Source organism: Lactuca serriola, chromosome 4, assembly GCF_051521515.1.
Source record: "Lactuca serriola cultivar US96UC23 chromosome 4, Lser_US96UC23_V15, whole genome shotgun sequence".
Lineage (NCBI taxonomy): Eukaryota > Viridiplantae > Streptophyta > Magnoliopsida > Asterales > Asteraceae > Lactuca > Lactuca serriola.
In genome coordinates, this window is record NC_136411.1 from 152,835,876 (window position 1) to 152,980,054 (window position 144,179).

The following is a 144,179-nucleotide window of genomic DNA, read 5'->3' on the forward strand; positions in this document are numbered from 1 at the left end:
TAGAGGCCGATGTGTGGCAGCAGTGTTTATAGGAGTTGTTGTTCATCCGAGGTGAGTCTTCTCACTATGCTTTACCTTGAGTGGTAGTTATGTGTGACCGAAAGGTCTTATGTGCTTACATTGAGTATTATGTTATCCTATTGTATGTGACATGCTATGCATTATGTCTTTGTGATTTATGCTATGCGGAGTTTATAGGCCGGACCGAAGGGTTCAACGATTTATGAGGTCGGAAGGCTTAAGCAGACCGGACCGGAGGGTCCACCGAGCTTAGGACCAGAGAGTCCACAGAGTTAGAGCCAGAGGGTCCACATAGTTAGGACCGGAGGGTCCATAGAGTTTGGACCAGAGGGTCCACAAAGTTATAGCCTTGAGTGGCTAATATGTGTTGTATGTGGTATTTTGGGGAACTCACTAAGCTTCGTGCTTACCGTGTTATGTGTTATGTGTTATGCATTTCAGGTTTTCTTGTCTGGATCGCGGGACGACACAGGCTTGATTGTACACACTAGGGAAAGAGTTAAGAGGATCCTGAATTAATAATGGAGTTGTGCTTTGTAATTAAATAAAAGAGATTTTTTTATAAGATATGTTATGAAGAGTATGCACTTTAAAAATGAAAAATTGTTTTAAATTTTCACGTCGTTACATGAAGAACCGACATCGATTCGTGAAACATTTCCTGACGAGCATCTATTCCTTCGTTGCTGATATAGTGAACTACTTGGTCTCCACAGAACTCCCTTCAGATAAAATTAAGAAGGAAGAGAAAAGATATGTCTGGGACAAGCCATATTTATGGAAACATTGTGATAATCAGGTGACTAGAAGATGTGTGCCTCAAGATGAAGTTAATTCAATTCTGAATTTCTTCCATTCAGAAGCTTGTGGAGGGCATTATGGTCCACAACGAACCGCACGCAAGGTTTTGGACAACGGTCTTTATTGGCCTCATATTTTTTGTGACTCTTTTCTATTTTGCAAAACTTGTGAAAGGTACCAAATGACTGGATCTTTGACATCTCGTAATTAACTGCCACTTACTCCAATCTAGGTATGTGAAATCTTTGACGTTTGGGGTATAGATTTTATGGGTCCATTTCTGCCATCTTTTGGGTTTGTGTACATCTTAGTTGCTGTGGATAACGTGTCCAAATGGGTCGAGGCAAAAGATAGACGAACAGACAATGCTAAGGTTGTAGTTGATTTTGTCAAGAAAAATATATTTGCAAGATTTGGGACACCAAAAGCCATTATTAGTGATCGGGGCACGCATTTCTGCAACCGCACCCTCGAAGCAGTCCTCAAGAAATATGGTGTCACACATCAGGTATCCACAACATATCACTCGCAAACCAACGGGCAGGCTGATGCTTCAAACAAACAGATCAAGGGCATTATAGAGAAAACCATCATTCCGGTCAAGAAAGATTGGAGTATTCGATTGGATGATGCGTTATGGGCTCACCGGACGTCATACAAAACTTATATCGGTATGTCACCATATAGAATTGTTTTTGGCAAACCTTGTTGATTACCGGTTAAATTAGAGCATCGAGCATATTGGGCTGTCAAAAAGTTGAACATGAGTATGGATGAAGCTGGTAAGAAAAGAAAATTGGATATTCAAGAGTTAGAAGAAATCTGGAACAAAGTTTACGAGAACGAAGCAATCTATAAGGGGAAGACGAAAGCGTTTCACGACAAGATGATCTCGCGAAAGGTATTCACTACAGGTCAAAAGGTACTCTTATATCACTCTTGTTTCAAACTTATTTCTGGTAAATTGAGGTCTCGTTGGGTGGGACCTTTTGTTGTTACTAACGTGTTTGATCATGGTGCTATAGAAATTAAGAGTGAACAAATAGGAAAGATTTTTAAGGTAAATGGTCATCGTCACAAACCATTTTATGAAGGGTTTCAAGTTAAAAATGAAGAAGTGGAGGTAGTCGAGGTCCCAACTTACCGCAATTGAGGAAACCAAGTAACAATGTCGAGCCACCGATAGTAAAAACGGGCAGCTTACCGGGAAGCAACCCGGGCATTTGTTTGATTTCATTTTATTTTGCAACTTCCTTTTAATTTTAGTGTGTTTTTAGCTACCTAGTTCGTTCCTTTTTAACTTAATCATGTTTTTAAAATAAAAAGGAACAGAGAAAATTTGAAAAAAGTTGAAAAATACAATTTTGGTGGAACCAGCAACCGCAAGCCCAGTCTTTGCGATCGCAGGTTATGCATTTTGGGGTCACAGAACATCATCGAGGTTTTTTGGATCATTTTTTATGAATAAAGGAAACCTGGAATCGCAGGTCCAGTACATGCGATCGCATGTGTTGATTTTATTATGCCTGCAACATATTTGAACGTTAAATGATCGATTGTTGCATTTTTCTCATCACCTGCGATCTCAGGTTATATACTTGCGATCGCATGTATCAAGTTTTTAACACCTTACCGTTACCTGCCTCGATAATAGCCCAACGATCTTTTTTTTTATAAAAACCTGCGATCGCAGGTTCTCCCTTTGTGGTCGCAGGTTACATTTTTGCTATAGATATGGGTCGCATGCCTCATTTGTAACCACCACACTTCAAAAATTCTCTTTGAATTCCACTACATTTCGAGTTTTTTCGCCAACAACCACCCAAATTGCTTGTTTTTTATCCAAATCAAGCAAATAAGGTATCAATCTCTCCTGTTTTACTCCTACAACATCTTTACGGTAACGTAATCATATTTTCACTGTTGAAATTCTCTAAAAACCTCATTTTGTTCATTTGAAATTTGAATTTTTGTGAGTTTCTTTTTTAGATCTACGCTCTGTTAGCAATTCGCAGGCCACGAAAAGTTAAAACGTTTGCTCACAATGTAATTCAGAAGAGATTCATCCGAACAAAATTTCAAAAATCAAAAAATTTTCAGGCATGAAAAATATACTGCCGCTCAGCGCACAGTCACGTATTTTCGTTTTGAAACTGAATTTTTGTTTTTTGTTATATATTTGTGCCGGTTTGCGTATCCGCTTGGGAGTAGTTAGAAATAATTATTTTTTCTTGATTATTTTTTTACATGAAAATTGTGCCTACCTTAGCCTACTTTTGACTTGAAAAATGCCCCGTAGACCCTGCCGTTCATGCAGACAGGTTGATGCCCCAGACCCGTTATACACTGTCCAGGTGGACAATGTCACTGTGGATTTAGGTTCAAAGGCCGCACTCGAATGTTACCAGCGACTTCTCGACTGCGAGATTTTTCCACGAGTCTGGGCCCCTAACTGCACATTAATGCAGGAACTTTCATATTTATGATGGTGTTAATGCCCATTTTGCCAATATTGGCTGGGAGCGCCTTTTATTTGTGGATTTTGCCACCTGTCCCCTATTGACCCGAGAGTTTTTAGCTATGCTGAGTGAGGTCAATAATGAGGGAAACTTTGCTTTTCGCATTTTTAGCACCCCTCACTGATGTGTGTGAACTCAACTAGTTTTAAACCTACTTTTAATTATAAAATTAACACACAAAGGCGGTGGACTTGTCAATTGTGGTGTAGCTAGATAAGTAGGGTATCGAACTCAGAGAATGAAAAATTTAAACCGATAACTAATTTTATCTAAAAAAAAGTAATAAAAGGGAAGGTTTTCTCTAGTTTTTCAAGACTAGAAAACTTAAAAAACTAACTAACACGCAATTTAACTAACTTAGCAGCTAAAACAAGTTATTACCACTAAATTCAATAATTAAGAGGACTTCTGTTTAGGTTTGACTCAATTGATCTTATGGTTGATTTAATGGTAACAGTGCAATGGATTAACCTTTTATTGGCTACCGATTCAGGTGATTAGGTTCACATTCGCTATCGCTAACCCTTAGAAAATAAACTAATCCAAGCAGTGGCCAGTTGTCTAAATTAATTAATTCTCTAGGTTATTTATTCGGGTTAAATAAGACTTGTAATGGTTAATCAAATTAATAATTCAATTAGCCTCTTGTTGTTGGTTTATCAAACAAGCTCACACATTAACTTACCCATTCTCTGATTAATCCCAGTTTCACATTTACTAATCCTAGGCACATAATAAAGTGTTCACATAAATCACATGAGGTAAACAATTAAGAGATGTTCATGCAGCCTAATTGCTTTCCTATTAACAGAAAATAGTTATGGTTCATGCATAAGGATCTTTAACAAGCTTAATTTAACAAAATCACCAATTTAAATTTAATCCTACATTAATCAAACCATAGTCTCAAATTTGTCTTACCCAAACAGAAGAATAAGGGTTTAGTTCATAATTGCAGTAAACTTAAGCTCAAAAACTAAGTTAAAAAGTTTAAACATGATTCAAATCAAAATATTACTAAGAATAAACTAAAGTTGCCTTAATTATCTTCAAGATTGAATGTAGGGTTGATTCCTCTGCTTCTCACGACCTAACAACACCTTCAATCATAATTTTGCCTCCTAGGGTTACAGAGAAGTCTCTAATTTTGATCTCCAAGTCCCTATTTATAGTATTCTGGAAACAGAGGTGACTTGTCGAGTCCAGTGACTGACTCGACGAGTCTGTCACTTAAAATCCGTGTACGGAAAGGACTTCTAGAGGATCGCGAATCTTCGACACGACTAGTCGAGTATCCGTCCCTACTCGCCGAGTCCTTCTTGTTTTTGGCATTTTTCTTCTTTGTTTCGTTCCCGAGCTTCCAATCGTATCTCCTGCTTCCTTTTGCTTCTGAGTTTCTCTTTTAGACTGAAAATATAATTTGAACAATATTAAGTATCTTTTATCCATAAAATGTAAATAATTAGCCGAATAATGAAAAGAATCTATACTAAATATAGGGCTAAACATGCACATATCACTCACACTATTCACGTGGACCAGTTATGTACTTTCTGATGGGTTTTAGCTATAAGAACATCCTATGTGCTCATACAAACCCTAATGCTTGGATCTAGGTTTCTCTATTGTACATGCAATTCATCCAAGACTATAAACCCTAGATCTAGTATATGATAATCAATATAACATATGAATTAGGGTTTAGATCATACCTTGATTGTTATGTAGCAATAACAATCACAAATCCTTCTTGTATTGACTTTAGAAAGCTTAGAGTCACAAATGCCACTCCTCTAATGGTTCACAAACACCAAGAGCAAGAGGATGAAGAAGAGAAGAGAAGGAGGCTGCCTAAAACGTGTGGAAACCCTAAGGGTCTTGTTCACCATGTTTTTAGGGCTTAAGGGTCCTTTAAATAGTGAGGCTATTAGGGTTATCTAAGAAGGAAACCCTAATTTGGATGCTTAAGCCCTAAGCAACCCATGGACTCCTTCCTTAACAATCCTTGGACGATTTCTAATGGGTTTCCCTATAGAATTCGTCCAACCTTATATTATAAGGTAATACATAGACCAATTGCAATTATCTTCTAATTACAATTCCAGTCCCTTAAGTTTAATTAATCTCTTTTAGTCACAAACTTAATTCTTATTAATTCTTGACTAATATTAATTAAACAATATGATTTCTCCTTTAATATGTTATTCTCACAATATATTAATAAATCATATTTAATCCTTTCTCTCCATTATTCATCCTATCAAGTTGCTTTGGTGAAGGCAACCCAAAAGGACCATGCACCATCGGGTCAAGTACATACCAAAATAGTTATGGACTTAGACACTAATCCGACACTTTCTTCCATACCCCTATCACCAACTTATCACAGCCCACCCCTGCTTTTGACGTACACAAGTTTTGGTACTCCATTACTGGTTTAGAGTTTTACGATTCATCCCAATCCGTCCAAACCAGTATTGTGCACCCTGTTCTCAAAATTTCATTGAATGTTATATGTAATATTACTTATGTACAAATTGAGACTACAAAAGCCGACAAAGCCGAGCTTTTTCTTTTGTGGTGCATGATCACTGGGTCGCACCACCCGCATTTTGGTGATATTATCATCAAATGCTTCCACAAAGTTATAGCCCTTCGCACCGACGGTGCAATTCGCTGTGGTGGTCTGATTTCTGTCATTGCCAACTCCATCGCGCCGTAATCTCCTCCGGGGTACACCTTCTTTGCGGGTGATTCTGTCTGTTTGACCCTGCGGACCCTTCGGGCTATTCACATGCTTCGTATTGCCCCAGGTAGGTATGTTCGGATCCAGGGTCGCTCCACTTATTTCAAGGTCACTAGTCCTGATGTCATCGCTCTCGCTGACTCCATTAGCGAGACTGTATGGGTTCTTCCGCCCAACATTCCACCACCTCTTCGCCCACGTAGGGCACAACAGGTCCGACGTCCACAGTCTGATTGACCATCTTCGTCCACTCAGCGCCCAGATTACGTAAATGCCACACGTATCTCCTTTGGCCAGCCTGATCCCATACATATTGACTTTAAGGGTCAACCCCCACCCACCCACCCATCTCACCCTAACCCAACTCCCCATTCACTTACTAGCATTATATTGACCTCCGTAAGGATATTGCTTCTCTTCAGCAGACTATGACTGGTCTTCGCCTCGACTATCAGCTATATATCACTCAGGTTACCGACTATCGTGACGAGCTCTTAGGTGTGCACGACGATTTCACCGATTTCCGCGACGATTTCTTCCATCGCTTTACACCTCGTCTGGGAGGGGATTTCCTATCTTTTTGTAAAAAGTTTTTATTTTGTCATTTTTATTTTAAAAATCCAAAAAAATTAAAAATTTTAAACATCCTAAAAAAATAAAAAATTTTAAAAAATCCAAAAAGATTTTTCATTTATGTTTTTATTTGTCATTTTATTTCTTCCTAGTTTTTTCTAAAATATTTTCATTTTTTTGCATTTTGCATTTACATATATATAAAAAAACCAAAAAAAAATTTATGTTTTAATTTTCATTTCAACAAAAATAAAAAAAATAAAAGAATATACGAGATGATGACATTCTTTACATGCGATAGCTCCATGAAGTGGGATATTGAGAATTGAAAATGAAAAAATCCGAAGCAACCTGATTGTTATTGGAAGTGCAGAATCAATTGTCATAACCAGGGGACCCAAACACCGTGAATCGAGACCCCAACTTTAGATAATAAAAAATGAAGTACTGAAATGTTGTTTGTGCGGTAATAACAACTTTAGGATGATTTGCTTCTGAATGTTTAAAAAGAATCTTTATCGACAACTTTGGACCCACAGAACATGGCCCTATTTGTTGACACGCGTTACCCCTTGTGGTAACAGAGAGCTTAAGTATCAGATCCACACAGTCGAAGAAAGAAGAAAGGGTACAACGTCATATCTAGTACCCAAATCAAGAATTTCAAGCGCTCAATTGAAGAAATTTCAAGAAATTCCGAAAAAAAAAGATTGAAGAAATCAAGCTTAAAACAAAGTATAAATCAAAGTTCAATCAAGTTAGAAGCCGTTCCAAACATACATCTAGAGAATAAAGAACTGTGTGATATGATACTTGTGGTTCTCGAAAAAGTGAAAGCATAGAGCTCGGGCTCCTACGGGGGTTGGCTGTTGCTGCTTCGGCGAAAGCTGATTTGGTCGTGCGGGTTCTTAAGGATGCATCGATTCTGATTCTTGGTCATCTAGTCTTAAGGACATGAGATCCGAACTGTGTTATTTTCGCTCATAAGGCTAATTAAGGTATCAAGTTTCAATAAAACAAGGGTTAGATTATTGGGTTACACCGTTCTGTGGTCTTCCTTACTTTGGAAGTTTGCTTAGGTGTTAGTCATTGGAGCCCATTATCAATGTAAAGTCTGATCGTATAATAAAAAAATATAAAAGATAAAAAGTAAAAAAGAATCATGTTTTCATTTTAGTTGTTCGTTTCTCATTTTCATTTTATTTTTGTTCATTGTTCATTTCCTTTATCTATGCATGCATATTTTATGTTTAGCTTTAATAGTTCTTATTATTCAGGTTTTCGTTTTTTTTAGTTGACGTGTGTCTAGGGTGTCCTATTATTTCACTTAGCCTAAATTCCATTTCCAAAGTAATTGTTTCCTTACTCGAGGGCAAGGAAGGTCTAAGCTTGGGGAGGTTTGTTAGATACATTTTATATGCATCTTTTAGCACAATTTCCTACATATTTCATTATAAAAATCTAACTAACTTCCGTTATTCTAATGCAACTTTCTTTGCTAATCAAGAGCTTGTTTGGTTAATTTAGTAAAAAGTTAGGTTTAATTCAAAGAACTTATTTTGATTAAATGATTTTTGTAATAAAGGTCATTGGAGCTTGTTAATGAACTTTAGTACCAGTTTAAACAAGTGCATAGTCAAATATTGTGTTGAAGGTTAATTATATGATTAGGGGAGTCACCACGAAACTGGAATTGCTTTCTCTTATTTAAATTTTCACCACTTTAAATTTAGTTATTCTTTTATCATTTTCGATTTCTATTAGTTCAATTTTCAGAAATAAACCCAACGTTTTATGTTTATTGCATTCATCAAGAATTAGTTCACGCCTTACGCAAAGAGGTGTAAATATTAGGACGTGTCCCTGAGGATCCGACCCTGCATACCTGTACTACCTGTTAGTGCAATAAAGCAGTTTATTTTATATTTTTATTTGTTTAAATCATGTACGACAGCGGTCTTTACAATGAAACATCATTTGGAGACATCGATTGTGTACATCCCTACACAGTTTACCCCTGTCTCTATTGAGCCCACCTCGGATGTGGCTAAGCCAGTCGCAACTGGTGGAAAGAAAAAGAAGGAAGCCAAAAGAAAGATCACTCCCTCAAAACCAAAAGCCAAAAAGAGAGCTAAAGTCGATACTTCCTCTCAAAAGGAATCTTTTAAAGATTTTCCGACTAACTATGGTCATCCTTTCGCCCCACCCGGCTTCATTTCCGATGTACCCTTCAAAATTTCAAAACCATTTGCATACACTCACAAGGAGTCTCCACATAATCCACCCTCACCTTCCTAAAAAGGTGATGTCAGTGTTGAATAAAGTTCCTTGCACCCCCTGGAACACACCAACGAGTCATCTCAAATATTGTAACGTTCGCAGATTCACGCTAGTCAATTTAGAGACAATGCGCATCAAAAATGACATTTTTGATATACTATTATTTAGAATAAATAATCTTGACCAAGTTATAGTATATGTTACAAGGGTTCCGTACATATAAATAACGCTGAAATCCGAGTTATAGCAAAGAAGTTATGACTCGTCGAAGTTTTACGGCTAAACCGACACGACACCGAGAATCATAAAAAGTGAATTTACGATAAAATATTTTTAGCCTTAGTGATCTAAACGAAAGTTGTAGTATATGTTAAACCGAGAGTGTTCATAAAAAGAACGTCCAAATCTGACTTTGTATGAGGAAGTTATGATTTTTCTAAGATCTAGCATAACAGTGCACATCCCGAAATTTCAAATTTAGATCGGTCGATTTCTAGCCAAAATAATCTAAACGAGAAATGAAGATATCATTAATAGGAGTTAAACAATAAAAAGATAGTCGAAAACAGAGCTCGTATGTGAAAGATATGGACGAAGCTTAGTCCCTACTCTTCGAGCGCGGTGAATTCGATATAGTTTTGTAAATCTGAGATAGAGTGAGAATTAGCCGACAGAATCTAAATGACAGTTGTGGTACTCATAAATACCAACATGTGGATATAAAGTACGTTGATACTAGAGCTCGTATGCGAAAGATATGGACGAAACTTAGTCCCTACTCTTTGAGCGCGATAAATTCGATATAGTTTTGCAAATCGGAGATAGAGTGAGAATTAGCCAACGAGGTCTAAATGAAAGTTGTAGTAATCGTAAATACCAACGTGTGGATATAAAGAACTTAGAAAATGGAGCTCTTACGCAGAAGATACGAACGAAGCTTAGGGGCTACTATACGATAAAATCCCTATAAATAAAGGATGAATCCTTCATAATTACTTCACACCATAACCTTTCTTTCTCTCTCTAACTTTTCTTTAGCCTCCTTAAACCCCTTCCAAGTCTAGGAACCTCCCTAACACGATAAGGAAGCCCCAGAGCGCCCGACAGCCCCTAGAAGAAAACCTTTCAGCTCGGAAACGTTGCTCCAGCGTAGCCTGGTTTTTAATAAAAACACGTTGCAAGTGAGCTACGCCTACACTATTTCTAATATAGCTTTTATTTAAATATAGTAATGTTATTAGGAACTTATAATAATTATTTGGGCTGTTATTAGGAGTTATATAAGTGTCGTTATAATATCTTTTTAACTACTCGCGGTACGGGGAATCTGATTTAAAGGGCCACATAGGGTTGTTGGATTTTAGAAGTGCTATCTGCCAAAATGGTCCTGCCCTCCGGTGTTTTATGTCTGGCCCCTGTCTGTACATAGTAGGTGAAGAGTATTGTTTAACACTTATATAATAGTAATAATAACTAAGCTATTAATTAGTATCGGTGAATATTAGACTAAACCTTAGCGATAATAATGCTAGGTTTCGTCGAAGGAAAATAGAATCGTTAAAAGCGAAGCGCTGCCCGAGTTTGGATTCATCACTTTAACAAGTGAGTGCATAGTTACTTTCATCTTACACATAGATCAGAAGTATTTTATATAAATTACGTGTTATGTGTGTATACTGTCTAAATACTTGTTGTCTATGCTGGATGAAACGTTTTATACATGTTTTAAATGATCTAAACTATATATGTATTTTATATCTACAAAATGTGTTGGGGTAAAACATGGGTAGATTAGAGGTGAGATAAATGATGAGCGATGAAAGATGAGATACATGATGAGCGATGAAAGATGAGATAAATGATGAGCGATGAAAGATGAGATGAATGATGAGCGATGATATATGACTGATAAAATATGGTGCGAAGCGATGACCTAAGCGATGAGCCAAAGCGATGAGCAAAAGCAATGAGCCAAAACGATGAGCCAAACGATAACCCAAGCGATGGCCCCGTCATCTAGCAGAGTATGGATGACAACCATAGACTATTCTAGATAGTCTAGTGGAACACTACACTACAAGAAAAAGACCCTTTTACGACGCGCAAAACACGACGCTCTTTGATTTATGTTACGCATTAGAGAGAGACATTAAAAAAGTGTCATCTCTTCAAAAATTTTAAGGATTTAGGTCGCGCATTATTGAGTGCCCTTATTAGTGTCTCATGTAAAAATATTAAAAACACGGAGGGCACCTATAATAAAAAGGGAGTCCTCTACAAATGTCGCTTTATAATTTTAATAAACGCACGTTTCTGGGACTCCTTGATAGGTAAGGGGGGAAACTAAATCCCCCAAAATTTTGAAACCCCGCTTCCTCTTCCTCTCTGCTCTCTACCCGCCAAAATCGACTTCATTCTCTCCCTTCTTTCTCTCTGCAACCCCTTCCTCTCCGATCGACTTTCACTTCCTTCTATGTGCAAACCCTAATCAAACATAATACATTTGAAATAGTAATATCTTCTTTCACAAAATAGAAGATTGATCTCCTCTCCTTCGTCTCCATCTGTTCACTAACATCTCCTCTCCTTCGTCTCCGCCCCTCACCCACCTCCACTACATTCAACCCACACCGACTCTTCAAGTCTGCACAACGTAAGCTAGGGATTTTTTTGATCGGAGACTTACGCCCCATTCGCTTCACTCTCGATTGCGACCTCATTAAAAAACTACGACTCCTCCACCGCAATGGTGTTGTGACTCCTCAAGCTAGAACATCGGCGACTACACACCTATCAAATAATATCTCTCATACTCATCATAGAAGAATGACATATATCACCATTGGTACATAAGATTAGATATCAACTCCTCAGGCTCACCGTTCCACCTCTTCCCCACCCTAATACATTTACTAAGACTCCTCAGGTTTATAAGCCCAAGGTTTGATTGCACTAAGGTATGAAAAGGACGCTTCTACCCTGCCCTATTTCTTCAGTCATTCAACAAATAAGGGGGCACGTAATTTCTCATTCATATCTCGACTTCATCTTCTCAATCAAGAAAAAGGCTTATGATTTTTCCCTAAATGTGCGATTTCATCTAGTATTGTCAATTTCTACTTTATGCCTCTGATTTTTTCCTGTATCTACTTCTCATCTTTGTAAACAACTTTATTTCACGTTTCAGCTTATAGCTATTGGCTTAGAACTAGCTGTTGTTTGGGAAGCTATCTATCAACCACATGTAACAGGTATCCAATTATTAATATATACAACTAGGTTACAAGAATAACTTCTTAAAATCAAGAACCAACTATTTAAACTAACGTTATATAGTCTCTTATATGTGATGTAAATAAGCTATTGAGGTAGTTTTTGATCAATTTTAATTCTTTTTTTTTTCTAGCTATTGAGCCAATTCAAGATTACAAAGAGAGATGGGGTTTGTCATTTTGTTTTCAGTTTTAGTCTTAAGTTCATATTCCTACCCTTATATGTTAACTTATTTGCTGAATTATATGTTTTCAAAAGAAGAATGGAGTTGTATGCTCTCAAAGTGGTGATAATTCCAATAAATAGATCAAAAAAGAAAGGGGAGGAGCTATGCACTCCAACTGTTTGACGAAATGCTTGAAAGAGCCATCTTACCTAAGTCAGACCTTATAACATCACCTGACGTACACATGACTGTGAATTTATGGCCCTCACTAGAAATTTACTCTTTTGCAGTTTTTTACCTGCCTAGCTAATGAATATGAAAGAAGGCATATGTTAGCTTCCTCTATTGCAAGGTAATTTAATTCCATATCTATTGAGGTAGTTTTTGATCATTATGAAAGAAAGTAACAAATTCATTTTCAATCTATTCATTAAAGTGTAAATAAGTTTACTAAGATAAAAAATGATAAAAAATTAATGCTAATGTTTCCTCACTGTTGGGTCAAAATATGGTTTATGCTTTACTTTTTTGGGCATTGTATTTTTGTGTAATAATTGTGGAGTTTTCGGTCTAGTTTACGGCTGAGTTTACGGCCGTAAACACCTTACGGACGTAAACACCTTACGGCCGTAAACTCATTTACGGCCCATTTGTTTCCGGCCCATATCCAACATGTATAAATAGAGGTGTTAGGGTGAGGAGTAGAGATTGATGAAATTGATGAACTAGAGAGTTTACGGCCAGAGAGAAACGGGAGTTTTATTTGTGTGTGAATCTTGTGTAAGGAATTTTATTCATATGATTAATTCAATCAAGATTCATCATATTCTTCTTCTTCTTCTCTTCTATTTTTATTTTGCATCATCCGTTTGATTGGGATTCCGCACCATCAAACGGATCTGACTGATACACGAACATTTTAGGGACTTACAATTGGTATCAGAGCCAAGTTGTATCAGTCAAAAGGTTTATTGTTTCATAAAAAAAATCAAATATTTTGTGTTTACGGTCCAAGCTTACGGCCGTAAACACCGAGTTCTTGGGCCGTAAACTCTATTTGGGGCATTATTCGATCTTATTTTCGAAATATTTTTGCGTTTTTGGATAGATCTCGCAAAAATAAGGGGGGTTTGTTCTTTGTGTTTTTCATAAAAAGAGGTTTTTGATCGAGTTTTGGAGCTTCAAAGTCGAATTTTTACGTAACCGGAAACCATTTACGGCCGGCGGCGCATTCCCGTTTGCGGCTAGGGTTTCCGGAGATCTCGGCTCGGCAGCGGCTTGCGACTCGGACGTGGCGGCTCGGCTCGGACATCGGCTCGGATCACGACTCGGCTCGGTTTGCGGCTTGGAGATCGGCTCGGCTAGGCAGTGAACTACAGCAGCTCTTTAAAAATAGAAACGGCTTCGCGTCTTGCAAGGATCGAACCCGGGTCGAAGTTTTACGGCTAAACCGACACGACACCGAGAATCATAAAAAGTGAATTTACGATAAAATATTTTTAGCCTTAGTGATCTAAACGAAAGTTGTAGTATATGTTAAACCGAGAGTGTTCATAAAAAGAACGTCCAAATCTGACTTTGTATGAGGAAGTTATGATTTTTCTAAGATCTAGCATAACAGTGCACATCCCGAAATTTCAAATTTAGATCGGTCGATTTCTAGCCAAAATAATCTAAACGAGAAATGAAGATATCATTAATAGGAGTTAAACAATAAAAAGATAGTCGAAAACAGAGCTCGTATGTGAAAGATATGGACGAAGCTTAGTCCCTACTCTTCGAGCGCGGTGAATTCGATATAGTTTTGTAAATCTGAGATAGAGTGAGAATTAGCCGACAGAATCTAAATGACAGTTGTGGTACTCATAAATACCAACATGTGGATATAAAGTACGTTGATACTAGAGCTCGTATGCGAAAGATATGGACGAAACTTAGTCCCTACTCTTTGAGCGCGATAAATTCGATATAGTTTTGCAAATCGGAGATAGAGTGAGAATTAGCCAACGAGGTCTAAATGAAAGTTGTAGTAATCGTAAATACCAACGTGTGGATATAAAGAACTTAGAAAATGGAGCTCTTACGCAGAAGATACGAACGAAGCTTAGGGGCTACTATACGATAAAATCCCTATAAATAAAGGATGAATCCTTCATAATTACTTCACACCATAACCTTTCTTTCTCTCTCTAACTTTTCTTTAGCCTCCTTAAACCCCTTCCAAGTCTAGGAACCTCCCTAACACGATAAGGAAGCCCCAGAGCGCCCGACAGCCCCTAGAAGAAAACCTTTCAGCTCGGAAACGTTGCTCCAGCGTAGCCTGGTTTTTAATAAAAACACGTTGCAAGTGAGCTACGCCTACACTATTTCTAATATAGCTTTTATTTAAATATAGTAATGTTATTAGGAACTTATAATAATTATTTGGGCTGTTATTAGGAGTTATATAAGTGTCGTTATAATATCTTTTTAACTACTCGCGGTACGGGGAATCTGATTTAAAGGGCCACATAGGGTTGTTGGATTTTAGAAGTGCTATCTGCCAAAATGGTCCTGCCCTCCGGTGTTTTATGTCTGGCCCCTGTCTGTACATAGTAGGTGAAGAGTATTGTTTAACACTTATATAATAGTAATAATAACTAAGCTATTAATTAGTATCGGTGAATATTAGACTAAACCTTAGCGATAATAATGCTAGGTTTCGTCGAAGGAAAATAGAATCGTTAAAAGCGAAGCGCTGCCCGAGTTTGGATTCATCACTTTAACAAGTGAGTGCATAGTTACTTTCATCTTACACATAGATCAGAAGTATTTTATATAAATTACGTGTTATGTGTGTATACTGTCTAAATACTTGTTGTCTATGCTGGATGAAACGTTTTATACATGTTTTAAATGATCTAAACTATATATGTATTTTATATCTACAAAATGTGTTGGGGTAAAACATGGGTAGATTAGAGGTGAGATAAATGATGAGCGATGAAAGATGAGATACATGATGAGCGATGAAAGATGAGATAAATGATGAGCGATGAAAGATGAGATGAATGATGAGCGATGATATATGACTGATAAAATATGGTGCGAAGCGATGACCTAAGCGATGAGCCAAAGCGATGAGCAAAAGCAATGAGCCAAAACGATGAGCCAAACGATAACCCAAGCGATGGCCCCGTCATCTAGCAGAGTATGGATGACAACCATAGACTATTCTAGATAGTCTAGTGGAACACTACACTACAAGAAAAAGACCCTTTTACGACGCGCAAAACACGACGCTCTTTGATTTATGTTACGCATTAGAGAGAGACATTAAAAAAGTGTCATCTCTTCAAAAATTTTAAGGATTTAGGTCGCGCATTATTGAGTGCCCTTATTAGTGTCTCATGTAAAAATATTAAAAACACGGAGGGCACCTATAATAAAAAGGGAGTCCTCTACAAATGTCGCTTTATAATTTTAATAAACGCACGTTTCTGGGACTCCTTGATAGGTAAGGGGGGAAACTAAATCCCCCAAAATTTTGAAACCCCGCTTCCTCTTCCTCTCTGCTCTCTACCCGCCAAAATCGACTTCATTCTCTCCCTTCTTTCTCTCTGCAACCCCTTCCTCTCCGATCGACTTTCACTTCCTTCTATGTGCAAACCCTAATCAAACATAATACATTTGAAATAGTAATATCTTCTTTCACAAAATAGAAGATTGATCTCCTCTCCTTCGTCTCCATCTGTTCACTAACATCTCCTCTCCTTCGTCTCCGCCCCTCACCCACCTCCACTACATTCAACCCACACCGACTCTTCAAGTCTGCACAACGTAAGCTAGGGATTTTTTTGATCGGAGACTTACGCCCCATTCGCTTCACTCTCGATTGCGACCTCATTAAAAAACTACGACTCCTCCACCGCAATGGTGTTGTGACTCCTCAAGCTAGAACATCGGCGACTACACACCTATCAAATAATATCTCTCATACTCATCATAGAAGAATGACATATATCACCATTGGTACATAAGATTAGATATCAACTCCTCAGGCTCACCGTTCCACCTCTTCCCCACCCTAATACATTTACTAAGACTCCTCAGGTTTATAAGCCCAAGGTTTGATTGCACTAAGGTATGAAAAGGACGCTTCTACCCTGCCCTATTTCTTCAGTCATTCAACAAATAAGGGGGCACGTAATTTCTCATTCATATCTCGACTTCATCTTCTCAATCAAGAAAAAGGCTTATGATTTTTCCCTAAATGTGCGATTTCATCTAGTATTGTCAATTTCTACTTTATGCCTCTGATTTTTTCCTGTATCTACTTCTCATCTTTGTAAACAACTTTATTTCACGTTTCAGCTTATAGCTATTGGCTTAGAACTAGCTGTTGTTTGGGAAGCTATCTATCAACCACATGTAACAGGTATCCAATTATTAATATATACAACTAGGTTACAAGAATAACTTCTTAAAATCAAGAACCAACTATTTAAACTAACGTTATATAGTCTCTTATATGTGATGTAAATAAGCTATTGAGGTAGTTTTTGATCAATTTTAATTCTTTTTTTTTTCTAGCTATTGAGCCAATTCAAGATTACAAAGAGAGATGGGGTTTGTCATTTTGTTTTCAGTTTTAGTCTTAAGTTCATATTCCTACCCTTATATGTTAACTTATTTGCTGAATTATATGTTTTCAAAAGAAGAATGGAGTTGTATGCTCTCAAAGTGGTGATAATTCCAATAAATAGATCAAAAAAGAAAGGGGAGGAGCTATGCACTCCAACTGTTTGACGAAATGCTTGAAAGAGCCATCTTACCTAAGTCAGACCTTATAACATCACCTGACGTACACATGACTGTGAATTTATGGCCCTCACTAGAAATTTACTCTTTTGCAGTTTTTTACCTGCCTAGCTAATGAATATGAAAGAAGGCATATGTCAGCTTCCTCTATTGCAAGGTAATTTAATTCCATATCTATTGAGGTAGTTTTTGATCATTATGAAAGAAAGTAACAAATTCATTTTCAATCTATTCATTAAAGTGTAAATAAGTTTACTAAGATAAAAAATGATAAAAAATTAATGCTAATGTTTCCTCACTGTTGGGTCAAAATATGGTTTATGCTTTACTTTTTTGGGCATTGTATTTTTGTGTAATAATTGTGGAGTTTTCGGTCTAGTTTACGGCTGAGTTTACGGCCGTAAACACCTTACGGACGTAAACACCTTACGGCCGTAAACTCATTTACGGCCCATTTGTTTCCGGCCCATATCCAACATGTATAAATAGAGGTGTTAGGGTGAGGAGTAGAGATTGATGAAATTGATGAACTAGAGAGTTTACGGCCAGAGAGAAACGGGAGTTTTATTTGTGTGTGAATCTTGTGTAAGGAATTTTATTCATATGATTAATTCAATCAAGATTCATCATATTCTTCTTCTTCTTCTCTTCTATTTTTATTTTGCATCATCCGTTTGATTGGGATTCCGCACCATCAAACGGATCTGACTGATACACGAACATTTTAGGGACTTACAATTGGTATCAGAGCCAAGTTGTATCAGTCAAAAGGTTTATTGTTTCATAAAAAAAATCAAATATTTTGTGTTTACGGTCCAAGCTTACGGCCGTAAACACCGAGTTCTTGGGCCGTAAACTCTATTTGGGGCATTATTCGATCTTATTTTCGAAATATTTTTGCGTTTTTGGATAGATCTCGCAAAAATAAGGGGGGTTTGTTCTTTGTGTTTTTCATAAAAAGAGGTTTTTGATCGAGTTTTGGAGCTTCAAAGTCGAATTTTTACGTAACCGGAAACCATTTACGGCCGGCGGCGCATTCCCGTTTGCGGCTAGGGTTTCCGGAGATCTCGGCTCGGCAGCGGCTTGCGACTCGGACGTGGCGGCTCGGCTCGGACATCGGCTCGGATCACGACTCGGCTCGGTTTGCGGCTTGGAGATCGGCTCGGCTAGGCAGTGAACTACAGCAGCTCTTTAAAAATAGAAACGGCTTCGCGTCTTGCAAGGATCGAACCCGGGTCTCCTGGGAGCTAAACCCGCGCCTTCCCAACTCGACTAGAAGGCTCTTTGTTTCTTACCTTCGGAATTTAATTCATAAGGCGTCTTTTTCGCTTCAAGTTTTGATTTTTGACACTTTTAACCCCAAAACTCAATTTCTTTTATTTTTAAATTCTTTTTTTCATTCAAAAATAAATAAATAAATAAATAAATAAAATAAAATTTAATTTTTTTTGAATTTTATTTTTGACTTTTTATTTCAAGTTTTGATTTTGACTTCCAAGTTTGACCTTTGACTTTAAACCTTGACTTTTTCATTTAACTTTTAAAATTTCAAATTTAGCTTTTCGGTTTGACTTTTCAAGTTTAATTTTTTTTTTAAAATTTGACTTTTAAGGTTGTTTTTAAAAATTAAAAAAAAATAATTAATAAAAAAAAGGGGGCATGTTAAATTTGACGTTTGCTTCTAGTTGTTTCTTTAATTAATTGATTTTAAAGTCTTCGAGTGAATTTGAAAACATGAAAGAGAGTCATCAGGAGACATTAAGACAGAATTTCAACTTTTTCGTTTTTATCCTTGGAGAAACCTTGGAAGCTCAGTTGCAGCGATTTACCACACTCACTGCTGAAATGAATATAACCGGGATCTTTTTGACCAAATCTGAGATAAACAATAGGCTATTGAATTCACTTCCAAAATCATGGGATATGAACGTGGCCATCATCAAGAAGACAAAAGATCTCAATCGTCTTAGTATTGCTGAAGTAATTGAAGAGATTGACGTTTTAAAGAGTTCTGTAAACCTTCCGGTCAATGAAGTGTCATGTTCTCATTCATGTGAAGTTTCATGTTCTCAATCATGTGAAGACACGATTAAATTTCTTCGGGAACAAATTGATGTATTTAAAAGAGAAGTTGAGGACCTGAGATATGAAGGATATCAACTCAGGAAACGACAGAAACCCCTGAAGGCTGAGTTGGAAGCAAAAACCAAGGACTTTAGGAAACTTCAGGAAGACTACAGTAACAAGTGTGAAAACTATGATTATGTAGTCAAACAAAATGCTGAGCTAGTGGCTGAAGTTGAATCTTTGAAAGGAAAGTTTGAAACTGCCAAACTTGATGTTAGAAAATATGATTTCTCAAGTGAGGTGGTTGCAAATATGATAGACCAAAGCATGCAGTTTAAAAGGAATCAACACAAGGGTCTAGGGTATGATAGTGTACCTCCTCCTTACAATCATAACTACACATCCATCCTTATGACAAAGAAAGAAATTGACAGGGAGGCACATCTTAAATACGGGAAACCAGCTGGATTTGTGTCAGGAGGGGTTATTAATATTGAAAATATTGATGTTTCTGTTACATGTGCAGGTAAAGTAGCACAGGATGAGAACAAGGAGAGTTCTTCTGAACAAACCAACGACCCCTTGAACTCTAAACATGCTGCTTCTGCTCAACCTATCGTTGAGAAATATAGGCCTCCAATTCCAGCGCAACAAAGTGCCTGTTGTAAGTGTACATATGGGAAAAGCAAGAGACAAGGCAAGGATATGCCACCAGGGGCAGGAAGAGACAACTCCACAGTGAAGAAAAGGACGTGCTTTCATTGTGGAACACCTGGACACATTGCCAAAAATTGTCCTAATCGCGCGTATGTTCCCTACTACGCACAAGGATGGCAGAACACGCCAAGAGGGAGATACTCCAAAAGAAACCCCTAAAGGTCACTCTCAGACATTGATGACTGGAATGCCAAGAAGGCCAAGAATTCAACTCCTAAGGCCAAGAATCCGAATCCCAAGGGCAAAGAGGGAATGCCGACCAAGAAGTCCAATCCAAGAGATGCCCCAACAAAACCAAGACCGGCTAGGTCAAAGTCATCTCGAAGATCGACTTCAAGTGCCAAATCAAGTGCCGAGGCACCCATCGGATCGAAAAAGAAATGGGTTAAACCCAATTACAAATGGGTTCCGAAGGCTCAAACTCCCAAATCTCCAAATGCTTCTAACGTTTCTACATCTTCTGTTTGTGATAAGCAGGACATGTCATGGGAGAGAGTATCGTGCAAGGATGACAAAGGTCGACCCAGTTTCAAAATGGACTGGGTTCCAAAGACCAACTGATCCCGCTTTGTGTCATAGCAGCTATGGAGGCATATCATCAGACTTCGGTTTGTTGGTAATGGCTGCTCCTGGCATATGATTGGGGACATCTCTCAACTGTACAACATTTAGACCTTTGTTTGAGAGTATGTGTCCTTTTGCAGGAAAGGAAGAAAAGAAGGGATCACATGGGGTTAGTGCTTAACGACATGAAGAATTTTCGGATCTGTTCTGAGATTACGTGTGCTGTTCTCAGACCTTTTGGATGCAAATTCAATCGGTGACTTACGGTTTGCGTTTTCTTCTCTATACTCCTGAGTTTTTCTGAAGCTGATTCACTTTAAAGACTATTTTTTGTTTTAGGATAGTTTAAATTTGCGCATTTACTTTCGTTTCTCTCCTATGCACAAATTTAGGGGGAGAAATAAAAACAAAACAAAAATTAGAAAATTTAAAAAAAATCCAAAAAATCCAAAAACATTAGAAAATCAGAAAAAGAAAATGTTGGTTATGAAATCTGCTTGAGGGAGATGTTCTGGGAAGTGATATTATCAAGTGATAACAGGCAACCTGAGTCTGCGTAACGTACCCGAAGTTGAAGGGTCTATGCTCTGACTTGATGCGTCGGTAGGCACGAAAAATTTTAAATGGACTTGACTAGGGAGATTTGAACTTAGGAAATTTATAGACTTGACAAATCTTGACCTAGTTAGATACGTTCAGCCTGACAATACGACGCTCGGATAGGTTGAGCAGGGAGATATATATATGGGAATCTACTCGTCACATTAAATGAACCCGTACTTGGAACCGTGGCTTAACTTTTCCTCGATGTGCGGATTCTGTCCTTAATTCCGGTTGGATGGGGCGACTGGTAAATTCCGATAAATTAGGTATGTAGAAAATCGTTTTCTTTCTTTCTGTCTGTTAGTCATATGTTGTCTCCTTTGCGTGACCTCCAATCCGACCTGGTACACAACATATGCAACTCCATTTCTCTGTAGGAAATATATATGTGCTTGAAATATATGTGTGAAATGTATGTGTGAAAAACTTCTCATCTGTTAGCCATATGCTGTCTCCTTTGTGCGACTTCTAATCCGACCTGGTACACAGCATATGCAACCTTCTTCTTCTCAACCCCTCTGAAGTAGTTAGCAATAGAATTCTGTATCTCTTCTCTCTCTGAATGGTTGTCTGCTCACCTGGTGTAAGGAGTACTCTAGAAGTTCTTGATGGCTGGGGCATATCAGGAAGCGGGAAACACGTTCCAGTACACTTAACATTGAACACTCAAAGATTGTCTATAGATCTCGCTGCTCAATTTAGGTGGACAACAATATCCCTGGTCGTCGTCAGTTGAATGGTCCTTAAGATATAATATCTAAGGAATTAGGATCAGATATAATTTTTAGGAACTTAAGTTCACCTTGTCTTGTATCAAATAGTATGTCCTAAATAATTCACAAATTTTTCGTGTTTAAGTGGACAACAATACCGACGATCGACCAGACAAAGATGTGAATATGGAAGGTACCGACAAGTGGATAAAGGCTGTCTAAAAACTTTGATCCCAAATCACCCTTAAAGTTATATATCATGTTTATTTTTGTTAAATTTATTATAGTTTCTTCTAATTTAAATATTAGGGGAGAATTAAAAATTAAAAAAAAAATCAGAAAAATTAAAAAAATCCAAAAATAGTGTTATTTCTGTTTTATTTATTGTTCAGAAAAATAAAAAAATCCAAAAATATTTTGTTTCTGTTTTAATTTGTGTGCTAAGTTTTCTTTTAGTTTTGTTTTGTCTTGAATAGTGATTTCAGGTATAGGTAAAGCTCATGAAGTTTGTGTTGAAGATTTCTGAGCAAAAGCCTCGTCCGTGAGCATCGAAGAATTCTCATTCGAAGGAGCAAGAAATGAAGATCATTCTTTCAACATTCAATCCTTCAACCCCAGAAGCAAGGTAAAGCTGCAATTGAAGAATATGTGACGGATTGCATTGAAGCCTCCTCAATCAGTCTGTTGCTATCTCTGAACTTGCTGAAGTGATCTAGAAGATTTGTTCTCTCTGATGTTCTCTCTGAAGATTCTCAAGCTTAAAGCGCTATTTTTCAAGAATCAGTACGTCAAGCCTCCTCACCCAATGTGCATTCAATGCCAAATTCTGAAGAAAACCTCAAGTGCTCAAGATGAAGTCAATTATTGAAGATTCATATGTTCATCCTAATGCTGTGAAGAAATCGAAGGTTAAAGCTGAAGCCAAGCTCTCATTGAAGATTGACAAGAAGAGCCAGCTACTTTTTAGGGGGAGCTTGTTGGGTCAATTAAGAAAAGAAAGCTATAAACCAAGGGGGAGATTGTTGTATCCAAATATGGTTTATGCTTTACTTTTCTGGGCATTGTATTTTTGTGTAATAATTGTGGAGTTTTCGGTCTAGTTTACGGCTGAGTTTACGGCCGTAAACACCTTACGGCCGTAAACTCATTTACGGCCCATTTGTTTCCGGCCCATATCCAACATGTATAAATAGAGGTGTTAGGGTGAGGAGTAGAGATTGATGAAATTGATGAACTAGAGAGTTTACGGCCAGAGAGAAACGGGAGTTTTATTTGTGTGTGAATCTTGTGTAAGGAATTTTATTCATATGATTAATTCAATCAAGATTCATCATATTCTTCTTCTTCTTCTCTTCTATTTATATTTTGCATCATCCGTTTGATTGGGATTCCGCACCATCAAACGGATCTGACTGATACACGGGCATTTTAGGGACTTACACTCACCATAGGTCAACTCTATTTTATAAATTTTAACTTATAAGTCAAACTTTCCATTTATGTGATTGTACACTCACTTTTCACTTTCTATTCCTCTATCAGACATTAAAGTGCTTGGGTCAATTTGTTCAGAACTTTCAAAGCCTAACAAAAAGTCAGTTCATGGGTAAGTTTGTCTTTTTTTCATTGTCCCCCTTTTCCAAATCAGCTCTGTTATTGTTCATAACGCTTAAAAATACTGCTTTTTTCCAGAGGTTTTGGTTCCATTATGGCAAACATTCTTCTAAAAAAAACTGAATTTTTTATTTTATGGTCAGATGATAGATACTAAGCATTTCAAATAGTTCATTACCTTATTATAACATTAAGTACCATTTCGTAAACTGAATGACATGATCAAGCCACTTTAAACTAAATAATCAATGATCCAATGGCACCTTCTTTCTTATCATATGGGTTATTTGTTTTTTATTAGACTTTTTAACAAAGTAATATGTACAGGTAACACAACAAAAGGTAAGTTGATAGTCATCAATTAATTAATTAATAAGATGCATGGAATGGAGTTGGAATTGGTAATCCAAAAGAGAAAAAAGAAGCCCATGACCAACAAATCAACAATCATTTGTTTCAAAGGTTCTTGACCCTCATGTTACTATAATACCCCAAGTCCAACCAATTTTCTTAAAATGTTGACAAGATCATGAGACAAGTATCTTTTTAACACATGATTTTATATAATAATAATACTAGAAACCAGCCCATCCAGCAGGTCGTGAAGCTGAATTACTTTCTTTGTTTTTGAACTCCTCCCCATAACTAGAACGCCCGGAATTAGTGGTGATGATAGGGATATTAGGTTTTGTGTTTACCTGAGAGTGAGAACTAGCAGAGGCAGGAACCGTTGTGAAGCTTTCTTCTCCAAAACCCCATCTGGTGGTGCGGCCTTCAGCTGCTTGCTTGTTCTGGTGCCCATTGTTTCTTATAATCTTATTCTAATAGATTTGGAGTTTTTTCTGGGATTCTCCTCAGGAAATGCCTGCCATGAATTTTGTTCAGGGGAATCTTTATCAAATAATCCCTTTTCAACCTCCCAAACTCTTCCATCTTTCACTTTCTGCTATTAAAACTAAACAAACAAATTAATACCATTCTTTTTGCCTATAAGAAACCAACTGAATTGAAGAGGAGTAACCTAATGTTAACGGTACAAACATGAAAAAGAAACAGCCCCATAAAGTTGTGTAGATCAAGTGTTTTACCCATTAACTCTATTAAGTAAAAAAGAAGCACGTTGGTGTCTCTTTATGCAAGCTTAACCTTAAAGCTTAACCTTATCTTAAACTTAAAGCTTCTTACTGATCCTAAGTTAATTTACATTTATGCCCTTTGTTTTCTTTTTCATTACATACAACAATGAAGTAACTGATGTCTGTTTCTTTCTACTCATACATATATCTAGTTCACCATAAAACTCCTTCATTGTACCAATATCTTTTTTCCTTTCCTCTTCAAGTGCTTCTTTCTCCTCCTGAAGTGCAGTTACTTTCTTCAACATATCTTGTCCTCGTTTATTCTCTTTAAGTATTTGCTTACGAAGAGACTCCAACTCCAAATCTGACATTTCCACTTGCCTTCCCAACCTTGAAACATTACTTTTCAAAACTTCAATTGCATTTCTTGATGCTTCAGCACCAAGTCTATGATCCTCATTGTTTTGAATTTGATTGTTGTTGTTGTGCTCTGGGATTTTTATTAAATCAGCCATACTTCTATTTGAAAGTGAACCCATTGACCAATATGTGTTTGATCTTTGTTTTTGATGAGGTTTTGAGTTCCTTGAAACAGTTGTATTCTGATTAACATTAAAAAGCAATCTATAAGAAAAATCCAGAATTTGTTGTATTTAGTGGCATATATATTATATAATGTAATTAATCTTTCTTCAACAAAATCAAGGATATTCCCGTTTTCACTACTATCACGTAATTGATTCTTCAATCTGAGTGACTCAGACCTCAGAGACTCATTCTCTTCAGAATCCCTGAAACTACCCCCAAAAATCGATGAATATTATTACATTGATTCATGTTAAAGAAATTTAAAATTGATTATTAATTAATTACCTCTATTCATCCGTTCGTTGCATCTTTTGGTGAACACCTGTCCCATTTCACTATTTCAAAAGTATTAATAAATAAAATATCAACAACCTTTATAGGTTATATATAAAAAAACTTACATGTAAAATTGCACCAGAGTCTGAAGCTGTTAAGGGGAGAGAGTTTTAACGCCATTGTGAATTTGGCACCAACTGAATGTACATGATTCACATTTCACATGAAATAACATTTTTTTAAAATTTCTATTTAACATGTTATTATGAATTGTACTCAGGGTCTCCTTGTGTATTTTTGCAAAAGCTACCTTCCTAAATGAGATGAAATATTGACATTGGTTCATGAAGATGGAGATGAGTGGCCATGAAAGTACCTCCCTAGGAAAACAGGACTTGGTGGAGGATGGAAATTGTTTGCTGAAGATCATTAACTAGTTGATGGCGATGCATTAATTTTCCAACTCATAAAAACCACAGTTTTTATGGTTATTTTCTTAATCTCTATTATTTAAATTTCAAATCTTTATTACTCCATTATTAATCCCAAAAAGTAAATAAAAGTGTTTGTTTTTAATTCGGGCTATGTGATTGTAGGTGTGGTCATCGTTGTTGTTGTATCGAACTATCTTGGATGCTATTGAGGAGAATGATAATGTTAACCAGATCTCTCATTTTCTTTTCCTGTCAAATTTCAAAGCACACTTCTTTTTGGATTTTGATTTTGTTATTATAACTTTTGTTTTATGCTTTGATATAGTTACTCTTTTAGCCACTACATAATTTTAAAAAAGTCTGTTTTCACATTCTGGTTAACCACAGTCAAGTAATAACTCATCTGATTGGATCAACTCTTTTCCTCTCTTTTTGTTGTGACTTATAGTCTTCTTCTAATTACAATTTACAGGTACAATATGGTTGAGCAAGGCTTAGTAAAAGAACAAATATTCTCTTTAGGCTAAACAGAAATGAAGTTGATTGTGAAAAAGACTTAATTTCCCTTCTCACCCTCATCATTATATCTTTTACATATTTCTTGCAGTTCAATGTGGGATTCTAGAACATCAGGTAAGCAGATTTGATATTCTTAACTCATTGTATCGTGTAAATTTTTTTGTTTGTTTTTATTATAATAATCTATATATGACTGATGTGGTTGGTTGATTTGTTATAAAAAAGCTTCTATTGATTTGTTAGAAAAATATTATATGAAAGGATGGCTCATATTCAAGGGCATACTTAGTATCTGTTTCATTTTGACTTAATGGACTTAATGACTCAATCAAAATCCTCTTACAATCTAGAAAAGGAACAAGCTTTATCAAGATAGACATCATCATTTACGTATGTTAAGGGGAAAAAAGGAGCAAGGGCATACTTAGTTTTTAGTTTTGACCTTGTTTTTTTTAATAAATTACAGGTGGTTCCATTGTTAATGAAAGTTATCCTCTTACAAACTTATGCAGGTAACAATATTGTTCATAGCTGGGCTGTTAATGTTCCTGTTTGTTTTCATTTATGCAGGTAACAATCTTGTTGAAAGGACTTATCAATTAGATATTAATGGTAACAAGTTTAACACTCGAGTCCATACGATTAGATGTTAATGGTAACAAGTTTAACACATGTGTCTTTGTTATACATACAAATTAAATGCAATGGATTGTATTTTTTGTATATGGTATTTTATTTTATATTATGCAATGGATTGTATGTTTTGTATATGATATTTTATTTCTATTATGAGAGATTAAATGCAAATTTAATTTATAAATTAATAAATATATAAATATATTTTTTTAAAAAAAAATTAAAATTACGATACGCAAAAATGTGTGTCGTCTTCATTTATGACATGGCCTTTCTTGACTGGTGCTTCCTTGATACGCATTGCGTGTCATAAACACGCGCGTCGTAAGGTTACGACACGCAAATGCGTGTCGTCTTCCTTTATGACTGGGCCTTCCTTGATACGCAATGCGTGTCATAACCGCGCGTCGTAAATGCGCGTCATAAATGCGCGTCGTAAATGCGCGTCGTCTCTCTTTATGACAGGGCCTTCCTTGACGCGCATTTGCGCGTCGTCTGAGCGTTTTACGACACGCAATGAGCGTCGTAAAAGGCCTTTTTTCTAGTAGTGCTAGCAGGCTCGCAACCTGTAGGTGTTGTGAACGATGTGTTCACCCGGTGTACTCTAAAAACCCAGTGACAGGTATTACGAGTGGACTCTCGAAAACGATATTTTCAATAAACGAGATAAACCCTGGCGACTATGCAAACTTAGTGCCAATTCCTTAGGATACTCCTTAGGAATGAACAAACGAGGAATAGCTGAATCTTAGGTTAGATCCTTAAGAGTAAAGAAGATAGTGTGCATAGGTAAGTGGGTTGATTGCTTGATGTTTAACATAATGATTATATTAGTGTGGGTTGAAAACCCTATGTACTCGCCAGGTTTCCCAACCTTACCCACTCAGTTTATTTATATCACAGGTGTTGATATGAAGTCACATTACATTGAGAGATTAAGGAGATATAAATCACTAGTGATAATGAATGTAAGTTCTGTTTATGCTTATGTTACTGTATTGACGATGACATCCCAAATGTTTTAAAATGAATAAAAATACTTTTCTTAGGAAATGCTTTGATAACGTATTTATCATGTTTTACTGGGAACAAATTCCGCAACATTTTTATTAAAAGAGGTACTATGATTTTTATAAAGCATAAAAAAAATCGTTTTTTTTTTTGCTGTGAAAAAGGGGATGTCACAAATATCCCTCCTTCTTCTTCTACCCATTCATGATTAGAGACCCATGTCTCGGATCCTAAGCTTTCCAAAGCTGGGGTTGTTCCTCTAACCTCAAAATCCTCAACTGGTCTGATACTTGGCTCGGGTAGAGGACGACAAAGTACTGATGATCCTGACTAGTTACACATTATTCGTAGGGCTCACATAAGGCATCTGGAAGTCACTCGATCTCAAGTGAAATCACCTCTTATCTCTATGAGAAATAACGCAATCCAAAGAAATACTCCTTTTGTTCCTCCATCTGATGATGTCGATGACTAAGAGTTTTCATCAGGAGATACCCATCAAGACAACATTCTGAAGTCTTCCCACCATGATGCATTGCATCCAAATCTTATTGAGGAACTTTCATCAGAATTTATGTTTGATGATGATAGTGTTTCTATTGTTGCTCCTCTAGTCATATCTTCCTTTCACCTTCTTCAAAAGCCATCTTCATCAAGGCCAATTTATGACTTCGACCTTTCATCGTCTTCAATAGAGCCTGTTGATGAAGAAATCCAAGTTGAAAACCACGATCAACACACTCTCGAAGGTGAAACAAAAGAAAAAGCTCCCAATGATGATCAAACAACCATTGCCAACAATCCTGGCCCTTCCAAACCCCAGTCCATCAAGAGAGTGATAAAGCCAAGTCTGAGAGTTCCAGCTCGGACATGGGATCATCAGCTAAAAATTATGTTGATCCCTTTTCCTTGTTGGAACTCCGAGACAATGTGCATGCTGTAGTCTCCAAGGTTGAATCTTTAGACAAGTCAGTTGCCCAACTTGACTTAGAAATTGATGCCAAATTGTCTAGTCTCAACACTAAGCTAGATGCAATTCTTCTCTCCCTCTCAGAAGTCAAGAAAGCAGGGCCCACAGATGAAGAAATGGCATAACCGTTGGATCAACTCATCTCCATCCGACTCAAACATACCATTGAGGAGGTTGAGCAAAAGTAGAATTCAAGTGTTGATCACTACTTCGACACAACCACCACAATGCTGAAGGTTGAGAATTACATGATTAGTGCTACCAACTATCTGATCAAAAAAACATATGATAGGCATGTAAAACATATTTAGAGGATGGAGAAGGAGATCAAGAAGAAAGATGAGATGAATCTCATTATGTAGCCAGTCCTAATCATCCACCTACGAGCCTTCTAGAGTATAGTGGATGTTTCGAACAATAAGTTGAATGAAATGCTTTCCATCCTTGCCACTTTATTCGACAACCTGAAAGCTTAGGATCCACCTTATGAAGCCTATGATGCCCTTACCTTGCAGATGAACACTAGTTTTCAGAAGGTGTTTAATCGACTCTCGGAATTTCAACATTCGGCTTTACTTGCGTCATTTGTAAGGCCATCCGATGCAAGAGGGAGAAAAGGCCCAACAAAAAGAGATCAATCTATCTCTTGGAAGCCTGCCTCAGAGTTCAAACTCTCAGAGATTAATCTGATGACGACTATGTTCAAGTTATTCCCACACGTACTCCATCTGATGATGATGAAGAAGAAGAAGATGTCGAGTACATCACAAGTGTTGTGGTAGGTATTCAAGCTCCAAAGAAAGTTTCGACAGAAGTTCTTTCCAAGGAAGACAAAAGGATATGGTGTGCTATCTCATGGCCATCATCCTTAGCTGATGCTCTACAAAGAAGTCGTGAAACGGCTAAGGCAAAGAATAAGCTCAAAATTGAAGCTTTTCAAGCTACTTAGTCGATGATGCATCTAATTCCCTCACCAATAATAGCTCCAATCGATGTAGGTTCTCCACTTCAGAAACCTGGCAATATTTTGAAAGAGCCTCTTATTCCTCCACCTCTAGATTTTACCAATGATAAGAACATGCACCATGTTATTTCTATTCTAAATAAGCAAAAATACAATGGCAAAAATCCTATCTCGGAATTCCACTGCTCTGAACCGACCACCAAAAAGTCTGAAGGTTGGTCCCAAGCTCAAATAGATCAGGCTCTTGATGAAAGCATTCAGATCCAAGACTTCAAAGATAACCCCAACTTCAATGCTATGGCTTTCCCCACTCTGTCGTGAAGGAATAATCCATGACATGGACATAGTGTCATTCATGTATTACTCTTAATGACGTCTTGACCATTGTAGCTCATTTCCGAACCCAAGACTCAGATCAGCTCAATCTTCCCATATCTCCTTAGGGCTAGTTCTACATCAAATTTTCTCCTCTCCACCCAGAAGTTGATCCTCAAATGATCATCAGAACCAAAAGAGAATGATTAAAGACTTTCTACTCCTTGAACGCACATCTTCAAAAAGAAGTGTGGTCTCGGAAGAGAATTACCAAGATTTATGGGTTCGGAAGGAAAGTGTAACAAAATATGACTTAGAATGTCCGTTGCATCGCTACTACGTCTATCAGAACAAGTCAACACAGCTCACCATCACGTATGCTGACTTCCCCTCAATTACTCCTAATGACATCTTGACCATTACAGCTCATTGTCGAACTCGTTAAGACAGTCAGATGAGCATTGCTGCCTACAGTGTTGCATTGAATTTTCTGATGGATTATATTGCAGAGTTTTGCAGATGTGACTTTGAAATGGCTCATTTTTTCGGATCTGAAAAGTTCTTGGCAAAGATAGAATACAAACTGCTTGAAGTTGAAATCTGGCAGAAGGGCCAATTGATGAATCGGTGTTGGGATAGGTCTATTTGAAAAAGAAGACAAACAAGAAGGACTTCTTCCAAGTCCTAAACAAGCATCTCGTTCCTTCAAAAGTTTATATCAAATGCAGTAAAGCCAGAAGCCCTAGAGCATGTGAAGACAAAGTTCATCAGTCAACTTTAGTGGTATCTTAAAGTCCGAAACTGGCTATACATAGCACATGTGTTTATCCAAGAAGAATCCAAATGAGCTGACCAAATTTCTAAGTTGACTTTGGGGGTGATGGTTGAAACATGAAAAGTGAACCTCTAGCAATCACAAGAATGAAGATCGAAAGTCCGCAGTTTCTGAGATTGATGAAGTAAGAAATAGAGATGGAGTATGAGATGAAGATCATTCTGAGATGCTCTGAAAATCCGAGATCAGATTGTATATTTGAACATTTATTGTTTCTTGTCTTACTAATGATGTAACGTTTCATATGACATAGCTTTTTGTATCTTTTTGATAATCAATTGTCAGTAGTTGTTTATTAACCAGTCCTAGGAATGTTTCCATAGTATGTACGAGGTACCTCCTTAGTCTATTTAAGGAGTGTTTTGAATGACAAGAAATATATATGCATTGTTACTCCAAAGATAACAAATCTGTCTTTAATTCACTTTCACTTTTCTCTTAAGTCAAGATCTTTCACAACATTCTTCTCTTTCATTAAATGTCTTTACATTGATTATACTCATAGTTTACTTCATTTAATATTGTGTACTTTGTTAAATATTTCATTCATGTCTTGATTAGTATTACCGGACTCGACCGGAACCTCTAATTAAGTGCAAACATTGATCTTAAAGATTAACACAAGGTTTGAGTTTTCAAACCTTGTCCTTGTGTACTGATTCTAGTACTCACAGGCTGTCAAGAAAATATTTTGATATCTTAAAGGAACAAAGAACCTTGTAATTTGGTATCCGACAAATGAAAGTTTCCTTCTTTAGGCATACTCTGATTCAAAATATGGACGTCTTCAACTGGATATAAAAATCACCTTTGGAGGTTGTCAATTTTTGGGTGGAAGATTGGTTAGCTAGTCATCTAAGAAACATAACCGTATCTCTCTCTCTCAACAACCAAAGCAGGATACATCAATGCTGCTATTTCCACTTCGCAAGTTCTTTGGATGAAATCTCAACTTTTGGACTATGGTTATCTATTTCAACAAATTCCAATCTGTTGTGACTTTTAAAGTGCAATTGCAATTTCTCAAAATCCAATTCAGCACTCCATGATGTTTCCTGATCCACAATTCTTCCAAGAGGCATGTACCCTCTGATGGAAATATCAAAAAGTCAAATAATTTTGAAGTTAAAACCATATCACCTCGGAATCATTTCCTCTTGGAAAATATAGGATCATTTTTTTACGTGTCTTTTTGTCTATCCTCTTCTTCTAGTTTTTTTTTAAGTCGTACAACTTTCCTCATCTTTTGAAGCACGTGGCCAATATAGTTAAATTCATGTTTTTGCATTGATCTCATCTCAGAATTTATTTCAAAATCAAGTGTTATGAAGTTCACTTCGGAATTCAAATCTGAAACAGTAATGTGCATTCATCTCTCATCCTTTTCCGAGCTCTGATTGTTCATGTCTCGAAATCTAAAACTGTTGAAAATTGTCCTCTAAGATCCTCATGCATTTTTACCTCTGATATTGAGTCTAAGATTATGCCATGTTGAAATCTATACCATGTACTAATGATGTTTTCATATCTTTCTGAAGTATCTTATGACATATCGTCTCAGAATCTATTTGTTCCGAGATCCTCAGTTGTAAAAAGAATTTCAAAGGTTTTCATTAAAAAAAATTAATTACGAAATGTTTTCTTTATTATATTAACAGTAATTTTTCTTGATGATTATCACTTAATTCTTAATAAACATGGTTTGGCACACGTTCTGATAAAGTGCACATCAACTCCAAAACTGAAACGACGATTTTCTTTTTTTGCTCAAATCGACATCCCATCTTTCGCATTTACAGTTTTTAAGGATGCCATTTTTGGCAATGCATTAAATGCGACCCATTACACCTTCGGGTGTCATCATTGTTTTCCATTCGACTCGACCTGGAATATACAACATATAAAAAGATTTCAAATGCCAATTGTTCCCATTTTACGCTTTATCTATCTTCTTACATAGAACCCTTCTCTCCATTCTATTCTTCAAGCCTTCAGGCACTCAACAATGGCAACTTCTCAAAATTTTGCTGAAATCCCCAAACCTGCAACTAAGAAAAAATCATCCAAGGTTTCTACATCTTTGTCATCAAATGATACTAATTCTCAAAGAAACAACATAACTTCTCTCACTCGACCCTATGGATTATGGCGAATCCATTTGTTTCATGATCGAGTTTATTTATCACCATACCATTGATGCTCCACTTACCAAAACTCCAAAACCTAAACTTCCATTACACATTCTTCACAAACCATTCGAGAGGATCTAGATTGAGAACGATGTTCTTGAAAAAAAACTTGTTGGTGACAGGATCGTCCCTATGCACAAGAAAACTTTTCTAATAGCGAGTGGTATCCCAGAAAACCCCAAGGCTTTTCGAGTTCAAGAACATACTTCTGAAGAATTTTAGTCCTTTTTTATTGAAATTGGGTTATCGGTGAATTCAAGCCAATAAGTTCAAGAAATCGGTTGTTCCCGGTCTATGGACTGTGTTGATGCATATAATCCTTTGAGGGTTATCGGGGAAGGATGGTGGTACTGACACCATGAGTAAGGACTGGTTACATGTCATGTAAAACATCTACGCTCGACGAAGGAATGTTGTTGATTTGATAGAAGTGTTATGGAAAGACTTTGAGAAGTTTTCCATCAAAAGGAAACCAAACGATATATCGAGTCTGAGATTTTGGGCTCTGACGCCTCAATAATTGTATGAAGAAATAAGAGAAGCCACCCCCATCAATTCCAATCCTAAAGAGGTATATCTTTCTTTTAAGTCCATTAGAACTTACAGACTTCCGAACCAAACAACCTTCAAACTTGTTCGTTGCTTGCCACAACACATGTTGGCAACAGTTCTATCAGACTCTATCTATCTTAAACACCTTCTAGAGACTTCGATTATGTATGACCCAACATAATCTACCTCGATCTGGAATGAGCAGCCATACGATGTAAACAAACCAATTTCCATTAGTGGCCGAAAGAAGAAGATGGAAAACGAAAATCATCACCCCCAAAAGTTCAAGCCAAAAAGAGAACCGAATTCAGTGGTTCCTCCCAGAGGGAATCACATGTTAACATTCAGTCTGACTCTGGACCTTAGTTAACCCTTCCCCTCCACTCTTCCGAAGTACCCTTCAAAATTTCAAAATCACAAGCACACACACATGGGGAGTTTGCACACAATCTGCCCCCATCTTCCCAAAAAGATGGTGCAGGTGTTGAACATACTTCCTTGAAGCCCCCTGGAACACATCCATGATTCTTTTTAGATATCCCACTTTTTTCTACACATATACAATCCGAGGCCTATGCCTCTAAGATTTCGGAAGCTGGAGTTGTCCCTCCTACTTCCAGATCCCCAATTGGTCTGATACATGGTTCTGGTAAAGGACAACCAGGTACAGTTGATGAACAATGGTCTGATTTTGTTGACGGGGCACACACAAGATATTTGGAAATCACAAGAGCCAAGTGGAGTACACGCTTGTCACCATGCAGCATCATAGGGCCATACAAAGCAATCTTCCATTCACCACTCCAACTAATGAAGAAACAGATCAAGAGTTTATCTCTTCCAAACCAGCCCAAACTGCAGCTATAGGAGATGTTCCCTATCCAAAAATTGTTTTGGATGATCGTCCTCTGAAGTCTCTATGTGAAGAAGCTTTCAAGCCTCCCTTCGATGAAGAATATTCTATTGAGCTCATGTTCGATGATGATAGCTCATCGGTTGGTGCTCTTCTAATTCTTACTACATTCAAGTCATTGCAGAAAGCATCCTTTTCCAAGCCAGTTTATGATTTTGTCCTTTCCTCGTCCTCCTTAGAACAAGAACAAGAAATCCCAGTTGATGCCAATGCTCAAGGCATTCAAGGAAATGAAGCTGAAACCAATCCAACAACTCAAGCCAATGAAACTGAAGCCAATCCTACCAAGACAAATCCCTCTCCTTTCGAACCACTAGATGTCAATGATAGTGATGATAATGATAACAAGTCTAAGAGTTCTACCTCCGACATCGGATCCTCGGACAAAAACATTGCATCTCTGTTTGTCTTGCTAGAACTCAGAGACCATGTGGCTAGTGTTGTCTCCAAAGTTGATTCTCTTGACAAGACTGTAGCCGAACTTGAATCAAAGCTTGATCAGAAAGTCACCAACCTTAACTACGAACTTGAACTTATTCATAAATCTTTCCGAGATCATATACGTTGGCCCCTCGGAACTCGACAGAGCAAATCAGCTTGATCAACTTATCTCTCTCTGATTCAAGCGTACGTTAGAGGATGTCGAACAAAAATATACTGATAGCGTTGATCACCACATCTCCACTACCACTACAATGCTCAAGATTCATGAAGATATGATGAATGCAACCAATAAACTAATCAAACAAACCCACATTCATCAAGAAAAGCAAATCCAAAGGTTGGAGAAGGAGATTCGAAAGAAAGATGAAATGAATCTGATAATGTAAAAGGTCCTCATAAAGCTACACTGAGCATGCTGGAACATTGTGTTCCGAACATTAAGTTTGAAATGCTCTTGATTTTGGGCTCCATGTTTGATCACCTCAAAGCCCATGCCAATACTGATGAAGCCTATGATGCTTTCTCTAAACAAATCAACAAGAGTTTTCAGAGAGTATTCGAACGATTAACATAATTTCAACCCGCTATCAGACTTGCATCAGACGTTGGGCCTTCCGATGTAAGAGGGGGAGAAGGACCAAGTCGTAGATCTAGAACAACCCAATGGTAGATTTCCTCAGAATTCAATCTCCAAGATGAGTCCGATGAAGAAGATGAGACCAAATTAAAAATGTTGTTGTTGGACTTTGTCACACCCCCAAACTGAAACGACGGAAACGTCTGGGGGTGGATGACTTCATTTACAGTATCATAACAATTGAGTAGTAATCAAAGCAACACAACCATCATATTGAAAATATATAATTTACATTGTGTTCGAGTCATTGTTTGTTTGACACCAAAACTATAGCCAAAAACTATGAGGTGACGCTACTATGCTCTGTCTTCTCGAAACTTGTGTGGGTACCTGTCTAACAATTTCCTGAGAGTATAAGTGGTTTGAAAAAGTGTCAACATTTAAGTTGGTGAGTTCATCAGAGTTTTGTTTGAGAACATAAGTCATTTTTCCTTGTAAAATGATTGAGTGTACTTCAAGAAAATCCAATATTTTCTTTGTAAATGAATTGTAGTCATAAAACCTTAAAACCAAAATGTAGGAGTTTCCTATGCTTAGGATTTGTAATGCGTAGTTTTAAATTCGTATTAGGGGTGTGACCCATACCGTTCCTCCTATGATCACTTAGTGTATACAAGTTATGTATAATCAAGATCGAACGAACAGTCGAATAAGTGGTTCTTCCTAAGCCCACAACCAAACTAGGAATAGGATTTAAGGCGGAATCACGCATTCTAATTCCTATAGGATCATAATTATATATAACTCTAATGTATACGCTAAGTAATCATAGAGTTAACAATAAGGGTCCTTTCAGAAATGTAAGTTGAACTATACTAGAAAAAGAGTGTATTGTAGTTGTACTTTTATGTAACCCTTTTAAATGTATGTTTCTAGAAATGTACCCTACGTTGTACTGGAAAATTGTGTCATGTAGTTTTATTATTAAGTAAAACTATTTAAAGGTATGTTTGCCCCGTAAACCAAATGTAAAGTTAATGCTCCAATGAGACTGTTTGAAAATATATTACTCCGTAAATGTGTTCTTGTTTTCTCCATGTGAGTTCTTATAACCATACTATAACCTAAGATGGCCTGAAACAATGTTCTTCAGGCGTCGGAATGTTAACGACATTTGTCACCCCTTGACCTGCTGGTCCAATTGTGGCTAACTGTCAAGGTGTGGGATTGTCAGTCCTATATAGATCAATGCACAAATATCTCACTTTACCTACAAGAGACATTGGTTATAAGTCGGGACTTTCACTGGTACTTAGGTAAGTACTTGAAGACGGTCTCACAAATTTATTGCTTCAATGAGTTTACGAGTAATAATATGAAAACGTTTTAGCAAATGAAAATGTAACTTTTCCATAGAAATGTTTATGATGATAAATATTGTAAAATAACCAATAAACTATACGTATTATATTATATAATGTATTTATTATTGAAATGGTAAAACCTTTTTATTTTTAACAACTTTGTATGTAACAGTTTATAAGTTTGGTAGTAACGTTATTTAGTATTTTTACATAAAGTATACCTAAAGTACATGAAAACATAATAAGAGATTTATATTTTTTAAACAAAATATTTTTTGTGTTTTACTTGTATCCCCCCCCCCCCCTTAATACATAGAAAAAGCTTGGAAAATGTGGGCATATGAACTCACCTTATGTGTGTTTACGGTTGGATAATGAGATGACGGTGACGATCTTCAAGTTACGAGCACTCGAAAATGATTGAATCCTAAGAGTTTTAACACGTACTAATGTGTGAATAAGATGGGTTATCATGAAATGTTCATAAACACTAGATTACTTAAGAAACACTTACCAAAATTCCTAAAGAATTTACCTGAAGATTAGCTTCCTGGAAAAATCTTGTTGATGTTCTTGGGAAGCTTGAAGATTGAGAGAAATGTGAAGTGAATATGTTAACTGTGCAAGTCTTGTTGAGAGAGTTCCTAGGGGTGTGGTTTATATATGGGATAATAAGAGATAAGGGTGTAAGGGAAGTGACACTTACGTTGGTAAGTGTAATATATCAATTTGGGAAATGGATCAACGAATCACATTGCATAAAATATCTATGATCTATGAAGTTTTCGGCCTAAATGAGGGTGATTTCGGTCCTAGCATGACCAAAATTTCCTTGGACACCCTTCTTAATGATGATTTTGGTGCAAGCTTTATCCAATAAAGAGATTTCGGTCCTAGTGAAGAGATTCTGACCTTAATGGGTGTGACAAACCGAAATTTCCATTCTGTACAAACTATATCACTTCAATAGAAGTTATAGCGGTCACAGTGAATTTTCAGACTTTTCGCGTAAGTTTGAGTAATTCAGGGTTTACACTTCAGGAAATATCAGGAGAGTGGGTGCACTAGGGCTTTGTGCAACACTGTTATTCCAACACTCTGTTATATTAGAGATCATTTTAGGAATAAAAATATTTTCTGCCAAAAATATCTCAGGACTATAAATAGAATTCTGAACCAAATTCATTCATTATTCACATTTCCATCTAGAGAAAAGCCATTTTCTCTCTCACGGATCTTCGGGTTTTTATACCAAAACGTGAGTAACTCTTTCTAGTAGTGTTAGAATGCTTATTATGTGTCTATAACATGATTTAGAAGGCTAAATCACTAGATCTAGGAGTTTACTCCCCAAGGTGTTCTTGGGCGGTAAACTCCCGAAACAAAGCCAAAACCGACCCTAGTGTTATTTAACTGCTTTAGACTCATATGTATGAGTGTTAGGGACAAGAAAAGATCCATAAATCACCCAAGTTTGGGAGTTCACGGCCCAAGAGTTGCATAGGTCGTAAACTCCCTTTTCAAACTCAAAATGGTGTTTTAAGGCCCCTAAAGCTTTAAGACTTTTATCAAGACTAGTTCCCATTTAATCTAAAGCCTTAAGCACATCAAAATCAGTTATCAAAGTGAGTTTACGGCCAAGACTTTGTTCTTGGGCCGTAAACATGAAAGAATGGCACCAAAGTGTGCCTAATGCCTTCATATGCTTGGAATAAAAGCCTAGAACTTATACCACCTATGCTTGAGACTTGAAAACAACAAGAACACCATTCCAATGGAGTTTATGGCCGTAAACTCCAATGGAAATGGCCTTAGGGCCGTAAACTCCTAAATGGAGTGTTTCTAGACCTTAAACCCCTTCAAGGATGGAACCACCAAGTTGGAATAATTCTAGAAATCATTTGGGACTTCAAAATACACAAATACCCCATGGTTGGGAGTTTACGGCCGTAAAATCAAGAGTTTACAACCGTAAACTCCATGTGTGTTAGTATATGAGGAGTAAACTCATATATGGGGTCCTTTGGAACCCTAAACACAAGTACCTTGTCCCACAATAGCTTAGATGCAATCCTTAAGGCTTAAAACACTTATATAAAGTGTTTATTATGTCTAGGATGTCTTAACTTTATCAATTAGTGATTTAAGACTAATTGAATGCATATATGTGTGATTATATGTTCACTAGGATCGTAGTGTGTGTACAAGTCCTCGCTTGAGACCTAGCCATCCTATACCGTTCAGTTCATCCCAATCACAAACTACAGGTGAGTTCATACCCCTAATCAATGTTTTAAATCATTTTAAATGCTTTAAGGGGGGGGGGGGGAATACAAGTAGAAACAAACATGTTAGTAAATCATTGATATGTATTTTATAACTGTGTTTGTCATTTAACAGATTTCACATACTACAAAATGTGATGCAAGAAATGGTTTTAAATCTTAAAAACACATTGTTATCAAATGTTTTACATTTGAAATGTATATTAAAATGACATCAAGTCATTGTTAATTATTGTTCAAAACCCATAAGATGTCTTACAAAACCATTTTTCATTCTTGAACTAATGCATGTACACTTATATTCTTATATATGTATTGATGTTATAGTTTACAACTTTCATTTGGTTTCTCACACTCTTGAGTAGTAAGCGTGTATAAACCTACTTGAACAACCAATTACCTTCCAGTAAATTATCATAGGGATAATTTGGAGATATCAAACAAAATTCCTATTACAAGGAATCACACAAGAGTCAGTTCATTCATGAGTCTATACCAGTACATTACCTGATACATGAGTACATTTACATTTGATTACATGATACATGAGTACGTTTACATATACTTACATGATACATGAACACGCTTACATGAACGCATTAATTGAGTACCTTTACGTAGATACACTTAACAGTGTACATTAACATGAATACTTGTATCACGAATTGCGAGGATAATTTATTAGTACCTTTTGTGTAAATCTTCCTGCATATCCCTAGTACCTCGGGATATCTAGACAGGACCCTATCCCTAGTACCTCGGGATACCTAGATGGGCCTCTATCCCCAGTACCTCGGGATATACGTACGGGTCTAACCATTCCGGAGCCCATCTGTTAGCAACAGTGGGTGATGAACATCTACGGATGCCTACGGTTATAACTTATACTAGGAGTACCTTTACAGGGGCTAACCATTCCTCCGCCCTGCTGCTGCTACAGAGGACAAGTGGACAAATCTTCGGATGTTCATTAGGTTATATATGTCATGTTATCCCTAGTACCTCGGGATAACAGTTATATTCATCGTGTTAGCCCTAGTACCTCGAGATAACTCTTACATTAGTAATTTTTCCTGTTTACTTTATTTTGTGAATCCTTCACATAAACGATTAGTTAGACTAAGTACTTTAGTACTAAACAATTAAAGGAAAACTATCATTTTACTTACAAAACATTCGGGTCTTGGTAGAAGACTACATTGTCATAACAAAACATTCGGGTCTTGGTAGAAGACTACATTTCATACTTATAGAAAATAAGGGTTTTTCTAGGGATTTCATACTTACATCAATGTTTTCATTTAAAGGTTTACATGGCCTTCATAACAGATTTTCATAAGCAAGAAAACGACACTTAATTTCTTATGAATTCACTAGCTTTAAAGCTGATACTCTCTTTCAAAATAACTTGTATTCTCAGGTCAACAGTAAACAGGTACGATGGCCAGGTTTTGAGAAGACGGAGCAGACAAGTCTCGTCTTTTATTTTGATTGTATATTTTTGGTGTCTTATTACAATGAAAGAACACACATGTATTAAAACTTTACTTATAATGCAATGGATGATGTTGTTGCTTGTTTATTATATTACACTGTTGTGATACTGTACATGACGTCCTCCACCCCTGAATGTTTCCGTCGTTCATGGTTTTGGGGTGTGACAGATTGGTATCAGAGCATTGTTTATAGTGAATTAAGTATATCAACCCATAAAAGATATACTAACTATAAATACATCGGGATTAAAACACTCTGTCTAAGAGTTATACTTTTAAATAATAAAATATTTAACAAAGTATACGTGCCTGCATTCATACTAAAATCAGTGTCACAACGACAAGAACAAAAGTATTACGATTGTTGAATATCACAAGTAAGCCTGGGGATATATGGTCAGTCTTGGGAATGGCATAGCCTGATCAACTATGCTGGTCCGAGGAGTGATTAGCATATGCCCAAGAATGGTTGTGATGTGGCAACAAGTCTAAAAACTTACCAACACAACCATAAAGAAATACCATAGGGGTATTTGGTCTTACTGTAATTATCTTAGTCAGTTCGTCTATTTAGCTATTTCTTATAATCCTTTTTCTCGTGTAGATTAAAATGGCTGGATTTCACCACGGTGATCCGTACTTCCCGAACCCAGGCAATGCTGGTTGGCTAGAAGCAGAACCAGAAGATGATCACCCAATCCCTTTGGATGATCACCATGCTGAGGGTTTTTCCGATAGTTCTGACTCGGAGCCAGAAGTCAACAACCTACCCCCAGCTGCTCAAAACCCAAACCTGAACCCCCGTCCTGCGTTTCAAGGACCCACACCCTTGTGGGCCATTAACTTGACTGAATGGAGTCAGGAACAAGGTCAGCCCATTCCCTACAATGGAGACCGAAGTTTCTACAACCTCACTGAAGGAGGTTCTGCTGATAGAGTCCTACCAATCATGGTGCATAGGATTTCTCGGAACACGATAATGGCTCGGGCGACTATCAATCAAGTTTTGGAAGTTGACGCCAACTCTGGTGTTAACACTGTCCACATTCGCCAACTAGAGTCTGATCATGAAAGGACTCTGGTCCGCAATGCAAATCTGCAGAGGGAACTTGCTGAAACCCGAGCTGAAGTTAGAGAACTTCGAGCTCAGCAAGCAAGGTCGGACAGGCGTATAAGGGACATTGAACGTCTACTGTCGGGATCGAGGACTCATGCTAGCAGTTCTCGTCGCCGATCGAATATCGTCAACTCATCTTTTGGATACAACCTAGTTTATGTAAAACTTTGGTCTAATTTCCTATCTGTATAAATCTTAGACCGGTTAGGTCTTGATCTAGTCTTAATTCTGTCAAAATTTTCCATCTTGGTTAATGTAAGGCCTACTTCTAGGCCATTTTTCCCGAACTTGTTACATCTGTGATTCCAGTATTATTGACAGATATCTAATCTTATGGAAATTATTATCCAAATTCTATCTTCTTCTTTTAGTCATACTCTTCCTTCTGTTGTTGGACTATGGGGATTTAGTCCATGAGACACATTCATTTATCATTTATTCTTATCCATGTCGTCATCTTTTAAACGTATAGTTAAAGATGCCGCCACGCAGGAATCCAAGGCGAAACCCAAACAACGAAGCACCAATAGCACCACCTCCACCACCACCTGTACCTCTTCAACCACCAAATCCTTTCGATGCGAACATGTTCCAGGCAGCTTTCACAGCAGCAGTTGCAGCTGCTGTGTTAGCAATCAACGCACCTGTCCCTAGTGGATCAGGAACAGGTGCACCACGGCGAAAGCCATGGACACCCTCGGGAATGCACCTACAAGGACTTCACTAACACTAAACCCCGTAACTTCAATGGAACTGGGGGTGTTATGGTGTTGAGACAATGGATTGAAAAGATGGAATCCGTCTTTGAAATCTGTGCTTGCAAGGAGAGAAACAAGGTCAAGTTTGCCGCTTGTACCTTCTTTGACAGAGCACTAACATGGTGGAATAGCCATGTTAACTATCTAACTTCGGTGGTGGCGTATTCCATCGGCTGGGAAAAGTTAAAAGACATGCTGATGAAAGAATACTGTCCTCGAGGTGAAATACAAAAACTCGAGCAAGAATTCTGGGGTCTACAAATGGATGGATCGGACATCACGACCTACACAAATAGGTTCTGTGATTTTTCAAACTTATGCCCTGATATGGTTGCTTTCCAGAGCAAAAAGATAGAGAGATATATCTAGGGACTGTCGCCCCAGATCCAGTCAAGTTTGATCGCTTCCAGGCCTATTACCTTCGATAGCGCTAAGGAACTGGCACAATCTCTCATCGATCACCGGAAACCTCAAAACACAACAATCCCTACACCCGTACCACAAAAGTCTAGCCCCGACTACAACAAGAAGGGGTGGAATAAGAGGAAAAGAGGGACTCCGCAAGGATCCTCCAATAAGCAACAACTTGTGGCGATCAATGCTGCCACAGTGACTCCTGTTGTCCCTACGAACCCCTTACCAGCAAAAAATTATGCTGGAACTCTTCCGAAGTGCACCAAGTGCAACTACCACCGCCACGGACCTTGCAAGGAGACGCAGTGCACTAACTGCAACAGGAAGGGGCATACAGCCCGTTACTGCAAGGCTCCAACAGCTCAAGCCGCCCAGGTTCCTAACGTCGGTATGGGCCAAGCTTGCTATGGTTGTGGCGAAGTGGGCCACTACAAGAGGAACTGCCCTAAAGCAGGAATGGCTAGAGGGGTAGGAAGAGTTATGGCCCTAGGCCAGGAGGAAGCAGTAGCTGATCCTACGATAGTTACTGGTACGTTCCTCCTCGATAACTCATATGCTTGCATACTTTTCGATAGTGGAGCCGAGAAAAGTTTTGTAAGTCATAAATTTGCACACCTGCTTAAACAAAAACCATGTGCATTAGATAATTCATTCATGGTAGAAATGGCTAACGGGAAAACAGAGAGTACAAATTGCATATACATAGGTTGTACCTTAAGTTTAGATGGCCATACTTTCAAGATAGATCTCATGCCAGTCCCAATTAAATGTTTCGACGTTATCATCGGTATGGATTGGTTGAGTCTTCTTCGTGCCGACATTATGTGCTTCGAAAAATCAGTTCGTCTTAACCTTCCTAACAACGAAACCTTAGTTATCTACGGAGACAAACCTAGTACGAGCCTTCGCATCATTTCGTGCATTGAAGCACAGAAGTGTTTGCGAAAGGAGTACCATGCATTCCTCGCACACGTCGTCAATACTAGTCAAGAACTGAACGACATCTACAAAATCCCAGAAGTACGCAACTTTCCCGACATATTCCCAGAAGAACTTCCCGGTTTACCACCACAATGCCAAGTCGAGTTCAGAATCGACTTAGTGCCAGGGGCTACCCCCGTAGCCAAATCTCCTTATCGTCTGGCACCGGCTGAAATGCAGGAACTTTCCAGTCAGCTTAACGAACTACTCAAGAAGGGATTCATTCGACCAAGCTTCTCACCATGGGGAGCACCGGTCTTGTTCGTCAAGAAGAAAGATGGATCGTTTCGCATGTGCATTGACTATAGAGAACTCAATAAAGTTACCATTAAAAATCGTTATCCCTTGCCCCGCATTGACGATTTGTTTGATCAACTTCAAGGAGCCAACTACTTCTCAAAGATAGATCTGCAATTCGGATATCACCAACTACGAGTGTTAGAGGAGGATGTTCCCAAGACAACCTTCCGAACTCGTTATCGGCACTACGAGTTTGTAGTGATGCCATTCGGATTAACTAACGCGCCCGCAGTATTCATGGATCTGATGAATAGGGTGTGTCATCCTTACTTGATCAGTTCGTCATTGTCTTCATTGATGACATACTCATCTACTCTCGAAGTAAGGAAGAACATAGTCAACATCTCCGCAAAATCTTAGAAACATTGCGATCGGAGAAGCTCTACGCGAAGTTCTCCAAGTGCGAATTTTGGATTCGGCGAGTCGAATTTTTTTGCCATGTGGTTAGCGAAGAAGGTATACACGTGGACCCTTCCAAAATTAAGGCCATCGAGAACTGGTCAGCACCAAAGACACCTACTGAAATTCGTCAATTTCTAGGTCTAGCTGGCTACTATCGCATGTTCATTCAGAACTTCTCCGGCATAGCAAAACCTCTTACAACCCTGACCTAGAAAGGCGTGGCCTTTGACTGGGAAGAGAAACAGGAAAGAGCATTCCAAATGCTCAAACGAGCCATGTGCACCACCCCGATACTATCCCTTCCCGAAGGGATAGAAGACTTCATTGTCTATTGCGATGCATCCAATCAAGGGCTCGGATGTGTTCTGATGCAGCGAGGTAAAGTCATTGCCTATGCCTCGAGACAGCTGAAGACACATGAGGCTAACTACACAACCCACGATCTTGAACTAGGAGCAGTTGTCTTTGCTCTGAAGATCTGGCGACATTATCTATATGGTACAAAGAGCACGATCTTTACGGACCATAAGAGTCTACAACACATTTTCGACCAGAAAGAGCTCAACATGAGACAACGACGGTGGGTCGAGCTACTTAGTGATTACGAGTGCGAAATTCGTTATCATCCGGGTAAAGCCAATGTAGTAGCTGACGCCCTAAGTCGGAAAGAATATACTCATCGTAGAGTCAAATCTTTGACTCTAACTATCCATTCACACTTGTCCACGCAAATAAAGGAGGCTCAGCTCGATGCTTTGAAACCTGAAAACGTGGCGGGTGAATCCCTTAGAGGGATGGATAAGAACTTGGAAGTCAAGGGTGGCGGAGCCTTATACCTCATGGATTGGATCTGGACACCGAAACACGGTGGCTTCAGAGACTTGGTCATGACCGAAGCTCACAACACTCGTTATTCCGTCCACCCGGGTTCAGATAAGATGTATCTGGATCTTAAAAAGTTATACTGGTGGCCTAACATGAAAGCAGATATTGCTACCTTCGTGAGTAAATGCCTTACTTGCGCAAAGGTCAAGGTCGAATACCAGAAACCCTCCGGTCTCCTACAACAACCGGAGATACCAGAATGGAAGTGGGAGCGGATCACTATGGACTTCATAACCAAGTTGCCCAAGACGACGGGTGGACTTGATTCCGTATGGGTCATCGTCGATAGAGTGACCAAGTCTGCATACTTCCTACCGATCAAAGAAACAGACAAGATGGAGAAACTTACCAGAACTTACATTAAGGAGATTGTAAGGCTGCACGATGTTCCTTTATCTATCATCTCAGACCGATATAGTAGATTCACTTTGAGGTTCTGGCAGTCATTACAAAGTTCCCTAGGAACTAGGCTGGACATGAGTACAGCCTACTATCCACAGACCGACGGGCAAAGTGAGAGAACTATCCAAACCTTAGAAGATATGTTGCATGCCTGTGTGATTGACTTTGGAAAAGCTTGGGATACTCATTTACCCCTTGTTGAATTTTCCTACAACAACAGTTATCACACGAGCATAAAGGCAGCTCCATTCGAGGCCCTCTACGGCCGAAAGTGCAGATCCCCTCTGTGCTGGGCTGAAGTGGGTGATACCCAGTTAGCTAAGGGACGAGTTCCCGAAACCACTCTCACGGGTCCGGAAATCATTCAGGAAACGACATAGAAGATCGTTCAAATTCGTGAACGATTGAAAGCCTCTAGAGACCGACAGAAAAGCTATGCCGACAAGCGTAGGAAACCATTGGAGTTCCAGGTGGGCGACCAAGTCCTACTGAAGGTCTCACCCTGGAAGGGCTTGATACGCTTTGGGAAGCGTGGGAAGCTCAATCCAAGATACATAGGGCCTTTCGAGATTCTTGCGACAATCGGCCCTGTGGCTTACAAACTCAATCTACCGCTCGAACTCAGTAACGTACATCCTACCTTCCACGTGTCAAACTTGAAAAAGTGTCTATCCGACGAGACTCTTGTTATTCCACTCGACGAGATCGAGATCAACGAGAGCCTCAACTTCGTGGAGGAACCAGTAGAGATCACGGACCGAGAGGTCAAGCAAACAAAGCAGAGCCGTATCCCAATAGTGAAGGTGCGCTAGAACGCAAAGCGTGGACCGGAATTCACTTGGGAACGTGAGGATCAGATGAAACTGAAATACCCTCACCTTTTCGCTTAGTTATTTGTAATTTCTTATTTGCATAAATTCTAATTTTGGGACAAAATTCCTTCTAACGTGGGGATGATGTGACAACCCGAAATTTCCATTATGTACAAACTATATCACTTCAATAGAAGTTATACCAGTCACAGTGAATTTTCAGACTTTTCGCGTAAGTTTGAGTAATTCAGGATTTACACTTCAGGAAATATCAGGAGAGTGGGTGCACTAGGGCTTTGTGGAACACTGTTATTCCAACACTCTGTTATATTAGAGATCATTTCAGGAATAAAAATATTTTCTGCCAAAAATATCTTAGGACTATAAATAGAATTCTGAACCAAATTCATTCATTATTCACATTTCCAACTAGAGAAAAGCCATTTTCTCTCTCACAGATCTTCGGGTTTTTATACCGAAATGTGAGTAACTCTTTCTAGTAGTGTTAGAATGCTTATTATGTGTCTATAACATGATTTAGAAGGCTAAATCACTAGATCTAGGAGTTTACTCCCCAAGGTGTTCTTGGGCGGTAAACTCCCGAAACAAAGCCAAAACCGAACCTAGTGTTATGCAACTGCTTTAGACTCATATGTATGTGTGTTAGGGACAAGAAAACATCCATAAATCACCCAAGTTTGGGAGTTCACGGCCCAAGAGTTGCATAGGCCGTAAACTCCCTTTTCAAACTCAAAATGGTGTTTTAAGGCCCCTAAAGCTTTAAGACTTTTATCAAGACTAGTTCCCATTTAATCTAAGACCTTAAGCACATCAAAATCACTTATCAAAGTGAGTTTATGGCCAAGACTTTGTTCTTGGGCCGTAAACATGAAAGAATGGCACCAAAGTGTGCCTAATGCCTTCATATGCTTGGAATAAAAGCCTAGAACATATACCACCTATGCTTGAGAGTTGAAAACAACAAGAACATCATGCCAATGGAGTTTACGGCCGTAAACTCCAAAGGAAATGGCCTTAGGGCTGTAAACTCCTAAATTGAGTGTTTCTAGACCTTAAACCCCTTCAAGGATGGAACCACCAAGTTGGAATAATTCTAGAAATCATTTGGGACTTCAAAACACACAAATACCCCATGGTTGGGAGTTTACGGCCGTAAACTCAAGAGTTTACAACCGTAAACTCCATGTGTGTTAGTATATGAGGAGTAAACTCATATATGGGGTCCTTTGGAACCCTAAACACAAGTACCTTGTCCCACAATAGCTTAGATGCAATCCATAAGGCTTAAAAAAACACTTATATAAAGTGTTTATTATGTCTAGGATGTCTTAACTTTATCAATTAGTGATTTAAGACTAACTGAATGCATTTATGTGTGATTATATGTTCATTAGGATCGTAGTGTGTGTACAAGTCCTCGCTTGACACCTAGCCATCCTATACCGTTCAGTTCATCCCAATCACCAACTACAGGTGAGTTCATACCCCTAAACAAACATGTTATTAAATCATTGATATGTATTTTATAACTGTGTTTGTCATTTTACAGATTTCACATACTACAAAATGTGATGCAAGAAATGGTTTTAAATCTTAAAAACACATTGTTATCAAATGTTTTACCTTTGAAATGTATATTAAAATGACATTATGCCATTGTTAATTATTGTTCAAAACCCATAAGGTGTCTTAGAAAACCATTTTTCATTCTTGAACTAATGCATGTACACTTATATTCTTATATATGTATTGATGTTATAGTTTACAACTTTCATTTGGTTTCTCACACTCATGAGTAGTAAGAGTGTATAAACCTACTTGAACAACCAATTACCTTCCAGTAAATTACCATAGGGATAATTTGGAGATATCAAACAAAATTCCTATTACAAGGAATCACACAAGAGTTAGTTCATTCATGAGTCTATACCAGTACATTACCTGATACATGAGTACATTTACATTTGATTACATGATACATGAGTACGTTTACATATACTTACATGATACATGAACACGCTTACATGAACGCATTACATGAGTACGTTTACGTAGATACACTTAACTGTGTACATTAACATGAATACTAGTATCACGAATTGCGAGGATGATTTATTAGTACCTTCTGTGTAAATCTTCCTGCATATCCCTAGTACCTCGGGATATCTAGACAGGACCCTATCCCTAGTACCTTGGGATACCTAGATGGGCCTCTATCCCCAGTACCTCGGGATATACGTACGGGACTAACCATTCCAGAACCCATCTGTTAGCAACCGTGGGTGATGAACATCTACGGATGCCTACGGTTATTACTTATACTAGGAGTACCTTTACAGGGACTAACCATTCCTCCACCCTGCTGCTGCTATAGAGGACAAGTGGACAAATCTTCGGATGTTCATTAGGTTATATATGTCATGTTATCCCTAGTACCTCGGGATAACAGTTATATTCGTCGTGTTAGCCCTAGTACCTCGGGATAACACTTACATTAGTAATTTTTCCTGTTTACTTTATTTTGTGAAACCTTCACATAAACGATGAGTTAGACTAAGTACTTTAGTACTAAACAATTAAAGGAAAACTATCATTTTACTTACAAAACATTCAGGTCTTGGTAGAAGACTACATTGTCATAACAAAACATTCGGGTCTTGGTAGAAGACTACATTTCATACTTACAGAAAATAAGGATTTTTCTAGGGATTTCATACTTACATCAACGTTTTCATTTAAAGGTTTACATGGCCTTCATAACAGATTTTCATAAGCAAGACAACGACACTTAATTTCTTATGAATTCACCAGCTTTAAAGCTGATACTCTTTTTCAAAATAACTTGTATTCTCAGGTCAACAGTAGACAGGTACGATGGCCAGGTTTTGAGAAGACGGAGCAGACAAGTCTCATCTTTTATTTTGATTGTATATTTTTGGTGTCTTATTACAATGAAAGAACACACATGAATTAAAACATTACTTATAAGGCAATGGATGATGTTGTTGCTTGTTTATTATATTACACTGTTGTGATACTGTACATGACGTCCTCCACCCCTGAATGTTTCCGCCGTTCGTGGTTTTGGGGTGTGACAATGGGCCTTAAACAAGGTGTTTTCGGTCATGACATCACTCATTAAAGGGTTTTCGGTTTTGGGGTTCTATTTGAAAGGTGATTCCGATCTTAAAAGCACCGAAATCCTTAGCTTTGTGGGGTCCTAGGCCTAAATCCTTAAGGCAAGTGGTCAATTCTATAAAGCAATGTGTAATTTGTGGTTGGTTGTATCTCGATGTACTGACAAACATTAGTTATGACATGGTTTCTCAAAGTATATATATATATATATATATATATATATATATATATATATATATATATATGATAACTTATACATACAATGCCCTCTTGACATTCATAGTTCTACTGCATCGATGTTACGATATGAATTTGCGCGTACACGGTTACAATTTAGACTTGTTTGTTATAGAATTTTTCTAGTTGTCACAAACTTTAAGTCTCCAGGGAACATCCAACGAAGATTTTCTCGGAAGAAGAGAAGAGGATATGGTGCATTGTTTCTTGGCTATCATCCTTGGCAAATTTCCTCCAAAGAATTCGTGAAATGGCGAATCTCAAGACAAAACTAACTGTTGACGCCTTTCGAGATACACAATCCATGTTGCCACAAATCCCAACTTAGAGAATTGTTTCGATCGATGAAGGTTCTCCTACCCGAAAACCAGATGATCTCCCTGAAGAGTTGCTGACCACTCTTCCTCTAAAATGTATCATCTCCGAAACAATACAACACGTCATTGACGACTTAAATGAGCCATCACAAGACAAAGGGAAGAAAATTGCTTCTAAACCTAACAGCCTAGAGATGACATTCAAAAGTCCGAGGGTTGGTCCCAAGAGAAGACTGATCAAGCACCAGAAGAAATCATCATCATTCAAGCCTTGAAAGACAATCTGACTCCGTTGTTGAGCATATCTTCCCTCTTCCGAGAAGGGATATTTCACGACATAGATATTGTCCCTTTCATGTACTTCGATCTTCCCACACAAGACTCCGACCAAATCGATCTTCCAATATATGCACATGTAAATTTCTACATCCAATTTGCTCATCTTCATCCCAACGATTTTCCACAAGCTAACATCAGGACAGCGCGATATAGATTAAGAACGTGCTGCTCCGTCAACGCACGTCCTCAAAAAGAAGTGTGGTCTTGGAAGCGGATCACCAAGATTGTTAGTTTTAGAAACAAGGTTCAAAGTAAATTTAATCTCAAGTGAATGTTATATAGATACTACGTCTCATGAAACTAGGAAGCAACTCTCACTATCACGGATGCTGACTTTCAATCTATGAAGTCCAATAACATTCTCACAATAGTTGCTCACCTCTGAGATTGCCAATCCAATCATTTGTACATCGAAGCTTATAGTGCTGCCATGAACTTGTTGAAGGACTATGTAGCTGAATGTTGTAGGTCCGACATTGAGTTTGCACACTTGTTTCAAACATATAAAGTGTTGGCGAAAATTACTTATGAACTGCCTGAAGCTCAAATTTTGGTAGAAGGCCCCATTAAAGAACTTGAGCTTGGATACGTCTATCTCAAGAATGTGACAACCCGACACTTTTACACTGTGCAATTGATCCACATATCTATAATTCACTTGAATTCAGCATCTTTTAATAGAATGTTGGGGCCGCACGAGTGTTATAGGCTTAATATATCATAGATATGGACCTTAGGAACGGTTAGGGAGGGTGTTGCATCACAAAATCCAGCCAAACACACCAAGAGAGGTGTGTGCGGCCGCACACTAGTGTGAGCAGCCAGCCAGCCGCACACCCAGCAGCAAACCCCTCTAGCCTCACACTCAACCCTATATGAAGTGGAGGACCCCCTTCCATTCACTTTTGGCTGCATCCTTTCTCTCTCTATACTTTCTCTCTCTAGAAAAGCACCCAAGAATTCTTAGAAGGCTCCCAAAATATGAAGAACATCATCATTCAGCTTGTCATAGAGGTAAAACACTTGAATCCAAGCCTCAAACTCATAATGTTCTTCGTGTTCTTCATCCCATGAAGTAGTGCGGCTGCACACCTTCATCAGGTGGCTGCACACACTCAAAACACCCTCCAAAATGAGAGTAAAGCCACACAATCGACACACAGGACTCAAAAAAGGAGTGTACGGCCGCACACACACCCTGTATGGCCGCACACTCTATTGTGCAGCCTCACACACAAGTCTGGCCGCATTTCCCAGCCGCACACCCATCTTTATGGCCATACACACACCCTAGCACCCATATTTGGCCTTAAACTTGTATAGATCATTGAGTGTAGAACATGGGACAGTTAGTCCTAGAGATTCCAACACCTTAGGGTGATTTCCCATCATGTTTAGTAATGAAACACCCTAGCTCTAACTTATATGTGCCACCATATGGTTAATAGGGGCTACTTGCATTCAGAACATCCTTTGACTCTCAGCACTCATACAAATCGCACACTTGAACCCTACATTAAACGGTGAGTTCATACCCCTTAATTAACCTTTCAAATGTTTTAAACGCTTTTATGGGGGGGGATACAAGTTGAATTCAACACATTACAGTATCAATCACACGTGATTTAAAACTTGTTATCAAAAGGATTTTCTACATTTTCAAAGTACCTGGTCAGTAAAATTATTTCAAATGTTTGTCAACCTCATTTTCACAAATCAATTGTCTTAAAACTAATTTTCAATGTTTTCAAACCTTAAATTATTTTCAAATCATGTCTACACCAATATATTTATATAAGTAAGTATTGAAGGACTTAGAACTGATAACTGACCTTATTTCATGTTCTTGTTTGATTGTGGAATTAGGGTGCTAGGTTATCTGTCTGCCTGTCATTGAATACTTAGTTATATATCTTGTATATTTGTGATTAGACATAAAAGTTTTCACTCTAGTTCGATACTTCTACATATCGAAGACCCTCAATCAAGTACTCAATTTAACTATAATAGGTATAGTTCAGGATTACCACTCATTTCTTATGTTACTATGCTACACACTATGGTCAGTACAATTACAAGACTATATGTACAATACACGTTGCGAAGAGAAAACTATACACTATACTAAGGAAACACTATCTACTATAAGGAGAAATACTATAAACTATTTCAAGAGTACAGAACACGGTATACTAAGAGAACACTATATACTATATGTTAGAAAATACTACAACAGAATGTGATGCACTATTTCTCTATACGACCTATCGCTATGCGATCTTCGGGTATTCATTGTCTCCTGGAGGGAGAGCGACTACTACGTGTATAGATCTATATGGGACGGATTTTCCCCCATCCCGACTGCTAGCTACAGTCCGAGCCTTTAAGGCCCAGGGATGACAAAACACTACTACACTATTGGTGACCTGGATGGTCAGCCACTACACTACTATCACTCAGTATGGTTACATACGAGCTCACATTGAAATCTTAATTAAACACACATCCCTAGGTGTACACACAGTTGATATTATCCAGAGTTTACATTCACTAATACACTTAACCGACAACGATACTGCTGGGGTGAAACTCTATTATTTCTCTATATTGAACAAGTTTAAAACTATATTTTTAATTCTGATATTTTCACGAGAAAACCATTACATTTTCAAAGAAACAACTTACAAATAACTAAGTCTCGGTAGAAGACTACTTTTGCTGGAAAATATGGGATTTTCTAGGGATCAAACCATCTTCAAACTTTGTTAATAAATGTCATACTATGTGATTTGCAAACACTTTTATACAAGCAATGACACTAAATACTTATGAACTCACCAGCTTTATGCTGATACTCGTTTTCAAAATAACTTGTATTCTCAGGTCAACAATAAGAAGGTACTGGTACAGCTTTTGGAAGATGGAGCACATATAAGACTCATCTTTTATTTTGTTTATACTTTTGGTGTCTACATAAATGTACAGAACACGCTTGTATTACAAATATTATAATAATGCAATGGATGTGGTTGCTTGCTTTTACTATTATGCATTGTTATGATACTGAACATGACGTCCTCCACCCCAGAACGTATTCCGCCATTCTCGATTTTGCGGTGTGATAGATTGCTATGAGAGCATTGTTTATAGTGAATCAAGTATATCAACCCATAAAATATATACGAACTATAAACACTTCGGGACTAAAACACTCTGATCAAGAATATATACTTGTAAATACTAAAATATTTAATTAATTTTATATATATATATATATATATATATATATATATATATATATATATATATACACACATTCACCAATACAGAGGGTCAGTATCATACTAGAACAGAAAAAAAAGTATTAAGATTGTTGAACAACACAATTAGGCTTAGAGACATATAGTCCCATCTGGGTGAATGTAGCCTGATCAACTATATTTTTCCAGGAGTGACTAGCATGTGCCTAAGAGTGATTGTGGTGTTGCAACAAGTCTAAAAACTTACCAACACTACCACCATTAGAACAAGAATACTATAGGAGTATTCTGTATTCTACTAACTACATATGTGATAACTAAAAGGGTCGTTACTAGTAGGGCAGTAGTTGCTAAGTGGATACACTGTGTGACTAGGGCACTATAGACTTAGAATCTGTGACCTTTGCTTCATTTCCTGTTCTTGTTTGATTGGGGATCTGGAGTTAGGGTCACTTATTCGAAGGACTATCTTGCTTCGGTTACATGTAATTGGTATGCACTATGCAAGTATTGAGTCGACTAATAACGACCATCTTATAAGTATCCTAGATTAGTACATCTATTAACCTTTCTTCCCCCATTCTCGCGTAGATAGCATGGCTGGCTTCCACCATCCCAGCGATCTGTACTACCCAAACCAAGGCAATGTGGGATGGCTCGATGAGGAGTCAGAAGATGACCACCTGATCCCTTTGGATGATCACCATGCAGAAGGCTTTTCAGATAGCTCCAGCTCCAAACCAGAAGTTAACAACCTACCCCCTATAGCTCCAAACCCTAACCCCCGCCCGACATTTCAGGGTCCCACTCCCATATGGGTAACAACGCTGAACCAATGGAGCGATGAGCAGGGTCAGCCCTTACCTTTCAACAGGGATCGAAGTTTCTACAAAATAAGCGAGGGAGGTTCAGCGGACCGAGTCTTGCCAATTATGGTCTGTAGGATTGCCAGAAATGTGGAGCAAGGTCAAGCAGCCATCGGCAGAGTTGTGGAAGTTGATGCCAACTCTAACCTTAACACTGCCTATATCTGCCATCTGGAAGAAGCCATGCATAGGACGAGGAGGACCAATGAGGCTCTGCAGCAATAGCTAGCTGTATCCCGAGCCGATGTTAGGGAACTCCGAGCGCGTCAGCGGGCTCATGAGCGACATCTTCTGGAAGTTGTACGCCAATTGGCCGACTTGAGGATTCACCCGAGGAGTACCCGTCGCCAGTAGAAGATGTCAACTCATCCCTCTTTTGTTTAAAGGACTAGCCTCTCCTTATATATTATCAATAGGACACTTGTCAGTAAACATTTCCTAACTTTGAAAGCACCCTAACTGGACCGCTAGGCTGCCAACATTTTCCCTTATGGTTTGATGTAAGACCTACTGTTAGGTCATTTTTACCGAACTCATTTTACATCATGAATACCAGCAATATTGGCAGTTATCTACTTCGTGAGAATTACTATACTTACATGTTCCTCTACCCTGTTGCTATGACTCTATACGATATCTGGACTATAGGGATTTAGTCTGTGAAACTCTCTCATCATGATTACAATCGATCCTCATTATTGTCATTACCTTATAAATTTTCAGCAAAAGATGCCTCCCCGTAAGCGCCCGAGCAGAGGCAGACCTGCGACTCAAACTCCTCCGCCACCACCTCCTCCACAGTGTGATCTGGTGATGTTCCAGACAGCTGTAACCGCAACGGTAACTGCAGCTCTGGCCCAAATAAATTCTGGTGATGCAAGTGGCGCTGGAATGGGCGGCAATTCTAGACATGGTGAAGTTCACCAGCGGACATAGGGATGTACTTATAAGGACTTCATGAACTGCAAACCAACCTTCTTCAACGGGATCGGAGGAATCCTTGCATTGCTTCAGTGGTTCGAAAGAACAGAGGCATTCTTTGAAATGTGCTCATGCCCTGAAGAGAGTAAGATAAAGTTCACTGCCGCCACCTTCACTAAAAGGGCCCTGACATGGTGGAACAACCATGTCAATTCCCTCTCTTTGGTAACAGCCAACGCCATGGGATAGGACACACTGAAGGACCTTCTGAGAAGGGAATACTGCCCTAGGGGTGAAATCGAAAAGCTTGAGGAAGAACTCTGGAACCTCAAGATGAAAGGGACTGACATCACAGCTTATACAGCCAGGTTCTGTGACTTGGCAGCTATGTGTCCTAATATGATCCTTTCTGAAGGCAAGAAGATTGAACGACACATCTAGGGTTTAGTACCCCCGTATCGAGAGAATGTTCTAGCATCACGCCCTACGACCTTTGACAGCACCAAGGAATTGGCCCAAAGGTTGATTGATCACGAAACTACCTCCACCCCATCAACAACCATAAGGGTTGCCACTACACCAACCACGTCATCCGACAACAAGAGGAAACGGTGGGACCAGAAGAAGGGCAAGTCAGCTCAATCATCCTCCAAAAGTCAACAGACGGTGGCTGTCCATGCTGCCACTACTCCTGCTGCCCCGGTACTAGCCAAAACACATGTTAGAAACCTACCCAAGTGCAACAAGTGCTCCTTCCATCATCACGGCCCCTGCCGTGAAATGCACTGCACTAACTGCAACCGGAAGGATCATACCATTCGGTTTTTCAAGTCTCAACCCAAACCCATCAGTCAAGTTCCCAGCACTGGAGTGAGTCAAGCCTGCTATGGCTGTGGAGAGATCGGACACTTCAAAAGAAGCTGCCCGAAAGCTGGGAATGCGGGAGGAACAGGAAGACAACTTGCTATCGGTCACAATGAAGCGGTTGCAGACCCCACATTAGTCACGGGTACGTTCCTTCTCGATAATTCTTATGCATGTATCCTATTCGATAGTGGGGGCAGAAAGAGGCTTCGTAAAACAAAACTTTAAACACTTACTTAAACAATCCTCACAACCGTTAAAAGAAACCTTCATTGTAGAAATGGCAAACGGAAAGATAGGAAGTTCTAACGAGATCTACATAGGTTGTACCCTCACACTATATAATCATTCATTCCCAATCGACCTCATACCGGTATCGATCGAGAGTTTCGACATCATCGTAGGCATGGGCTGGTTGAGTCTACATCGCGCTGACATCCTGTGCTTCGACAAAGCCATCCGTCTAAATCTGCTGAATAACGAAACTCTGATAATTTACCGAGACAAACCCAGTACGAGTCTTCGTATCATTTCCAGTATTCAAGCCCAAAAGTACTTGCATAAGGAATACCGTGCGTTCCTTACACACGTTGTTGACACGAGCCAGAAAACAAAAGATCTAAAGGACTTTCCCGTAGTGTGCGACTTTCCTAACGTCTTCCCAGAGGAGTTACCAGGTTTACCTCCTCAACGCCAGGTAGAGTTCAAGATCGACCTAATCCTGGGAGCTACCCCCGTAGCCAAATCGCCCTATCGTCTAGCACCTGCTGAGATGCAAGAACTGTCCGGCCAACTTAACGAGCTACTCAGCAAGGGCCTTATAAGACCAAGCTTCTCACCCTGGGGAGCGCCGGTCTTGTTCGTAAAGAAGAAGGGCGGTTCGTTTCGTATGTGCATCGATTACAGAGAACTCAACAAACTCACAATCAAAAATCGTTACCCTCTTCCACGTATCAACGATCTATTTGACCAACTTCAAGGGGCGAGTTACTTTTCCAAGATTGACCTGAGGTCCGGGTATCATCAGCTACAAGTGCTCGAGGAGGATGTTTCGAAAACCGCCTTCCGAACTCGTTACAGACACTACGAGTTTGTAGTGATGCCATTTGGACTGAAAAATGCGCCCGCAGTATTCATGGACTTAATGAATAGAGTGTGCCGTCCTTACCTGGATCAGTTCCTCATCTTCTTCATTGATGACATACTGGTTTACTCTCGAAGCCAGGAGGAGCATAGCGAACACCTACGACGGGTCCTGGAAACATTACGATCGGAGAAGCTATACGCGAAGTTCTCTAAGTGCAAATTCTGGATCCGAAGAGTCGAATTCTTAGGGCACGTGGTTAGCGAAGAGGGAATCCACGTGGACCCATCCAAGATTAAGGCCATTGAGAACTGGTCAGCACCGAAGACGCCGACAGAAATTCGTCCATTTCTAGGCCTCGCTGGCTACTATCACAGGTTCATTCAGAACATCTCCCAGATCGCGAAACCTCTTACAACATTAACCCAGAAGGGCGTGGCATTTGAATTGGAAGAGAAACAGGAAAAGGCATTCCAAACCCTGAAACGAGCCCTATGCACCGCGCCGATACTATCCCTTCCCGAGGGAACAGATGATTTTGTGGTCTACTGCGATGCGTCAAATCAGGGGCTCGGTTGTGTTCTGATGCAACGAGGTAAGGTCATCGCCTACGCTTCGAGACAGCTAAAGACACACGAGGTCAACTATACCACACACGACCTCGAATTAGCAGCGGTCGTATTCTCTCTAAAGATCTGGAGACATTACCTGTATGGTACAAAGAGCACGATATACACTGACCACAAAAGCCTCCAACACATACTAAACCAGAAGGAGCTCAATATGAGACAACAACGGTGGGTCGAGCTACTCAATGATTACGACTACAAGATTTGTTATCACCCGGGAAAAGCCAATGTAGTAGTTGACGCCCTAAGTTGAAAGGAATATTCTGGTCGAAGAGTCAAGTCATTAACAATGACTATCCATTTGCATCTAACCGCACAGATTAAGGAGGCTCAGCTCGAAGCTTTGAAGCCTGAGAATGCGGCAGGAGAATCCTTATGTGGAATGGATAAGAACTTAGAGGTCAAGGATGACGGAGCCTTATATCTCATGGATCGAATCTGGACACCGCATCACTGTGGTTTTCAGAGACTTGATCATGAAGGAAGCACACAACACTCGACATTCTGTTCACCCAGGATTAGATAAGATGTATCTGGATCTTAAAAATTCATACTGGTGGCCTAACATGAAAGCAGAGATTGCTACCTTTGTGAGTAAATGCCTTACTTGCGCGAAGGTCAAGGTCGAATACCAAAAGCCATCAGGGTTACTACAGCAACCGGAGATACCTGAATAGAAGTGGGAGTGGATCACTATGGATTTCATAACCAAGCTACCCAAGGCAACAGGTGGGCTTGATACCATATGGGTCATCGTCGGCAGATTGACCAAGTCTGCGCACTTCCTACCCATCAAAGAGACAAATAAGATGGAGAAACTCACAAGAACATACATTAAGGAGATCGTACGACTGCATGGTATCCCTATATCTATAATCTCCGATAGGGATAGTAGGTTCACTTCAAGATTTTGGCAATCACTATAGAGTGCCTTAGGAACGAGGTTGGATATGACTACAGCCTACCATCCGTAGACCGACGGACAAAGTGAGAGGACTATCCAAACCCTGGAGGATATGCTGCGAGCCTGTGTGATCAACTTTGGTAAGGCGTGGGATACCCACTTACCCCTTGTTGAGTTTTCCTATAACAACAGTTACCACACAAGCATCAAGGCAGCTCCATTTGAAGCCCTCTACGGCCGAAAGTGCAGATCCCCTTTGTGCTGGGCTGAGGTGGGTGACACTCAGTTAACTAAAGGACGAATTCCTGACAGCACTCTCACAGATCTGGAAATCATTCGATAAACGACCGAGAAGATCGCACAAATGCGCGATCGATTAAAAGCCGCTAGAGATCGACAGAAATGCTACGCAGACAAACGAAGAAAACCTTTGGAATTCCAGGTGGGAGACCGAATCCTTTTGAAAGTCTCACCCTGGAAAGGCATGATACGCTTTGGAAAGCATGGAAAGTTGAGTCCAAGATACATAGGGTCTTTCGAGATTCTCACTAGAATCGGCCCCGTGGCGTACAAACTCAATCTACCTCGCGAGCTTAGTAACATACATCCTACATTCCACGTCTCAAGCTTGAAAAAGTGTCTATAGGACGAGACTCTTGTAATCCCACTCGACGAGATTGAGATTAACGAGAGCCTCAGCTTCGTGGAAGAACCGGCGAAGATCATGGATCGAGAGGTCAAACGAACGAAGCAAATTCGCATCCCTATAGTGAAGGTTCGCTGGAACGCCAAACGAGGACCAGAGTTCACTTGGGAGCGAGAAGATCAAATGAAACTTAAATATTCCCATCTTTTTACTTAGTTAATTGTAATAACTAAGTTTCTTAGACTCTAATTTCCAGACGAAATTCCCCTAACGGGGGGAGGATGTGACAACCTGACACTTTTACACAGTGCAATCGATCCACATATCTATAATTCACTTGAATTCAGCATCTTTTAATAGAATCTTGGGGCCCCACGACTGCTATAGGCTTAATATAACATAGATATGGACCTTAGGAAGGGTTAGGAAGGGTGTTGCATCACAAAATGCTGCCAAACACACCAAGAGAGGTGTGTGCGGCCAGCCAGCCGCACACCCAGCAGCAAACCCCTCCAGCCTCACACTCAACCCTATATGAAATGGAGGACCCCCTTCCATTCACTTTTGGCTGCATCCTTTCTCTCTCTATACTTTCTCTCTCTATAAAACCACCCAAGAACACTTAGAAGGCTTCCAAAACGTGAAGAACATAAGCATTCAACTTGTCATAAAGGTAAAACACTTGAATCCAAGCCTCAAACTCATAATTTTCTTCGTGTTCTTCATCCCATGAAGGAGTGCGGCCGCACACCATCATCAGATGGCCGCACACACTCAAAACACCCTCCAAAGTGAGAGTAAAGCCACACAATCACCGCATAGGACTCAAACAAGGAGTGTATGGCCGCACACCCCTGTGTACGACCACACACACACCCTGTACGGCAGCACACTCTAGTGTGCAGCCTCACACACAAGTCTGGCCGCATTTCCCAGCCGCACACCCATCTTTATGGCCATATACACACCCTAACACCCATATTTGGCCTTAAACTTGTACAGATCATTGAGTGTAGAACATGGGACACTTAGTCCTAGTGATTCCAAGCCCTTAGGGTGATTTCCCATCATGTTTAGTAATGAAACACCCTAGCTCTGACTTAAATGTGCCACCATATGATTAATAGGGGCTACATGTGTTCAGAACATCCTTTGACTCTCAGCACTCATACAAATCGCACACTCGAACCCTACATTAAACGGTGAGTTCATACCCCTTAATTAACCTTTCAAATGTTTTAAATGCTTTTATGGGGGGGGGGGGAATACAAGTTGAATTCAACACATTACAGTATCAATCACACGTGATTTAAAACTTGCTATCAAAAGGATTTTCTACATTTTCAAAGTACCTAGTCAGTAAAATTATTTCAAATGTTTGTCAACCTCATTTTCACAAATCAATTGTCTTAAAACTAATTTTCAATGTTTTCAAACCTTAAATTATTTTCAAATCATGTCTACACCAATATATTTATATAAGTAAGTATTGAAGGACTTAGAACTGATAACTGACCTTATTTCCTGTTCTTGTTTGATTGTGTACTTAGGGTGCTAGGTTATCTATCCGACTGACGTTGAATACTTAGTTATATATCTTGTATATTTGTGATTAGACATAAAAGTTTTCACTCTAGTTCGATATTCTACATATCGAAGACACTCAATCAAGTACTCAATTTAACTATAATAGGTATAGTTAAGGATTACCACTCATTTATGATGTTACTCTGATACACACTATGGTCAGTACAATCACAAGACTATATGTACAATACACGATGCGAATAGAAAACTATACACTATACTAAGGAAACACTATCTATTATAAGAAGAAATACTATAAACTATTTCAAGAGTACAAAACACGGTATACTAAGAGAACACTATATACTATATGAGAGAAAATACTACAGCAGAATGTGATGCACTATTTCTCTATACGACCTATCGCTATGCGATCGTCGGGTAATCATCGTCTCCTGGAGGGAGAGCGACCACTACGTGTATAGATCTATACAAGACGGATTTTCCCCCATCCCGACTGCTAGCTACAGTCCGAGCCTTTTAGGCCCAGGGATGACAAAACACTACTACACTATTGATGACCTGGAGGGTCAGCCACTACACTACTGTCACTCAGTATGGTTACATACGAGCTCACATTCAAACCTTAATTAAACACACATCCCGAGGTGTAGACATAGTTGATACTATCCAGAGTTTACATTCACTAATACACTTAACCAGCAGTGATGCTGCTGGGGTGAAACTCTATTATTTCTCTATATTGAACAAGTTTAAAACTATATTTTTAATTCTAATATTTTCACGAGAAAACCATTACATTTTCAAAGAAACAACTTACAAATAACTAAGTCTCGGTATAAGACTACTTTTGCTGGAAAATATGGTATTTTCTAGGGATCAAACAATCTTCAAACTTTGTTAATAAATGTCATACTATGTGATTTGTAAACACTTTTAAACAAGCAATGAAACTAAATACTTATGAACTCATCAGCTTTATGCTGATACTCGTTTTCAAAATAACTTGTATTCTTAGGTCAACAATAAGCAGGTACTGGTATAGCTTTTGGAAGATGGAGCATATATAAGACTCATCTTTTATTTTGTTTATACTTTTGGTGTCTACATAAATGTACAGAACACACTTGTATTACAAATATTATATTAATGCAATGGATGTGGTTGCTTGCTTTTACTATTATGCATTGTTATGATATTGAACATGACGTCCTCCACCCCAGAACGTATTCTGCCGTTCTCGGTTTTGGGGTGTGACAAAGAAGAAGACTAACCGAAAATAATTTTTCCAAGTTATTGATAAACATCTCGTTCCTCCAAACATCCTTCAAAGTTTATTACTAATGCTACTAAAAGTGAAGCTCCTTAGCATGCGAAGAAGAACTTGGTTGCACAGTGCTTATCTTTTTGTATCTAAAGATGCCAACTGAGTTGACTGATTGCTAAGTTCACTTAGGGGGAGATTGTTAATGCATAAGAAGTGAACCTCTACCAATCTGAACCAAAGCATATCCAAAGTGAATTCATCAGTCTAAGATGTGAAGAGCTCCGAAGTCTTTCTGAATCCGAGATGAAGATATTTTCGAAGTTTGAGTTTGTTCAAGCATTTAATACTTTCTGTCTTTAGTTGATATAAAAGTTCTTAGGACAAATTCAGTAAATCATTTAAGTGTCAGAATTGTCAAACACTTTGTATTATCTAGTCATTAGAATGCTTTCTCGGTTTGTACCATGCCTTTCCTTTTGTATTTAAGGAGTAGATGTTTCATGTATTTGACACTAAGAACAGTAAGTAATAAATATTTTCTTCACAACAATTTATAACTCTCTTGCAAGTCAAACTTCTATCATTTATATTCTACTTGTTCTAAATCATCTTTACTTTGATCATACTCAATCTTACTTCATTTTTACTTTCTTGAATACTTTATTGAATACTTTATTGAATATTATATTCAAGTCTTGACTGGTTTACCCGACTTGACTGTCTGAACTTATTAGAAGCAGACATTGATCTTAAAGGTTAATTCAAGGTTTGAGTTTTTAAACCTTGACTGGTTTACCCGACTTGACTGGATGAACTTATTAGAAGCAGATCCAAGACACTACTTGCTTACCTAGATCTAGAGAATCATAAAGTTGCAAACTTTATGAGATCCCATCACTTAAGTCCATCTAAATCATGGAGAATGGGGACAAAAACAAGAGATCTAGCAACATGGAAAGAAATGGTTGTGTCTTGGTGAGTCACCCGTAAAATTCAAGCAAACTTAAAACTTTTCAAAACATTTAAAACTAGTAGTTATTACAAATTCGTTTTCAAAATAGTCTAATATCAGAGTTTTCCCAGAAACATAGACAAAACATGAGGAGCTGTACGATCACGCCTTCACCTTGCCGCGATCCCCTGATGTACCTAAAACAATAAACTGAAACTGTAAGCCCGAGGCTTAGTGAGTTCCTCCCAAAATACCAATACACTGCACGTGACACATATACAAATAACAGCATGTATTGGGTCCACAGCTTTACAGACTGGATTACCCCTGACTCCACAGTGTAAGTCGGGATTGCCTTCCGAGCCCACATCTCAGATCTGTATTGCCACCGAGCCCACATTACGAGTCTCCCTCAGCTCATATCTGGAATGCTCATGAGCCCACAGTACAATTCTAGCATTCCTCGCTTAGCCCTCAACTCGTATCTGGAATGCTCTTGGGTTTGTTGGTTACCGCATGGACCAGTATCACCTCAACCAACCCCACATAATATGTTGACATATAATCACAACTAATGTGCATACAGATAATCACATAATAACACAGGTAGTCCTATAGATCTACCTAACTGGCATAGCAACTATAATGCAACATTAACTCATACTCAACATATTACAAACTGCTAGGATATCATATACAATGGGCCGACCTTGGTGCCTTAGACCCATTAGTATAGTGAGGTAACTCACATCGCAAGTAGTGCTGAAATACTATAAATCTCTAGCTGTTGTCTCACCGGGAATCCCGAACTATCTCATAATAATAAATACTAGGTTAATAACCAATATTACTCCCTTGATTAAGTCTCCTCATAACCCATTAATTCCATTCCCTTTTGTTGGGCCAAAGCCCCACACCAAGTCCTTAACTTGAAAGTCCATCAGCATAAATCCATTTTTGGCCCAATTTACTAAAGTGGGCACAACCTCCTTATTGGGCCTAAACCCATGATCCACTACCACCAACTGGACCAAAACATCTTATTTACAAATTCCAACAAAGGCCTAAATCCAGATAGTCCATAAACAGGCCAAAACCCGAAGCCCATTTGCCCATGACCCAATAGAGGACGTACACAGGGCGTACTCATCCAGATGTTGACCACCATTGGGGTGGTTGACCCAGTACGTTGGGCGTATAGGATTTACGCTGGGCGTACTGGAAAGTTTGCCAAAACCTTGTTAAGTGCTTAATGGCTTAAGCACTTAAGCCCCAACTTCAGATCCAGAGATCTAACATGCCTAGGATCCATAAAGTCGTGAACTTTATCACTTTGGACGTCCATAAAGTTCTAAATGCATGGTGTTAATCCATTAAGACCTTATCCTTTCATGCATGGGACACCTTCAGCTAATGGGACCTCATTTTTAACACTCAAGGTCCCTTCAAGAGTCCAAAAGGACAGTCCTTTTCGTTCAAAACACAACATGCACCACCTTGTAGTTTTTGGGACAAGAAATGGGTCTTTTAAAGCAAAATGGAGAGATCTAATCATATAAGCATAAGGTTTGGAACTTTATACCTTTTGGAGCTTCTTGTGCACGAGCTAACTTCAGATCTACAAGCTTGGTCTCTTCCTTCAACTCTTTGATGCAATGGTTTCCTCGTAAGGCACTCAAGAACACACCTAAATGAGCTTAACACACAAAGGGGAGGCTAGGGTTTGAGATAGGCGAGTTTGATCTGTGGAGGCTAAGGTTAAAGAGGTGTTGGTGCACATTATGTTTCTTATATAGGCCACAAACCCTAAATATTAGGGTTTCACCTAGACATTAGTACGCCCAGCGCACACAAGTGTACGCCCAGCGTACTAAGGCGGACCTTAATATGCTTAGCATACTCTTATGTACGTGCGACGTACTCCTTTTTGACCCAATTTTGCAAACTTGGTCCTTAAACTTATCTTGGCTCTTCACTTCCAACCCTAAGGACCATAAATGGCAAGGTAATCATAGAAGGGGGTTCAGGAATACCTACCAAATTCTCAAGATGTTACACTTGGGCATTCGCCAAGGTTCAAGACATAAGCTTAACTAAATAAATGATGCTTTTCAAGAAACCACCTCACCAAAGCTTCTTTATCCTTATAAAATCACCAAAATGCACCAAAAATGAGCTTACAACATTAAAGGAGGCTAGGGTTAGGGTTTCTGAGGTTGGAAGGAAGATGGAGGCTGAAACCCTAGCCTTAATGTTCCTTAAATAGGGTCCAAGACGCGAAAATTAGGGTTCCCTCTAAAAATCACCCGCCACATCGTGGTGCCTCAAGACCATGTCATGGTAGGTCAATAAACTCCCACACTCTTTTTAAAATAAATACAAGGAGAATGATTCATACCTAGACCGGATGTTACAAATCACCCCCAATTAAATTAGACTTCGTCCTCGGAGTCCCCATCTACAAATAACTCAAGTTAGTGTTCTTACATTTCTTGCTCAGGCTCTCAAGTCCATTTGGAACCTTTCTGATACAACCATTGGACCTTGACCAAAGATACCACCTTGTTGCATGAGGCCTTTTTCTGCCTATCGAACACCGTCATTGGTCTCTCCACATAGTTCAGATGATCATCAACCTGAATGACATCTAAGAGAACAACCGCGGACTCGTCGGCCACACACTTCCAAAATTAAGAAGCATGTAAGTGTTGGATATAGTGTCTAAGTCCATAACTATATTTGATATGTACTTGACCCGACCCGACATGGTCCATTTGGGTTGCACTTCACCCGAACAATTTATGGATAATCTTTGGAGAATAGTATAAGTTATTATTTATTAATATATTATAAGTTCTAATATATTAATATAAGATCATATTATTTAATTAGTATTGATCTATAATTAATCTACGATTAATTTAGAGATCAAAAGTATTACTAATTAAATATGAGCTTCTATATTTATATAGTGTGGGCTAATGCTTATTTGGAATGGGCTAGGCTTACATGGAATGTCCATGGATACTCCATGGAGCTTTAACCCATGGATCTCATGGAAATGAAGAGACATGGGTATTAGGGTTTACATGGATGTAACCCAGATCCACCACACTATATAAAGGAGGCTTTGGTTCTTGAAATCATACTAGTTGAGGTGAGTAAAGCAAGAGGGCCGATTTCAAGATAGTTGTGACTATTCTCTCAAGGTTCCAAAGTTTGTGGTGATTTGTGACTCCATTTGAGGCATTCACACTATTGGTGCTAGGGTCTAAAACTCCAAGCAATCAACTACAACTACAAGGTAAGTAATTCTACTAGCTTTATTTGATTCATGTTCCCCATGCCATGCTAGATAGGATATGAACCTTGGAAAAATAATTATTTACATGTATCTTAGACAAACATAGATCCAAGGTTTATTAGGGTTGCATGTACACTTAGGAAGTGTTAGAATGCTCAAAACCCATCAGTGGTATCAGAGCCAGGCTTGTTTGTTTAATACTTGGTGCAAAATATTGGAAAAGGTCGAAAAACTTGTTGTCTGCCTGATGAACTTGTGGAGTCCATGGGGGGACTCGCCGAGTTCATGTGTACCTTCATCCTACTCGGTGAGTAGGTTCGTGCACTCGACGAGTTGGAGCCTCAGAATGCAGATTTTCGACTTTTGCTGCTGGAAATGGACTAGAAACATTACCCTAAACTGTTTTGGGGTTATAAAACTTATTTTAGATGGTGTAATGTTTGTTCTAATCCATTTACAATTGCTAATATCAATTTTTCTTGATTATATGTGGTCAAATGGTCTTGAAACTTTGATATGGATATTCATGTTCTTGATCTTATGAATTTAGATGATCATAGGAATTACTTGTAACATACATGGTAGTTTAATTCTTGATCATAATGTGTTTTAATGGAGTCCATATCTTGTCCTCAAGTTATGGAAAACCAAGAGTCACACTTTAATTAAAACCATTAAAAGAACACAAGAGTTAGAAAAATGAAGAGTCTTCATTAAAATTACACCTTACACTTTGTTTAAGTCGTTAGTGGAGCGTGTGTGGTTAACCGGCACACTAACATGAACTTAACAAGGTAGGTAAAGGGTGACTTAATGTTTATCATACTATCGATGGAGCGTGTGTGGTTAACCGGCACATCGATTGAGGGGTAATACATTAAGGGTACCAAGTAATTTGCATGGTTACTTCACACCTTGTTTTGTGATCCTCGGCATCCCAGTCACAAAACTTGAAGGGTACACTCGAGATTGAAACATGCCATTGAAGAAAGATCAATGATGTGACAACCCAAAATTTCTATTCGGTACAAACAATATCAAGTTAATAGAAGTCAGAACAGTTGCTGTAAATTTTCAGACTTTTTAGTATAAGTTTGAGTATTGCAGGATTTACTCTCAAAGAGATATCAGGAGAGAGGATGCACTAGGGTTTTGTGCAACTCTATTATTTCAAAACTCTATGATATTAGATTTCATTGTGTGAATAAAATATTTTCTGCCAAAAACCCCAGGAGTATATATATGATTCTGAGCCATAATTATTCATTAGTTCCATTTCCAACTAGAGAAAAGCCGAATTCTCTCTCACGGATCTTCGGACTTTCATCCCAAAACGTGAGTACCTCTATCTAGTTGCATTATAAAGCTTATTATGTGCTTAATAACCTAGAAATCATATCAAAACCACAAGATTAAAGAGTTTACGACCCAAGAACATCTTGGACCGTAAACCCTTCTTTAAGAGCCAAATGAGTGCCTAGGTCCCTTCCTTTTGCAATGAAACTATGCTAGGCTTGTACCCGAATGTGTGTAGAACTAGAAAACACCCAAGAACACCAAGAGTAAGGTGTTCACGGCCCAAGAAGTTCTTGGACCATGAACTCCAAACTCAAGGGCCAAAAGGTGCTTTAAACCCTCCAAAACCCTTGGACACTAGCCTAGATTCACTCCTAGTTAATTTAGGGACTTGAAATCACAAAAAAACCCATCCCCATGAGAGATTACGGCCGTAATATCTAAGGGTTTTGGTCCTCGGGCCGTGAACATCAAATAAGGGTACCAAAGTGTGCCTAAGGCCTTCATTAGCTTTGGATAATTGTCTAAAACCTGTCCTAGATGAGCATGGGACTTGAAAACATAAAAATACCCCTTTCCATATGGGTTTACGGCACTAAAACCAAAAGGAAATGGCCTTGGGGCCGTAAACTCCTTGTGTGTTGGTTCTTGGAGAGTAAACTCAAGAATGGGGTCCTTTGGAACCCTAAACCCCTAGCCTTGACCTACAACAACTTAGAGGCCATCCTTAGGGCTAATAACACTTATGTAAGGTGTTTAGCATGTTGTAGGAGGTCATATCATTATCAATTAGTAGTTTAAAACTAATTGGGTACATATATGTGTGATTATATGTTAACTAGGATCATAGAGTGTGTTATGCACTTCTCTTGACACCTAGCAATCCTACGTCTTCAGTTCATCCGTACCACTCACTATAGGTGAGTTCATACCCCTTAATCAATGATTTAAATGTTTTTAAATGCTTTTATGGGGGGGATACAAGTTGAATACTTATTGTTATTACATCAATCACATGTGATTAATACCTACAAAACCAGTGATTTTCTTACTGTTCAAACTGTTTATCAAACTATTTTGCTTCAAACTGTTTTACAAATTCTTATACTTATCAAATACATTTACTTAAGCTCTGTTATACTTATTATCAATTGCATGTCTATGTATGTATAGTTATATAAGCAATGTTTAAAAGGCTTAGGAAGGCCTGTCCTGCTTATTTCCTTTTCGCCGTTGAGATGTGGTCTGGTGGGGTATTGGGTATCCGTCCGAAGGTCGTTTAAATATTAGTTATATATCATGTGTATGTATATAGTCATAATCGTTCTTCCGGTTCATTCAAAACCCTTGGGTAGCAAGGGTATACATGCATGTTCATACGTAGCAGTTACATCACTAGTATGTTACCATAGGGGTAACACAGGAGAATACTAATACTATCACTAGAACAATGAAACATACAATGAGTCAGTTCATTCATGAGTCAGTACGAGTAATACATACAATACATTACTATACATGTTAGATAGAGAGAACATACATTACAGCTAGCGCACGCAAAACATTTCAGTACATACAGGCTAGACAGAGAAAGAGTACACTTTCAGTTAGCACATTCATTACATATACATTCCTGCAGTTATGTGAACCATTGAGCGGGTCATGGCACTTCCTTCCATGACCGCTCTTGTATCCCGAATCTCCTTAATTGGGGAGCGTATGAGTTTGCGTATAGATCTATACTAGATTGCCTATCCTACACCTTGCTGCTCGCTACAGTGGGACTTGCAAGTCTACGGGTGCCAAATGTCATTTCTTACGGCGTCTTACATCGTTGTTTTACTAGAGTCGGCAGTAGGATGCAGGTCAATCACATGTTACTTGGAACACCTTTTGTTTTAAGGTAGTTAGTACCACAGTAGTCACTTATTACAAATACTACGGTACGATAATATTTTCCCATTACATTCACTTCGTGAATATTCACACGATGAACGGTAATGTAGAAACTATATTTTGGTTAATGATAGTACGAATTGGGAAAACACAGACTCTAACAAGAGACATACACACAAACACTAGGTGTCTTGGTAGAAGGCTACAGTTAGTAGGAAACATAGGGTTTTCTAGGAGAGTTCAAACATTATACAAAACATTGTATAAAACATTTTATAGAAACATCTTACAATTTTTTCATACAAACTCAGACATTAATATACTTATGATCTCACCAGCATTAAGCTGATACTCACTTTCAAAATAACTTGTATTCTCAGGTCACCACTAGACAGGTACAGGTTCCAGGCTTTTGAGAAGATGGAGTTCGTTCAAGACTCATCTTTTATTTTTGATATGTATATTTTTGGTGTCTATAACTTTGACATAACACACATGTATGAAATTATATTATTAATGCAATGGATGATGTTGTTGCTTGTTTACTACTATTCATTGTTGTGATACTGTACATGACGTCCTCCGCCCCAGAATGTTTCCGCCATTCATGGTTTTGGGGTGTGACAAATGAATCTCAAAGAATCTAGGAGTTTCTAAACCAATTAGAACCTAATTAAAATTTCATTTTTCATGGTGGAAATTGGTGAATCGTCATTCACCTACCTTCAAATATCTTATAGCTTAGATTACGTCATCCCTCTTCTAAGTTATAAAATATTGTCTTGGGTCCTAGCCTTAATAATACAGTTGGGTGTTTTATTAAGGACTATCTCTAAATCTAATCTAATCTATTCCCTCTTCCTTTCAGATGTCTTCCAATAACAATGCTTCTATATCTAACCCTACTAGCTCTTTCTCTCTCATGAATCTTTGTGGGAGAGTCATCTTCGATGGATCCAACTTTACGGATTGGATTAGGAACATCAGGATGGTCACTCGGTATGAGAACAAAGAATATGTTCTCGACAAGGAGCTAAAGGTACCCGAGCCAACTGCTACTCCTGAAGAGCTTTCTGAATATGAGGTACATTAAAGGGATGCTAAAAAACTAGCATGCATCATGATGGCCACCTTGACAGCCGAGCTCCAAAAGTCCTATGAGGACTATTATCCTTTTGAGATGCACTAGGATTTGATGGACTGTTACTATCAAAGTGCACGTCAAGAGCGATATGAAATAATCTCCTCCACGATAACAACCCGAATGAAGGATGGTAAACCCATCACGGGCCACATGCAGAAAATGCAAAGGTATGTGGACCGTTTAATGAAGCTCAATGTGAACTTCCCCGAGGAGTTAGAAATAGACATCATTTTGCACTCCTTACCATCGTGTTATGATCAATTCCGCATGGCATATCACATGAACAAGGAAGAAGTCACCCTCAGTAAACTTCAGGGACTCTTGAAGACCGCGGAAGGTGGTATAAAGGGTAAGTCGGTTGTTACTACTCCTACTCCTACTCCTACTCCTACTGCGGCTAATGTCTTGGCAATCGGGCATGGCAAAGGGAAGAAGAGAAAGAACCCTTCTAAGGGTACCAAGGGTAAGACCCTTGAAGGCTCCTCTTCAAGCAAAACTAAGAAAGGTTTTGTCACTCCTTCTGCTAACCCTACTGAGGCTGAATGCTTCTATTGTCATGAAAAGTCGCACTGGAAGCGAAACTGCCCAAAGTACCAGCAAGATGTGAAGGATGGGAAAGTAAAACCCAACCATGTAGGTATATACACTATATTGTCTAATAACTCACCTCATTCTAAGTCTTGGGTCCTTGACACAGGTTGTGGTATTCACATATGTTGTGATTTGTAAGGACTAAGAAGAAGTGAGAATGTGGAGCAGGGAAAGATAAACTTGATCATAGGAAACAGGAAAGCTTCACCTGTCACCAAGATAGGAGTTTATTCCTTAGTGCTAAATAGTGGGTTTACATTAGATTTCAATAAGTGTTATTATTCGCCAGAAATGGCAAGAAATGTTATTTCCTTTCATGCATTATATAAACAAGGTTTTACCTTTTACTTTGATAATAATAATGGGAGTATTGATGCTTTCTTTAATAATGTTCATTATTTTAAATCATTACCTTGTGATGGCGTGTATGAAACTGTATCTGTTGTAGATAATCTAGGAAATAATGTATTGTATATTGACTCTTCCACTTGCTTAGATAAAGCATCTTTCTGGCATTGTCGTCTTGGACATGTAAGCAAGAAACGCATAGGCCAACTCCAAAAGGATGGAGTCTTGGAGTCATTTGACTTAAAATCAAATGATAGTTGTGAATCTTGTTTGCTTGGTAAAATGACAAAGCCACCTTTTACTGGCACTTGTGCTAGGGGTGAAGGTTTGTTGGGCCTCATACACACGGATGTGTGTGGACCCTTCAGAACCGCCACAAGAGATGCTAATCGGTTCAATATGACTTTCACTGATGATTTTAGTAGATATGGATATGTCTACTTAATCATGCATAAGTCATAAACCTTTGAGAAATTCAAAGAGTTTAAGCAAAAATTGGAAAATCAGTTGGGCAGGAACATTAAGATGCTTCGATCCGATCGTGGTGGTGAGTATCCTAGTACTGAGTTCCTTGACTATCTTAAGGAATGTGGGATTATCTCACAATTGACACCTCCTAGGACACCATAGTTGAATGGTGTAGCTGAGAGGCGCAATCAGACCTTGTTGGACATGGTTCGTTCCATGATGAGTCGAGCTTCGCTACCAATCTCATTTTGGGGGTATGCCTTAGAGCCTGCCGCCCATATCCTTAATCTAGTCCTTACAAAGAAGGTTGCCAAAACACCTCATGAGATGTGGACTGGAAAAGTTCCCAATCTAGACCACATCAAGATTTGGGGTTGTGAGGCTTTCGTGAGACGCGAGACTCACGATAAGCTTGAACCCCGAAGCGAAAGGTGTATTTTCATCGGCTATCCACAGAAATCCTTTGGCTACATCTTCTACACACCCAGTGATAATGTGGTCTTTGTAGCAAGAAGAGGATTCTTTTGAGAGAGAGAGAATACATGATTCAAGGAGACAGTGGGAGGCAAATTGACCTTGAGGAACTTCAAGAGTCAAGTGATGAAGGAACCTCAAACCCTAGCCCTCAACCTGAGGAGGAAACTCCTGTTGAGACAACTAAAGAATATATACCTCTGAGGCGTTCACCAGAGTTAGGAATGCACCTGAGCATTATTATGGTTTCCATATTGCTGCGGAAGGTGAGACACTTATCAGTGAGAACACACTGGTAAATCTAGATGAGCCTAACAGCTACACGGAAGCCATGGAAGGCTCTGAGGCTGCTAAATGGAAAGAGGCTATGGATAGCGAGATACAGTCCATGTATGACAATCAAGTTTGGAACTTGGTTGACAATGTACCTGATCGTAAGATAGTTGGGTGCAAATGGATCTTCAAGAAGAATACTGACATGGATGGTAATGTACACACTTATAAGGCACGACTGGTTGCGAAGGGTTATTCTCAAACTACGGAAGTTGATTATGATGAGACCTTTTCACCAGTGGCCAAGATTAAGTCTATTAGGGTTTTTTTAGCCATTGTTGCATTTCATGACTATGAAATATGGCAAATGGATGTCAAAACCTCTTTCCTTAATGGCAAGTTGGCTGAAGATGTTTACATGGTTCAGCTAGAGGGTTTTGTAAGTACAAAGTACTCTAATAGAGTGTGTAAACTCGAGAAATCCATTTATGGATTGAAACAGGCACCTCACAGATGGAATCTTTGCTTTGATGAGAAAGTCAAAGAATTTGGTTTTTGAAGGAGTGAAGATGCATCTTGTTTCTATATCAAGGCTGGTGGGAGCGTAGTCAGTTTTTTGGTACTGTATGTGGATGACATACTACTCATAGGAAATGACATCCCAACCCTGCAGGAAGTAAAGTCCTGGCTTGGGAAGTGTTTCGCTATGAAGGACCTTGGTGAAGCTGCCTATATCCTAGGGATAAGGATTTTGAGAAACAGTAGTAAAAGACTAATTGGACTTAGTCAAAGCACCTATGTGGACAAAGTGTTGAAAAGATTCAACATGCATAACAACAAGAAAGGTGAGTTACCCATTCAGAGTAATGCCAGATTGAGTAAGACACAAAGCCCTAGTACAGAGGCTGAGATAGCAGAAATGAGTCGACTACCTTATGCTTCAGCTATAGGATCGATCATGTATGCTATGACGTGTACTCGACCTGATGTAGCCTTTGCTTTGAGCATGGTTAGCAGGTATCAAGGGAACCCTGGCAAGGCACACTGGACTACGGTAAAGAATATCCTCAAGTACCTGCGAAGGACTAAGGATTGGGTCCTTACCCTTGGTGGGAGTGATGACTTGAAAGTTGTAGGGTACAGTGATGGTAGCTTCCAGACTAACAAGGATAATTTCCACTCTCAGTCGCGCTGGGTCTTTACCCTAAACGGAGGGGCAATTACTTGGAAAAGTTCCATACAGGAGACAGTGGCTGATTCCACTTGTGAATCAGAGTATATAGCAACAAGCGAGGCTGCAAAAGAGGCTATATGGCTATAGAACTTCATCGGAGACCTCGAAGTTGTACCAGCTATAAAGGAGCCAATGGAGATTTTCTGTGACAGCAATAGTGCGGTTGCCTTAGCCAGGGAACCAAGAGATCATGGGAGATCCAAACACATTGACAAAAAATATCACTTCATCAGACATCGAATAGAAGAAGGAATCCTCGTGACAAAGAGGGTATCATCGGATGAGAACCCAGCAGATCCCCTCACGCAGGGACTGACTCGGGCAAAGCATCTCCAGCATGCTTGGAGCATAGGGCTAAAGGATGATATTAGTTTTAGTAGTTAGATAATCTTGAAATTTGCAAAACGTAATTGACATTTGATGATAAATAAAAGCTGTTATTTATGAGTAAAGTGTTGCTATCACTTGTCAATCGTTTACTATATTTCTTTTGCATGTTTTGACTTCCAGAATAATTATGTTTGGTATATCATATTATTCGAACCTTCATAGTCGGTCACATGTCGGAATTAGGTATGAATCAAGACTGTCATGATTGGTTGCAAAGGTCTAAGGTGTTGGAAATGGCTACAACAATCATGAGCGCTCATAAGTTCTGAGCATTGGATTCAACCCACGCTCACTGGAATCACTTAATGGAATTTATCTCGAGTGATCGTGATGTCACACCCCGAAACCCAGGGCGGAAACGTTCCGGGGTGGAGGTGACTTCATCTTAAGTATCACAACCAATGTACATAGTAAGCGAAGTAAACAAACATTACATTACATATTAGAATTTACAATTGTTTGAAAGTAAAAAGTTACAAGTGTTATACATAAGTATATATGATCAAAAGTAAAGACGTGTCTTCTACGAACTTCATCTTCACTAAAAGGATTGTTGGGGTACTTGTTTAACGCGAACCTGAGAATACAAGCAGTTTGAAAATCAGCATAAAGCTGGTGAGTTCATAAGTGTTTTGTTTTTCTGAAAATGAACATGTTTCCTTTAGTTTTCTGAAAAAGTTGTTATCCAAGAAAATCCCATATTTTCTTATTAAGACAGTTTGATACGTATAACTCTAGATTTAAAAACCATGGGAATACCATCCCGTATCACAGTAGGTAGTTTTAATACATAAAACTATAGATTGAAAACCATGGGATTACCATCCCGTACTAGATATAAAATCTATAGATTGAAAACCATGGGAATCACATCTCGTACTAGATATAAATTCTATAGATTAAAACCATGGGAATACCATCCCGTAATAGATCAAAGATAGATATAAAATCCGTGAATAAACTTATATTAATACGTATTGTGAGTCGGGTAACCATGCTGATATGACAACGAGACCTCCTTGACGTTCGTCAGACGTCGGACGATATCCAGAATGTGTCACCCCATGTGTGCCCGCCTAACTGTAGCTAGCAGTTAAGGTGTGGGATTGTCAGTCCCGAATAAATCTATTCACAAATTCCACGCTCTCCCTCCAGGAGACTCTGGTTACACTTCCGGGGAGGATTTACTGATAACCCAAAGGGTTTAATGAAGATGAATCTCACAAGCTAGTATTAAATTATTCACAGTGTACTCGGTTGTTATCAAATATCATAATCGTTTTGGAACATAATAAAGTATAAACGATTTAATACAAAGAAACTATCTGGCATAATACTTTACAATAAACCGAGATAAACTGAATCAGACATAGTTTATCTATTAGTATTGCATGAAATCCGAATTCATAAAATGAGAACTGATGATCCAAAATTATTCCCATAATAATTTGATTAGTATAATTGTTTCCTTTACTGAAATCCATGTAGTTGTATTCGATAAAACATCCCTTATGCTCCGCATATTACATAAGGGGTAAAGATATCAAAAGTTTGCCAAATATTTATAGGGTTACAACAGTTTTAAGTTTCAAAAACATTTATTGTTTTCTTGTATTCCCCCCTAAAAACATTGAAAAACACTGAAAAAGGTGTAAGGGTATGAATTCACCAGTCGAGAAACGAGTCGATTTGGATGCTAAGTGTCAGTTCGAGGCTTGATAACGTGCGAGGTTCCTATGTAATATGGAATTATACACAAATGTATCTAATTAGACTTATTCACTAATCAGATGTGATTATACACTCTAAGAGGCAAAAACACTTCAAATCAAGTGTTTGGAGTGACCCGGGTGACATCTACGGACGTACAGGGCTCAGATAATGTGTTTGCTCTTCAAGAGTAAACTCCTTAGGGAGTTTACGGCCCTAAGACCATTTCCATATGAGTTCGTGGCCGTGAACTCATGGATGATGGGTTTTAAGGTGTTCAAGGGTCAAATATCACATGGGAAATGTTGTTAGGATTTTATCTAAGGCATAGGAATGGATTTAACCACCAAAGAGACTACCAAATGGAGTTTATGACCGTGAAATAGGATTTTACGGCCGTAAGCTCCTATATACTCTTTCCTTTCATGTTTTGATGGCCCTAGATTAATCATATGTGATTCAAACTAATTTTACAAGCCTTGGAATGGATTCAGGGCATCATTTGGCTAATGTATAGGAGTTTACGGCCCAGGAACCTATCCTTAGGGGGGTTTACAGCCGTAAGCTCCTATAGGAGTGGTTTTAATCAAGTTTAAGGCCCTTAAATCGATTGTGGTTGTTTCTAGACTTTAATCCAAGGCTTAGGAGGTGTTTAAATGGCATTTTAACACCTTAAAAGGAGTTTACTGCCCATGATATGGAGTTTACGGCCCAATCATGTTCTTGGGCATTAAACTCATGTTTACTCCCCAAATGTTGAGTTCAAGGTGTTCCAAGTCCATTCCATTAAGTCCTTAGGTCGATTCCAAGCTTCAAGAGTGATTTGGGAGAGTTTTTAGGCTCCAAAACCCACTTTATATGTGTTTACGGCCCAGGAATGTTCCAGGGCCGTAAACACATGTTTATGGTCCTAAATCATAGATTAAACACGAATTTGAAGGTTGGAGAGGTTATACAATGAGTTAGGATGATTACCTTGATGATTTGAAGCTTGAATTTCGTGATTTTGGACTTAGGATTGAGTTGTAGAGAGAGAGTAGTGAGAGAGAAGCAAAAGATTCAAATGAAAGTCTTTTGAGATTTATATATGGTTCAAGTTATGGACACGGTGGAGTTCTACCCGATACTGACGTTATACGATGCTTTTGGTCGCACCCGATAAAGTTGTCGTAACCCGATATGGTCGAAACTAAAATTTTTCTAATTATAAATTGGGGCGTTATCATGAGTTCTAATGTGTTTGGACTCCCATTAAGTCATAATAGAAGTCTTAGAATTAATGACTTAATTTAATAACGTAAACAGAAATAATTCAAAAACGACGAATTTAACGGAACGGGTTACAATAACTGAATGAACTTCGGGTTGTCACATTATCCCCCCATAAGAGGAAATTTTGTCCTGAAATTCAAGATTAAGATACAAATCATGGATTTGGAAATAGATGCGGATACTTCTGTTTCATCGAGTCTTCGCGCTCCCAAGTGAATTTTGGTCCCCGCTTGGCATTCCAGCGAACCTTCACTATCGGGATGCGGCTTTGCTTCGTACGTTTGTTCTCTTGATCCATGATTTCAACTGGTTCCTCCACAAAGTTTAGGTTTTTGTTTATCTCGATTTCTTCCAACGGGATCACGAGGGTTTCATCGGATAAACACTTTTTAAGGTTCAAGACGTGAAAGACAGGGTGGATGTTACTAAGCTCTTGAGGTAATCAGAGTTTATAGGCTACAGGACCGATCCTGGCGAGGATCTCGAAAGGTCCAATGTACCTCGGGGTAAGTTTCCCATGCTTTCCAAAGCGTACCATGCCTTTCTAGGGCGAGACCTTCAACAAGACACGGTCTCCAACCTGGAATTCCAGAGGTTTCTGTCGTATATCGGCGTAACTCTTCTGTCGATCTCATGAAGCTTTCAATCGTTCCCGGATTTGGATAATCTTTTCGGTAGTTTCGCGGATGATTTCAGGACCAGTGAGAGCACTGTCGGGGACTCGACTCTTAGCTAGCTGCGTGTCTCCTACCTCAGCCCAGCATAGAGGGGATCTACACTTTCGACCATAGAGGGCTTCAAACGGGGCAGCCTTGATGCTGGTGTGGAAACTATTGTTATACGAGAACTCGATCAAAGGCAAATGTGTGTCCCACAACTTTCCGAAGTCAATGACGCATGCTCTAAGCATGTCTTCCAGGGTTTGGATATTCTCTCACTCTGTCCATCTGTTTGAGGATGATAAGTCGTGCTCATGTCTATCCTAGTTCCAAGAGCTTTCTGAAAGGACTGCCAAAACCTTGAGGTAAACTTGCTATCTCGGTCAGAGATAATGGATGCAGGTACACCGTGCAGTCGGACTACTTCTTGGATGTAGATTCCCGTGAGTCTTTCCATCTTGAACGATTCTTTAATCGGGATGAAGTGAGCGGATTTTGTCAAACGATCAACAATTACCCAAATGGTATCGTACCCACTCGGAGACTTGGGTAACTTGGTGATGAAATCCATGGTAATCATCTCCCATTTCCATTTAGGTATCTTGGGCTGCTGGAGCGCAGACCCGAGGGCTTCTAATACTCAACTTTTACCTTGGCGCAAGTCAGACACTTGCCCACAAAAGTAGCGATCTCGACTTTCATGTTTGGCCACCAATATTGTCTCTTGAGATCCACGTACATCTTATCCGAACCCGGGTGAACAGAGTATCTAGTCTTGTGCGCTTCCTCCATGACAACTTCCCTGAATCCTCCGAACTTTGAAGTCCAGATTCAGTCCATGAAAATAGCCGGTGCATTGGTTAGACCGAAGGGCATCACTACAAACTCGTAGTGTCCATACCGAGTCCTGAAAGTTGTTTTGGAAACATCACTCTCATGAACTCGTAGGTGATGGCACCCTGACCTAAGGTCTATCTTTGAGAAGTAGCTGGCTCCCTGAAGTTGATCGAAGAGGTCATCTATTCGCGGAAGGCGATATCGGTTTTTGACAGTCAACTTGTTTAGCTCACGATACTCGATCCACATTCGGAAGGATCCATCTTTCTTCTTCACAAACAATACCGGAGCTCCCCAGGGTGAGGAACTCGGTCTAATGAACCCTTTGCTGAGTAACTCGTTGAGTTGGCTGGATAACTCCTGCATTTCTGCTGGAGCTAAGGGATATGGAGGCTTGGCTACGGGGGTAGCTCCAGGGATTAGGTCGATACGAAATTCAACTTGACGTTCGGGAGGAATTCCCAGGAGCTCTTCGGGAAAGACATCAGGAAAGTTGCAAACTTCGGGGATGCTCGCGAGGTCTTTAACTTCCTATTTCTCATTGATTACATGAGCTAGGAATGCTTGGCACTCCTTCCGCAGAAGTTTTTGAGCTTTGGTGCAGGAAATGATGCGAAGGTTGGAGCTAAGCTTATCGCCATAGATCATGAGAGTCTGACCAGAGGGGAGATTGAGACGGATAGCTTTTTCGTAACAAAGGATATCAGCATGATTGGGACTCAACTAATCCATGCAAGTAATAACATCAAAGTTCTTTATGGAGACTGGCATAAGATCGATGGTAAAAGAATGGTCGTTCAGGGTAAGGGTACAGCCTATGAAAATATCGCTAGCGTTTTCTTTCTCACTGTTAGCCATCTCGACGGTAAATGTTTCGGTTAATGGTAGATTTTCTTTAAGAAGGCGTTTGAATGAATGGCTAACAAAACTACGTTCAGCACCAGAATCGAAAAGGATACTAGCATAAGAGTGGTCGAGAAGGAACGTACCCGAGACAACAGTGAGGTCAGCGACAGCCTCCTCTCATCCCATAACTAGGACTCTCCTCGTATTTCCGGTTGATGCTGCCTTGGGGCAATTTTTCTTGAAATGCCCGACTTCGCCACAACCGTAGCAGGCCTGGCTGACACCTGCTCTGGATGATTGATCGGTTGATTGAGTTGGTTTCCTGCAGTTTCGGGCAAGGTGGCCCTTCTTGCCACAGGTGTTTCAGAGTCTTTCACGACATGGCCCGGGAGTACGGTGATGATAGCTACACTTGCTGCACCAAGGAAGGGTACCGGTATATCCACTGGCAAGAGTCTGAGCAGTGGATCCAACAGCAGAAACAGCAGCAGGGGCAGTAGCAGCGTGGACTGCTACCGTTTGCTGTTTCTTAGAGGACCCTTGAGCACTTTAAGCCTTCCGCTTGTTCCAAAATTTCTTTTTACTTCCACCACTACTCTTAACCGGCTCAGGAGTGGTGGTCTCCGCATCAAGGTTGTCTCCGTGATCAATCAGGGTTTGCGCCAGACATTTAGTGCTGTTGAATGTCTCTGGCCTTGCCGCCAAAACATTCCCTTTGGTTGGCAGGGTCAGCCCCCAAATAAATCTTTCAATCTTCTTACTCTCCGGGGTAACCATTCCCGGACAGAGTAGTGCCAAGCCTTCGAATCTAGAGGTATAAGCGACTATGTCGGAACCCTTCATCTTTAGATTCCATAGTTCGTGCTCCAATTTCTGCATCTCGCCCCGTGGGCAGTACTCAGCAAGAAGAAGATCCTTCACGACCTCCCAACCCATAGCATTAGCTACAGGTAGACTTAAGGATTTGACTCGGCCGTTCCACCAAGTCAAGGCTTTATCAGTGAAGGTACAATCGGCGAATTTCACTTTATCAGATTCCGAACAGGCACATATTTCAAAGATAGATTCGATTTTCTCGAACCATCGGGTTAAGGAAATGACACCTCCAGTGCCATCGAAGGATGTGGGTTTTATGTTCATAAAATCTTTGTAGGAACACTCCTTTTGGTGTCCCTGACCACCTTCCTGGTTTTGAGGTTGGGGACCACCTCCTGAACCATCGGGGTTCATTTGCGACATGGCAGCTGCTACTACGGCAGTAACAGCTGCCTGGAACATCACATGATCAAATTGAGGAGGAGGTGGTGGCAAAGGAGGATTGTTGTTCTTTGAGCTGGATCTCTTTCTTGAAGGCATCTTGATCTATAAAGATCAAGAATGAGAAGATGGTAAGTCCTCTGATTTGAATCGAGAGATATGACAGATATGAAATTCTGTTAAGCGATAAAGTAGGAATGAATTATCAAAGTAGATAAACTATTGCTAGAAGAAATGAATGAGGAGCAACGCTTGAATGAGAATTCTCTATAACTAAGTTGGCTCTAGAAATACTCCCATAGTATTTCATGATTCGCTGCGACGATGGCTCGTTGTTTTGGGTATTGCGTAAGTTTTAGGCATGCCGCATACCACGGTCACTCCCAAGCACATGTTGATCGGGTCTCGAATAAATATAGTTAGCCAGGCTATATTGATCCTAGACACGACTACATAACTGCCTAGGTTTTACCGCAACGTACAACACCCATTTATTTATGTTTTGTTCTATTTGTAGTTACGGATTTCGACGGTTAGGTATACTAATATATTTTTTAAAATACTTATATTTTAAAGTATACTTTTAATTCAGAGCTCTTAGGCCCCTTAGTGTTTATAGTCATATACCATATAAGGTTTGGCATACTTGGTTCACTATAAACAAGGGCTCTGATACCAATCTGTCACACCCCGAAACCCAGGGCGGAAACGTTCCGGGGCGGAGGTGACTTCATCTTAAGTATCACAACCAATGTACATAGTAAGCGAAGTAAACAAACATTACATTACATATTAGAATTTACAATTGTTTGAAAGTAAAAAGTTACAAGTGTTATACATAAGTATATATGATCAAAAGTAAAGACGTGTCTTCTACGAACTTCATCTTCACTAAAAGGATTGTTGGGGTACTTGTTTAACGCGAACCTGAGAATACAAGCAGTTTGAAAATCAGCATAAAGCTGGTGAGTTCATAAGTGTTTTGTTTTTCTGAAAATGAACATGTTTCCTTTAGTTTTCTGAAAAAGTTGTTATCCAAGAAAATCCCATATTTTCTTATTAAGACAGTTTGATACGTATAACTCTAGATTTAAAAACCATGGGAATACCATCCCGTATCACAGTAGGTAGTTTTAATACATAAAACTATAGATTGAAAACCATGGGATTACCATCCCGCACTAGATATAAAATCTATAGATTGAAAACCATGGGAATCACATCTCGTACTAGATATAAATTCTATAGATTAAAACCATGGGAATACCATCCCGTAATAGATCAAAGATAGATATAAAATCCGTGAATAAACTTATATTAATACGTATTGTGAGTCGGGTAACCATGCTGATATGACAACGAGACCTCCTTGACGTTCGTCAGACGTCGGACGATATCCAGAATTTGTCACCCCAGGTGTGCCCGCCTAACTGTAGCTAGCAGTTAAGGTGTGGGATTGTCAGTCCCGAATAGATATATTCACAAATTCCACGCTCTCCCTCCAGGAGACTCTGGATACACTTCCGGGGAGGATTTACTGATAACCCAAAGGGTTTAATGAAGATGAATCTCACAAGCTAGTATTAAATTATTCACAGTGTACTCGGTTGTTATCAAATATCATAATCGTTTTGGAACATAATAAAGTATAAACGATTTAATACAAAGAAACTATCTGGCATAATACTTTACAATAAACCGAGATAAACTGAATCAGACATAGTTTATCTATTAATATTGCATGAAATCCGAATTCATAAAACGAGAACTGATGATCCCAAATTATTCCCATAATAATTTGATTAGTATAATTGTTTCCTTTACTGAAATCCATGTAGTTGTATTCGATAAAACATCCCTTATGCTCCGCATATTACATAAGGGGTAAAGATATCAAAAGTTTGCCAAATATTTATAGGGTTACATCAGTTTTAAGTTTCAAAAACATTTATTGTTTTCTTGTATTCCCCCCTGAAAACATTGAAAAACACTGAAAAAGGTGTAAGGGTATGAATTCACCAGTCGAGAAACGAGTCGATTTGGATGCTAAGTGTTAGTTCGAGGCTTGATAACGCGCGAGGTTCCTATGTAATATGGAATTATACACAAATGTATCTAATTAGACTTTAATTCACTAATCATATGTGATTATACACTCTAAGAGGCGAAAACACTTCAAATCAAGTGTTTAGAGTGACCCGGGTGACATCTACAGACGTATAGGGCTCAGATAATGTGTTTGCTCTTCAAGAGTAAACTCCTTAGGGAGTTTACGGCCCTAAGACCATTTCCATATGAGTTCGCGGCCGTGAACTCATGGATGATGGGTTTTAAGGTGTTCAAGGGTCAAATATCACATGGGAAATGTTGTTAGGATTTAATCTAAGGCATAGGAATGGATTTAACCACCAAAGAGACTACCAAATGGAGTTTACGGCCGTGAAATAGGAGTTTACGGCCGTAAGCTCCTATATACTCTTTCCTTTCATGTTTTGATGGCCCTAGATTAATCATATGTGATTCAAACTAATTTTACAAGCCTTGGAATGGATTTAGGGCATAATTTGGCTAATGTATAGGAGTTTACGGCCCAAGAACCTATCCTTAGGGGGTTTACAGCCGTAAGCTCCTATAGGAGTGGTTTTAATCAAGTTTAAGGCCCTTAAATCGATTGTGGTTGTTTATAGACTTTAATCCAAGGCTTAGGAGGTGTTTAAATGGCATTTTAACACCTTAAAAGGAGTTTACTGCCCATGATATGGAGTTTACGGCCCAAGCATGTTCTTGGGCATTAAACTCATGTTTACTCCCCAAATGTTGAGTTCAAGGTGTTCCAAGTCCATTCCATTAAGTCCTTAGGTCGATTCCAAGCTTCAAGAGTGATTTGGGAGAGTTTTTAGGCTCCAAAACCCACTTTATATGTGTTTACGGCCCATGAATGTTCCAGGGCCGTAAACACATGTTTATGGTCCTAAATCATAGATTAAAACACGAATTTGAAGGTTGGAGAGGTTATACAATGAGTTAGGATGATTACCTTGATGATTTGAAGCTTGAATTTGGTGATTTTGGACTTAGGATTGAGTTGTAGAGAGAGAGTAGTGAGAGAAAATGGAAGTCTTTTGAGCTTTATATATGGTTCAAGTTTTGGACACGGTGGAATTCTACCCGATACTGATGTTATACAATGCTTTTTGTCGCACCTGATAAAGTTGTTGTAACCCGATATGGTCTAAACTAAAAATTTTCTAGTTATAAATTGGGGCGTTATCATGAGTTTCTAATGTGTTTGGACACTCATTAAGTCATAATAGAAGTCTTAGAATTAATGAATTAATTTAATAACGTAAACGGAAATAATTCGAAAACGACGAATTTAACGGAAAGGGTTACAAAAACGAAATGAACTTCGGGTCGTCACACGTGAGACGGTAATATCATATTTGTCTTCAAACCTACATATATGATTTGTTACTTACTAGTTGGTTATGCATTGATTGTACGAAAACGCATTGGTAACTCGATGTTATAAAATGTGCCTTTGTGTATAATTTAATGAGTGGTAGAACAAACATATGAGTCGAAGTTTATCTGTTCCTTCTTGGATTAGAAGCTGATATCTGGGCCCCTCGATGATTTTGTTTTGACCTATGTACCAGGCCCGGTCAGAAATAAATTGTTGTGTTCAGTTAAGTTCTATGTCAAACAAATTGGAAATCGGGAAACAAATGCTGGACAATAAGTAAGACCATGTTCCATGTATTTGTCCGGCTGATATCTCGAACAGAGGATTATATGATCACTTATCTAAAATGGCGCGTTCAAGTTCAACAGAGTTTAAAGAGCTACGATTGTTGATCGGTTCCTGAAGTCATACTTGCAACTATAGTTATTAGACTTATCCAAGTGGGAGACTGTTGGATATAGTGTCTAAGTCCATAACTATCTTTGGTATATACATGACCCGACCCGGCATGGTCCATTTGGGTTGCACTTCACCCGAACAATTTATGGATAATCTTTGGAGAATAGTATAAGTTATTATTTATTAATATATTATAAGTTCTAATATATTAATATAAGATCATATTATTTAATTAGTATTGATCTATAATTAATCTAGGATTAATTTAGAGATCAAAAGTATTACTAATTCAATATAGGCTTCTATATTTATATAGTGTGGGCTAATGCTTATTTTGAATGGGCTAGGCTTACATGGAATGTCCATGGATACTCCATGGTTCTTTATCCCATGGATCTCATGGAAATGAAGAGACATGGGTATTAGGGTTTACATGGATGTAACCCTAATCCGCCACACTATATAAAGGAGGCTTTGGTTCTTGAAATCATACTAGTTGAGGTGAGTAAAGCAAGAGGGCCGATTTCAAGATAGTTGTGACTATTCTCTCAAGGTTCCAAAGTTTGTGGTGATTTGTGACTCCATTTGAGGCATTCACACTATTGGTGCTAGGCTCTAAAACTCCAAGCAATCAACTACAACTACAAGGTAAGTAATTCTACTAGCTTTATTTGATTCATGTTCCCCATGCCATGCTAGATAGGATATGAACCTTGGAAAAATAATTATTTGCATGTATCTTAGACAAACATAGATCCAAGGTTTATTAGGGTTGCATGTACACTTAGGAAGTGTTAGAATGCTCAAAACCCATCAATAAGGTATTTTGGATCTGGCTGAGCTCGTCAGGCAATTCCAGTAGGTATTCCCCATGACCCCATGCCCAATCTCACCTTGGAAAACCACGGTCTTTCACTTCCTCCCATACAACATCTCAAATGGTGGTTGGTCAATACTGGCATGATAACTCTTGTTGTATGAGAACCCGGACAGTGGAAGATAAGTATCCCAACTTCCTCTAAAATCTAAAACACATGCCCGAAGCATATCTTTAAGTGTCTGAATCGTCCGCTCGCTCTGACCATTAGTTTGGGGGTGATATGTTGTACTAAAATGCAACTAAGTACCCAACTCCTCATGAAACGTCCCCTAAAATTTGGAAGTAAAACGAACATCTCAATCCGAAATTACTAAAACTGGCACTATATGCCAAACTACCACTTCCCGAAAATAGGTGGCGGCTAGCTTCGCATCAAATATACTCTCGACAATCAGTATGAAATGAGCACTCTTGGTCAACCTATCCATAGTGAACCATATATAATCAACTCATGGCGCCATCCTTGGCAGGTTTGTGATGAAATCCATGGTAATCGCTTCCCACTTCTACATAGGAATGGGTAACAGTTGCATCTTGCCATTGGCTCTTTGATTTTTAGCCTTGACTTTCTTGAAAGTCAAGCACCGCTCGACAAACCATTTTATCTCCCTTTTCAACAGTGCTACTAATAACTCAACTTTAGATCTTGATACATCTTTGTGGCCTCCGTATGGATTGTGAACTTTGACTGATGTGCCTCCTCCAGAGCTATATGTCTCACCTCATCAGTATTCAGAACCCAGACTCTACCGCACTAAGTCAACAAAACCTGACTATCTTTGACAAATAAAGGAATCTGACGCTCTAATTCGCTTGACTTTCCAATCATCCATTTTCAATCCCTCCACCCAAGCCTTTCTGATCAAATCTAACAAAGGCGAAGTAATAACTATCCTTAAAAAATATCCATGATAAGAGTACCCACCGCCTTATGGATCAGTGCATCAACCACCACATTGTCCTTCCCAAGGTGGTACAAAATCTAACAATCATAGTCCCTAACCACACCTAACCACCTCCGTTACTGTATATTCAAATTCGGTTGATCCGTCAAGTACCTCAAACTCTTGTGATCAGTGTAAACAGGACACTAAACCCCATATAGATAGTGTCTCCAAATCTTGAGGGTAAAAACCACATCCCCCAACTCCAAATCATGCGTAGGATAATTTGCCTCAGGAAGCTTCAACTACCTTGAAGCGTAATCAATCACATGACTCCTCTGCATAAGGACAACTCCCAAACCTCAAATAGAAGCAACAAAATAAACCACAAAATCATGCAATACCTCGCGAAGCGCGAGAATCGGTACCTCACATAATCTCTGACTCAGAGTTGGTGAGTATTTAGTGTTTCATATTTTGGGCCTTTTACTTAGTCTTTTGTGTATCCGGGTTGGGCCTGTACACCTGTGATTAATGATTAAGGTTTTACTATTTAAGGTGTATGCATGCATCGTGTATTTGTTAATCGTGTCATTGTAAATCCTACACACCTCTACAATAAAAGTTCTTTATCGACCTCTTCTGAGGATGTGATTTATAATCATTCGACACATTCTTGATTCATATTTTGTGTTTGATTGTTTTTGCTTGTTTGAATCTAATCGATCTTTAGAGTTTTTAACTCATCAATTGTCATCATCGTTCAAAGGGCGATTACCAAACTTAACATTCCTGTTTTGGAAGGGTCCTGTATGGCAGCCATTCAAATCGTTAACACCTCCAACATTATCCTTGCAGACAACTCAAAGTTCAGTTTCATCGGCTCTATTCATGAAGCAGTGCTCCCTGACGTTTTCCCATCAAGTGTTGTACTGCCAGCCTAACACAGTTAGCTTGCCTCTGGCTTTCGCCCCTTGACAGATGAAATGCGAAAGATCCTCGAATAAATGGACATACACATGAAGGGAGGCAAAAACAATGGCACGAAAGTTGGTCCATCTGAACCAGCCCCATCTCTAAAGAAGGATGGAAAATGAAAACTTGAAGTCAAACCTTCCGCACCAACTCAAGCATCTAAAAGGAAGAGAGATAAGAAAATGGCTCGTCGACCACGAACTCCGACACCAAGCGATCACGAGGATTCACAATCACAAACGGTTTAAGATGTTCCAATTCAAACGGAAGTTCACAACAAAGAAGATGATACATCTCAACCGAAGGTTTTAGAGCTGACAACTACGAATCCTGAGGTAACGACTGCAATCCTAAATTCTGTTCCAATTAATGAAGAATTTTTCCAATATTTTTTTGACCCTTCTCCTACTGCCACTATTTCCACTCCCATTACAATTACTCCATGCCCACCAGTTTCATTGGGTGTTTCGCAAGTCCACATCCCATTCTTCACTGATTTCACCACCACCACTACCTCAACTGTTGATCCTCCAGTGATTGTCAACGCATCTGATTCGGTGGTAGGCGCTTTGGGATTCACAGGCGGTCATTCCACTCCACCTATCTCTGCTTTCTGCCAGGATGATCCAGACACGATCTATGGTGGTGATGACGACGACTTCACACGATTCACCTATAGTCCATTTAACAGTCATACTGAAAGTGATGACGAAGTTCCCGTTACAAGAGGGCGACTCAAGGAAATCAATGAGAAAATGGATTCGTTGCTCCAATCATCTAAAGCATCATCCACAGATGACTATACACAAGCAACGATCAACTCCTTCCTCGAGACCCTTACAAAAGAACACTCCTGTAATTTAGAGAAAAACAAACAAAGCGGTAGATGCTTTTGCTTCAGTGTGCAACGAAATGACCGAAAAACTCGAGAAACTAATTACAGATGCTCGCTCGTTCATGGAGAAATTTTAAAGTTCCTTTGAGTCTAACACAACGAAGGCCAATAAGGTTATTTCTAGCCTTGCCTCCATGCTTAAAACAGAGAAAGCGAAACTCGAAGAGATTCGCACTTGTCTTCAAACAGACAATGACGAGTTCAACTCCTCTATCTCATGGAAGATCACACAACTTCGAGATGACTTGGAAACTGAGAGTAAGATAACGGATGCTCTTACTATAAAGACTAAAAAGGTGAAAGTCTTAACAGTCAAACTAGAGAATTCTGAAAAATGAATCAACGATCTGCAATCTGAAAAATCTGTAATGAAAAGTTGTATAGCAGATGTGAACGTACTGCTTTCAGACATTATTGAGACTCGTGACTCAATAATCATGATAACAGTCAAAAAGCATCTCTCCAAAAATTTAAGTCATGTCTTCGCAATGCTTCATCGACTGGAAGGTGTTCCAAAATCAAGTTCAATTCTGAAACAAGGGGGAGAAGAAGTGAAACAATCCAAGAAGGAAAACCCCAAACCTCCAATCAAGCCCACTCTTAAGCCAAAGTGCGAAAATGAACCAAAAGGAAAAGATAAGCTGATCAATGAAGAACCAATAATTGATAACAGTGAAGATGAAGAGCCCGACGAACATGAGATAAAAAGAAGAAAAGACCGTGAAGCTCAGATAGACGAGCACCAAAGAATCACTCATGAGGTTGAAGAGAAAGAAAAAGCCGAACAGGAAGCTCAGGTCACATTGGAAAGCCAAAAGCTTTTGTTTCCAGTATGGACCTCGAAGCGAATTCTTAGTGAGGCTGTGGATATCCTGAGCCTTTATTGGTTGGAACCAGTTGTGTAATTTAACCTTCAAAATACATAGGATTCACAGCTGGATCTTCCGATCACACCGAAAGCCTTCAGGTTTTTCAGTTTTTTGAAAGTTTCAAATATCCCAGCAACAGATAGCGGTGCAAACCACTTACTTCTCTCGTTCTACCTTAAGCATATGAAGTCGCAGTACGAAACTTGGAGTACGAGCAAAATTACAGCTGTGAAGGTCACCGGTCCAATTGAAACCGATAGCTTCCCAAATGCGAAATTCAAGGTTGGTAGAGGTTCAACAAGTCAGTTGCATGAGTTTACCCGTGCCGATCTTCCATGCCTGAACCCATACAATTGGATCATGTTGTATAACTTGTTGCTAAGGGATGGAAAGAAATATGATCTCGTTGTTGCTCACCTCAAGCAAATGATAATCTCATAGATTTAAGAGGTTAGCAAGATGGATGTTGAGGTTGTTGTTGTGTTGCGAAGGAAGCCAAGTGTACTCCCCAAAGAAGTGCCTGAAGATTTTGACAAAATGAAACTTAGGAAGATACAAAAGGACGAGTGGTGTGTAGAATTTCAATTGAAGGAACGGACATATGCAGACTTTCACAAGGCTTGATTCTTTCTTACTGATAAGCATTTGTTCTCCACTTCGTGCCTGGAGTATATCTTGGACATCATCAATATGCACAACGGAAACAACAAAGGTGACAAGAAGTGCTTTTCGGATATGATTCAATGGTATATCTAAGTTCGCAAGGTTCTATTGAGCGTGATTTTGAAAGTATTTGAATTGCAGAAGCGAACTTAGCAGTGAAGGACTCTTCCCTCAATCGACGCAAAGGGGGAGATTATTGAGTATTTAGTGTTGTGTCTTTTGGGCCTTTTACTTAGTCTTTTGTGTATCCGGGTTGGGTCTGTCCACCCTTGATTAATGATTATGGTTTTACAATTTAAGGTGCATGCATGCATCATGTATTTGTTAATCATGTCATCGTAAACCCTACACACCTCTACAATAGCAGTTCTTTATCGAGCTCTTCTGAGGCTGTGATTTATAATCATTCGACACATTCTTGATTCATATTTTGTGTTTGATTGCTTTTACTTGTTTGAATCTAGTCGATCTTTAGAGTTTCAACTCATCAGGTGGTGCACCATCCCGACCATAAATAACATAGGCATGCATTCGAGGTTTATTTGTGGTATGGCTTATGTACGATACTAAATTTTAATTCATGCGTCTGACCTAAAAGGTTGAGTTGGTTGTTTTAGTTAAAGGGATGTTTAGAATTTTTATTAAGTGTTCTCATCGTGGGTCAGAGTATATATATAAACTCTTATATATTATGGTTAGGGTTTGTAGTAATATTAATTTTGGTTTTGTACTTCCCAACTACCAAGCATAGATAGGCCAGACATGAATCACGAGAGTGCATGACCATTTTGGCATTTAAGTTGTTCTAAAATCCAACAACCTTATGCGACCCTTCAAACCAGATTTCTTTTACCATAAGTAGTCGAGAAGTAGTTTCCTTATTAATAATATTTTAATTAGAAGCTAGTTGCTATAGTTGTACTCCTCTTTCAAGGATATGAGTTCTCTATAGCCAATTTAGCTCTGATACCAATCTGTCACACCCTAGTCAAGGCGTCAGAACATGTCGGGCTGTACGACTAAGTTCATGAATCATAGATAAATTGAATATACAACACAAGTACAACAATAAACAAAAAAACATTTGTATTCCACCATTATGTTTGAATACAACGTTCTTACAGATAATAATAATAATAATAATAATAATAATAATAATAATAATAATAATAATAATAATAATAATAATAATAATACATGTATTTTGGAAGTCGACACAAGGTTGGTGAGATTCACAGGTTTTCTGCTTAACAACAATATAATACTTTTAAAAAGTTCAAAAAGTATTTCGTTTTTGTAAGTATAACCATACTAAAAAATAGTTTGAAAATAACCAAGTCCATGATTTGTGAATAGTGAGAGTTTTTAATTAGTTTTTAGTGAGTCCTATAACCGAGCTGCGTGACTGAATGTACCCCCCTACAACGCTTCATTGGACGTTGTAGTAATGATTGTTAGACACTTATCACTTGCTTCGATTAACCAATCTAGGTTGTAGCTAGAAACCGCAAGTGGGGATTTCAACCTCGTATAGATCTATAAATATGTACCTCGTTCCGAAGATTAACGGTTATAATAGTGTGGGTATGCTAAGTGATTATACTTAGCTAATGAATAATGTCTCACTAAAAAGCCCTTAACTAAGGTAGTTGAAAAATCTCTCAGCCTAAAGTTATTAGGCAATATGAATTTGTATAGAAGTTAAGCACGTACAACATAAGGCACTTAACTAAGTATATTCCTTACACAAATTTCATAATAAAAGGCATATGTTATTTCAATAGTTGTATTCTCATAACATACTTGAAGTATACGTACAATATTGTTTTACTTGTATTATATAAGTGTTAAACAATACTTTTCAACTACTATATACAGACAGGGGCCAGACATGAAACACTAGAGGGCAGGACCATTTTGGCATTTAAGTTGTTCTAAAATCCAACAACCCTATGCGGCCCTTCAAACCAAATTCCCTATACCATTAGCAATTAAAAGGTATTATAATAACATTTTGTATAGTTTATAGCACTTAGCACATGTATCCTCCCTCAAAATAATTAAATACAAAAGAGGTGTCATAACACTCACCTTATCGAGTGGTCATCGGGTTGCTCTGAAAACCTAAGAGTCTTGTCGAGAGGTCACGATCTCCGGGATTAGTTCGATTTCCTAGAAATTTCAATATATATATTAATATTTGGACATGATTTGGTATTATAATGATTTATTTGAATATTTCCTAAGTTTTTCCAAGTCCAAAATTATTTAAATAACCATTTTAAATAAATTTTATTTCAAAATTTTAATTTACTATTTTCCCAAAATATTTTAAATAAATCAAAAAATTTAAATTGAGATTAAATTAATAAGTTCAAAAAAAAAATATGTATTCTAATTTTTGTTTAAGAAATCAATATTTCTATATAAAATTATTTATTTAATTTTGTATTAAAATTGGATTAGTTTTGAAAGGATTTTTCCAGCATAGGGTATGTTTTGTCAATTTTAATTGAAATTTTAATGTTTACGACTAGATGCGAAAACATTTATGTGATCAGGGTAATTTCTATTTAATTTTGATTGGTGTTTGATCAGTGAACTATAGTTATAACAGAAGGTATACACCTCATGTTCTTCTCCTCTGACACATTGCGTAATCGAATGAAAGAAAGAAAAATAATGCAACGATCGATTATTGGTGATGCATGAATGCTTCATAATTAAAGCACATGTGGTGGAGGAGCTTACAAAGTGGAGTAGCTGTAGAAACCGACGATGATGGCAGTGGTTCTTGAGCTTTAATAGAGGATGACAAAGGTAATGGGGCATAATGGTGGTGATGGTGATTGAAGTCTGTCAGTTTCGTGGCTTCTTTCCTCCTGCTGGGACGAGTTCAATGAATGGGAAGAAGAAAACCGGAGGTGGATACCAATGACGGAGCTTGAACATTCGAGTTGGGGGGGTCCACGATCAATTTTTTTAGTTTAAGGTCTAATATGTAAAAATTTTAAAAGTAAAGGACTAGTTCTGGGAAAAAACAGGGGGGGCACAACCCCCCGTTGCCCGTATGAAGATCTATCCCTGGTGGATACTCACGGTGACAATAACAGCAAAGTAGTGGCAGCGGTTGGCTGTAGGGGATGGCTGACAACCTCCTATTGTTGGTTTCTTCTTGTGTTTCCGGTGAAAGTGAAGGCTAAGGAGGCTGGGGAATGTGAGGGGAGGTTAGGAAGAGGAAGGGAGGGCCACTGGTCACCAAAAGATGGTGATGGAGTGGTGGTGTTAGGGTAGAGAAATATGGAGAGAGAGAGAGAGAGAGAGAGAGAGAGAGAGAGAGATTTGACATAGTAGGAAGAAGATTGGCTGATGAATTGTGAATAAAATGGGGGACTATCTTCTATGTATAGTGAACTTATACACACTTATTCACCTTGAAGCCATGTTTCCCACTCATGGTGTACCTCTTTAGTGAAACTTGTACACAATGAAAGGAGGAAGGAGAAGGGAGAAAGTGTTGCCCGCGTGGGTTTGGACAACCAAGAAGAGAGTGGCTGATCAATCTATTAGACAAGCCCTTTGGTGGGCCCCACATGAGATTATACCCCTATTAATTGCCCAAAAAACAAAAAATCGGGTGTATCAGGATCCGTGCATAGAGATTTTTTTCGAGACTACCGTTAAATAGAGTTTAATTCACGGATTCCGAAACATCAAATGGATTAATTTTTAGAGTTACAAATCTCCGGGAAATTACGTTTGAAGAGTTGCGCCTAAATGGTCCATGGTGTCAGTTTTCGCGACTTTTGTAAATATTTTTGTAAAAATTATTTCGAGTGTGAAATTAAGTAATAGATTACAACCTGAGTCCAAAAACTCTCTCAGAAATCCAGTCAACAAAGTGTAAGTACCTCGACGAATCAATTTGGTTTTACGCGATTAAAGAAAAACAGTGTTCTATTGTTTGTTTTCTTAAAAATGTCGTATCTTTTGCATATGAACTCAGTTTTGGACGTTCTTTATATTTCAGAAACAGTGGAACGTGTACTATCATATTTTAATGTTTCTTTTGCTCAAAACTGATTAATACAAAATTTCAGTTTTTCATACACATTAATCAACATTACAGTTGAGCAGTTTGATTTGGTTGCCAGTTTACACGTTTGGGAGTAAAAATATCATTTGATAATATATAATAATTGAATTGAACTCATTTATATTTCATTAGATGCACTAAACTGAACGAGTTAAATTACAAACAAATTTACAATAATTTAGTCATTTGAAATATATGTCCTAAATTCTAGAATATCACAAAAGTTATATGTGTTGTTGGGAACTACAAAATCTACTATTAATTCTTTAATGTACTTTTAATACTTCCTCTAATGTGAAATGAACATTTTTTTTCTAAATGTCATTAAAGAACTAGCGAATTGATGTCTATTTGGATCCATCAAACTTTGGCCAAGCAAATATAAGGGTAAAACCGTAAAATGTCTCTGATTTAGCAAACATATACAAACCGGTAGCAACACGTGAGGTAGACCTGGCAATGGGGCGGGTTTGGAGCGAATCAACCTTGATCCAAACCCTTTTAACAAATTTCAAAATCCGATCCAAACCCGCTCCGTAACCCACAGGGTTTTGAATAATCAAACTCATACCCTTATCCACCGAATCAGCATACCCGTAAGTTTTTTGAATAATCAAACACATTTTACTTAAATCATAAAATTACATTTATTAAATAAAACTAAGTGTTGATTTAGAAAACACATTATGTACTCGAGGACTTTCTATTGAAATTAAAATCATTATTTTTAGTTCCTTCCGATTGGTTTTTGACCGTTGATTGCATTGATAGATAAAAGAAATTACAAACTTTTTTCCGATTGATAAATGACCTTATTGATTTATAAATGAAATTGGTGATTACATGATGAAATATAAATGAAATGAAATCATGACTCTTGAGAGAAGACTGGAAGTCTAGAAATTGAGTTCTCGAGTCCTATGTAAAAACAATTTAGTCTTTGGCCTTTTCTCTTTGGACTTTCGGTTGGAATTTAATGTAAACTTTAGACAATATAAACTATAAATGTATAATTCTAAAATTTATATGGGGTGGGTTATAAACGGGGCGGATCGGTGATGATCCATACCCGACCCTTTTAATAAAAGGGTTAGCGGGTACGGGTTGTTAACGGGTAAACAGATCAAAAACTATGCTCCAAATACAGATGTCAAAAAGTCCTGTGGGACCCTGTTCCCGTGGGGGCCCCGTCCCGTTTGGGGGATTTTTAAAAAAAAAATCGGGAATGGGGGCGGGGGCAAGGTTAATGTCCATTTTATTTTCGGGGGCGGGGGCGGGGGTAGGCAATCCCGTCCCGAAACCCCCATGGGGACCCCGTTAATAAATTACACATATATTTACATATATTAATTATATAAATATAATAAACTATAACATGATTTTGAGCTTCCAAAATTCATTAAAAAACATGTTTTTAAGCTGTTAATATATTTTTTTAAAATGCTATAATTTTTTTATTTTTAACATATAAAATTCTGTTATAAATAATTATTTGTTACCTAAAAAATAGCTTCATTTAGCCTAAATAACAACTTCTTTTAGCCCAAAAAAAGGTAGCCCAAAATCAATCGGGGGCGGGGGTAATAAAGGGGATTCGGGGGCGGGGGTGAGGGGTATAAAGGCTGAACATTCCGGGGGCGGGGGCGAGGGCGGGGGAACGGGGAAATTTCGGGGGCGGGGGTGGGGGATGCACTCCCCGTCCCGTTTGCCCCCGTTGACTTCCCTAGCTTCAAACCCGTAAAAATTGTTAAGGATTTGGATTGGATCAGGGTCAAAACCCGCTTCATTGCCCGGCCTAATATGAGGGTTTTTTTTACCAGTTTTACTTAAAAAGTAAGGAAAATGTTCATAAATTTAGGTGTACTTTCAAAGTACAATGCTACAATTAAAAATCTTGTATCCTTAATGGTTTTTTTTATTTACATAATTTTAAAGAGTATATGCACATTTTAAGAGTATTGTAATTTTGCTCTCTTAGTTTTGCATATACTTTGAATTACGGTCATAACATAGTTTTTATTTTTTCTTTATATATGCCTAATCATCATTGTTTAAGTGAATACACACATACAAGGTTAAGGGGTAGCCTTGTCTAATTGGTGTTGATGATAAATATGTTTTCTGTTGATGACTCACAATTTGTTTATAAATCAAAGCAGCTAGTTCAAAAAGTATTATTTTTAACATAAAATTTTCTTTCTTTATTTAGTTTTATTTTGGAACTAATTCACACGAACACATAACATTCCTACAGGCGGTGGAAAAAAGTCTTGGCTAGAGCTATAACGAGAGAAATATCACTAAAATTATATAACATAATTGTATGACAATGTACTACCATATAATATAGTTAGGGAAACCCCTTAATATTAATGTATTGCATTTATTTTGCATTAGAATAATTATTTATATTTGATATATTATATATCGTGAAACTGATTGTTTTTTTTTGTATGATATGTTATTTTATATTATGATAAATTAATTGTCATTTAATTTGAAATTTAGTAAATCTATAAAAAAAATATTTTTAAAAAATTTAAAATTACGACATGAAAAAATGTGTCCTGTCTTCTTTTATGACATGGGCTTCCTTCACAAGCAATGCATGTCGTGAATGTTTTTCATGAATTCGCATCGTAACATCACAACACACAAATGTGTGTCGTGTTCCACTATGACAAGGGATTCCTTGACATGAATTTGCGTGTCATGAAAGGGTATTTTTCTAGTAGTGCAACATTAAATATAAGCAAGTTAAAGAGATACTTGTAGAATCATAACTTGGTTTGCAGTCAAACAAAAGTTATTAAATGAAGAACAATAACGGTAAGAATGATAAGGAGACTTGTATTTCAAAGTGATAAGGTTATAAGGAAGATGGAATGAGATACACTTTCTAATGATTACAAGATTGTCTATTTATAGAATGAAAAATACTATAAGTATATAAGTAAGATAATACAAAAGTAATATTAATTTCGAAGACAATGTTTCCCACGCTTGGGACTAGCAAAATCAATCTAACACACAAAGTTAGAAAAGGTGATCGTTACTTTTTTGACACTGTGGTATAACAAAAGAAAAAACAATCTTTTCTACACATCGCACTTCCTTCCTTGTGTATGGTCTCTATAAGTCTTCAATGAAGACGATACAACTCCTCGTTATCACTACTCATCAAAACACTTAGCTACTCAACTAATAATGTCTTCTCATCACTGATACACTCCATAGCTGCCGAATGTCACTGTCATGTATAAACATCTAAAAGGTTAAATCCTAAGATAAATAAAAAAGATGATTTAAGAAAATCAAAGTGTTTGGAGTTTTTCAATCCCATAGAAAACGCAAACTAAATAATAATTTAAGAAAATCAAAACCTAGTATTATAACAAATCTTACTTAAAATGTGATCTAAATAAAGATATACAATATTTGACGGGCCTATCAATCAAAGAAAAGCCCAAAAATCCTAATTATTCTCCGGCTACTCAAAACCTTTCTAAAGCAAATATGTCAAAAAAGTCAACTAACAAAATCCTAACTATTGGAGCCATTTCTATCACTCCGGTAACATTCTCACATGTCACTCTAGTTGCCACTCACCGAAAACTGTCGCTGCCACCTTGTGCTCGTAGGATCGATTCCATTTCTTGAGGTCTTGCATGTCGCCGCCTCAATTATTTGATGTCTTGCTGCCTCAATTAGCACAAAGGTTTAGTAGACACTTTTTATTAAAGCAATTTTTTTTTTCCAAAAAAAGCCATCTAAAAAAACCCCAACCGTTGTAGCCATCCCTGTCTCTTCGATGACATTCTCACAAATCAGTCTAGTTGCCACTCACCAGAAACCATTGTTGCCACATTGTGATCGTAGGATCAAGTCCATTTCTTAATGGCTTGTATTTCGTTGCCTAAATTAGTCTCTCTCTCTCTCTCTCTCTCTCTCTCTCTCTCTCTCTCTCTCTCTCTCTCTCTCTCTCTCTCTCTCTCTCTCTCTCATAATGTAAAGATAAGTGTTTTTTTTCATCTCTCTAGGTTAGTGACCGTAATATAGCAAGTCCTTGGATTTTTCTTTTTACCCTTTGTATCTTAGCATGTTAGAAATTACTATACAAATATAAAATCTTAAGTGGTGTTTGTTTTTTTACAAAAGGTCTTTTTTGACATTTTGTGTTTGTGGGCGGAAAGATATTTGGGAAAAATATTTTTCAGAAGAAAAACGACATAAAAGAGTCTTTTGACCTATTTTTCCTGGAGACAAAAAAAAAATAGCTTTTGAATTTGAAACACATATTTATAAGTTCTAATCCTCTAATATTTTTTTCCCACCTCAATGTCTCCATCACTATTGTCACCTCTACCGTTAGTCTCTCTCTCTCTCTCTCTCTCTCTCTCTCTCTCTCTCTCTCTCTCTCTCTCTCTCTCTCTCCAAATAATGTAAACAAAAGTGTTTTTTTCTTCATCTCTCTAGGTTACAAGTGACTGTAATATAATGTAAACGGAAGTGTTTGTACCTTAACATGTTAGAAATTACTATAGAAATCTAAAATTTTAAGAGGTTTGTTTTTTTTTTTGGCAAAAAGAATTTTTGACATCTTATGTCCGTGGATGGATAGACATTTGAGATTTTTTTTTCGAAAACAAGACATACAAAAGTCTTTTTGGCCTATTTTTCCGAAAGACAATTAATAATTTTTCATTTTGGAAGACATTATTATAACTTCTAACTCTATGTCATATTTCTTTCCCATCCCAATGTCTTCATCACTATTACCACCTCCATTGCCGCCCACCACATACACCGCCACCGTCACCACCACCACTTCCATCATCACCTTTACCGTCGCCACCATAACTGCATCCACACCCCACCTCCCCTACCTCCGCCACGAGGACCACCAACACCACCATCATTGCCACTACCGATAACAACACTACATGGGTTTTTATGAAGAATTAAAAAACAAAACTATTTTTTATGAAGACTAAAGACTAAAAAAAGATTGTTTGTCTTTATTTGATTTCGTAGACATAAAAAAAAAGATCCAACACATTTTACCCTTTCAAAAATAAACACGGAGTCATGGCTCAAGCTTTTATGTTAAACATATTTTGTTCGTTTTAAAAGTTGTATTTATAACCTAACTTTTATCGATTCAATTAGTTTACTTAATTGTGTTATATTTATAATAACATCCTCTTATACATATATGGATATATTCTTTTCTTTTAACTATCTCTAATCTCTAAATATTATTAAATGAGAACTTTTAATTGTAAACTAATAAATCAGGACCATTGATTGCACTTCAATCATATACTTTCCACCTTTGAATTATTTGATGACATCATCTTTGTCAACCCATTTATTTTTGTCAATAGATTTTATAAAGCGTATATTACATTTTAAATTAGAATTCCATTAATGACATTTAAATCTCACCAAAAATAAAATGAATTAAATTAGAATTCTATTAATGACAATTAAACATCACCAAAAATAAAGCGAATTAAATTAGAAATTCTATTAATGATAATTAAATCTAAAAAAAAAATATACAAAAATACCCCGCCTCCCTCAATTCTTTACATAATATATCTAACCTAAGTTTTGTAGTGGAGAAGAAAATGGGGGAAAACATATTGTTTTGATTTTTACTTAACGATTTAGATTTGTAGTCGAACGACTGAATTATAAATACATTAGATAAAGGTAACAAAACAAGTAACTCAAATTCCACTTGACAACTTTTTAGTCAACTAATATATGCTTATTTCTTGATAACTAATATTTGTACTATTTATCGATTTTTATGCTAAAGTTGTGACAACATGAAAATAATTGTTACTCAAGTTGCTTGATTTTTTTTTAGATTTCTTGTAGGTCGAAATTGGAGTTGACGAACAACAAATTTGGTCGAATTCATCTGGGTTCTTGTGAACGTAAGTAAAATATATTTTGATTTTTATGTTATGAGGGTGTCAAATTTTGTGGTTTGAAAATTAATTGTCACAGTTCTGTTATTTAGAAATTTGAATCGGATCTTTTTATGGGATTCCCCATTTTTTTCATACTTTTGACGAATTGTTCAATAAGTTGAGCAATCAAATTATAAGCGATAGACTCATACACAATGTATGGCATATCCTTGGCTTTTGGTTGTTAAAATCACAAATTTGTTTTTACTTTTTTTTTGATGTGTTAGGATTTAAGAACTTGATTTGGATACTTGGAAATTTTGTTTGGTCTATCTGTTCGATGAAATGCTTAAGGGAACAATATTGGGATAAACTTGCGGCCTGGTTTAAATTACTTTAAAAATATATTGGTTTAAATTACTTAAAATATATACTTGTCGATTTTTGTTATCCTTCATGATTTAAATTTGTATGTTTCTCCTTAAAGTTTCATGTTTCATCCCTAATAGCTCTTTTTTTTATGTTTTAGTTATAATGCCTTCTTTGGCCCTTGATCACATTGGTTAGTTTCTCATACTAAGTTTTATTTGAAAATTATATTTAATTGCAAGTTATTACACTATCTAATACCCCAATAATCTCTAATATTTGTATAAGATGGTGACAATTATTATTTTTTATTGCAGCTTCTCTTCATATTGATTATCAGATGTGGTTTGAGTTATGGAATGCTGCGACTGAGGGGATTCCACATTGTGTGGCGTCGGAATTCATTACAGAAGGAGGCATGATTTATATATCTTATTGGGTATTGATAGAAACGTTTAATTCTTGCTGATGTAGATCGATAAATATTTTACAATATGTTCTTTTAAGCTTATATTAGGACCTTTTTTGGAAAAAAAAAATTGTTTTTAATATTAAACTTTGAAAAAAAAGTTTATATATAGCATCATACTCTTACAAAATGACTTTTTTGGATTATTTTTAGTTGATATATTGAAGCTTATTTTTAACGATTGTTTTTTGGAAAAAAATCATTAATACCATTAAAATTTGCAAAAACATTTATTAATAGCATCGTAGTTTCAAAAAATAACTTTTCTGTATTCTTTTTGGCTAATCTAAAAAAAATTATTGTTTTTCTACATTAGAGCTAATTAATAGGATTTTTTTGAAAACATTTTATTAATGGAAAATACATTTTCATTTTCTTTCGCGTAATAGACCATTTATGTAAGAAAAACATTTCAAATATGGACCATTTGTATACTTTTGTTCACATGTGAACCATTTATGTAGTATATAAATTTAATTGTTAATTAGTAGGTCATTAATATGACAATTTTCTAGGGTAAATTTGTTTTTAGTATTGAAATTTGCAAAAAAAAAAAAGTAGAATGATAATAATATATTAATTTATTTTATATATGATAGCTAGGTTCAAGTATTCTAACTAATTATTGTACATCTATAGTATGCTATGAGAATGATATAGAAAATAAGTTGTTTGATAATATAAATATGTTTAATCTTACATAACTATTATTATTAACACACGTTCTCACTAATTAAATCGTCTATAAGGTTATTATACACTTATTATTATTATTCTCATTTCTTTCAGAATGTTTTATTGGGTCGTATTCTGTCAGAATGACAATGAGTGAAAAACGATGTGTGAAAACAAAAAAAATAATAATAATTAACGAGAATGCATGAAAATGACGATATTCTTGTAAGATTGAATGTATTCACATTGCTAAACAACTTATTCTATTAGTAATTCTCATAGCGTACGATAGATGTACAATAATTAGTTTAAATACAATAACCTAAGCCTATATATATATATATATATATATATATATATATATATATATATATATATATATATATATATATATATATATTATAATATAAGTTTTTAAATAAGATATAACGAGATTATCACCTTATAAAAATAAAAATAAGATAACAACCAATTAACTGATTCTTTATTTCAATATTTCATTATTATCTTTAAACGATTAATTATGTTCTAAAGTTTTGTTATACGAAAATATTGTCACATATATAAAAGTAATCATGTTTTAATTTTTCAAATTATAAAAGTAATCATGGTTTATGTTTTTCATATATGAAAATCATATTACGAAAAAGAGTGTTAGCATCTACCCGTTTTAAAATAAATTTCACATATTATTTTAGTTTTTAAACAGATATTTTGACAAAATAACTATTTTTTTAGGATTAATGTATACTTATATATGAATAAGAGATGATACAAGAACAATATATTACGTGTTCTTTAAAGTATAACATGTTCCTGGTAAGAACATATGAAAATTTGCATTCATAAATAAGTCTCATTTTTAACAAATTTGCTAATATTTATTGCAACACACCCTCCCTCTAAACCTTAAGCCCCTAAATAGTCGTCTGAAACTTATCATCAAAAGAAACTATTTGGTACCGTTGCATCACTAATAGTCAAAATAAACTATCTAGAGATTTGGTCCAAGGTTTCCTCTATGTCCGCATGAAGATGACATGTTACCATTCAAGCTGATAAGAAAACAATTTCTAATCAAATTATGTTTCGCGATGGCAATCAATAAAGCTTACGGAGAAACAATTCCAAATGTAGGTATTTATCTCCTAGAATCGGTTTCACGCATGGCCAACTTTATGTGGCATTGTCTAGAGGGATATCGCGTGCCAATACAAAAGTATTAGTGAACTCTGACGAACAATTCAACGACAATGAAGTTTATACATCAAATATGGTCAACAAAGAGGATATCATTGCTCTGTAGGTATTTATCTTTAAAAATCGTTTGGAGGCAAGACCATTTTATATGGAGATGGCTTTAGACAAATTCTTCTAGCAATACAAAGAGGCAATTGTTCGGATACTGTGCATGCATCATATTCGTCCAAATTACGGCGTGATGTACAGTTTTATGTTTAACCGTAAACATGAGATTTATTTTGGTTGTATAATTAAGATTTGGATGAGACAAAAGCATTTGATGAATGGATTGTTAAAATTGGTGATGGTAATATTGGCGGCCCTAATGATGGTGAAGTTGAAATTGAATTTCTAGAAGACGTTGTTGTTCGCTCTATAGGTGACCATATTCATTCAATTGTATCTATCATTTATCTATCCTTTGAAAACCATCTTGATGATCAATCATATTTTCAAGATAAAGCTATTTTGGTCCCTACAAATGAAGAATTTGATGCTACCAATGACTACATTTTAGGATTGATGAAAGATGAAGGGAAAAAATATGAGTTTAAATTTTTTACGTGATACAGAGTTACCAGGTTTTTTTGAGGAATCAATTTACTCTTCAGTTGCGTTGAATGATTTTAAGGCATCTAGAATTTCCAACGATAAACTTACACTAAAAATATGTGTTCCAGTCATATTACTTTGTAATATCGACCAAACCGAAGGACTATGCAATTGTACTAGATTATAGATTGTTAGGCTTGGAAGAAACATCATTGAAGCCTGAATCATATATGATAGATTCTTTATGGAGACTACTTATATATCTTGCATGAATTTAACTCCGTCTAATGAAAGAATCTCATTCTGTTTTCAGCAGAGGCAATTCTCTATAGTAGTTTATTTTGTTATGGCCACTAACAAAAGTCAATGACAATAATTATCAAATGTTGGATTATACTTGCATAAGCTTATCTTCACTCATTTTTAGTTATATATTTTTTGTTTATCGCGTCACAAATGAAAAGAGATTGAAGGTACTCATATTATGAGGAAGGTTGTCCAACTAATAAAACAAAAAGTTATGTTTACAAAGAGGTCCTTCAACTATTATAGATATTTAAGTGTTTCTTTGTTTTTTTTTCAAACATTTAAATGTTAGCAATAATGTTAAATCTGTTTATATTACTTTATTTTTTTATAGTGCCAACTTTTTTATACATTTACATGTATATTTTTATATGTTCCTTCGCGTTTTACGCGGGGTCAATAATCTAGTTATTAATATATGTGGATATGAAACCAAATTATAGGTTAAAAAAAAATAAATATGATTATACTAATGTTAATGTGAAAGTTCGGTATTGGTTCCTCTAAATTTGTTGTGTGTGTTCTACCCGGACTTAGAAACGTAAATTTTACTTAATTAACTAACAATTATTTAATACTTTTAAACCTGTGACATGATAAATAAAATAATTGGATACAATTTAAAAATTTATAAATTAAAAGGGAAGTTGCATTAATAAAAATTCTATGTATTTATTATTATATTTATAATACTTGAATATTATATGAGATTTAATAAAATAGAAAAAAAACATAAAATGATAAGTAGAAAATATATAAATAAAAAAAAAATTAAAATTAAAATGTATCAAATGCAATGAAAACATGACATGTAACAAATTATTCTTATTTATTAGAATAGATTTAATATGTTTTTTTTTTCTTTTTTTTTATCTTTCCATAGTTTTGTTTTACTTCCGAAAACACCACTATCAAATTACCCTCCTCAAGAGTCTCTTACTTTAAATATTTGAATCTCAAAATTAAATTTCTATATTTGCTCTCAAAAATTTTGAATATGTTAAAGACATTCTTAATCTAATCAACAAATTTGTAAATTTGTTTAATACAATTGTAAATCCACTTAATAATATTAAGAATATGTTTATGACAAGATTGTGAATTTAATAATCAAATTTGTTACGGTCTTTATTCCTTAAAAAGTCGTGAACTTGATAAAGGAGGTAATTACTATTTTCAAATAAAATTGTAATTTCTTTTATTACTTTTTTTAACGACTAACATACACCTTATAAATCGTACTTCACAAATTATTTTTTTTAGTACACGATCATCACCGGATTTTAACCCTCAACCTCTTGGGAGAGAAACGCATTTTCAACAGTGACGAAGCTTCAACATTCGAGTTGGGGTGGGGGGGGGGGGGGGGGGGTAAAACATGTATAAAAAGTGGAGAACATGAGGGATCACAGTCAAACTTTTTAGTTTAAGGTCTAATATGTAAAAATTTTAAAAGTAAAGGACTAGTTCTGGAAAAAAACAGGGGGGGGGGGGGGTTGTCCCCCCTTGCCCTTATCAAGATTCGTCCCTGCTTTTCAACATCTTGATACCGTTAGACCAAATGCCTTGTGAATTTGTTTTTTAAGTGGACGACCCTAAAACGATTAGGCCCAGCCAATAATAATAAAAAAAATGAAGATAAAAGGCATAAACTATTCAATGAATTTACAATGTCATTTTCATTCAATAAATTCTAGAACATATAGTCATGCGTCTAAGAGCAATTGAGATGGTCATGATCAGAGTTGGACACATAATATTCATAGCCTTCTAAATTATGCGAGTTTGATAGTCGTTTTCTAATATTCAGTAATTAACATCTTTCGAAGGATGCATTGTATCTTCATCCGACCATGATCAACAATGTAATGATACAAAATAGCCTCCATTCATCGTTGGTTGCATTGGCATATCTGTATATTTATGACAATATAAATTGTAGCTTGACCTGGTAAATAAATAGTTTCGCAACGTATTAGACTTAATGATTGGCACATTAATCTGCAACATAACCTATATTAGCCTCCAACTCAAATTTTATCAATCACTTCATGCTCCTACTAAATTTAGACTCGGACCGATTCTAATCTTAGTATCTGAAAGCTTTTTCACCAGTGTTACACATACAATAAAGTTATCCGGCAGTGCTCAACAATCACAAGAATATAACCCACTTTACTTAAATTCTAAGCATGGTGCCTTTTATATATACTAGCCGTTTATCGGTGACAAACGACGAGTGCGAATAATTTTTTTTAGAGCTTAGTTTCTAGAGGCGATCAAGCTTTTTGCACAAATAATTTACTATATCTAAACAACATTCAATAAGAGTATAGCAGAAACGAGATCAATAAGAATTAAAAATAAAAAGTTAAGACCCCTTACAAACAATGACGAATCTAAGATTCAAACTTATATGTATCCAATTCAATCAAATGGTAAATAAAATAGTCGAAAAGATTTGATTATTGGGTCGGATTGCCAATAATATATCATTTAAGTCCATTATTATTTGAATACCAAATGCTAAACATAAGTTTAAAAATACCATCTAAGATAAATATAGTTAAGAAGATAAATATAACTTTAATAGCAAAAATCAAACACAATTTAAAAAATATCATAATAAAACAAATATAATTTAAAAGTGATAGTCGAATTCCATGTTGAGCCGTCACTTTAATTATTGTATCCATATAAGAATTATTATGTTAGGATGATTGGAATTAGATATATTGAATTATCTTATGGAAAACTATTGTGGAGTAATTTTGGGAAAATCATGGTCATCATTAATTGAGATTATTTGAGGTGTGAAACAATTTATATTCATAGAGAAATTGATCAGTGGCAACAGGTGTCCATTTTACGTGTTTAGTTAGTGGATATTCTTCGATACTTAAATTAACATAATATTACCTTTCTACATGAAAACAAATGGTGTCCATCGACACTCTTTCTTTGATTGTGTTTTTGTTAGTCATATAACACTTTTTTATATACAATATTTTTTTAGAACGACGAGTTAGTATACTTAGGACTGAACCAACGACATCATTGTTAAAAAATCTTGTTAGACACCTTGTTAGCTAAGTGGAAATGCCCCAACTTTCTTTATATACAATATACGATGTATAGATTCCATTTCCTTTGAATTTTTTTAGAACGATAGAATTTTATTAAAAACTAGTAAGATGCTAGAAAAGAAACATTACAATAAAAGAGAAGAAGAAGAAGTAGGATTATATAACCACATGGTCCAACAAAACACAGTCTTGCCACACCTATTAGAAATCCAAAAATAAGACATATGAACAATAACTTCAAATAGGTAGGATTTCCTAGGAATAACCGTTCTAAAAACAGTCGAATTTTGAAAACTCCACAAGCACCAAAAAGTAGTCATCATCACCACATCAAAAGCCTTCTTTTGTCCACTCCTTAAGTTAATCGAATCTTTCCATGCCATAAGAGAGATTATAGAAAACTGAGCCAGGTACTGAACATTCCACCCAGTAGCAATTCGCATCCCAACATCAATCCACTATGTGCACCCATTGAAGATATGATTTACCAATTCAATAGAAAGAGAATAAATAGGACATAAAATCGAATCTATGGTGATGTCTCTCTGTGAAAGTCTCTCTCTAGTAGGTATACTCAAAAGAATAATCCTCCATATTAAAATATTAAGCTTAATAGGGACAAGATTATTCCAACGAGTCTTTGTGCCTCCTGAAAAAAGCTGACAACCATCGAGGAACTGACGAGCAGAGAAATCGAATTCTCCATGTCTTAGCCATTATGAATCCTCTTTGTGACTGTACCATGTGTAAAAATGTCCAACACATAGATTCGGTGAAATAATACTGCAAGGGGTGAGTCTCCTACCCACATGTCATGCAAAAAAACACAAGACTTCCATTACCAACCCTGATAGGGCACAAGGATTGAAGATCATACCCCTAGTTATGAAGTTGACCCAAAATATGAATAATCCCATTCCAAGGACCATTCCAAGATCTCTTTATAAGGTCACACCTTATGATCTGATGAATTAAGCACTCTACATGCTAATTGACAGCGTCAACGTCTACATCACTATCAACGCCAACGTCTTAAGTCTATCAGTTTCAGTGTATAGATAGTTATTCTATGTAACCTTTTGTATATTAGGTAATGATATATATATATATATATATATATATATATATATATATATATACACACACAATAGATAGTAGATCTGATATCCTTATGATGAGGATCAGTTCATAGTATAGATAAGATAAATCCATTCGATCAAGGGATATACTTTTATAGATTAGTATATAATCGACATTAGGGTAAACCCTAATGGTTAGTTCGTCTTTGTGACCATTTTTGTGACAACTGTGACAACCCAAAATTTTCATTCGGTCAAACCCTAAAAGTCAATCACTTCATATTATAAGTCAAGTTCACTTTTACTTGTTTTGGGGAAAAATAAGTTCATTTGATTATTTTAATAATTAATCTTTAAATGAACGGGTGAAAGAAAGTGTCGTCTCGGGTTTTGAAATTTAAAACCGCAAACACCTCGTGTCTTAGAACTTCGCGGCCAAACTTTTAAGTTTGGGTCGAAAAATCATCCAAAAATCGTAAACTCATGCATAAACATGAGTTTACTCCCCAAGACTAGTCATTCTTGTGTTTACTCCCCAAACACCAAAAGAGTAAACTCCAAAATATCCTCTCAAGTATCATCCAAGTTTTTATTCAAAATCTTCAATCTAGTAAGTGTTTCTAGCCCTTTCAAGTTAGTATATCACTTAATCTAGTGATTCTACATCCTTTAATCCGTCCATTTTTGTGTTTTGATTAGTTTTCCAAAAACACCAAGAACACATACTAGTGTTCTTGGACTTAAAGTTCATTTCAAGCTTCCACAATGTAAGTACTTCTATCCTAGAGTCATTTAAAGCTAGCTATACATGTTTATACCAAGGAAAAGTCCCAAGAACACCAAGAAAAGGTGTTCATGGTTTTGGGAGGCTCCCAAAACCGTAAACACCAAATATAGTGCCTGAGGGTGCTTTAGGGTGTCTAGATGCTTCACAATGCCTTAGGGACTTGTCTAGATCCATCCTTGATGAGTGTAACACACAAAAAGCACAAAAATCCTACATTTATATGTGTTTACTGTTTGGGGATCTCCCAAAACCGTAAACACCTTAAAAGTTGTATAAATGTCCCATGGTTGTTCCTTATGCCTAGAATCTAACCTAGACTAGTGCCATGATTGAGATAAGGACTTGAAAACCCCCAAATACCAAACTTGTGAGTTTAAGGTAGTAAACTAATGAGTTTAAGGTAGTAAACTCATGGAGAAATGGTCCTTAGACCGTAAACTCCATTTAGGAGTGTTTTGATGCCACCCAACTCTTCCTAAGGCTAAATCATGAAGTAGGAATGCTTGGAATAGCTTGAAGACTTCAAAACAGCAAATGGTCAAAAGGTTAGGAGTTTACGACCGTAAACTCAAGGGGTGTTGGTCCTTAGGTAGTAAACTCATTTTAAGAGTGTTCCTTGAACCCCAATCATACTAGCCTTTCCCTACAACACTTAGATGCACTCCTTAGCACTTATAACACTTATACAAAGTATTTGTCGTGTCCTAGAGTGTCTTGACTTGTTTATTAGCTGTTTAAAGACTAATTGTTTATATACATATGTCCTCATATGTAAGTAGGATCTTTGTGCATGTCTAAGTCTTCACTTGACACCAAGCACTTATCCGACACTTACTTCCAATCCACTCGCAACAGGTGAGTTCATACCCCCTTAATCAATGTTTTAAATGTTTTTAAATGCTTTATGGGGGGATACAAGTAGAATTATGTTAGTTATTATATTAACCATATGTGATTAATAAGCAGCATTCAAACGATTTACTACTCATTAGCCGTTTTACCAAACAGTTTCCTTCAAATGTTTTTCATAAACACTTTATATGTTTAAAACTCCTTATTAAACTGTACATTTTACTCTGTATGTTTCATTTCAAACTCATTTACAATTGTGTTTCAAACAAATGTTTCTTTACACTTTAACTGTTTTATCAAACCCATGCCTTCAAACCATTTTATAGATTGACATCAAGTCGATCTTTTCTTAGATAATAATTATGTTCAAAGGTTTTACAAAACTTATTTTATGTTGTTATATTATCAATTGCATGCCTATATATGTATAGATATATAAGAAATGTTTAAAAGACTTAGGAAGGCTATCCACCCTATTTCCTTTTCGCGCTTGAGATGTGGTCTGGTGGGACATCGGGTATCCGTCCGAAGGTTGTTTAAATATTAGTTATATATCATATGTACATATATAGTCATAAAGGTCCTTCCAGTTCATCCAATGCCCTTGGGTAGCAAGGGTATACATCAATGTTCATACGTACCAGTTTCATTACTAGTAAGCTACCATATGGGTAGTTTAGGAAGATACTAGAACTATTACTAGAATGCGATATCATACAAAGAGTCAGTTCATTCATGAGTCAATACTTGCTAGATAGAGAGAACATACATTACAGCTAGTACTCACAGTACATTACTATACTTGCTAGATAGAGAGAACATACATTATAGCTAGTACTCACAGTACATTACTATACTTGCTAGATAGAGAGAACATACATTACAGCTAGTACTCATAGTACATTACTATACCTGCTAGATAGAGAGAGAACACACATTACAGCTAGCACACCTAGAACGATTAACAATACATTACATATACATGAATACGTTAACATAATTGTGATCCACTGTATCGGAGCATGCCTTCAATAGCGTGGCCCGAGTTGTAGCCAGAGTCTCTTGGAGGGAGAGCGTGAGTTTGCGTATAGATCTATACTAGATTGACTATCCTACACCTTGCTGCTAGCTACAGCCGGACCTGTAGGTCTGCGGGTGCCAAACGTCATACCTTTTTACGACCTACATCGTCGTGGTACCTAGTCGATTGTATGGTACATTTAATCACATGATACCTTAATATAAATCCGGTTTAAGGTAGTTAGTGCAACAGTAGTTCCTATAATGCAACACTACCGTACTACATTAATTTACCCTTTACGTATACTTAGTGATCATTTCACTTAAACATTAATGTACAAACTATATTTTGTTAATGATAGTTACACTTGGGAAAATTACACACTTTTACAAGAAACGAACATAAAACACAGTTAAGTCTTAGTAGAAGACTACATTTAGAACAGTTAGGTCTTGGTAGAAGACTCCCTTTTAGTATAGTAGGAATCATAGGGATTTCTAGGGTTTTTCAAACGTTTACAGTTGTTTTACAAAGTGTCACTAGGACAGTACAAAAGAATTACGATTGTTGGGCAACACAGGTGGACTTAGAGACATGTTGTCAAAACTAGGAAGATATAGCCTGATCAACTATATTATCTGAGGGTTGACTAGCATGTGCCTAAGTGTAGTTGTGTGGTTGCAACAAGTCTAAAATCTTACCAACAATACCACAATGAGAACAGTAGAACATAACACTAAACTTAAAATACTATAGGGGTATTTGGTGTTACTATAAGTACTTCATATTTGAGAACTAAACGGGATCTTCATTACGAAGTTGATAGTTGCTAAGTGGATACACTAAGGCTATATGTAATTAGGATGTTATAGACTTAGAATCTGTGAAAATTTTACTTTACCCCTATTATGTGTGAATTTGGAGTTAAGGTCACTTATTCGAAGGCCTATCCTGTTTCGATTACATATAACTGGTATGCACTTCACAAATAGCGATGTAACTAATGAAGATTTTCTAAATAATTATCTAGATAGTTCGTCTAATAATTATTTTCTTACCCTAATTCTCGCGTAGATAACATGGTTGGACTCCATCCCCACGACAACTAGTATCTTCTGAACAAAGTCATAGCTGGTTGGTTTGGAGAAGAACTAGAGAATGATCATCCTATCCCTTTGAAAGATCACCATGATGAAGACCTTTCGGACGATGCTAACTCCGAACCTGAGGTTGAGAACCTACCCCAGGCAACTCCCGTTCCAATTCCTAACCCTCATCCGACTTTTCATGGCCCGACGCCTGAGTGGGTGGAATGCTTGGAAACATGGAGCCAAGGACAAGATCAGCCCATGCCATCTAATGGTGACCGAAACTTCTATGACCTAAGCAATGGGGGCTCAGCAAACAGAATCTTGCCAATCTTGGTCCGTAGAGTGGCCCGAAATGAGATTCAAGTCAGGACAACCCTACATCAGATCTCCGAAGTTGTCGCCGATGCGAGAATGCATACCCTCCGCACCATTCGTCTAGAAGAGGCTCGTGAGAGATCTGAGAGAAACCATGAAACCCTACTGCAAGCACTGGCTAAATCACGAGCTGAATTCATAGAACTCCGCGTACACCAGAGGGTGTACGAAAGACACCTACTGGATGTAGAACGTCAACTGGCTGAACTGAGAGTTCACCAGATGGATGCCCGTTGCCAGTAGTAGATGTTTTACTTTATATTCCTTGATTAAAAGGAATCGTTTTTCTGTCTATGCCCGATGTCGCATTTTCTATGAAATTATCTTGTACTGTAAGTACTTTTGGTTAGGTCTTTATGCTGTCAAGGACTATCTTCTCGGGATATGATGTAAGACCTTTTACAAGGTCATTCCCCCGAAATTTTACGTCATGAATATCAAAGATATTGACAGTCGGCTAACTTATGTGTCATTCTTTATTCCAGTACTCTTATCATACTTTCATTGGAGTGTCTCTGAAACATGCTTTAGTCAAGTCATTGGACTACAACAATTTAGCTCCGGAGACATTTCCAAGTCTCTTTTAGTGGTTGGATCATGTTATTCACCAACCATCGATACCTCGGCTTGAACGACAAACGTCTTGAGACCATTCTATGAACTTACTTCCACTCATTGCTAGGACTGCATCATAGGGATGTAGGTCAACTCTTCACAAACTCACCTTCACTCGGTGCTAGGACTGCATCATGGGGATGTAGGTCAAACCTTCGCGAACATACTTCCAATCCGTACTAGAACTGCATCATAGGGATGTAGGTCAACCTTTCGAGAACATACTCTTACTCTTTGATTGAGCAGTCGAAGTACATCTAGGGTCAACCAGAATCGCTCACAAAATCCTTATCTTTCGTGTTAACAGAATCATGTCCTCATCCAGAAACAATCAGCCGAGCAACAAAACCTCTACCTTTCCTATGGACGCCACTACCTTCCAAACCACAGTTACAGCTGCCGTGATCGCTGCCGTAACCGCTGTCCTTGCGCACCGTAGCGCTATCAACACAATCAATGTTGATGATGGGGTTGAAGATTCCGATCGTAGTATCCATCCAGGAAGTCGTCAAACGGTAACAGTCACAGGCTCGCAAAGCCAAAAAAACAGAGAACAAGAAACGAAAGCGTCAAGCCCAGAAAGAACGCAAGAAATCCCAAAGGCTGGCCAGCAATAGCAGCAAGTGGAAACCCCTGCCATCCCCGTACCGAGCAGGCCATACGAGGGAAAACTCCCGAAGTGTGATAAGTGTAGTTTCCATCATCATGGGACTTGCCATGAGATGCAATGTCGCAATTGCCTAACAATAGGGCACCATGTTCGTAGTTGTGGAGCACCGACACGACCGATTACTCAATTCCCTGACATCAGAGTCAACCAGGCTTACGATGGTGGTGTTAAAACTAAACCTTATGAAAGGAAAATTTCAAAGTGGATAAACAAGGAGAACACTCGTATCCACATGTCACTAGCTAATCACCGCATTCCCGCCACCAAAACTAGTACTAGCCAGTTATGCCACCAATGCGGTAAGATAGGGCACTTCAATAAGGATTGCCCTATAGCAAAGAACTCTGGCGCAGATAGGAAGATTCTCAGGATCACAAATGCAGGAGAACCTGCTCCGGAACCACGTTAATGTTATTTAGGCGTGTTGTTGTAACAGACTTATAAACTATCCAGAACTAGTGCAACTAGAGTCTTACCTTTTTGTGAGATCCTGTCGGTATAAGGATGCTCGTGCTGCTTGTACTTGTCTTTTGTATTATACCTCATTCGCAGCAATGGTCTTGTTGTAAGTCTAAAGTATTGTAACTCTGTTGATGGTTGCAAGGTTGTGTTTTGTTTGTAATGTCGTATGTTCAAATCTAATGTCTTTAAGTTTCCGTATGATTCCAACATCATCATACGACTCGATTAAATTTGATCCTCATAAAAACAGTTTCATACGTACATCTCTTTATCAATAAACGTCTTTTTATCGAAACCGTCATTTTGAAACACCGAAGTACTCATGCGTGGAGTACCTTATAGTTCTTTTCTTTTCCGAAGAAATCCATGAAGTACCACTCGTGCAGTACGTCAAGTTCAATCCAAGGATTCATACGGTTGATCTATCACTAAGGAATGTATACATACGGGTAATGTATAATGAAGCTACAGGTTTAGAATTGATGATTCCACTTTAACTTCTTTTTCCTCGATGGGATGTGAGATTAAAGAAGAATCAGTTATTCGACTACCTTTTCAATCTTAATTATTTACGACTCGTATACACGAGATTGTGATTCTGAAACCATGTATGAATTCAATCTTAATTAAACTGTACATTTTACTCTGTATGTTTCATTTCAAACTCATTTACAATTGTGTTTCAAACAAATGTTTCTTTATACTTAAACTGTTTTATCAAACCCATGCCTTCAAACCATTTTATAGATTGACATCAAGTCGATCTTCTCTTAGATAATAATTATGTTCAAAGGTTTTACAAAACTTATTTTATGCTTTTATATTTTCAATTGAATGCCTACATATGTATAGATATATAAGAAATGTTTAAAAGAGTTAGGAAGGCTATCCACCCTATTTCCTTTTCGCGCTTGAGATGTGGTCTGGTGGGACATCGGGTATCCGTCCGAAGGTTGTTTAAATATTAGTTATATATCATATGTACATATATAGTCATAAAGGTCCTTCCAGTTCATCCAATGCCCTTGGGTAGCAAGGGTATACATCCATGTTCATACGTACCAGTTTCATTACTAGTAAGCTACCATATGGGTAGTTTAGGAAGATACTAGAACTATTACTAGTACGTGATATCATACAAAGAGTCAGTTCATTCATGAGTCAATACTTGCTAGATAGAGAGAACATACATTACAACTAGTACTCACACTACATTACTATACTTGCTAGATAGAGAGAACATACATTAGAGCTAGTACTCACAGTACATTACTATACTTGCTAGATAGAGAGAACATACATTACAGCTAGTACTCACAGTACATTATTATACCTGCTAGATAGAGAGAGAACACACATTACAGCTAGCACACATAGAACGATTAACAATACATTACATATACATGAATACGTTAACATAATTGTGATCCATTGTATCGGAGCATGCCTTCAATGTCATGGACCGAGTTGTAACCAGAGTCTCTTGGAGGGAGAGCGTAAGTTTGCGTATAGATCTATACTGGATTGACTATCCTACACCTTGCTGCTAGCTACAGCCGGACCTGCAGGTCTGCGGGTGCCAAACGTCATACCTTTTTACAACCTACATCGTCGTGTTACCTAGTCGATAGTATGGTACAATTAATCACATGATACCTTAATATAAATCCGGTTTAAGGTAGTTAGTACAACAGTAGTTCCTATAATACAACACTACAGTATTTATTTACCCTTTACATATACTTAGTGATCATTTCACTTAAACATTAATGTACAAACTATATTTTGTTAATGACAGTTACACTTGGGAAAATTACACACTTTTACAAGAAACGAACATAAAACACAGTTAAGTCTTAGTAGAAGACTACATTTAGAACAGTTAGGTCTTGGTAGAAGACTCCCTTTTAGTATAGTAGGAATCATAGGGATTTCTAGGGGTTTTCAAACGTTTACAGTTGTTTTACAAACATTCTCATACTTACACGAACTCTCTTTCAAAACATTTTCCAGTCTTTCATTACATGTCAAACAAATACTTACATACAAATTAAGACACGATAATACTTATGATCTCACCAGCTTTAAAGCTGATACTCTCTTTCAAAATAACTTGTATCCTCAGGTCAACAGTAGACAGGTACCGTTGCAAGGTTTAAGAAGATGGAGCTCGTTCAAGACTCATCTTTCATTTTGTTTATACTTTATTGTCTATTATAATTTGACAGAACACTTGTATTAAAATTATATTATTAATGCAATGGATGATGTTGTTGCTTGTTTACTACTTTTCATTGCTGTGATACTGTACATGACGTCCTCCGCCCCAGAACGTTTCCGCCGTTCTTGGTTTTGGGGTGTGACAGATAGGTATCAGAGCATTGTTTATAGCGAATTAAGTATATCAACCCATAAAAGATATACTAACTATAAATACAACGGGATTAAAATACTCTGACCAAGAGTTTATACGTTAAATAGTAAAATATTTAATTAAGTATACGTGCCTGCGTTCATACTAAAATCAGTGTCACTAGGACAGTACAAAAGAATTACGATTGTTGGGCAACACAGGTGGACTTAGAGACATGTTGTCAAAACTAGGAAGATATAGCCTGATCAACTATATTATCTGAGGGTTGACTAGCATGTGCCTAAGTTTAGTTGTGTGGTTGCAACAAGTCTAAAATCTTACCAACAATACCACAATGAGAACAGTAGAACATAACACTAAACTTAAAATACTATAGGGGTATTTGGTGTTACTATAAGTACTTCATATTTGAGAACTAAACGGGATCTTCATTACGAAGTTGATAGTTGCTAAGTGGATACACTAAGGCTATATGTAATTAGGATGTTATAGACTTAGAATCTGTGAAAATTTTACTTTACCCCTATTCTGTGTGAATTTGGAGTTAAGGTCACTTATTCGAAGGCCTATCCTGTTTCGATTACATATAACTGGTATGCACTTCACAAATAGCGATGTAACTAATGAAGATTTTCTAAATAATTATCTAGATAGTTCGTCTAATAATTATTTTCTTACCCTAATTCTCGCGTAGATAACATGGTTGGACTCCATCCCCACGGCAACTAGTATCTTCTGAACAAAGTCATAGCTGGTTGGTTTGGAGAAGAACTAGAGAATGATCATCCTATCCCTTTGAAAGATCACCATGATGAAGACCTTTCGGACGATGCTAACTCCGAACCTGAGGTTGAGAACCTACCCCAGGCAACTCCCGTTCCAATTCCTAACCCTCATTCGACTTTTCATGGCCCGACGCCTGAGTGGGTGGAATGCTTGGAAACATGGAGCCAAGGACAAGATCAGCCCATGCCATCTAATGGTGACCGAAACTTCTATGACCTAAGCAATGGGGGCTCAGCAGATAGAATCTTGCCAATCTTGGTCCGTAGAGTGGCCCGAAATGAGATTCAAGTCAGGACAACCCTACATCAGATCTCCGAAGTTGTCGCCGATGCGAGAATGCATACCCTCCGCACCATTAGTCTAGAAGAGGCTCGTGAGAGATCTGAGAGAAACCATGAAACCCTACTGCAAGGACTGGCTAAATCACGAGCTGAAGTCATAGAACTCCGCGTACGCCAGAGGGTGTACGAAAGACACCTACTGGATGTAGAACGTCAACTGGCTGAACTGAGAGTTCACCAGATGGATGCCCGTTGCCAGTAGTAGATGTTTTACTTTATATTCCTTGATTAAAAGGAATCGTTTTTCTGTCTATGCCCGATGTCGCATTTTCTATGAAATTATCTTGTACTGTAAGTACTTTTGGTTAGGTCTTTATGCTGTCAAGGACTATCTTCTCGGGATATGATGTAAGACCTTTTACAAGGTCATTCCCCCGAAATTTTACGTCATGAATATCAAAGATAATGACAGTCGGCTAACTTATGTGGCATTCTTTATTCCAGTACTCTTATCATACTTTCATTGGAGTCTCTCTGAAACATGCTTTAGTCAAGTCATTGGACTACAGCAATTTAGCTCCGGAGACATTTCCAAGTCTCTTTTAGTGGTTGGATCATGTTATTCACCAACCATCGATACCTCGGCTTGAACGACAAACGTCTTGAGACCATTCTATGAACTTACTTCCACTCATTGCTAGGACTGCATCATAGGGATGTAGGTCAACTCTTCACAAACTCACCTTCACTCGGTGCTAGGACTGCATCATGGGGATGTAGGTCAAACCTTCGCGAACATACTTCCAATCCGTACTAGAACTGCATCATAGGGATGTAGGTCAACCTTTCGAGAACATACTCTTACTCTTTGATTGAGCAGTCGAAGTACATCTAGGGTCAACCAGAATCGCTCACAAAATCCTTATCTTTCGTGTTAACAGAATCATGTCCTCATCCAGAAACAATCAGCCGAGCAACAAAACCTCTACCTTTCCTATGGACGCCACTACCTTCCAAACCACAGTTACAGCTGTCGTGATCGCTGCCGTAACCGCTGTCCTTGGGCACCGTAGCGCTATCAACACAATCAATGTTGATGATGGGGTTGAAGATTCCGATCGTAGTATCCATCCAGGAAGTCGTCAAACGGTAACAGTCACAGGCTCGCAAAGCCAAAAAAACAGAGAACAAGAAACGAAAGCGTCAAGCCCAGAAAGAACGCAAGAAATCCCAAAGGCTGGCCAGCAATAGCAGCAAGTGGAAACCCCTGCCATCCCCGTACCGAGCAGGCCATACGAGGGAAAACTCCCGAAGTGTGATAAGTGTAGTTTCCATCATCATGGGACTTGCCATGAGATGCAATGTTGCAATTGCCTAACAATAGGGCACCATGTTCGTAGTTGTGGAGCACCGACACGACCGATTACTCAATTCCCTGACATCAGAGTCAACCAGGCTTACGATGGTGGTGTTAAAACTAAACCTTATGAAAGGAAAATTTCAAAGTGGATAAACAAGGAGAACACTCGTATCCACATGTCACTAGCTAATCACCGCACTCCCGCCACCAAAACTAGTACTAGCCAGTTATGCCACCAATGCGGTAAGATAGGGCACTTCAATAAGGATTGCCCTATAGCAAAGAACTCTGGCGCAGATAGGAAGATTCTCAGGATCACAAATGCAGGAGAACCTGCTCCGGAACCACGTTAATGTAATTTAGGCGTGTTGTTGTAACAGACTTATAAACTATCCAGAACTAGCGCAACTAGAGTCTTAACTTTTTGCGAGATCCTGTCGGTATAAGGATGCTTGTGATGCTTGTACTTGTCTTTTGTATTATACCTCATTCGCAGCAATGGTCTTGTTGTAAGTCTAAAGTATTGTAACTCTGTTGATGGTTGCAAGGTTGTGTTTTGTTTGTAATGTCTTATGTTCAAATCTAATGTCTTTAAGTTTCCGTATGATTCCAACATCATCATACGACTCGATTAAATTTGATCCTCACAAAAACAGTTTCATACGTACATCTCTTTATCAATAGACGTCTTTTTATCGAAACCGTCATTTTGAAACACCGAAGTACTCATGCGTGGAGTACCTCATAGTTCTTTTCTTTTCCGAAGAAATCCATGAAGTACCACTCGTGCAGTACGTCAAGTTCAATCCAAGGATTCATACGGTTGATCTATCACTAAGGAATGTATACATACGGGTAATGTATAATGAAGCTACAGGTTTAGAATTGATGATTCCACTTTAACTTCTTTTTCCTCGATGGGATGTGAGCTTAAAGAAGAATCAGTTATTCGACTACCTTTTCAATCTTAATTATATACGACTCGTATACACGAGATTGTGATTCTGAAACCATGTATGAATTCTAATATGAACTTCAGAACGGAGAACTGCCCAAGTCTACGAGTAATCGCATCGTCATGTGAACAAACTTAGAACCCAGTATGACTCCTGTAAACAGATCGCCCTATAGTCTAAACACCTACGGAGATACAAGAACAACCCGGACAACTTAGCAAACTACACAGAAATATAATTGGAAGACTAGGCTTCTCACCCTGGAGAGCCCCGGTCTTATTCTTCCAGAGGTCAACGGATTGCATCATATGTACCTCGGCTATCGAGGACCCCGTCAAAAAATTTTCCATTAGAAATCGTTGCCTCTGTCTCGCATAGATGAATTGGTTGAGCAAATGCAAGGAAAGAATTACTTTCAGGAATGGACCTGAGATCCGAATATCACTAGTTTGAGTGTGTGGGAAGGATGTACGAAAGACTACCTTCCGAACTCGATGCGGACACTTCGAGTCCGTAGTGATACCCTTCGGATAAGACCAATACGCCTGAAGCATTCACAAGTTTAATGAATAGAGTCCGTCTTTCTTACTTGGATCAGTTCGTCATTCTCCATGTAACGACTTACTTATCTACACTTGTAGTAAGAAGGAAACTGCGAAAACATTACCCTCGGAGATACTTTTCGCAAAGTTCTCTAAACACGAGTTTTGGAATTGAAGAGTAAAAATTTCCTAAGACACATTATTAGTGATGTGGAAATTCTTGAGTACTCTGTCAATTTATCCAAACCGTTGAGAATTTGTCGACACCAGAGACGCCGACAGGAATTCGCCAAATTCTAGGCCTTACATACCTATTGTCATAGTTCATCCAGAACTCATCGCAAGTCTAAGAAACCCTTAAAACTTTGACCCAGTAGGGAGTGGCCCCTGACTGGGAAGTTAAGCAAGAAAAAGAAACCTGGGAGATTCCAAGTGAGAGACCAAGTTCTTAAGGAAAACTCACTTTGGGAATGGCTTAATGCGCTTCGCTTCGCGTGGAAAGCTAAATCCAAGTTAGTCAGGACCCCCGAGATTCTTACCAGAATCGTTCCTGTACCTCACAGACTAAACCTACTCCGCAAACTCGGTAACGTACATTTTACCCTTCGCATCTTGAACTTGAAACCGTACCTTTCCGTTAGAACCCTTATAAGTTCGACCCGACGAGAGTGAGATTAACGAGATCCTCGCCTTCGTATTAGAACCGTAGTGACCCTCGACCGAGAGGTCAAGCGGACGAAGCAACGCTGTCGCTAGATAGTGAAGGTTCGTTGGGATACCAACCGAGGACCCGAATTCACTTATGAGCGCGAGGACCAATTGATTAGAAAGTTTCCACCTCATGACTCGATCATTCATGCCTACTTCCTTACCTAAATTATAATTTTGGGACGAAATTCCCTTTAACAGGGGGATGATGTGACAACCAGGAATTTTCATTCGTTCAAACCCTAAAATTCAATCACTTCATATTATAAGTCAAGTTCACTTTCACTTGTTTTTGGGAAAAATAAGTTCATTTGATTATTTTAATAATTAATCTTTAAACGAACGTGTGAAAGAAAGTGTCGTCGCGGGTTTTGAAATTTAAAAACCACAAACACCTCGTGTCTTAGAAGTTCGCGGCCAAACTTTTAAGTTTGGGTCGAAAAATCATCCAAAAATCGTGAGGTTACTCCCCTAGACTAGTCATTCTTGTGTTTACTCCCCAAACACCAAAAGAGTAAACTCCAAAATATCCTCTCAAGTATCATCCAAGTTTTTATTCAAAATCTTCAATCTAGTAAGTGTTTCTAGCCCTTTCAAGTTAGTATATCACTTAATCTAGTGATTGTAAATCCTTTAATCCATCCATTTTTGTGTTTTGATTAGTTTTCCACAAACACCAAGAACACACACTTGTGTTCTTGGACTTAAAGTTCATTTCAAGCTTCCACAATGTAAGTACTTCTATCCTAGAGTCATTTAAAGCTAGCTATGCACGTTTATACCAAGGAAAATTCCCAAGAACACCAAGAACAAGGTGTTCACGGTTTTGGGAGGCTCCCAAAACCGTAAACACCAAATATAGTGCCTTAGGGTGCTTTAGGGTGTCTAGACGCTTCACAATGCCTTAGGGACTTGTCTAGATCCATCCTTGATGAGTGTATCACACAAAAAGCACAAAAATCCTACATTTATATGTGTTTACGGTTTGGGGATCTCCCAAAACCGTAAACACCTTAAAATTTGTATAAATGTCCCATAAATGTCCCATGGTTGTTCCTTATGCCTAGAATCTAACCTAGACTAGTGCCATGATTGAGCTAATGACTTGAAAACCCCCAAATACCAAACTTGTGAGTTTAAGATAGTAAACTCATGAGTTTAAGGTAGTAAACTCATGAGTTTAATGTAGTAAACTCATGGAGAAATGGTCCTTAGACCGTAAACTCCATTTCGGAGTGTTTTGATGCCACACAACACTTCCTAAGGCTAAATCATGAAGTAGGAATGCTTGGAATAGCTTAGAATACTTCAAAACAGAAAATGGTCAAAAGGTTAGGATTTTACGACTATAAACTCAAGAGTTTACAACCTTAAACACAAGGGGTGTTGGTCCTTAGGGAGTAAACTCATTCTAAGAGTGTTCCTTGAACCCCAATCATACTAGCCTATCCCTACAACGCTTAGATGCACTCCTTAGCACTTATAACACTTATACAAAGTGGTTTTCAAGTCCTAGAGTGTATTGACTTGTTTATTAGTTGTTTAAAGACTAATTGTTTAGATACATATGTCCTCATATGTAATTAGGATCTTTGTGCGTGTCTAAGTCATCACTTGACACCAAGCACTTATCCGACACTTCTTTCCGATCCACTCGCAACAGGTGAGTTCATACCCCCTTAATCAATGTTTTAAATATTTTTATATTATTTAGGGGGGGGATACAAGTAGAATTATGCTATTTATTATATCAATCATATGTGATTAATAAGCATCATTCAAACGATTTACTACTCATTAGCCGTTTTACCAAACAGTTTCCTTCAAATGTTTTTCATAAACACTTTATATGTTTAATGTTTCTTATTAAACTGTACATTTTACTCTGTATGTTTCATTTCAAACTCATTTACAATTGTGTTTCAAACAAATGTTTCTTTATACTTAAACTGTTTTATCAAACCCATGCCTTCAAACCATTTTATAGATTGACATCAAGTCGATCTTTTCTTAGATAATAATTATGTTCAAAGGTTTTACAAAACTTATTTTATGCTTTTATATTTTCAATTGAATGCCTATATATGTATAGATATACAAGAAATGTTTAAAAGACTTAGGAAGGCTATCCACCCTATTTCCTTTTCGCGCTTGAGATGTGGTCTGGTGGGACATCGGGTATCCGTCCGAAAGTTGTTTAAATATTAGTTATATATCATATGTACATATATAGTCATAAAGGTCCTTCCAGTTCATCCAATGCCCTTGGGTAGAAAGGGTATACATCCATGTTCATACGTACCGGTTTCATTACTAGTAAGCTACCAAATGGGTAGTTTAGGAAGATAGTAGAACTATTACTAGAAAGCGATATCATACAATGAGTCAGTTCATTCATGAGTCAATACTTTCTAGATAGAGAGAACATACATTACAGCTAGTACTCACAGTACATTACTCTACTTGCTAGATAGAGAGAACATACATTAGAGCTAGTACTCACAGTACATTACTATACTTGCTAGATAGAGAGAACATACATTACAGCTAGTACTCACAATACATTATTATACCTGCTAGATAGAGAGAGAACACACATTACAGCTAGCACACATAGAACTATTAACAATACATTACATATACATGAATACGTTAACATAATTGTGATCCATTGTATCGGAGCATGCCTTCAATGTCATGGCCCGAGTTGTAGCCAGAGTCTCTTGGAGGGAGAGCGTAAGTTTGCGTATAGATCTATACTGGATTGACTATCCTACACCTTGCTGCTAGCTACAGCCGGACCTGCAGGTCTGCGGGTGCCAAACGTCATACCTTTTTACGACCTACATCGTCGTGTTACCTAGTCGATAGTATGGTACAATTAATCACATGATACCTTAATATAAATCCGGTTTAAGGTAGTTAGTACAGCAGTAGTTCCTATAATACAACAATACAGTACTACATTAATTTACCCTTTACATATATTTAGTGATCATTTCACTTAAACATTAATGTACAAACTATATTTTGTTAATGATAGTTACACTTGGGAAAATTACACACTTTTACAAGAAACGAACATATAAAACAGTTAAGTCTTAGTAGAAGACTACATTTAGAACAATTAGGTCTTGATAGAAGACTCGCTTTTAGTATAGTAGGAATCATAGGGATTTCTAGGGTTTTTCAAACGTTTACAGTTGTTTTACAAACATTCTCATACTTACACGAACTCTCTTTCAAAACATTTTCTAGTCTTTCATTACATGTCAAACAAATACTTACATACAAATTAAGACACATTAATACTTATGATCTCACCAGCGTTAAACAAATACTCTCTTTCAAAATAACTTGTATCCTCAGGTCAACAGTAGACAGATACCAATGCAAGGTTTAGAGAAGATGGAGCTTGTTCAAGACTCATCTTTCATTTTGTTTCTACTTTAGTGTCTATTATAATTTGATAGAACACTTGTATTAAAATTATATTATTAATGAAATGGATGACGTTGTTGCTTGTTTACTACTTTTCATTGTTATTTTACTGTACATGACTTCCTCCACCCTTGAACGTTTCTGCCGTTCTTGGTTTTGGGGTGTGATTGATTGGTATCAGAGCATTGTTTATAGTGAATTAAGTATATCAACCCATAAAAGATATACTAACTATAAATACAACAGGATTAAAATACTCTGACCAAGAGTTTATACGTTAAATAGTAAAATATTTAATTAAGTATACGTGCCTGCATTCATACTAAAATCAGTGTCACTAGCACAGTACAAAAGAATTACGATTGTTGGGCAACACAGGTGGACTTAGAGACATATTGTCAAAACTGGGAAGATATAGCCTGATCAACTATATTATCTGAGGGTTGACTAGGATGTGCCTAAGTGTAGTTGTGTGGTTGCAACAAGTCTAAAATCTTACCAACAATACCACAATGAGAACAGTAGAACATAACACTAAACTTAAAATACTATAGGGGTATTTGGTGTTACTATAAGTACTTCATACTTGAGAACTAAATGGGATCTTCATTACGAAGTTGATAGTTGCTAAGTGGATACACTAAGGCTATATGTAATTAGGATGTTATAGACTTAGAATCTGTGAAAATTTTACTTTACCCCTATTCTGTGTGAATTTGGAGTTAAGGTCACTTATTCGAAGGCCTATCCTGTTTGGGTTGCATATAACTGGTATGCACTTCACAAATAGCGATGTAACTAATGAAGATTTTCTAAATAATTATCCAGATAGTTCGTCTAGTAATTATTTTCTTACCCCAATTCTCGCGTAGATAACATGGTTGGACTCCATCCCCACGGCAACTAGTATCTTCCGAACGAAGTCATAGCTGGTTGGTTTAGAGAAGAACTAGAGAATGATCATTTTATCCCTTTGAAAGATCACCACAATGAAGACCTTTCGGACGATGCTAAGTCCGAACCCGAGGTTGAGAACCTACCCCAGGAAACTCCCGTTCCAATTCTTAACCCTCGTCCGACTTTTCATGGCCCGACGCCTGAGTGGGTGGAATGCTTGGAAACATGGAGCCAAGGACAAGATCAGCCCATGCCATCTAATGGTGACCGAAACTTCTATGACCTAAGCAATGGGGGCTCAGCAGATAGAATCTTGCCAATCTTGGTCCGTAGAGTGGCCGGAAATGAGATTCAAGGCAGGACAGCCCTACATCAGATCACCGAAGTTGTCGCCGATGCGAGAATGCATACCCTCCGCACCATTCGTCTATAAGATGCTCGTGAGAGATCTGAGAGAAACCATGAAACCCTACTGCAAGCACTGGCTGAATCACGAGCCGAAGTCATAGAACTCCGTGTACGCGAGAGGGTGTACGAAAGACACCTACTGGATGTAGAACGTCAACTGACTGAACTAAGAGTTCACCAGAGGGATGACCGTCGCCAGTAGTAGATGTTTTACTTTATTTTACTTGATTAAAAGGAATCGTTTTTCTGTCTGTGCCCGATGTGGCATTTTCTATGAAATTATCTTGTACCGTAAGTACTTTTGGTTAGGTCTTTATGTTGTCAAGGACTATCTTCTCTGGATATGATGTAAGACCTTTTACAAGGTCATTCCCCCGAACTTTTACGTCATGAATATCAAAGATATTGACAGTCGGCTAACTTGTGTGTCATTCTTTATTCAAGTACTCTTATCATACTTTCATTGGAGTCTCTTTGAAACACGCTTTAGTCAAGTCATTGGACTATAGAAATTTAGCTCCTGAGACATTTCCAAGTCTCTTTCAGTGGTTGGATCATGTTATTCACTAACCATCGATACCTCGGCTTGAACGACAAACGTCTTGAGACCATTCTACGAACTTACTTCCACTTTTAATAGGTTTAACTGTTTGGTTAATGAGCATTTCTTTGCTCAACAACCTCAATCGAAGATATGAGCATTTCTTTGCTCAACAAAGTGAGTCCTTAACCTAAACGTTTAATAGGTTTAACTGTTTGGTTAATGGTATGTCAAGCCTGGGAATCGTTAAGCATTCCTCTCAGTTGATTCTAAAGTTCCTAGATTCTCCTTAGAAAGTCTAGGAACTTCACGTTGTTGTCCTTAAATATAGTGAAAAGATCAATGACTAGGACCTAAATTCCTAGTTCGGAAATTTGCGAAATTACGAAGAGACCAAAGCTCTTCGTGAAGACATCATGATGGACTCAAGTAAGGAAAAGTTTGTAGCCCTTGTTTCTCAAAAATAAGTAATGAAGCACATCAGCGACTCAGATAACTCATATCAAGATGAAGACAGTAATGAAGATCTCACTGATGAACTTGTTTCCAACATTGCACTTATTGTCAAACGATATGACGAAAGCAGATCAAATGGGGTTCGAAGCGCTCAGTTTGAGGGATGCATTTAATCAAGGAGATCCTCTTCAAAGAAGAAAAACTCAGGTAATTGTTTTAACTGTGGTATCCCTAACCATTTTTCCAGGGAATGCAGAGAGAATAAAGAAGCTCAAAGTCCAAAAAACTATGAAGTCTTGTACAAGAAGTTGTTGGCTCACATGAAGAAGGAAACGTCTATCTACCATAAGCTTTCATTGCAAAACAAGAGTATCGTGAATAATGGGTGGAAGAAGAAGAGACATCTGAAAATGAGATCTTAACATGTGTGATGATGATACATCTCATGTTGTCCAAGGATCAAGTCTAAATCTAGAACATACTTGGTACCTAGACAGTGGGTGCTCTAGACACATGACCGGTATCAAGTCTCTCTTAACAAAGTTTGTGAAGAAAGACGGTCCCAAGGTGGTTTTTTGCAACAACAATGAAGAAGATGACATGGGAGTAGGAATTCTTGTGTGTAGGTCATTCAAGCTAAAGGAAGTATTCTATGTCAAAGAACTAAAGAGCAATCTCATCTCCATCAGTCAACTTTGTGATGCTGGTTATAAAGTTCTTTTCGATTGCAATTAATTTTATTCTGAGAACAAAATTGTGCTTACTGCACTTAGGGACAACACCATTTATATGGTTTGATTTTGTTTGTTTATACAGACATATGAACAAGAGTCGCAATGACAACAAGCAGAAAATGAACGATTCTATTTCACCCCACATACACAAATCATATAGTCATATCAGAAATATTCATAAAGACATCAAGCATCCTACACACGTAATCTACTGGGCCAACATTGGTGCCTTTGACCCAGGAGTATAGTGAAGAGATTTACCTAAACAGAAGCACAAAAACTACCTCAACTATAAAACAACCACTACCAAGCTTCCTAAAACCAAACAGAGACCAGTCCTTAGTCAAATACTCAATTATACTTGTCAAAAATTCAATGGTAAAAGTCAAAGTCAACAACCAAAATACCAACTATTCAGCCTCAGTTCGTGAGCATCCCTTGGTTATGTCATGAGAATCCACTCAACACGATTGCAACTTGACTTGTTCCAAATCAGCCAAGGTGTCACAGACAACCCACTTAGCAGGCATCACGATGTAAACCCTCCTTTGTCATGTCGTGAGAACAACATAAGAACCTAGTTCGCAAAACCTTTCTTGGTCATATCGTGAGAACCTCAGTGTCACATCATGACCTCAGTCCGAAGTAACAATCCATAAATTTGATTCCTTAATCTATTAAGTCTAAAACTTTAAATTTTTCAAAAGGTTGAGTGGACTCCTAAGGTCCATAATAAAGATTACTTTAAGGCCATGCATTCCTCATACATGTCCTTAATCCATAAAAATGATTACTTTACTACTTATGAATCCACATCTGAAACATATAACGCTCTTACGACCTTGGAGAGTAATAAAGCTACAAACTTTATTCACAAATGTCACTCAAAACTCACTAAAATGGACCAAAACACCAAATACACTTAGATCCAAAGATGAAATTCCATAAAGCTTTGAAATTTAAAACATTCAAATGTCTAGAAGGTAGCTGAAACTTGGGTTCTTCAAGTGCCAAGCTTCGAAGGATCAAGCTGGATGAAGAAATTGACGCAAAACCGCCAAAACAACTCTAAAAATGGATGAGAAAGGAGATGGGAGGCTCAAAATGGTGAATGAAAGGCTATGGTTTCTCTCAAAATTCTTTAAGTGTCATGGAGGGTGGAAAAATATCCCCACAACACGGAACCATCTTTAAATACCTAGAAAACTCCAAAATTTGTGGGTTTAGCCTACCTAGTTCTCACCTCTTAACATCCTTATTGTTACGTCTTGAGGACATGCTCGTGATATGAACATATGCTCTATAACGACCCATATTTTAAAATACATTTTTTATTTTTTAATTAACCAAACATTCCCATAAAATATGAAGTAACAATGAATATTGTTTTCAAAATTCATAACATTAACATTTTATTTCAAACATAAGAGTGTCCCATTAAATCAAATGTCGAAGAGTGCATGTCGCGCCATCAGGCCTTGCACTTTCCCTTAGGCTCGGAAGTACCTGAAACAAATCAACAAACTGTAAGTTAATGCTTAGTGACTTTCCCAGAGCATACCCCACACAGTCCACATAATCACATTTACTATATTACTACATAACCCATATAAGCCATGCATACAACAAATAAGGATACCACGGAAACCCTCCAAGGTCTTATACCTAGTGCCACCGGAACCCCTACGTGGTCTTAACTACCCTCCATGGGAACCCCCATGTGGTCTTCCTGCCATGGGAACCCTCACATGGTCTTCACCAACTAAGAAATATCATACAAGCTAAACATACACATATACTAGGATGCCATGGAAACCCTCCAAGGTCTTATACCAAATGCCATGGGAACCACCACATGGTCTTAATCTATTGCCACGAGAACCCCCGAGGTCTTTCATGCAAATGTCGTACCCACATAAGGCATCATCAATCTGTAATCCACATATCATAAAATTGGCCGGCCTTGGTGCCTTAGACCCATTGGTATGGTGAGAAGACTCACCTATCAAAATTGTTGAATCGATAAGATAAGGTAAGATAAGTCCAAACACGTAGCTCCAACTCAACTGCCTACAATCATCATGTGACTAGCTTGTCAAAATTTTGGAATACCAAAAATAACCTCAAGGTCAAACTTGGTCAACCTTGGTCAAATTCCAAGTCAACATTCAAGGTCAACAATCCATGTTGACCCCAACTCGTCGAGTGCATCTAGCAACTCGTCGAGTTCCTTCAAAGTCCAGAAAACTGGGACAAACCCTAGCTAACACGCTGAGTTGTCTCATCAACTCGGCTAGGTCACTCAATATCCAGTAGACGGGAAAACCCGATCCAACTCTTCGAGTTGTCAGGACAACTCGTCGAGTTTTCCCCCTGTTTGCTTATTCGGATGATACGTTTATCCGAAGGTACTTAAGAATATTCGTGACTGCAGTCCAATGCGCTTTGCCAGGGTTCCCTTGATATCTACTGACCATGCTCAAAGAGAAGGCCACATCAGGGCAAGTACAAGTCATAGCACACATAATCGAGCCAACTGCAGAAGTGTATGGTACTCGGCTCATTTCTGCTATCTCGACTTCGGTGCTCGGACTTTGAGTCGTACTCAACTTGGCATTACTTTGGATTGGTAACTCTCCCTTCTTTGAATTCTCCATACTAAAACTCTTTAGTACCTTGTCCAAGTAAGTATTCTGACTACGTCCTATTAGTCTCTTACTTCATTTTCACACTATCCTTATTCCCAGAATATAGGCAACCTCTCCGATGTCCTTCATAGCGAAGCACTTCCCGAGCCAGGACTTAACCTCCTGTAGAGTCGGGATGTCGTTCCTTATGAGTAGTATGTCATCGACACACAATACGAGGAAGCTTACTATACTCCCATTGGCTTTGACATATGCACATGATTCATCCTCGTTTCGTAGAAAACCAAACTCTTTGACTTTCTCATCGAAACAAAGATTCCATATGCGAGACGCTTGTTTCAGTCCATAAATGGACTTCTCAAGCTTGCACACTTTATCGGATGCTTCTCAATGACAAAACCCCCTGGCTAAGCCATGTAAACATCCTCAACCAACTTTCCATTAAGGAAAGAGGTTTTGACATTCATCTGCCATATTTCATAGTCATGAAATGCAGCAATGGCCAACATCACCCTGATAGACTTTATCTTCGCAACTGGTGAGAACGTTTCATCATAGTCAACTCCGGGAGTTTTAGTGAAAACCTTCGCAACTAATCGCGCCTTATAGGTGTGCACATTCCCATCCATGTCGGTTTTATTCTTGAAGATCCATTTGCACCTGACCATCTTACGACTTGGTACATTGTCAACCAAATTCCAAACTTGGTTGTCATACATAGACTGGATCTGGCTGTCCATCGCCTCTTTCCACTTCGCAGACTCTGGGCCTGCCATGGCTTCCTTATAGCTGTTAGGTTCATCCAAATTCACTAATGTACCATCACTAATAAACGTATCCCCTTTTGTAGTAATATAAAAACCATAAAACTAGGGTTGAACCCTAACTCTTTAGGAACGTCTAAGAGGTAAGGACTCGTCAATCGGTTCAACCGGAGTTTCCTCCTCGAGTTGAGCGACAGCGTTAGAGGTTCCTTCATCACTCGACTCTTGAATCTCTTCAAGATCGATTTGCCTCCAACTATCTCCTTGGCTTATGAGTTCTTGCTCTCGGAAAACCCCTCTCCTCGCGAAGAAGACAACATTGTCACTCGGTCTATAAAAGAGATATCCAAAGGACTTATGTGGGTAGCCGATGAAAATACACCGCTCACTATGAGGTTTGAGCTTGTAGTGAGTCTCTCGTCTTACGAAAGCCTCGTAACCCCAAACCTTGATATGTGACAACGAGGGAGCTTTCCCTGTCCACATCTCGTGAGGTGTTTTGGCAACCTTCTTCGTAGGGACTAAGTTAAGGATATGGGCGGCAGTCTCTAAGGCATACCCGTAGAATGATATAGGAGCGAAGCATGACTCATCATGGAACGAACCATGTCTAGAAAGCTTTGATTACACCTCTCAGCCACACCATTCAACTGCGGTGTCCTAGGTGGCATGAATTGCGATATGATTCTGCATTCCTTGAGGTAGTCGTGGAATTCAAGACTTAGGTACTCTCCACCTCGATCGGATCGAAGCATCTTGATTTTCCTGCCCAATTGATTCTCCATTTCGTGCTCGCATCCCTTGTGGTGGATCTAAAGGGCCCACACACATGGTGTGTATGAGATCCAATAAACCCTCACCCCTTTCACAAGTGCCAATAAAGGGTGACTTGGTCATCTTTCCAAGTAAACAAGACTCACACATGTCATCGTCCCTCAGGTCGAATGACTCCAACACTCCATCCATTTGTAGTTGGGCTATGCGTTTCTTATTGACATGTCCAAGACGATAATGCCACAAACATGCTTTATCCATACTATTGGAAGAATCAACACACAACACATCATTTCCTAAGTTATCTACAACCATCACAGTCTCATATATTCCATTACAAGGCAATGCTTCAAAATATAAAAAACTATTAAGATAAGCATAAATAGAACCCTTTTCATTATCAAATGAATATATAAATCCTTGTCTATATAAACCATCAATGGAAATGATGTTTCTTGCCATATCTGGCAAATAGCAACAATTATTGAAATCTAAACCTAATCCATTACTAAGCACTAGGGAATAAACTCCAATATTGGTTACAGGCGACAATGTTCTGTTTCCCATGATTAGATTTATCTTCCCACGCTCCACATCCCTATTTCTTTTTAGTCACTACAAATCAGAACATATGTGAAAACCACATCCTGTATCAAGAACCCAAGAAATAGCATGCGGTGAATCATTAGATTTAATAGTGTAAACACCTACGAAGGACTGTTGGATCTTCCCATCCTTGATTGCTTGCAGATATTCTGGGCAACTTCTTTTCTAATGCTTTATCTTGTGGCCGTGGTGGCACTCTGCCTCCTTGGGGTTAGAATTGGGCTTAGCAAAACCAAATTTGGTTCCACTAGAAGAGGTACCATCTTGGGACTTTCCTTTGTGGTGGCTCTTTGAGGGAGCCTTCCTCTTCTTACCCTTCCCTTGCTTAATTGCCAAAATAGGGCCAGAAGGAGCAAGAGTTGATGCAATAGACTTATCTTTGAGATTGCTCTCAACAGTCCTTAGCAAGCCTTGAAGCTTGCTCAAAGTGACCTCTTCCTTATTCATGTGGTAGGTCATGCGGAACTGGTTGTAACATGGAGGCAAGGAGTGAAGGATAATGTCGATTGCCAGCTCTTCATTGAAGTTAACATTTAACTTCAACAGATGGTCAACATATCTTTGCATCTTCTGCAGATGAGCGGTAAGAGACTCTCGATTACCCATTCTAGTAGTGATCATCGAATTGATGATATCGTAGCTTTCTTGCCTAGCGCTCTAGTGGTACCGGTCCAGCAAGTCATGATGCATTTCATAGGGATACATGTCCTGATAGGACTCCTGGAGTTCTGCAGTAATGGTCGCTAGCATGATGCAATGGACTTTCATAGCATCACGCTCATGGGCTTCATAGGCTGCGATCTCTTCTACAGAGGCAGTGTTGAGGTTGATTTCCTTTAGCTTCTCATCGAGGACATATTCTTTGTCTTCGTAACGAGTGACCATTCGGATGTTATGGATCCAATCAATGAAATTGGACACGTCAAAGATCACTATCCCACACAAGTTCATGAGTGAGAACGAGCTGGAGGAATTCGAACCGGAAGCATTGTTATTGACGTTTGACATCTAAAAAGGAAAAAGAATAAAGTTTGATTAGAAATGAATCCCCAATTAAACACCCAAATGAGAAATTGGGGCTAGGATCTAACAACATTCTTTACAAATTAGAAGAGGGATGCTGTAATTTAACAAGTAAATAATTTGAAGGTAAATGAATGGCGATTCACTAATTCTCCACCTGAAAAATGAAAAAGAGATTAAGTTTTAAATGTACTGAAAACTTCTAGATCTTTTGAGATTCATTGAACTTTTCAATGGCATGTTTAAATCTTGATATGCCACTCTAGTTTCTGACTGGGATGCCGAGGATCACAAAGCGGGTGTGAATAACCATGCAAATATACATGGTGCCCTCATTGATACAGTCACCTATTCGATGTGCCGGTTAACCACACACGCTCCATCGAACTATGACAAACAATGAGTCACCCTTTGCCACCTTTTCTTAGAAACCAATTAGTGTGCCGGTTAGCCACACGTGCTCCACTAACGTCTTAGCAAGGGTACAAAGTGTAATTTCATGGAATTGCATCAATTCACTTTTGCCTAAAGTAACTAAGATTGGGAATTTTGTAAAAATATTTAGTTACTTTATATAGATTCATTATACTTTTTAATGAGGAAAGGGTTGCCTGAAGTATTATTTTGTGTACTCTTCAGGGTCACCGAAGTCAGATTCTTTGTAATTGTTTATTATTTCGTGTAACTTTTAGGCCTCTATATATAGAGAATTCCACTTTGTTTTTACTTACCAATTCTGAACTTATCAATAGAAGATCTATTCATCTCTATATCTAAAGTTATCTGATTGATACTTCAACCGAGTCCCTCTTCACTTATGTTGTTCATCATTTTCTAACTTGTGTTCGCATGTAAACCATGTTACGATTCAACTAAGTGTCTACTTGTTTAATGATTATTGGTATAACATGCTGCTATTTACATTCCTTACTTTTCCATAATCTAACTATTATTGTTGGGATAACAAGGATCCATTGAGATTAACTTATTATTCCGCAATATATGATCTCGTTACTAACTTTTATTAGGTTCTTCTCTCAACATAGAGCTTCATTAGTCTAAACTCCAACTTAATAGACTCGACTTTGTTATCATTTTCTATTATAACATCTGTTGTTTTAGCTTCAATATCATAATGCCAACAAGGGTATTGATAGTTTTCATAACCACGGCCGACGGTGGAAGTGCTAGGGTAGCAATGTAATCATTGGATCACAGTTAACATATACATAATGAACAATATAAAAACTTATATATCATTACATACATTTAAATATCTTAGTACCAACTGTAATAGCTGCAAATTCGGGATAAACATTGAATATATAATAAGAAATAATTTAAAACGTTGATTAAGGTAACCGTTAGTTAGCGTTTTCGATAAAAGATTATTTAGGATAAATAATCTTGACAAAATTCATAGTAGATATAGTAAGAATTTTGTACATATAAAGAATGCTCAAATACGAATTGGTATAAAGAGTTTATGATCTTTCGGGTTTCGTGTTCAGTCCTAAAACGGCAAAGTAGATCGTAAATAGTGAATCAAAGATAGGTTGATTATTAATCAAAGTAATCTAAAGAAAGGTGTATTAATCGTAAAAGAGAGAGTGTGCATATAAGAACGTGCAAATCTTACTTTGTATGAGGAAGTTACGAATTTTTGAAGTTTCTAAGCAGCTATGTTAACACAGAAATCAAAATTCAAACCAGTTAATTCATAGCCAAAACAATTTAAACAAGAGTTGATGATATCGTAAATAGGATTTCGTGGTTATCAACATAATCAAGAACGGGGGTTGTGTGAGAGAGTTATGACTTTTATTCAAACTTTGACAGTCTAATGCTGTTAAAAATGTAACATTAAAAATAAATTGAGAATTAGGAAATGGAGTCTAAATTAAGTTGTAGTACTCTTCGTTAGCTACGCGTGTATATAAGGAACATCGAAAACAGATCCCCTATGAAGAAGGTATGAATTTTTGAAAAATTGGAAAATTTAGGTGTGTGTGGAATTTCACACGCCGCACAGACCTTCTAAAAGCAAGCAACATATACCACGAAAAGCTTGGCATGTGGAAGCATTTCGGAGGAGTGTCGTCGATGAAAGAGTGTGGCGTGTACCTTGTATCCGTGGCGCGCCTGCAAAAATCCCTATAACTAAACTACAAAGTAGCCCCATTTCTCATCCCAATTCTTATATTTCTCTCTAAAATCTCTCTGATCCTTAAGATTCGAATTTTCCGAACTTCTAAGCATTTTAGCTAGTCACTGGAGTAGCTAGGAGCCTGACCAAAAAGAACTTTTGGGTCGGAGTTCTGCATGCGCAATTTCCCTGTTTTCACTAAAATTTCAAAAAGTTAAGTTACACTTATCTTAACTAAAGTGCAACTTATACTCATATTCATAGTTGTTATTATGAGTTTATAAATAACATTTATCAGTGATCCGAAGTCATAATACAAATTGATCTACTTATGGGAATGACGTTTACGCTAGATTTAGTGAGGGGTTTAAGGTGGGATTTCCAAACAATATACTTTGAGTACCAAAAGGACCCTATCTCCAAAATGATTTTACCTGGTATTCCTTACTTGATACATCTTGATGTACACATTGAGATTAGTTGGGAATCTAGACTATCATTAGTCACCACGAATATAAGACTGGGGCTTAGGATGTTCATACATGGGGCATATCTCAGGAAAGACTAGAGTGTTAGGTGAAGCCCTGTCTAGATTTTGAGTCATCCACTTTTAACAAGTGAGTGTGTAGTTACTATCATGTTACACATAAATATGAAGTATTTGGATAACTAAATGCTATATATGCTTATTATCTTTGATTCATATGCTATGTGCTACATGATATCCTATAAGATGATCTTTATATGATTTTTGTTGTATATGTATTTTTCTAATTATAATATATTGGGTGGTGATGAGTATTGAGAGATAAAAAGTAATGAGGGTGATGAGTGACGGAAGATGACGGATTATGAGGGTGACACGTAATGAGAGATAACAAATGATGAGGGTGATGAGTGATGGAAGTGATCCGAAGTCAAAATACAAATTGATCTACTTATGGGAATGACGTCTACGCTACATTTAGTGAGGGGTTTAAGGTGGGATTTCCAAACAATATACTTTGAGTACCAAAAGGACCCTATCTCCAAAATGATTTTACCTGGTATTCCTTACTTGATACATCTTGATGTACACATTGAGATTAGTTGGGAATCTAGACTATCATTAGTCACCACGAATATAAGACTGGGGCTTAGGATGTTCATACATGGGGCATATCTCAGGAAAGACTAAAGTGTTAGGTGAAGCCCTGTCTGGATTTTGAGTCATCCACTTTTAACAAGTGAGTGTGTAGTTACTATCATGTTACACATAAATATGAAGTATTTGGATAACTAAATGCTATATATGCTTATTATCTTTGATTCATATGCTATGTGCTACATGATATCCTATAAGATGATCTTTATATGATTTTTGTTGTATATGTATTTTTCTAATTATAATATATTGGGTGGTGATGAGTATTGAGAGATAAAAAATGGTGAGGGTGATGAGTGACGGAAGATGACGGATTATGAGGGTGACACGTAATGAGAGATAACAAATGATGAGGGTGATGAGTGATGGAAGTGATCCGAAGTCAAAATACAAATTGATCTACTTATGGGAATGACGTCTACGCTACATTTAGTGAGGGGTTTAAGGTGGGATTTCCAAACAATATACTTTGAGTACCAAAAGGACCCTATCTCGAAAATGATTTTACCTGGTATTCATTACTTGATACATCTTGATGTACACATTAAGATTAGTTGGGAATCTAGACTATCATTAGTCACCACGAATATAAGACAAGGGCTTAGGATGTTCATACATGGGGCATATCTCAGGAAAGACTAAAGTGTTAGGTGAAGCCCTGTCTGGATTTTGAGTCATCCACTTTTAACAAGTGAGTGTGTAGTTACTATCATCTTACACATAAATATGAAGTATTTGGATAACTAAATGCTATATATGGTTATTATCTTTGATTCATATGCTATGTGTTACATGATATCCTATAAGATGATCTTTATATGATTTTTGTTGTGACGAGTTAAAAACTCTTAGATCGTTTAGATCTTTCACAAGTGTGATAAAAAAATTCAAACAATTTTAAGAATGAACAAGAACAAACACAAATCAGAATCAAATATGTGCTTATGATTCAAAACTGAGTTACGCCTCAGTAGAGCTCGATGAAGAACTTCCATTGTAGAGGCGAGCTAGGGTTTACAGAATCGTAAAGATGAAAATAATAAAAGCGATTATTCCTAAGCCTGCATGCATGCAGCTTAAATACTAAACCCTAATGTAAAATAATGCACGGTTGGACAGGCCCAATACCGGCAACAAAACTAGGCTATGGACCGAGCCCATGACGCAATCCTCTAGACTCAACAATCTCCCCCTTTGACGTCAAATGAGGTGAGAGATTATTTCTTCTGAGCAGGTTTCACCGTCTTTATAACTTTGAAAAGTTTAGGAATAATGGCGAGAAGAGTCTGTCGGAATAGAATGTACCACCTCAGCATATCGACGAACAATTTTTTATCTGCAGCAGTGTTCTGGTCGCACCTTCGTATAATCTCCAATATATGCTCAAGACAGGATGTCGAGAAAAGGTGTTTGTCAACAAGAGCGAACATGCACTTTTGACCTTCGCCCATGAGAAACATTACTGTGTGATACTTGGAATCAATCTTCCCCTTGATCATGGAATTAACATTGGCAGCTCTGCCCATCGGTTTGATCGTTGGTCGCTTGTGTATGGCTGATGCAATTTCCTGGTCCATCTTCGATACCTCATGAATGTAGCAAACAAGCATATGCTTGAGATGATCAATAATTGGCTAATACTCCTGAGGATTTAACAAAAGAATGTTGTTGAAGAGTATCCAGTCATGGGGGTTGAGGTTCGGTAGATCAGCAAGGGAAAAGAAGTGAACAGTGCTTTCGATTCCTCTAGTCACTCTGAACTTGACATTAATGAATTTCCCTGCTAAATAGGGCTTCATCACGCTTACGGTGGTTATCTTCTTTAAGCTCCATGTCTGGTATTGAGGTTGAGAAAACTCTAAGTAAAAATCTAACACATCCCTATCTACCTTCGGGTCTGGAGATGGAATAGCAGCAGTAGAGTTGAAACAATGGAAGAGGAATGCCTTTCTAGTGATTGGCATATCGAACTGCACATCCCTGGAGTTGTCACGGCTGAAAGATATTATAGGTTCGAGCCATAGAGCAGCTGGCTCGTCAATCGCACACCTCAGAAGCGATTCTTTAGTCCATTCAGGGAACATGGCCCTTTTCTTTTCAAGGAGCTCCGCCTCCTTTCGTTTCAGTTCGAGCTCAGCCTTCTCCTTCATAGACATTTCTTTAGTTCGTTTTTCTGAAGAACCAGCCGTTGAGATAGGCTTCCTGGGAATTTCAACGTAGACATCATCTTCTTCGTTGTCGGTATCATCTTCACCGATTTTCTTCTTTTTCTTTTCCTTATTACTGACCGAAGCTTCATTACCCTTCGGTTCAGCAGCTGGCTTGGAGGTAGAAGGAGGAGGTTGATTTGCTTCTTGCTTTTCTTGCTTCATCTCTTTCTCTCCCCCTTGTTGCGGATAAACACCAGTCACCGGAACACCCTCGATGCGACTGAGGACATCTAGTGCCGGTCGGAGCTTGTCTGCCAAATGCCTTCGGGTGGTGATAGTGACAAGAGGATCATGACCTTCAATTAAATGAAGAAGGATAGAGTAAATGTCTGTAGTAACAGCCTGCAAATAGTCATCAATCTAAGCATGAGCAGATTTCAGCTTATGAGTTTGCAATTTCAGCTTATGAGTTTGCAATTTAAGTTGGTTTGTTCGTCTGGCAAGCTCATCCATAACTCCATTTTCCATGGCTAAGTCCGCTTATATTTGAGATAAGCGTTCATTAACATTAGCATGGAATGCTTCATTCACCTGTTGAATAGCAAGGCGTGCTGCTTCAACCTTGGAGCATTCAGACTGAAGAGTCTGTTGAAGAGTTTCTACAGAAGAAGTAACTGCAACAGCATTCTTGGCAGCAACAGCCTGCAAATAGTCTAAAAAGATGTGAGCATGGGAAACTAGTTTATCGACTTTTGCGGTCGCATCCTTGCACTCCTTTGTAGAGGCATCAACAACACGAGAAGCCTGTTGACACTGAGAGGTGGAGGCTTCAATAGCCTTGGCTGTAGTAGATAAAGAGGCTAAATGTTCTGCAACAACTGATAAGAATAGGGCCTTTAATGCAACATCGGAATAAGCCCCGGAGGAAGAGGAGGAAAGCAGTTGATTTAGCTTTTCGTTTACCGCTTTGAGATGACGTTTGATGATAGGCTCATCGTCATCATCTTCACTCTGGACTCGATAAGGACTAAAGTATGTAGAGTCAAACTCCAAGTCCTCACCACCCAAAATTGGTGTTGTTTCTGTAGAAGGTGTAGGTGATAAGGGTTTAGAAGTAGTTGGAGGTTCAGTTGTTGGTGGATTGGGAATAGTGAAGGTAGGTTTGGTAGTGGTGGTAGAGGTTGTATCTGTGAAAATGGGAGTGGGAATAGGTTTTGAAGTGAAGTGTTGAGAAGTGGTTGTTTGATAGATAGGAGGGATAGAAGCAGGAATTGTAACCGGTGGTGGTAAAGGAGGCAGTGTACGAACCGGAATTTCTGGAGTTGGGGAGCGAGGATGAGTATACCCTCGGCCCGAAGCTTCTTCACCAGAACTTTCGTTCTCAGAGTCTGACGATAGAGCTTTCATCTGGTTAGGAGGAATGTATTCTGAATCTGACTCGCTGGAAGATTGAAGAATAAGTCTCCTGGCAGGCTTCTTCTGCTTTTTAGGTTGAGGTTGAGAAGGAGCAGCTTTATCAGTTTTCCTCTTCTTAGGGGTCTGCCCCATGGATGGTTTTGTTACAGGACCCTCCTTCTGTGATTCAGGTTTCTTCCCCCTTTCGGCTGGTTTATCAGCTTCTTTAATTGATCGTAGCATTGTCGATGTAAGTTCACGTGAATCAACAACTTTATGCTTCCTGTACTTCTGAAGTACATTACTGGCTGCAGAGATACAAACGAGCATGGTTTCAGGTATTGAGCGGATGTAAGAAAACTTCATCGGGTTAGTGACGATGATCTTCGTCGTATGAAAGGTGCCGATAGAGGAAAGCAAGGAATCCGCCATAATAGGGACATGACTGCGATCCATTGCCCACTTGGTGATAAGGGTCCAGAAACGCCCACATGAGATTTCTGAGTGCTTTGATGAAGAAAGTAGACTTTGAATCAGCTGCTGCCAAATGATAGCCCCATAGTCAAGGTTGAGCCTGCTGTACAACCCATACAACACCCTCATAAAGGCTTTGCTAGCACCGTCAGAACCAGCACTTCGCTCAGATAAACCCTTGAATAAGAGAGTAAATAGGCCATTCCATTGAGGAGGAAGGCAGGACTTCTTGAACTTCGTGACGGTAGTTAGGGTTTCAGTGTACCTCATCTGATAAAACATAGTAAACAGTTGACCAGTGGTAATGGAGTTAGGATTTACCAGAGACGGATCTTGTGAGAGACCGATTAGGGCACATAATCGACTCTTGGAGATAGAGACCTTCTCATCGTGAAGCTCGAAGTGAATACGCTCATTTGCTTTGTCGTAGAACGCCGTGGAGTAGACATGGGATAAGAATGACATTGGCACTATTTCGACCTTTGTCAGTGCACCGACAAGTGGAGAGTATTTGAGACATTCAACCACATACAACATGTACGGCTCATAAACGAATGGAGTAAGATCGATGATTAGGTTTTGTTGGGGTTTTATTGTGAGTAGAGGTTGACGAACTGAGGTATCATGAACGGATGAGGAATCTGCCATTGTAGGAGCTTGAGAGTGATGATGAACAGTTGCAGAAAATAGGTGGGTTTCTTGGAGAGCTTTTTGGAAGTGATAAAGCTTCAGAGAGTCTTGTTCTAATTCCTTTTATACATACAAGGAAGAGAGAGAAGCATCCGACTGAAATCTTGGATTATCTCTAAAACCGCGCCTGAATTGATGTGTAAACAGTTGGCATGCCGAAGATGACGCAGGAGAGAGAAAAACGTTTCCCCTTTTTCACGCCTTTTCATAAAATCACCTTTTTCAAATTTCCAAACCGATTGAATTTCTGCTGAGTCAGCTACCTTTTCATCCCTATCGTTTCATCTGACGACGCTTGAGTTTTTGTGCCCTGATAATCTGTGTAAAAACTTTAGAGTTTTGGAAAATTAAAATTTTCGTGCAAAGGGTGTAAAAGATAATGAAATAAAGCAAATAATTTGGGAGTATCTGTGATGTCGTTCGAATACATAAACAAATTGATTCTGGGCAAAAATCACTTCCTTCAATGTCAAGAGAGACATTAAAGTGCTTGCTTGGTTTCCCATGAAATAACGATCAAAAACTTGTTAAGAAGTTTTGAAAGGCTTCTTTTAAGGTTAAAGGGGTGGCTTTCGCTTCAATTCATAATTTCGATACTTAACATAAGATCAAAAATAGAATAAAGTACTTGTGAGATCATTATGATCTGTTGAACAAGTTGGTGAGAGATAATTTTATAGTGACGATAGAATTTAAGAAATCTCAAAAAAAAAAAAAAAACTGGATCCTTTAGGGTTAGAGAAACCTTGGTGAAAAGAAATCTCATAAGGATCACTCAAAAATAAAAAGAGATTCCATTGGGTAACAAGTAAGATCTTGAATTTTTGAATTCACTGTCAATTCATTAGTGGTGTTGAATTTTGGGTTTCACTTAGTACATAGTTGCATGAAACTAAGATCATGAACACAGATTTTGTATAACCATAAACCTCAATGGTTAAAACTGAGAGTCTTAGGGGTTATAGAGATGAAACGAAATATAATGGAGAAAGATGATGGAGATGGTATAAGAAGCGAATGTACCTCTGCTTATTAAAGAACAGATAGCCTAAACAGACAACTCTAAACTCAGTGTGAGTAGAGTAAGGTAGCTCATGATTAGAGTGAATGTGATAGCCTGGATTGGGAAAACATGATTGGTGTAGTGCATGTTATTAAGGCTTCACTCAGACTCAGTTGAGGCTTGAGTCTACATACAGCAGCATGCTTCTAGGGACACTAAACTAAGGAAAGATGATATACCTGATGGAGATGCGTCATCGAGAATCACACAAAAAAAACGTTAGAAATAGTAAAAACACAAAAAAAAATTGGATTTTTGTGAAAATTGAACTGTTTAACGAGAAAAAAAAATGTTTTTTGGGATTTTAGAAAGGGAAAGCAAGTAAAAATAATTTACAAAAGAATACATTTGAAACGAATGTTAAAAAGAATAAGGTAGTTCAGAAGGACCGAACCCGAAATAGACCGAACGCTCGGTTTATTTCGGTTCATGGACCAACTTCACCCGAAATAGACCGAACGCTCGGTTCATATAGGTTCGCTCTATTTCGATTGTTACCATTATGGGAGCGAAGGCGATTTCGGTACTGACTGGGCTTGCATCATTCCTAGGCCTTGTAAGATCTTATTGAAGCTTGCTTCAGGTAAAGCCTTTGTGAATATGTCTTCTAGTTGATCAGTCGTTCTGATGAAGTGAATTTCGACGTTGCCATCTTCGACGTGATCCTTGATGAAATGATATCTTAGTGCTATATGCTTAGTCTTCGAGTGTTGCACTGGATTGTGACAAATTCTGATTGCGCTTTTAGAGTCACAGTACAAGGGGATTTTCTTCATGTTTAAGCCATAATCCCGGAGTTGACTCTGTATCCGTACGACTTGAGATGTACAAGATGCTGCAGCAATGTATTCGGCTTCTGTAGTGGATAACGACACGCAAGTTTGTTTCTTGGATTGCCAACTTACTACTTTTCCATCCAGAAACTGACATCCTCCTGTGGTACTTTTACGATCTAATCCACAGCCACCTAGATCAGCATCTGAAAAGGCTTGCACGAAAAAGCCAGAATTGGCTGGATACCATAGACCGAGAGAGGAGGCTCGCTTCAGATAGCGAAAGATGTTCTTCACTGCTTGAAGATGAGGTTCTCGAGGGTTGGCTTGAAATCTAGCACAATAACATACTAAGAACATGATATCGAGTCTACTT